This window comes from Stegodyphus dumicola, chromosome X2 (genome assembly GCF_044657685.1).
Source record: "Stegodyphus dumicola isolate Sdum_Otavi_A_Nest chromosome X2, ASM4465768v1".
NCBI classification, from domain to species: domain Eukaryota; kingdom Metazoa; phylum Arthropoda; class Arachnida; order Araneae; family Eresidae; genus Stegodyphus; species Stegodyphus dumicola.
In genome coordinates, this window is record NC_140781.1 from 16,644,926 (window position 1) to 16,750,443 (window position 105,518).

A 105,518-nucleotide genomic window follows, 5' to 3' on the forward strand; every position below is an offset into this window, starting at 1 on the left:
AAGTATAATCTGAAGCAACAGATAAGAAAGACCCATAATTTTTAAAGTAAGAAGTAAAGAAATATGCAAGAAAGGTAAATTACACCCCTAAGCAACAGTTTCTTTACGAATGCTTTTGATGAAAATTACGTTTGCAAGTAAGACACTTTGTAAGGACCTTAAGTTTTACTAACGTTTATTTTATTTTAAAACTTTACTATCAGCTCTTATTTTCCACTTCCGGCCATAATAAACGCGTTAAATTGTTTATGCAAGTCGTACTTGCTAACGCTTAAGCTCGTATTTAAGTTGTGGCTTTTTGTCAAGAGCAGAGTTAGATGGGATGAGAGTGAGCCTTCTTGCCACTATATACTAAAAGACATCGAGAATTTTTTTAAATACTCAAATTCAAATAATGTTATTCGATTTATTATTAAACGACTAATTTTGTAACTAATGCTGAGAATGGAAATTTGAGTGTGTTTTAAATGTGTATTGCTTACTCGTGCAAGAGTTTTATATTTAAGAAATAATATATAGGGATTAGATATCAATTACACGTAGTATAATAAAATAAATCTTGGAACTTGGAAAATGTAACTTATATTTCATAGTTAATGAAAGAAAACAATGATAAATAAATAGCAAAATTAAACAGAATTCTCACAAAAATTTAGTACCTTTAGAGAGTAATAAAAACATTCCATATTTCATTCGACGGAGTTTCGCATTCCATATTTCATTCGACGTTTTCAAACGTAACATTAAAATGCAATTCCCTGAATTATAGATTAGTAGAAAGATTATAAATTAATATAACTCGTTAATTAGCTCTAAGTAACGGATTAAAATGCTTGCGAGTGATTCACCAGCTACTGAGTGCTAAATTTCCTGAATAGGAGTAGTTTTACTTGAGCTTAATTCCAAGTAAATGGACTGGCTGCATGGGCATTTTCATGGTTTTTCTCAATGCATAATGTGAATACGAGCCAATTTCCCTTATAAAGTCCTTCACGAAAATATCCCTTCCCGTAGGCAGATAGCCAGAATATAGCATGATTTGCTATAACCAAATAAATCAAATCAAACCAGCTAAATATTATTTCCCTTTAACTGGTGTCAGATAGAGGATAATAAAAAATTGTCATTCATAATGAAGATATAGACATGATTCTTGATAGAAGTATGATATATTCATGACTTATGACTTTTAATAGTAGACAGATGGACACTATGCTAATATTATCAATTAATTTTCCTCAACCGACGCTTAACAATAGCACTTTTTGTACAGGAAATTAAACAACACTATAACGCCAACAGTTTGTGATTTCCTGTAAGTTTCATAAATAAAGAAGCCTTTAATAATGTAAACCATTATTCAAAATTTCAATAAACTTTATCCAAGATTTGGTTGCTCCTTTCTTACATCATTATATATTTTAGGTCTCTCATTATATATTTTTAGTGTGAATATTATCGTATTTCCTCGCCTATTTCCTCCTCTTCTAGCTCTCTAGAAAACTGAATGGACTCATTGCTGTATACATAGGTAAGCAATGGCATGTAAATGTATTCCTGCAGAGTTATCTACTACTGTAAGTACTGTAGTAATGTGATGCCATACTAAACTTGAAATTTTATACAATCGCATGCTACAAATTCCCGGCTATTCCATGTTGCTTCATGTTTCTTTACTACTTCACAGAGGAATTAGATGGCTTTCCCTTAAGTTTTGACACGGTAGTTTTGATTGAAGTCTGAAATTCAAGCATTTTTTATTTATCATTTCTTCATTTGACCTCGTGTATATTCGATATTCTTTGGCTGTAAGAGCTTGCATACTTAGCTGATATCTTTTGTAAAAGTAATGAATTAAATCCGTCATCACAAGGCACAGGTGTCTCCGTTTTCAGTGTGCATGATGGAATTGAGGTTACGCTATAAAAGTTTATCTTTCGGATCCAATGTCTTCAAATGAATCATCATGAATGGTTTCTTCGCTCAGAAGCCTTTTATTAGAAAATTCGATTAAACTTGATTAAAACATTAAAATTAATATATTTGAACATATGAAACATCTTCAATTAATTTTCAGTGAATATTTTCATAAGAAGCACAATATATTCCTATCAAACAGCTCCCTTTTCAAGGAGATGTAAGTTTAGAGACCTTTCTAACTTGATTGGAAAAAGCAAAACCCATTGAGTTATCCTATGACATTTCTCTAAAAGCTACTTTTAAAGATAATTTTTAATTGACCTCTGTCTCAGTGCTACAACTTATTATGCTTTTTTTTTTCAAACAAAAATAAATAAATAAATAAATAAATTTTTATTACCCTTTAGAGCAACGTATCTATGTGAGAATGGATTTTCAAAATATACTTACCTGAAAGATGAATACAGAAACAGATTAAATGCAGAACCTCATCTAAGACAGAAATGAAAGACACTGAGCCAAACTTTGAATTTCTTTGTTCTATCAGACATTCACAAATTTCTCATTAAGAGTGTTTTTCATATTTAACGTATGCTTAATGAAGAACCAGTGGGTTTATAGAAGTAATTTTGCATTCATTTTCTTGTAGTTATAATTTTAGTTTTTATAAATATTCCTACTTAGCTGTTTTACGATTATGTTTCCGCTTCTTGTTATTAACTACTGTGCGACATGGTAAATGTTCTACCAAATTTTATTGTTGTATTGTAAATAACAGATAAAAATCTGTTATTTACTATACAAGCGGTCTGTTCTTTCGAATTTTAGAAGGAGATCGCAAGGAGAATAAGGTAGGGAGCCACTGCTTCACAAAATGTTTTTTGGTCCTGACGAAGAGGAACCTGTACCTGTGCGCCCACTAAATCCTTTAAGTTTCATTTAAATGGGAACATTATTTCATTCTTACATCGAGATCAGCTTTCGGATGCTGCAGAAAAGTATATCTCATATTACTGTATGGAAACAGCTTCAGTGCAGAAGGAAATTTTCAAACGAATTTCAAGCTAGTTAATGTTAATGTTTCGTAAAAGAGTGTATTTTAAGAAATTCTACAAGATATGTCTAACAGAATACATGAATTTTTCTAGAATAAACAAAAATTATTATTTTGTTAACTACTATTTTCAAAAAGCCATTTTCTTTCCTAACCTTATGCGGCCGAGCGGTAAAATCGCTGAACACTGGTAGTTCGGTCCGAGGTTCGAATCCCGCGAACGGGCTGGCTACATGGGCGTTTTCGTGGTTTTCCCCATGTGTAACGTGTATACGAGCCAGTTCCCCTTAGAAAGTCTTCCACGAAGGCATCCCTCAGGCAGATAGCCCTAGTGTGCTTTGCCGTATTCTCAATACACACACACACACTTTTCCTAATCTTACTCTAGATATACAAAACCAGCACGTAATGTGGAAACACTAGTGAAATACAATATTAAAACAAGTGTGAAAAATGCATATTTGCTTGCAGTAAAATACGAATACAGGATATATCGCAATTGCAATAAAAATCTTTAAAATTTGCCCCGATTTTTCAGAATCCCCAGATTGAAGCTCTAGGATTTAAAGAGAACTGATAGAAATAAATTCCATATATTATCATTATTAATGGCATCCTGTATCACATTAATTAAATAATCATTATGCAACTATACCAGTGTGCAACTTGCTATTCGCTGATCTTTATGTCAACCTATTAAGAGAACAGGCTTTCAAAACTATATGTCAATAGCTTTATTTATATACGGTGTACAATAATATTTACCAAATTGAGTACATAAAAGCCTTTACACATCTTGCTAATCAAGAGTTTAAAAGAAAATTAATGTTTTAACAGTGCTTTAAAATTCAATTATTAATTCTTGCCCACCGTTGGCAGAACTATTCTCGTCGCACTTAATAGTAAGACAGTCTTAAGAACAGCTGACATAAACTGCATGTAAACTGTATTTGTTATCAGTCTGAAACAATTGAACAATCAGTCTTAAAATTTACATATTACTTGTTCACGTTGAGCAATGCTGATAATACAAACGCATATTAGGTTCCTTCCCGATAATTGACAAACTTTCCTTTAGAAAGCCAGCCCAACAGCGGCCGACAGGTAAAGTTGATGAACACTGGTAGTTCGATCTGAGGTTCAGATTTCAGCGAATGGGCTGGTTGCATTGGGCGTTTTCGGGTTTCCTCCATGTGTAACGTGGATACAAGCCAGTTTCCCTTAGAAAGTCTTCCACGAACGCATCCTTACCCTTAGGCAGTTAGGCTCGAGTGCTTTGCCATAAATAAAATAAACAAAACCAAATTAAAATATTCAGAGAGAAAAAGAAGAAGACATTCTTTTCCATAGACACGTAACCCTTCGTGTTTTGCATTAATTAATTAATCCAATCCAGACTTTCGTTAATATGAATTTTTCATTTGGAAAGGAACATCGCCATTTCTGAGACAGGATTACATTGGTTAAGGGTTAAATTTATTTCAAGAAATATATCATAATATTAAAAATGCTTTGTTAAAAATAACAAAATAATAATTTTAAACAGTTATTAGTCTCATAAACATTGATCTTAAACAATTTATTTAAAGAGAATGCTCTTATGTAGCTCCCAGCTTTGAGTTTTTGGAATAAAATGCTATAAACTAAATGTTTCATGGAGGCAACTAGCTTAAAAAAATTTCACTTTTAGATAGCGAGTGAAAGATATTGATTAAAAAAGTATAAATTAAATAAAGCCAAGAATTTTTATTTAAACTTTAGGAATAATGGATATTAATTACACTGCCATATTTTGAATATACCTTTTAGCAGTCTCAGCAGCGGCTGAGGGGTTTAATCCTGAACACTGGTAATTCGATCCGGATTCCTTTCCCGCTGGGGCAGGCTGCATGGGCGTTTTCGTAGATTTCCCCACCTGTGTAGTGGATACGAGCCAGTTTCTGTGTAGTGGTGCTCCAAGAAAGCCATCCCTCCCCTTAAACAGATAGCCCTCGTGATCTCTTCCATAACCAAACAAACCAAACACCCAATTTTATGAAAGTCCATCAAAAGCTGAATGGTTGCAGCATTGGACTCGGAGTTTTCTTGGAGGTTCGGATTTTAGAGACAAAACTACCTGAATACATGTTTACTTACATAATTTTCTACGCATGTACTAAGCATACAAGCCAATTTCTTTTAGAAAGTCTTACATAAGGTCAACTATCCTTACCATTAAAAAGCTTCGATGTGGTTAACTAATTTAATTAAGCTGTAGGATTCCTCACAGTGTAATGCTGAGTTACTGTTGAACGTGAAGAATCTTAAGAACTGATAAGTGAATAATCGCTTGAGTTCGTGTGACAGGAAACAACAAGATGGAAGGGTAAAATAACCTTTTATTATTTAAAATAAAATTTAACAAAACTCCGTCTTGGAGTGTACAATAAAGCCGACACTTGGGCTTTGAACTTAGGAAACTAAGAATAATACTAAACTAATCTTAACTAAAGAGGTATAGCCGAAGCTATCAAGATTCTAACCGAGTTGGCCTCTTAACGTTAATAGACTGCAAAGCTATCAAGGGCCTAAAGTATGGCCAAGCGTGATAATAGCTTACGAGAGAGTAGCCTAAAAAAGGGCGGACGCGTGCGAACAGAATACCTAGTATCTCTCTCACTAAGACCAAAGAACTTCGCGGTTCAATACCGCCCTTCCTCATTATGTATTCAGACCTGATTCTAACACTACGTTCTGGCCGGAAGTAGTAAGTTGAAGTTAAGAATTGATAGGAAAGGAACTTTAACTCAAAACTTAACTGTTAATAAAATTAACATAATCCTTAGAAAGCTACTAAAAATCTGGAAGCTGTCCAGATACTGAAAGACCTATTTTGAAGCAGTAATTCGTTTAAATGAAAGAATTCTCTCTTTCTGTCATCAGTTTTAATAGATTTAGGCTACTTTTATCAAGGAAAGGACGTATTTTTAGAAAATAGCAAAATCTGAAGAAGGCGTGTACAGTTAGTTCACCGTAGCGAACGGAACGCGTGAAAAACCAGCCCTAGTGTGTGTAGTGCAAAAGATGTTCTGTTATTGACAGATGCGTAGCTTATTGCTGAACTGTTTATTGTATCAGTCCTTAATATATGGTCTTCAAAAAACATTTGCCCGTAAATGTAGTTCTATTACTAGCTCTGCAGTATTAACCAATACAAAATTATGAAGTAGTTGACAACTTCGGGAACATTCATGTTAACTACATGGCACAGAACTAGATGAGAATAACGTGACGAAAGTAAGTTATTGCATATATTTCACAGAATTCACTTTGGGTGGCCCTAACGGTTAAAGATTTTCCGTTCCGCCCTCCGCCCTTCTTCGCTACATCCATGTTCCAACTAAGTTGCATTCTTTTCACTGAAGTGCTTTCGGTGAACTGGATGAGTTCCTGCGCGCACATTCCTGCCTTCAGACATCGCAAATTAAGGAAACTCTCTCGGGAATGCCATTATGGCACGAAAAATGGTATTTAGGCGCGAGGCTTCACATTATCTGGGATTAAAACTGTTACCACTGTTGGAAGTATTCGCGTAACATTGAAGATTATATCTTAAGGGATATCCATGAATCTCTCAGATGGGATATTTAAATCTTTTTCTTCGCTAACTCTCCAAAATCTCGCTTGGACTTAACCCAACAGAGGTCGAGGAGTTTTATTAATAATATACCTAATTTAAAAGAATTTGGGTCAATAATACTTTGAAATGCATTATCTTGAAGTAGAGTTTTAAGGGAGAAAATGGCATGTATAAATTAATATCTTTTCACATCCTTTCAAACTCAGTCCAGTGCTGTCCAAAATTGTTTTAGACTAAAACAAATCCAGTACAATTCGAGAATTCACTGGATACTTGCAATGCTCCTGAAAATGAATTAGAAGGTTCTGTTAATATCTTGAACGGTTTGAAGCCAAATTAAATGTGCTATCACTGCAGCTTCAAACATTAGAGATTTGAAATTTTCTTTTAACTACCGTCTTTTTCTGAAAATAAGACATCCTCCGAAAATAAGCCCTATCGTGATTTTCGGAACCTTTTGTAAAATAAGACATCCTCCGAAAATAAGCCCTATCGTGATTTTCGGAACATTTTGTAAAATAAGACATCCCCCGAAAATAATCCCTAGTTAAAATAATGTAACAAAAAGAATTCGTTAAAAAATGCTGTTGATTTATTAAGTATAAGTAATAATATGTTTAGCTTTCCCAATACTCGTATTTCAGAGAAATGTTTGAAACAAAATATTCCGAGAAATTAATTGTTTACCTCTACAGTTCGTTTCAAATTAATTCTTGGAATTTATCTTAACCAGTTCACCGTTTGCCCCGAGAAAGGTACGTTCACAGGAAAGGCATCGTCATCCGTTAGCGTCGGCAGACTCTCATCGGGGTGAAATTTGGGCTGAACCGTAACCCCCGAGACACATACGACGCAGCGACGATAGCTATATCCCAAGACATGAGAGATTCGGACCAATGATTCAACAGGAAATGGATTTAGAAGAAAATCAGAATATAATTCAGAATTTTATTTATGACGATGTTCCAGAAGAAGATGACATGACTGTAATTGAATAAATTTAAATTTCTGTATTCTGTGTAAAATAAATATTAAATAAAAATATATAAATATGCTTTTATTTTTGCCCTCCCCCTAAAATAAGCCCTAGCGCGTATTTTGGACCAAAAAAAAAAGTAAGACAGTGTCTTATTTTCGGAAAAAGACGGTATGCTTACACAGTTGTATTTATAGTAGTTATTTTAGTCGTTCACTTAAACAGAATTTTTTTCTCTTTAGAATTTCATTTTTATTAGAAGTTTGTAAAACATCAGAGATACTAAAATCTAAAATAAGAGCGAATATCATAAACGTGCAAATATAAACTATTATACATTTATTTGTTTCTGGTTATCTGCAAAAACTATATGGTATTTCTCCCGCTTTCCTAGCGTGCCTTCGTGGTGTAGTGGTTCTGCACACTGGGCCGGTATTCCAGAGGTCCACGGTTCGATTCCCGGCGAAGGCGTTGCTAATTTTTCAATTCTCCTGTTTCCAAAAAAACTACCTAATGCCTCTACAACACATCGAAATTCTTTATCAAAATCTCCTGTCTGAAAAAGTATAAATGGAATTTACATCAATCTGAATGATTTTATGGATTTAGAAGTTAAAAAATGTTATACATTTTCTAAAGCAGCAGAAGGTCTTAACAGAATAGCTCTGAGTAGACAAGTATAGTAGACCTAATCCGAACCCTAATCGGATAACTGAAATTTTTCCGAAGAACTGGTCTACGTGCAGTTTAATTAATTAATGTACTGTATCTTGAAAGTGGGAGGGAAAACTACAATATTTTTAAAGAAAAATAAGTTTTAATTAATTAAAATGAAAAGGCAACACTATTACATACATGTTATATAGCGTACTGTACAGTACTTAGAAGTGCTAAAAGTCATTGCTTGCTGAACGTCTCGGTCAAAGTAAGCTGTTTGACTGTCTTATCCGTTTTCGGGCAGCCAAGTCGCGCATCCGCTTGACAATGAGAAGTTGTATGTGATCACATTCGGACTGGCGCTCCATCCCCTTCAACGCAGTTTCAAGGTCGGCAGATGCTTCACTAGCTGATGGTCCCGTGTCTGCTTCTACTTCGGCATCAAGGTTATCTTCTTCCTCCACACTTTCAATACGTTCATCGACATTTAGAATTTGAAACCCAAGGTTTGACGAATCACACACCATCTATTCTGCTGTATTCTCAGCACTAACATCCAGGAATTTTCAAAAGAATGTTTCTTCATTCCTCAGGTGACACGTCATCCTCATCTTCTGCTATCTCTTCCCTTTCCCTTTCTTGAGTTTCTTTTTCCTTTTCCTCCTCTTCCTTCTCTTCTTCAGTTGATTCTGAAAAATACTGAAATTCTGAAAGCTATTCGGATAATTAGCGATTCGAATAGTCGGAGTTCGAATAATTGGAGTTGTACTGTATATTGAGATTATAGAAACACTAACATTGAGATAAGATGCAAAAAAAGTTTTCTTTGCTCATTTCTTATTGTTAGCAAATCTAGCTAAAAATAATAAAAATTTATATTGGAGCTTGCTAAAAATTGTACACACTATATTAAACTTTTCTGATGTTTAATTTCTGATGTACAATGAGAGAGATGTACCACCAAGATCTTCTTATGTCTCCCATTATGAGAAGATCTTTGTGATATATCTATCTCATGGCACACAAGGACGTACTCGGTTAGTGGATAAGTTTCTTCGGCTTGGCGATGCCCGTAATGGGGATCGTTCTTTCAGGACAGGTCGGAGTGTGCCTTACAGACCAATGATAGGACGACTGCTGTCTTGAGACCAGATAATTTCCAGCAGAATATCTGTGGGGATTGATGCCTCTAGAAGACTTTCTAAGGAAACTGGCTGGTATCCACGTTACACGTGAGGAAAACCATGAAAACTTCCACTCAGCATTTTATTCTTGAATTTGAATTCGGTAACAATAACCTACAAACGCCGCTGGAGTCTGATCCTCCTCAACATGAAAAGGAGAAGAAAAAAATCCAGACTCGCAACATTCGACAGTTTCCTATCAATTTCAACTTCTTGAAAACCTCAAAAAGCTTGATAATCCAGACTTTGCTCCCAAGTTTGCATTTCTCTATTCTGGCAATCCCATTTCCGACTAGAATTATAGTAGCGTAAAATGTATTTATATTATAAACGTCGGCGATCTACTCAATGTCTAGAAACTGATTAAGCCTCAAACCAAAAACCGGAACTAAGCCTTCTTCAAAAGAAGAGAGTGACGAATGTGTGATTTTGAACAGATGATAGTTCTTAAAATGTGGTAAAGTCCTTAACGTTGAAACGTATTGCACTTAATGGATAATATGCAATCGAAATTAAGCATCCTAGATTAATAAACTCAGATAAATCTACCCTACCCAATGACAGCACACGACAACATTTATCAAAACAACATTTTAAAAAAGTATAAACTGACACTATAAGATTTTTCCTCTTCATTATACTCGCAAAACTCTTACCGATAACCGCTTTTTAAGTATTCGGTTCATGTAGCCTTAAAAAGTTCTTCTAAGTTCAGAATGCCAAATTTGTCAAAATCCTAGTATGAATGTACTTGTATCTCCCTAGTAGAAGAATATTCCGTTTGATGCTCCCTATTTCGATAAATGAAAGGGAGTTTTAACAAAGTTATTGTTCCTTGAAGATTTACTGCTAAATCCAACATTTAATTAGTAATAATTTAGCATTACATTCATACTGTCTAGAACTGCTTAGTTTAGGTTAGGTTAGGTTATTTAATTACGGCAAAGCCTCGAGGGCTATCTGCCTAAGGGGATGGATGCCTTCGTGGAGTACTTTCTAAGGGAAACTGGTTCGTATACACGTTACACATGGGGAAAATCACAAAAACACCCATGCAGCCAGCCCGTTCGCGGGATCCGAACCTCGGACCGAACTACCAGTGTTCAGCAGCGACTTTACCGCTCGGCCGCTGGTAGGCCCTGCTTAGGTTAGACACTTTGGTTATTTATAGCAAAGGATTCGATAGCTAACTTAGTAAACGAATGAATACTTTCGTTGAGGACCTTTCTAAGGAAAAAAAATCTCATGTTATATATAGGTAAACTTAGGAAACCTCATAAGGCCGAAACATTTCAGACGACAAGGAAAGAAATAAATAGAATTACCAGTGTTAAGCACCTTTAAGCACTCGGCCGCCAAGTCGGTTTTGTAGAAAACTTAAAGTTTGTTTTTCACATTATAGTTCTTATTTTCCCATATACAATCACTCTGAGAGATAACATTTAATTCACTGTTTGGCAAAACAACTTGAACATAAAGAGCTTTGAAGTTTTCCAGTAATAATAAAATTGATAATCCTTTTTTCCCCCTAAATACTACAGTTTTATAGCCTGGTGTCATGAAATATGTCTGAAATATGTCTTAAGTTCTAAATTCAATATTAATATTAACGGAAACCTGCTTGATTAGTTTAATTACAGATAATTATTGAAAAGCTTATTTGTCACTTTAAAGTTAACAAAGGATCTCATTTGAAGACTAATGGGTCAAAAGTAATTTAAAATAGTTAATAGCTTATTTTTAATTCACTTACCTTAAGGCATGATCCTTTTCACTGAGGACTTTGTAAAATAATCTTTAACAGAAATTTTGGGCAGAGGCATTTTTAATTTCATTAATTCAATTTTTATGAATCGAAATATTAAATCAGAGATAAAATTATCTTTTTGAAATGAACCTCAATTACAGAGCTGTTAAACACGTTTTTTAACGTTTGCAGAACTAACAATGCGTCCCAAGCAGGGGGCGTTATGCATTTTTTAACCGTTATTTTTCTGTGACTAATTTATATTATCATGTCAATAAAAATGCTCTTCAAACTTACAAGTTCAAAAGTTGCGTACATTAAAATTTTCAAAAATTGCGGAAGCTCCAAAATGAATAATAATGATATTTTGTTTCAATGGATGATACCCATATACTGTTATAAGTATAATGTATCCCTTGAAATCTGAATTACAGTTTATGAAGATAGTTTTAAAAACTGTTTCTTTGGTTGGAGATGAGACTTCTTCCCAGAAGAATGAATTTTTTATGATTGAACATTACTTCGTAATGCATTCTTATGAAAAAGTGGTTGAATGCGGTTGAGTGGCTTAAAGAAACTTTCCAAAATGTTCATAAGACTAACAAGACAATGATTTTCTGCTTGATAACATGATTTCAAAAAACACCAGTTCACTATTAGAAAGGAAATGGTCGCCTATTTCTTCTGAGTTCGGACAAAATAAAGGAATTCAGGAATAAAATGATACGATAATCAACAAAGAGGGCAGGAAATATGGCACCGCGATGAAATTTATAAGGTCTCGCGGAGTAATACTCAATCGTAATTTTTTTTTTTTCCCTGCTTGAGAAAGACTAATCTCCGCTTTGCGCCTATCAAACCGTTTATACAGCTAACATTGTAACCGAAATTTCAAGTGGCGTATTACTTACAACAGTATAGCTGTGTCATATATTGAAACAATTCCCCATTAATATCCATTTTGGAATTTTCACAAGTTTTAAAATTTTGGATCACCCCCCCCCCCGTATTTTTTAATCTCTCGCTACCGTAGAAGCGAGTGCCATAACGATGTCTTTATTTCGTCTGAAACATAAATAAGTTGCATAGTAAGTAAAATATATTAAAAACTGAAGAACTATAACTATTTAAATATCAAGTTGACATTTTCCAAATGGAGTTAAAAAAGAAAAACAGCGCATTGAACTATGTTATAACTAACAGCAAAGAACATAACTTAATTTTGTCAAAATGCAACACTTGCGGTCAGCCAGTATTCAAAGAAATTAACTGTCTCTACAAAGTTCCAGATGTGTTTGCGTGAGTCAACAAATACCTTATCTCGAAACAAATAATGAGTAAGAAATAGCACAATAAGGTATGATGTTTGCTTAAATTTCGTTTTGCTGAATCTGTTCCCAAGAAACCTTACGAAGTCGACTACATATTATTAAACGATTTAAAAAAATAGTTGTTTTATTTAATGCGTAAAAGCAGCATTGTTTTAATGTTTCCAAGATGTTTGTGAATAAAAATAAAGTGTTCGAGTTCATTCTAGTAAATGTCCTTTGTTCGCAATAAAAAATGGGTTGTTTATTTAAATCAGATAAATGCATATGTTACTGGCAAAGCATGAAATGCCGGCATTCTATAGAATAGCCAGACATTTTATAGAATGCCTGGTGTTTTTAGACAAAGTATAAAACATGAGGAATTCTTATATGCTTTACCTAGGTACCGTATATGATACTTAGGCATTTTTTAGAATGACAAATGCTCTTCAAGCAGAGCATGCAAAAAGGGTCATAATAAAGCTGTTATTTAAAAGACGTTCATTCCTTTAAAAAAATGTTATTTTGGAAAAAATAATGAAAGAATGGCATTGAAAAATATTATTAAAAATACACAAAGAAAAATGAAAGTTGTACGAAACAAAATTTATACCTTCCTTATTGTAAGAAAACAAAATTTTCATAAAACAGTAAAGAAATTAAAATTAACCTATTTGTTGCAACGGGATGGGCTTGAGTGACGTTTTGATTTCTCTTCGTTACGTTTTTCACACAAAGACATTTCATATTTCGGCACTTTGCTTTATGCATACAATCTTTGGACCCATTGGATTGAGCAACTGACCAGACAGGAATTTCGTGGTCAGGGAATATCTTCAATTCTACACAAGTTCTTAGAACATAAAATGAACCGTGATCTCGAATATAGTTGCTTTAAAATTCTTTCAGAAGTTCTAAGTTGGTAGAAACTATCCTTTGTCATACACATTACCAACTGCCAATATATTGCACAAATTTTTATATACTTTTCCTAGGCATTGTTTATTAATATAGATAGGTATTTCATATTTTGTCGGTTAGTAATCTTGCAGTTTATAGAATGCCTATGCAATGTGTGAAATGGTTAATCCTTTTATACACTGCCAGCCAGTGTGCGGCTATAAAATGCCTAAGTATTCTATAGAACGCCGGATTTCATGCACTGTCGGTAACATAAACACAAGGAAATATACGTTTAACAGAGTGAAAGGCAATATTAAACCATAAATGCACGAAAGAATGTTATTTTACGTTTTTATTTTGCGTGTATGTTTTTCACGAAAGGAAAAATACTGAAACATACGCGTAACAAAAAAGTACTGTGTCAGACTTCCTTACAGTCGAATCCAAATTTTAATAGATTTATGAGTCAATCAAATCTTGTCGATAGATATTTTATACATTACTTGTAAATTTTTATTTTGGTTAATCCAATTATCCTATTATTTTGACTTTTCCATCACTTTATTTTCGTCAACTTCCACCAGAAATGCAAATTAGCCTAATGTATTAATAAACTTACAATTTAAAAAAAAAAAGAGTATGAGAGCATAGATTGGCCTTAATCTGCTTTAGATTTTCTGCTACTGCATTTTACCCTGACTGTGCAAGTTTCTGCTAGCAGCGATTGCCTCGCGAGCACTTAGGGTTAAAACAAGACTTGCTAATTTTATTTCCTGAACTTGATTCAATCTGAACGCATGTTTTTTAACTCGCAAGAGAGCGGAAATTTTGTTTCTCTTAAATTTTCAGTTTATGCAACCGCCAGAATGACGTGTTAATAGAAGAATTTTATTTTAACTTCCTTGTAATATTTTTAGCAAGCGGTAAAACGGAAAGAAATGTCGTCCTGTAGTTTATCGCTGTTACTCAGAGATGAATCAGTACCCACAGTTAATAGCATAACCATACATATTACGCCTTTTCTTTTAATTCTAGATTTGAAAATTATATATAATATTAAATTTTAATTAGATTAACCTCATGTGTAAAAAATTAGCTGAGTGTCAATTGAAAAGAGGAATTCGATTTTAGGAATTCCAATGTTTACCGCACTAAAATGTTATCCATAACCAACATACAGAAATTTAACTCGTAATAAATATCATGTTCATTTTAATCTGTGATTAATTGCTGAACTTTTTTCATATGATTCATATGATAAAATATAAGGATAAAAAAAGGATATAAAAATACGGAAGCTGGATAAAGAAATATGGAAACTGTAATTAGATTTTCTTAATTACAGAGAAAGCAAATCATAATTATTGTTTTACAAACATTTTCTTGCTATATCCGTTCATTTACTTTGCATAGTTTTTTTAGGGGGGTACAATCTTATATTATATGTAACAGGTATATCGAAAGTACGAATGGCAACAATAATATGAATTTTCCATATGATAAAGTAAACTAGGTTAGGTTGATTGATTAAGGCAAAGAAATTCGAAGGTTATCTTCCATATGGGGAGGATGCCTTAGTGGAGGACCTTTTAAGGGTCATTGGCTGGTGTCCACGCAACACATGGGAAAAACCAACCAGCAGCCAGCCCGTTCGCCAGGATTCAATCCGAGTAGAAGAACTAGTGTTCAGCGATTTTACCGTTCGGTCGTTGGTGAGGCAAAAGTAAAATTACGAAACAATTTCAAGAATATTACCAAGCATTAATAACAGTGACACCTTTGGGATGTTATTTCTGTTAAGCACCTTTAATCGTCTTAGAAATTCATACAATCTTTACTCACTATTTCGAATCTGCTGTAATGCAAATTTAGACTGAATATTAAATTTTTCTAAAATATTTGCTACTTGCAATTATTTTCAGCTAACTAAGATGTTACTGAAAATGTGAACAGTATATGATCATTTCTTTCACACAAGTTCTGATGTTCCTTCACAGCAAAATTATTTATTAATTCTAATAAATGAGTTTTTTCAAATTTAGGTAGTTTAAGAAGTAGGAATGAGAGAAGCAAAATGGTTGCTTTGCCGTTTCAAAGAGGGAAATAAATGCATGCTGAGAATCGGAGCAAAAACAGTTCTATTTTTTCTCTAATCGGTAGTGTCCACCTCCGAAAAAAAAATATTGAAATATGTGCAGTCTTCAAAAGAACAATCTGAGCTTCGGTTAAGTCAATCTCAACTAGCTGCCGTTTTTGAACTGCGTAAAATCTCTGCATTCTAAAAATTAAGGCATTCTTCTGATGGTCTAGTTGCATTGAAAAAAAGTCAAAGTCCTCTACGGTAAATATAAATCTGAAAACGTGTCAGTAAACTGCTGAAAATTTTTACATAAATTCAAAATACAAAGTACCTTTCTAATGGAAATATTTCTTTCTATTAAGTAAAGACGTTTCTACCAAACTTTAAATTGCCCTTAATTTCCCTACCCCCAAAAAAAACATTCGTCAAATGCCAACTCAAATTTACCTTGAAAATACGTTAAGTGTAGCGCCGTAATATAATACAATTACCGTATTTAATCTGGTTATTAAAAAAAAAAAGAAAGAACTGTAACCTTGATTCATTATTTTTCTTTATTTTTCGTAAATATAAACGAAAAGAAAAACTTTAAGTATTCAGAGTTTTGTTAGTATCTAGAAATAGCAGTCGAAATTTATTGCTTAGATAAGAGAGAAAGAGCTACCCACAACTCTTTCTTTAACGCTAGTAAAGTTGTTACGAAAGCGGAAATCAATTCCTCGTGTAATATACTAGTATGTGCCTGCAAGCTCATCCTTACCAATTAAAGAATTCTTTAAGAAACTTGAAATATGCAGCAAATATTTAAGCAGCATATTTATTAAACTTCAACTTTCTACAGCGTACCAAATATATTCCTCTTGTGGCAGGAAAAAGACGGCAGCGGTTAGAAATAGTGGCAGTTCATAAGAAGGAAAATCGTTGCACAAAGATAGTTGTTGGAAGTTCTGGAATACTTGACGATGATGAATGACTGCTCTGAAGCGGACAATAACGAAAGTCAATATCCAGCCCTGGATGCGAGGAAAGAGCCTGATGCATGTTCTTCTTGCTTCTGCTTTCTGTGAACGTAATAGCAGAATAAAATCGTAACAACTAAAGCGGCAAAGATGGCCACAACCGCGAAGCTTACTCCAGCAATAGCGGCAGGAGAAAGTTCATCTGAAATGAAGATGTGAATTATATCAGTGATAACTAAATTACATTTTTAATAACAAATTCTTTTCACAAAATAAAAGAATATTAAAAAAGGCAGTGAAAAATGTTAAATAATACTGAACAATGAAAATTAAGAACTATATTATATTAAGACTTTTATAAATGTCAAAATGAAGATACTTTTTCTATAGTAGTAAAATACTGAACTTGTCAAAACAATATAATTTTAAAACGTTATGAATTGCATTTTAATGTATTCTGATCACACAGTTTAAGAGTTTATGTATGACAAATTTTTAATTTACTTTAGAAAAAAAAAGCAGAAATGTAGTAATGAAAGACACTGCTTTTTAAAAGTACTACGAAAGCAGATATTAATAAAATATTATGATTTTTTTATTCCTCGTCACTTTAGGACAATAGAACATTAAATCACGTTCAGAACGTTAAATCACTAAAATGTGGACAAAAATAAAAAAATGTCCAATATTACTTTACAAGGGGAAAAGAAGCGTAACAGATTTTTTATAAGTTTTCAGTTATATTGCTCTTGCTTGCGAGAAAAGTTCTGAATGTCAGTACTGTAGAGGTGATCGTAAACAATGTATGCCAGAATTACTCGCGAAAAGTATCTTAACGTTTAACATTTCATCCGTACTTTCTATGATTTCAGAATTAATCCCGCACCTTCGTTTAATTTCGTTTACCTAATAACCGATTATTTTGAACACCCATATCGCAGAAAATACTAAATAATCAATTCTCTCACTAATTCCTTTTAATGTCGAATACTTTTGTTTAAAGCTAACCATTTTATTTGAGAAAATATTTCTCCCATACCGGGGTTAATTTAGCCTAAGAGAATTCAGAATCAGAAGACAAGATAAATGGATTTAAATTGATAAAAATTTACTGAGTAAATGAACTGAATGTTAGATTTAATTACCAAACAGTGAATAAGGAAATTTAGAAAAAACTTTTTTTTTTCATTAAGAAACAGGCATATTATGAACATTTCAAATTTCGTAAGTTTCACCTTTAATTTAATTAGTAGCCTTTTATTATCATTTGTTTAAAACTGTATTTAATGTAACTGGCGTATTTCCTGAATGAAAATTTAATTCTATTTTTTAGATACGAAGTTCATTTTTGCTGTTACTCTAAGGTTTTAAATACGTATTTTAAATTATTTCAGTCTTTTCAAAATTGTTTAATCTCATTAAATGGCTTTGTAACATCTTGCGCGATATACATTTCGATCTGCTTTCTGTACTACAGATATATTTTTCGGGTCATTTTTATGCACATAATTACGATTTGAAAAACTAACTGTTGCGTATTTTATTATATTAATTAATTTCAGAAGATTCCTTTTATGAAATAAACGGTTATTTTGCTTTTTCTTTTACTTTGAAAAAAGATTCAAGTTCTTTTGTATTGAGCTAGCCCAACTAATAAATGTTACACATTGTAATAGCTTATTGGACTTTATAAGATTCGTTTTCTTCAATTGATTTTCAAGTGATTGAAGTCTTATAAAAGTAAAATTTAAAATCAATTCATTTAGAGAATTTTTAATTAACTGGAATTCTGTAATAGCTTCTTGTTCGTCTCTTAAAACATTACTGACAAAACAAACTCAAAAGACAAAATTCAAATACGCTAACGTTCAAGAAATGTTTTTTGCAAACAGAATAGTGGTTCGTATCCAGTGAATCATACACCACAAGTCATATAAGCAAAACATATACACGGAATACGGATTAATGTACTACAATAACCGCTTCATTTTAGCATGTGTACAGAATGATGGAATATTCATGCTTAATCGCACCTAGTGAACTTCAGGGGGATGCGACACGTGATGGTTTACATAAATGTATCATTAATTGTGGAAAATTTTGCAGTACGATCATTTGCGCTGTATATTTACATTTGTTAATCATCCTTTAAGTCCTTTAAGTCCCTTATTAAGGTACTGTAACGCAATACTGAGAACGTGATTTATAAAGCTTTGTTAAGCGACGTAACCTTGAATAAATATTAGACTATTATGTAATGCTTGTAAAATGTATATTGTACAACACTAAAATTGCATCTTTAAGAAGAATTATAGAAATTCCAAATTCACAAGACGAATAGATATGATAAATGCATGCATATAATAAAGAATTGGAAACAAAGTATTCAAACACCTCAACTATTTAGTACGTACACTTACAGGTCTGGTTTGCTTCAGTATTGGTATAAATCATATAAGGATTTAGGCAGTGAAGTCACTAACTACGAATATTTTGTCACGCTTGAAACTCTGCTTCATAAAGCATTAAGAACGGCAGCTGTTGTTCCTTTCGTACTAAGTGACCTGTATTGACCGATGATGTGCTCGACAGCAGACAAACTTGGAGATATAGCAGGCCACAATAGTGTTCAGGCAAGCTATTCACAGTAGCACAAGTATATGCGATCTAAAATTGTCGTTTTTAGAAACAGCTCCTGGTCACCTAATACGAATGCACCATTAGATCCGCAATTAAATCAGAAAAGCGCTGAGCTGCCACCATATCTGGAAGGAAGACTAGGGATATCCGCCTACTTTACACTATACTAAGTAAGGAAAATAGGACGTTCTCCTCGTGGAAGCTTGTTGATGGCATTGGCTGAGTGATCTCCAGATCAATCTTTGGGCAACACTGCTCCCAAGATAAGCGCGATCCTCATCTCTAAAGTATATTTTCCTTCCCTCTGTTTCCACCTGGATATACAATATGATGACCTTGAGTAGCAATGGCTTCGATAAATGGCACAGCTGTTATTGATCTTCTGGTTCTTAGCACAATATCGTGCAAGCAAGCGTCTTTTGATGGTTTGTGTAAACACTACTGGATCTCTTGAGCTTAATATAGGAAAGCCAAGTTTAAGCAAGTCAGAAAGCATCACTGCGAGCTATTCTTGTAATTCATTCAAGTAGGAGTTCTTCTCTGGCTATCGCTTTCTGTCATTTGAGTTCATCGTTATTCTCAGAATGCTATCACTGGGATGCACAAAGTGGAACAGCGCTGATACGTTCGATTTAAACGCATAGCGGACTGTGAAATGATAAGTCAATTTCTGTGGGTTCAAAAATTTTTCAGTTGGATTAACAAATAAGACAGGTGGCACACGGACGAACTTTAGGCGTCTCGCTATCAAACCACAAAATTTAATTGGCCTTTCTTTGTTATAAGGGGCTCCAACCATATTTGGAGATTTTAAACTTGCACCAAAATCTCAGCTATAATTTCGACAAATTCGTCAAAAGCGAATGTAAAAATAAATAACGCAATGTATAATAATAACTATAATACTCACATGTCAATTCTTAAGAATGTTTTTAAGAATCCTTAGTATTATTTTATCGTATACAATTGTTCCAGTCAACTGCAGCACTTTCACACATATTAAACTATTTATTACACTATTTCAAAGACGTCAACCCCTCTCCCCCAAAATCCAAAAATAGATAAATCTGATAGCTGTGACGAACAATATTCTGGAGCCTCTGAACCAGTTTCTAACACGGAGGCCTTTCTCCTTTTTGCAATGTTTAACGTTGCACCTCCAAATGGTTTCGTCGTTGATGTGAAATTTCATGTTGTGGCGAATTTCACATACCCATTTGTCAGGTAAAAGACCTCTTTTTTGAAAACATTATATGGCATCCACCTCATTACTTGGTAAATTAAAGATTGTTCATGTCATAGTTACGAAAAAGCAACGAATATATTTTTAAATAAACAAATGCGAATCTGAAAACCTCATAAAAAATTAACGGTATAAGAACATGCGGCGAAAGCCAAAACGGCACACGGTGCTAATATACGATTACGTGGCGAGATATAAGAACACACAGGCGGAGCTAATATACGATCAGTGGCGAAGTATAAGAATATGCAGTCAGACCTCCCTCGGTTGGTTGGCTATTAAATCTCGGGACCGCAATAACAAAGAAGTACCATTTAATCTAATCCCTAAACTTTAGATATTAGGTTATTCTTTTTCTTCTTCTAAAGTCTCCTGCGGCCATAAAAATGCATTAATATCAAACAATTATATCATTTATGCACCTCGCATTGTCTCTGGTGGAACTAGGTGCTAAAAAATGAAATTATTTTCATCTCTCAGCCACATCTACAATTCCTTAATTTTCATAATTTTTATGGTTTTCCTTTCTGGTGCTGTAATGGTGGTGGTTCCTCTTCAGCAGTATTTAGGATATGAGCAGTATGTATAACATTATAATATTCTTACTTTTTTTATCTGCGCTTTTTCTGTGTACGTATCTAACCTATATTTAAAGTTAGAAATAACGTAATAAATATTCACTCATAATTTAACTCAAAAAAGAAAGAAACGATTGAAGTTCTAACAGTTCTTTGAACGAACTTCCTTTCGTTTCATTAATTTTCCAGCAAGCTAGCACTGGCTAGAAATATAGTATTAATCGGAAGAATGTACTGCCATTTCTCCAGCATCGTTTACTGAGGAGGTACTTTCCAAAACGACTTGTTTAACAGCTCTACTTCTAACTTTATATTTGATGAGAATGCATGATTCTTCCGAATACATTCAAAAAAATATTCTCGAAGTCTATGTGAGATTTTTACAAACTAAAAATTTAAAAGCATTCGCCAGCAAAAATTCCAGAACTAAATTCTATCAAAAAATAGTACGGTGTACCTGGGAAAAGTAATATACATAAGAAGTAGCAATTTCGTGACATATATAATGATAATATATAATATATTATTATATAAGAAGTAGCAATTTCGTGACATATATAATGACATGTACGTATAATATACATAAGAACTGGCTACTCTGCTGTGGGAGCAGAATGGAATTCTTTATCACAGAGCTATTATTTCTTAGTTGAATTTCGCTGCTATTACATTCTTAATCCATTAGAAGTTATATTCTATGCTCATATGACACACGTAACAATGTGAATTTTGTGTGTGTGTGTGTCGCTATGCAAAATAAGAAAGCCCTTAAATTGCTCATTATACTTAGTTTTCATAGCTCTTTATCTGACAAATTACTGAAGCTCTAATTTTATGCATTAAGCCTATTGATTCTAAAATCGCAGGAATACCTTTATTTCAGATTTTTACTCAGTATCTTTTTAGTATTCTGAGTCAGTTTTCTCTTGCTGCGAATAAAACACATACTTTAAAGATTTAATTGATTACAACACAGTGAAAATTTCAAGATATAAAAACCGATATCAGGAAGAAAATCACATAATCACTTTAATCATTATAAATGTATCTAAAATACATTCTTCAATTTTTAATAAAAGGTTAATGAAGCAATGACAACTTATATCAATTCATTAATTATATATAATAAAAACAGGAGAAAGCTCAACATTTGATTACTCCAATTAAAATAGAATTTGCACTAGGAATATTTTATTCCGTTTTTATTCATTACATTAAAACGTGTAATGAATAAATGTTCTAAATTATTTTCTAATTCAGTTATCATTTGATGAATTATTCTAATAATATTAATGACAAAACTAATTTCTGGCATAATAAGTCTTGTTCTGATACTAAGTTTCTTCTAGTGCAAAGAAGCTAACAGGTTACGTTAGTATATAACCTACAGGGAAATTCATCCCCTACATAGGAACACCTGATACTGGTGGCGTAATCATTAGCAGTTATCACGAAAGAAGCAGAAAATTAACTTAGAGTACTGCTCTTCTAGTAGCATAAATGGTTCAAAGGAAACTTACAACGGTTATGAATCCATCAGTGTAGTAATATATATATGCAATGAAATTGTTTTGTTGAAATTTTACAAGAACGACATAGTTATTCTACTAGCTTAAATGTATATGCACGGTCATCATGTTTATTTCTCCTTGATTACGTCCACGTAATTATTATTGCTATTTTGGTTTAATTCATCTAGGTAGTGTGAGAAGGAATCACTTCCTTTCTTATTTTAATAAACAATCTTTAAAATAAATTGTTATACAAATCAAGCTAATAAATGCTATTTAAATGCTGAAGTTCTCGATCGGGTCTATCTCTCCAAAAGCTCTATCACTTAGAAAGTTGAATCTAATACGTAAATATTTTTACAATGCACCCATTCATTAACATATAACTCAAATAAACAAAATCAATTTATTATACGACCGAGTACACTTTCCTAGAAAATGTACCTTAATTATGCTTACTCATAGTTTTTAATTACTTGTTTGTGAAAGCATATAAGAAAATATAATTTATTTATTACGTTATATTAATTGTTGTCAAATTAATAACACATATACTTATCATATTTCTAAACTGTTTTTCAAATTATACTCCAAAGAAAGACGGAAAATATATTGTTATGTGTTTTGATAACATACCTGATCTCTCTCCTTGTGTTTTTGATGCAAAATCATACGGAGCATTAAACTGGCCCAAGACATAGACTATATCTGAAATAAAAAGACGCATTTTTTTTCAGAATATTGAAATGTTCCACTTCTCTTATAAAATACCTTTCATATTCAAAATAGTATTTAAAAACACTCTTTTACTTAATAAAGAGAGAGAATTAGCAGCTTTCTAGAAAAATAATAAGTTGACAGTGCAGCTTACTATACAGTTTAATTTATGATTAGTGTACGTTTAAATTCAATAACTTAACTTGAAAGGTCTTAAAATTTCAATATGTCAAACATACAATTATTTAGTGCAGAGACCAAACCTAAACCGTAAAAAATAGTGGACGTGATTCAAGATGATATCTTTGAATGCAAAGTTTGCCCAAAAAAATGCTCAATATGCGGAGATTATGCAAAATTATGAAAGTGTGTGCCATTTAGAAACGGAAAATGTTCTAATTTTAGAGATCAGTGATGTTGTTTACCATCGATCCCTGAATTTAGCTGTTTTCTTACGGTTGCACTGACTTTTCGTTGACTGCTAGGTTTTCAGCGAGTTTGTGTATAAATGTGATAAAAAAAAAGGAGTTCTAATTCTAAATCAAAAGTCTAAATAACTTACTTATTTTAAGTACTGCTCCAGCAGTAGCTTAAATGAGAAGTTTTCAAAGAAGTCGATATAAATCGGGATGTTTGCTGAATTTGAGTATTTTTCGAAGTGCTATAGCATCATTGTATTCGAATCCAATACGTTAACTTTTTTCAGAACTTCATTAAATTATCATCTTATCATCTTCCTCGGCAAAAGTTATGAAGAAACCTAAAGGACTAAGCTTAAGTAGTTAAAATTAAAGCTAAAGACCCAATTCAGCGGATTTTAGAGCATGCTCGAAACTTTGCGTGTACTTGTTTTTCATATGCTCTCCCGCATATCGTTGAATGTGCATGCATGTTCAGTGCCACATACGGACATCCGCAACTGGATAATCCACACTCGGATAATCGAGAGTACATTGAATATGAAGCAAGTAAAAGGTATAAATTTGGTTGGGAGTCGATAAATAACCTTCATTTGATATTAGAACCCAAATTTTAAATTTTTGAGGGTTTCTAAAGCTATTTTATGTCTTAAAAGCCAGTTGTTAAATCGTAAATGTAAAAATTCATACATGCTTAACTATTTTGTTCACAAATTATCATGTTAAAATATCTTTCTGGCTGTAGTTTCTTGACCCTAATTCATATTATATGCATATACATGTTGTGATAACATATGTTATGTCTCAAAGTAGGATAATAAACATATGTTATGTCTCAAGGTCTCTCAAGAAAAGGTACATTAGCTGTATATGATCAGTTTCTAACTACTATTATTGAAACGTTCAGTACATCTACTGACATTTGTGCTCAAAAATAGAACACGTGTTATTCTTGTGAAGCAAAAGTGCGTAGTTGGTAACTAATTTTAGAGAGTGATTTAGAATTGTTTTTACTTCAATAAGAACTCCCCGTTAATTTATTTAAAAGAAGTACACTTCATGTAAATACTTTTTATCACAGATTTATTTTTAAATTTAATCCTCGTATCTATTTCAGAATATTTCACCAAGCAACTTTTTTTTCATTATTAGGCAGCGGTAAAGATATAACGAACCTCGAAAGTCCATTCAATCAAGTTTTCTCTCTCGCTTGCTTTCTGATGGTAGAAAACAATGAGACAACATTACTGCTAGCAGTAACGGGAGCGTAATGGGAAGTAGTCATTATTGATAGCAACTTCGTCCACTAGAGTGAAACTCATTGGGTCCATTATATGCGGTTCAACAAAACAGTAACAATTTAAACAGGTAACAAGTTTTATGAAATAAAACTTCAATGACATAAAATTACCTCATGCTTTTTGATTGCTGCATAATAAGCCTTTATTATGTTGTGTATGTTTGGATAATTGTAAGAGTATATATTGTTATTTTAATGATAATATTATGTTTACTCATGCTTATTGTGTATATATATATAAATTTCTACAGTACACTAAACTAAGCCATGCTGATTATAAAATTCTTTGTGTTTGACACAATTTGTGGAACAATTTAAGTGATCCAAATTAGTACTGTGCATATAAGCGGTTTGGAGCACTCTACGATTTCAAGTTCGATTTCTGGAGGGGATCGTGTGATTGTAGTGTATTTTGCAAAATGATTGACCCTCAACATGTTGATGCGGAAGTTTGCTTGAGGTACTAGTGGCAGTATAGGTGGGGTTTAAAGAAGATCCAGTTCCGTCCTACAATGTACTTTTGATTAAAATTAATTAGGGAAACAGCCCTCGTGTGCTTTTGCTTAATTAAATAAAATCGTGTGAAGTGATCTAAAAGTTTCTTTCACACTAGTGATTGTCTCTCGGCTTTATCTCACACACTGTGCCTTCATTCATTTATGATATACCATGTTCTTTTTTCCTTTTGTTATTTGATTTATTTGAATTTCACGATGTTTTGTTTATTTTATTACTCTTTTAATTAACTCTTTAACAATTAGTACATGCCTGCATTAATAAAGAATTTTTATGCTGGGTTTCAAAAAATGAGCAGCAGATTTAATTCACTTGCAAAGTTGTTATTTCTTGATATACTCAAATGCATCGTACATCATCTGATATAGAAGAAAGAAAGCTTATGTTCTTCCTTTCATTTATGAGTATGTTATTTGAAATATACCTTAACGCAGGATCGGTTGAAATCCGATTGCATTTTGCGCTCTTTATCTAGACCTTGCTTTCTGCAGGTTTCTCAAAGATGCAGTACATGAAATGGAAGACAAACATGCCAATGTAAAATTTAAAATTAGGCAAAGAAAGCACACTTAGTTTGACGAAGATTTTAAATAAGAATTGTCAGCTTTGGAAGCGACTTATTACAGCTATGTATTCCGTATACGTTATGAAGCTAAAAATGTACGTTGCATAAATATGTCTATCATTTTGACACATATCGATGTACGCGAAATGCACAAATAATGGCATACAAAACTTTCCTTTTTTTATTATGAGATGTATAAAATACATGTTCTTATTGTAAGGAAAAGAAACTGTTTTGCAAACAAGCAAAGTATGTTCTTTCTTTTCTGAAATAAATAAACTATGTAATCATATGGACACCGCCTGAGTACCAATAGCGTTACTTTGCAAAAATTTCTTTTTTCCATAAATAATACCACAATTAAGAAGAGCCATATGTAAATTGATTTAGCGGCAAAATACATTCTTTCGGATTGTAACAATCTTAAAAATTTATGCATGAACATTCTGACCCTTCATTTTCATCCCTAGCTCTCTCTCTCTCTCTGGCTTACTGAGATAGAATTCTGCCCCTCCCCATTGCTTTCCTATTTAAAGTTTGCTGGCTTTTATTTATTAATATGATTTGTATCAAACTGGAAGAGAAACACGCCGACGTAAGAATTTAAATAAGGCAACAAAGCAGCATTACTGTGGCATACATTTTGAATAAAATTCTATCGATTTCGATGGCGATCAGATACGAGCCTCTCTTCATGAGCAAAGCAAAGCAATTTCTGCCAAAAGGACAGAAATTTTTTGTGGACAGGAAATTATGCATCAAAATAGGATTTCATACAGGGTGACTCAAAAAACCTGGCAAAAGCATAAATCAGTCAGAAATAAGCAGCTTTTGTAATTGAATGCGTGCGCGGAAATAGCGCATCGCACATTAGGTAAAAGCTGTCTTCTGGCGTAAATCTTCATTCCCCGCGTGGTTTTTCGAGCGATATGCATAGATACATGAATGCAAAATCCCCACGAGGATGTAGAACAGAGTCCTAAGTACACTTTTGAGCAAATGCTTTGTTTCTATCCACGCTCTATCTTTGAAATCATTATCGGTGAGCTTCGCATTCGTCTACCTATACATTCACTCAAAGTCCGCATGAGGAATGACGATTTATGCCAGGAGACTACATTTACCTGTAGTATCTATCAGTAGCATTCTGTACCATCTTAATGTGCCCTTTCCGTAAATGCATTATATTACATTATTTCGGTCCTGTCTTTACGTTTTTGAGAGAGATATATTTAATCCTCCTGTTTGCAAACCCGCCAGTGACCGAGTGGTGCTGAAGTCTCCAAACACTGGTTGTTCGATATGAGTTCAATTACAGGTGACAAGTGACGGAGGACGGGGACGCCTGGTGCTTAACATAGGTAAACAGGCGTGTGTCCCACACCCAACGGGCTGCTGCATGCGCGTTTTCGTGGTTTTCCCATGTGTAATGTGTATACGAGACAGTTTCTCTTAAAAAATCCTAAAAGGCATCTCTTTCTTTAGACAGACAGCCCTAACGTGCTTTCCTTAATCAAATAAACTAAACTAAATCTATGTTTGTAGTTTTACATTTAAGCTGCGTATTAGTGTGATATTTAAGAAAATTTAAAACCTCATAAAACGCTACACTGATTAATTAGTTAATATAACAGTCAAGCGCGCAGCTAGAGCTTTCCGAACTTATAAAACTGTATAAACATGTACACTCAATGCTCAGAAAATAAGCGACAAACGCTAAAAGAAAAGGTGCGAAGGTAAAAAGGAGAATCAAAACATACAATTCACTTATAGAGGTTGTATCGAATAATGCAAATAGGTAACCAAAATTAGCATAAAACACAATCCTGCAGTCACACCACAACGCCTAAAAAAGGAGCATGCCGGACCTATTCGTCATTCGCAAGCAGCGTTAGTTCCGTATGATCCGAGATAGCCAAAGCGGAAAGTATGAGCTGAAGACACTTTGCCGAATGAAATGCGTTGGAGGGCTCTAAGGATGTTGCAAGCTGGTGCAAGACAATCCGCTGTTGGGAGAGAGCTGAATAAGTATCGTAGTGTGGCTGTGGAATCGTTACCAAAAACACCAAAAGCCCCTGTAGAAGACGTGAGTCTGTACGCCGGAGGATTACCACAGCAGCTGGCGATCGCTTCCTATGCAAGACGCTGTATATCACTAACACCAGGACAGTTGGTATCGCATGTCTCTGCTGCTGCAGGAGGACCATATCCAGCCGAACTACGTCCTGTCGACTGCATGAAATTGAACTGTACGCCCGACAACCTGTGGCTTGTATTCTTTGTTCCCATCGCATGTCACAACGAGGTTGAATTGGACCGTGAGCATCGCAGCTAGACACCAGAGCAGTGAGACCATGTACTCTTTACTGAAAAGTATCCGTTTAACAACCAGAACAATTCCCGAAGGTCAATGATACGGCGAGGGCCAGAGACACGTTATCGGGCGCCAAGCATCGTCGAGAGAGACCATTACACAGGAGGAGCTTACTTGTATGAGCTGAGATTGCAATAAACGGCCGCAGAGACCACTATACGTGATGCTGGTGGTTCCATCACAGCCGTCCGATATCGTAGCAAAATTCTATACCTTCTTGTGCATTCTTTTATCGCTGCAATGGGTACCCTCGCAATATCTATGAACAGTAAGGTCCGCCCACATACAGCTCGAGTGGTGCGGAGTTATCTGGAGAGTGAAACCATTCCACATTTTCCTCGGCCTGCTAGATCACCGGGCCTGAATCCTATAGAGCATATGTCCGACATGGTGGGACGAAGGACAGCAGGTCGCAGTGTACCGCCAGGCTCCCTCCACGAGCTCCGACATGCTTTACTACAAGAATAGACGCTATTGCTACAAGCGATCAATGACGCTATTGCCAGCTTGCCTCACCGTTATCAAGCATGCATTTCAGCTAGAGGGTATCATACTCGTTGTTAGCCTGATGCTTCCATTTCATATTCTTCCGACCCATTTGGTCTTTCGCGATGTAATGGTCGTAATATATGTGTTTTTGCAGATCTTTGCCTTATTGTTTGCTGTGTGTCCTAGTAATACCACATCAACCTCTTATATCAATTTCCCGCATATCCATTAAATAGTTTTTGTTGCATTCCGTGTTTTGCCTTTGTTGCTTATTTATTGAGAAGAAGTGTATATATGACTTTAAACCCATTAAACGATATAACTTTTTAAAATAAATGTTATCTTCTAAAACATTCCTTAAAAATCACTTATGGAGGAGATTTCTGGATGTTCTCTGTCTATCGGCAAACAAATCTTGAAATTTTCGTTCACGTTATTTATGACCTCGTAAATATTACCTAGAGTTAAACATCTTAGTGCAATTAAACCAGAGCCTGTGTGAGTTTTTAACTCATTTATTTCCGCCGCAAAAAAGAATCATTCTGAAATATAATAATGAAAAGAAGAGCAACACATAATACTTTTATAATCAAAATTCTTTAATAACGTTGTAAAGACATTAGGCATTTTTGGAAGCAGGTAAGATAAAAAATTAGCAACGCTTTAGCCGGCAATCGAACCGCAGACCTCTGGAATACGCACCCAGCGTACAGACCACCACACCACGAAGGCACGCCAAGAAGTTGGGAAAAATACCTTATATACTCCCCCTTTTAAAGGGCGATTGGGGTTTTAGAGGACCCAATCGCCAAATCCCGAGTGAGGAGAATCATCATCCACCACTCTTTTAGTTAGAGCGACACTGTAGAGACATTAGGTATTTTTTGGAAGCAAGCGAGATGAAAAATGAGCAACACCTTCGTCGGGAATCGTATCGCGGACCTCTGGAATACGCGCTCAGCGTGCAGATCACCACACCACGAAGGCATGCCAAGAAAGCGGGTGAAATACCTTATATACTCCCCCTTTTAAAGGAAGACTGGGGATTTTAGGGGACTCAATCGCCAAATCCTGGCTGAGGAGAATCATCATCCAACAGCATTTCAGTTCGGGAGCCACTGTAGAGACATTAGGTATTTTTGGAAGCAGGCAAGATGAAAAATTAGCAACGCCTTCGCCGGGAACCAAACCGTGGAATATGCACCCTGCGTGCGGGCCACCACACCACGAAGGCACGCCAAGAAGGTGGGAGAAATACCTTATAACGTAATTAACAGTATACAATGAAATTACACCAAACACTTACAATATTAACCTGTGAATAGTAACACATGCAATTACTTTTTATACTGTATCTTTACGGACTACTGTCGCAAGTTTACATTCTATACAAAGTTAAAATTATTTTTGACGCAGGTACATTTATGGTTCAAGTTACGGAAAAACGAAATTCGGAATGATATCTAAAGAAGCTGAATTTTTGTAAGTTTCAAGGATAACAGTACTTTAAAAAATAGGAAAATTTTGAATAAAATATCATAAGACCTTGACCACTCGATTGCTTCCAGTAATCAATCATTTGATGCAGTATTAGTGTCATGCATGACTGATTGCTTGGCATTCAAGACCTTCATATTTCAAACATCCGTTCCGGAGCAATTGTTTCGCCTTAAACAAATTTATTTTATTTTACTTTATTTTTTACATTTACGAGAAACTTGAAATTTTATTCAGTTGATACCATGAAGTGCTTACGAAGTGATGGATGCTTTTTAAATTTAATGGTGTCATACATGCATATTGAGCGATTTTCTAGCGTTATAAATGCTCCAGATTTGTTCTAAGTATATATACATTATAGCGACAGTTAATTGCTTATTAATCCTAAACGAGATGAGAGGTCCTATTTTGTGCATGAAATTGTATGCATACAGATCATGTTACGCTGCTGAGAAAAGTTTTAGAAAAGCTGCTTGAGAAGGTTTCAAATGATAATATGTTACAAGAGTTCCTCTCATTTAATTACACTGAAACATCTCAACTTCAGAGTATCCTATATGCTAAGGATCACATTACCTTCATTAATTAGTAAAATCTTTGAAGTTTCATGTTTCCGACTTTATTGAACCTCAACTTCACAAGTTCATAAATTCGGCACACAGCATAATTTTACTTAACCCCACTTCAGTTACCCACATCGACCAGTGGCCGAGTGGCTATAGCCGAGAGGTACTGGCAGTTTGGCTTGGTTTCCGTTCACCGTGGTTGGAAGATGTATGCTATATAAACCGCTAAAAGTATTTCATGTGTTTTTTGTTGTGCCTTATCTCACTTGTCTGAGAGTACGACTAGAATAAGCCTAAGAAATTCATCGTGGAAAGGAGTGCATGATCGCGCCCGATTTTTTTTTTTTTTTTTTTTGGGGGGGGGGGGGGTGAGTTTTTTTTTTTTTTTTTTTTTTTTTTACTTTAACTGTAAAAAAAAAATTAGCGAGCAATCATTATTGAATTAAAACAGAACACTGAAAAAAACGCAATCCCCTCACCTGCACCATAATCCGAAATTGACGGAGGGGTAGAAAAAATAAAAGACAACACATTTACAAGGATTTTCGGATATGTCAAACATTATATAACCTCAATAAATAATAAAAATAATCTTAAAATTTTTTTCATAATCAAACGGTCTACCTCCAGGTATCTTTCTTCTTCAGGAGATTTCATATTACAACTTCCAGTTACGAAATTATTCATGCCTGGGAATTATTTAGACTCTCATTGTGAAAAATGTTTTAGCACAATTTCCTTTCATAATGCAAAAATTTGTATATTGCTTTAGGCATTACTGCGTAACTGATACACCAGCATTTTTAACAATTCTGGTCTTTCAGAAAATACTTTTTCGTATTTTAAATAGTTATAAGGCTTTATAACTTTATATAGTTATAAGGCGAAATATAGTTTTAAATGGTTTAAATATTTTATAAGAAGTCTTAAATAGTTGTTAGTAGTTAGAAATTCCTATGTACAGCTCACTGACTTAAGCTAAACAAGTAACTCCCCCCCACCTCATCGTTTTGTAACACTAGGTGTCTGTTAAATTTCTCACATCTTCATGACACATAGATGTTTATTTTAAATATATACACACATTTATTCTCCGCTAAGAAAACTCAATTCAAACCTTTTTCTTAATTATGATACATTCAAAACATTCATTTCCATTTACAAACAAGTTAACGGAGATGCGTTTATTAGAGTTCGAGATTTAATGAAAATTTACAAAGAAAAACTACTTTTCCTACAATAATCTATGGCAACATTAGTATGAGATAAAAGAATAAAGAAGCAAAGAAGCAGATATTGTAGTTAAGAATAAAGAGCTAAAAAAATGGGAAATGCCCAAGCAAGCTTACCATAAATCAAGAACGTAAGCACAAAGAAAATAAATGCAACCATCTTGAATGCGACGTTTCCCTTGACACTTTTTTTGAGCATGACATGAAACCTTTTGCAGGCAATGAATTCACTGCAGATACGTCATCTAGAAAACACTTTTATTACCCTCTAAAAGATTGTTGCTAAGACACAGTAGTAGTTCGGACTGTTATTGCATACCCACCGGATATCAATTCAGAAAATTTTATAGAGATTTTAACTTTGCAAAGCACAATCTTAAAAAAATAATTTTATTTCAATGCTTTTTTTTGCATTTAATAGTTCTATTCTGTTTCAAGCAGTATTATGAATAACTTTAAACCTCTTTTGTACGTAAATGTAGTAATATTTATTTTGTTTTACTTCATCAGGTATTTCTCCCACCTTCTTGGCGTGCCTTTGTGGTGTGGTGGTCTGCACACTGGGCCGATATTCCCGAGATCTACGGTTTGATTCCCGGCGAAGGCTTTGTTAATTTTTCACCTTTCCTGCCTCCAAAATACCTAATGTCTCTACAGGGGCGCCCGAACTAAAAGGGTTGTAGATGATGACTCTCCACACCCAGGATTTGGCGATTGGGTCCCCTAAAAACCCCAGTCGCCCTTTAAAAGGGGGAGTATATAAGGTATTTCTCCCACCTTCTTGGCGTGCCTTCGTGGTGTGGTGGTCTGCACACTGGGCCGGTATTCCAGAGATCCGCGGTTCGATTCCCGGCGAAGGTTTGTTAATTTTTCATCTTTCCTGCTTCCAAAATACCCAATGTCTCTACAACTTAAAGAAATTCATTCAAAACATAGCATGAAATATGGTAAACGAAGCATGTAAATTTTAGCATATAAGGACATAGCGTATATGAAAACATCGCATATACGTTTTCCTTTATCTTTCTTCCACATTCGTAGATTCCATTTCATTATTGGTGACAGCAGAATTCATCAAATTCTGTCAGTTTCATGCTCCAGCGCCTAATTTTACAGTTTAAAGTATTCTCATTTTCAGTACTCAAGTATAAAATCCTATGGAGTTCTTGAAATAGCATCAACCTTGTACAGTCCTCTTGCTTATTTCGGAGCAGGGAATAAGAAAAATGAAAAACGCCTTCGCCGTAACTGAGACTGGGAAAGACGGGACACGGTCGCCAAATCCAGTTGGTGATAAATTATCGTCCACCGCATTTTAGTTCGGGCGCCACGTGTAGAGGGATTCAAAAATCTTTTGAAGCCAGGAAACATGAAGAATCAGCAATGTCTTCGCCAAAATTTCGAACTTCAGTCTTTCCGACTGCTAGCCGGACGTGCTTCGGATGTGTACACAATCAGTTAACATGGTGAGGAATGAAAAAATTCTTTATAAGCTATGAAAAATATGTTTTCAGTTTAGAACATATTATAAATCAAAGAGGGCAAAGCTACTTTATCATGTGCTTTTTTATGCATGCATATCATTCTTTGTTGTTACGGAAAAAGAAACGATTGATATTATTTAGAACAGAAAAGAGATTAGGCTGTTGCTCCATCCTAAGGTCTGTAAATGAACGTTAACTGTATACATACCGTACAGAGCAATATAAGTAAGAGCAGGTTTTGTCCTCAGCAATCGCGAATAACGCAGCCGAAGGAAAAGAAAGAAAATCATGTTCACTGGCCCGAATAACAGAATAAGATTTGTGAAAATTGTTAGTCAACCAAAAAAAAAAAAAAGCGTTTGCTTCCAAACACCAGGCTGCAGTAGACTCATGACTGGAGAATTACTAATAGAAATATTTTGTACCCTAAATTAATCATTTCAAACTGAGCTGTGACAAAATTAAATAATGGCATACGAACAATATTGCGTGGTGGTCCATTTTAAATAGATTTAATAATCAGTTTAGGCTTTCAGGGCCATATTAAAAAACTCAGAACCTTCATCCTTAAGTAGATTTGTAATATTGCGTGTTTGTTCTATAGCGCGATGAGCAGTTTCGCCAGCTTCGATGAAAAGTGAGTTCATCGGCACTTGCTGTGGGATGTTCAACAAGTAAATCCGTAGGAACGGGAGCTAGAGTGGGTATCGAGAAAAATGTCGAATATTTTTTGTGTATACTAGTTTAAACGAACTAAGAATAGTTTCTATTACTAGCACCTTAAAGATATCCCGATTAGGGGAGACCTCATATTAAGACTCACATATTAAACTTCATGGGTGGGATCGTAACGGTGGATTTCAGGTAGATAAAAATATACGCCTTGGTCTATGCTAGTTTTCGTGTGCTGTGTGATAAGACACTTAAAAATGTTTAGATAAAATTAGAGTGACGAAAAACGAGGGCAAATTAATGTCTATGTGTTGTTCTGAAACAATTTAGGTTCTTAAATTCACATCATTATCTATTAATTCGTATATGAAATCGTCAGCATAGTTTACTATATCATTGGTAATTTTTTTCGTGAAAAAACTGGAACAAAATTCGTTGATAAAAGTTTTTAAGTCATCAGTTTTGAGGTCTTTGTTTAGTTGTTTGTTGCAAATAAATACAAATCAGAATGGTCGGGTGTTTTTACCGACAAACTTGTTCTGAAAGGTTTGCACAGCTATATTAATTTTTGAAGCACCGCACCAGGCGGGTGAAGCATACGCTGTTCAAAAAGTATCGAGCCTTTGGTTGACAAAAATACATCTGTTTATTTGGAAATCCGAAACACTAATTCCCTTCAGTCTCCTTCGTAATGAATACTTTTCTCCCAGGGCTCCCACCATTGTTGGAAACACCTCTGGAACGCAATTCGTGGAATGGTGAGCAATCGTTCCGTCACATTCTGCACGATGTTTTCTATTGACTCAAATCGGATCTCTCTTAGCAGCATTTTCTGTTTGGGAAACAGCCAAAAATGACACGGAGCCATGTCGAGTGCGTAGGGAGCCTGATGAATGCCACATGAATGTTATGTTCGGTAAGTAAGGCCTGAATCAAAAGCGCAGAACGGAGTTGCAATGCCATGATGGAGCTGTCAAGTTTTCGCTGCCCACAAATCCCGTCGTTTGCGCTCTACAGCATCACGAAGGCTACGAAGGACCCCCTGGTAGTACTCCTTTGTAATCGTTTAGCCTTGCGGGCGTACTCGTGACATACCACACCACGGGAGTCAAAGAAGAAGGCCAGCAGAACTTTAATTGTGCACCTACCTTTTTTCTTTTTATCTCGGGAATGACGGATCTTGCCACTGTGATGACTGCATTTTGGTTTCTGGAAGGTACCCGTACACTCGTGTTTCATCACCGGTAATCACTGTGTTCAGAAAGCTGGGGTCACTATTGGCATTGTCCAGTATGTCCCGTGGGATGTCCATACGCCATTGCTTCTGCTCCATTTTTAGCAGCTTCCGTGCAAATTTTTCGAACACTCTCCTTATGCCCAGTCTCGTGCAAAATTGAATGCACCGTTATGATGCTTACCTTTGTCTTGTTCGTAATTTCTCGGACTGAGATACGACGATCCTGCAAGACCAGAGTCCACACTTGCTCAACTACATTGTCATCCCGGCTTGTTGAGGTCTTACTTGAAGTCCATTGATGTGCGAAGCGGTTGTACCACTCCTTGATACGAGAGGTCCTCATAGCGTCGTCTCTGAAAGCCTGTTGAATCTTGCGAATGGTTTCTGCTTGGATATCTCTAAGCTTTTGGCAAAATTTGATGCAATAGCGCTGTTCAAGTTTTTCAGTCATTTTCTAACTATTCCATAAACACTGAAATCCGCGAACGCTCAATACACGTATTCACTCGTTGGTCGACTGCCAGCAACTGACGATTTCCACGGGCAGGAAAAAATTGCAGAATACACATGCCTATCCCCTCTACATCTTACACTGAAGAAATTCTCCTGAGCTTCATTGATTTACGCATGAAAAATTAAGTTTGATGCTTTTTGAACAGCGTCAAAATGGGTCGAATGACTGCGGTATAAACCCGCTTTTTCCGCACGAGTTCAAGCGGAGAGGAAGTGTCAAGGAGACAAATTATTTTCTTGGCAATTCCAGTGGCTTTGCCAGAAACAAACGAGACGTATGATTTCGACGGGAGTGTGGTATTAAATCTCATTCCTAGATAAGAAACCCTGGTAACTTGGGGTACAGTTTCTTTGAAAAGCGTGATCTCTTCATCATAGTTCCTCTTCCTGTGACGGCCAATGATCAACAATTTAGATTTTTAAGCATTTACTCATTTTTATATACCAGTCCTCTGTCTCGTGCATTCTACCTTGTATACGAGCTATAGCAATGTCAGGATTCATCGAACACGAAAGTATCGCAGTATTATCGGCGGAGCACGCTGTTATACAATTGATGTTATCATTAAACATGGGGAAATCCATGACCTAAATTAGACAGAGAATTGGGCCAAAAATTTACCCTTGCGGGACCCCAACTAGGATATTGGCAGTTACAGAGTGGCGCTTGCCGAGCTTGACGCTGGTGGTTCTGTTAGTAAGAAGTGAGGGAATGGTAAGAATCTCTAAGATCGAACTTGGTGAGTTTGCAAATGCGTTTTGATGCTTGTGAATAGCGGCGCTCAGAAATTCTACAATCCATACCATACGCATGATGGTGGATAAACCTTTATGGAATCCAAACTATTGATAAGGAAGTTTGCACACAGCACGTTCTAACCTCTTATAGATGATGCACCAAGCGACGGAACCAGTCTAAAGAGTCTGAATTTTTTAGATTTTAAGTTATTTTCCCCTAATTTGTGAATCAGGATAATTGTTGCTTCTTTCAGTCATTCAGAAAGTAACTAAGGTATAAACTAGCGTTGTAAATTCCACAGATTTTCGAAATAAAGTTGATTGGTAGTTGCGAGATTCTCTTTTCCTGAAGTGTTCCTAGCAGTGGGTTGCTGTAACCAATTTTCGGCCTCGTTATTAATCAGTTGAGTGAAATAAATGTGACGGACGCACGTTGGGAGTGAATTTCACTGCAAAATGCTCTGCGAATGCTTTGTCCTCGGCTGTGTGTAAAATGTTTGAGTTTTTTGGAGTGGCGTTTTCAGGCGTATTATTTTTTAAATTCCTTAATGTATTCCAGGAAGCTCCGTCCTCGGTGTCCAAATCAATGATTTTCTTATTCCACAATGCATTACGATGTCCTGATATTATACTTTTGTTTTTTTTATTAATCCTGTTATTTGACATCTGGGCACCAGCAGATCTACTATAAACTAAAAGTTGAAGTTAAGTTTGAGCCATATCAATTTTTGGAAAATGAATTCCTCTTTTTAAAGAATTACACTAGGAATTGCATCAGGATGATTTTTCAGTGCAGTAATCAAAGCAATTTCTTCGTTTATGTATTTTATATTTGTTGTGGTAGTAATGCGCGAAACCAAACGTTCATTTCAGAATTATCACGTTAAATATGTTACGTAGGTAACGTCATTTATTTAATTAAGGAGAGTGGAGAGAGGAAGAAGGAAGCAGGGAAAACTAAAACATCTGTTATGTAAACAACACTCTTTAAGTCACTACATTAAACGAACTCCACCCATTGGTTTATTTAGTGGAACAATTGATGTTGACCAAGCAAGGTTTGTAATGGGTTCAATAATATCTGCAAGGATAAAATATATAATATAAAGCTGGATAATTTTTTATATAAATATATATAAAGGTGGATTAATTTTTGAACACATGGTAATAGGAACATTTCTTGCTTTACAATGAACTGGATTAACAGCAGGAGCGACTGGAAGTGATATTAAAGGTGATTTATAACAGTCTAATGCGTTACTAAAAACATCACCAAATTCTTAAATTATACTCTCAATCATATTAATAAAAGCTATATTCTCTAGACGAATTCTTAAGGATTGGTATTAATCATAACGCAGTACATTTGTACCAGCAATCAATAGCTTAAGCACAACCTTATAGTTTTTGTGAGTTACGTTAACTATATAGAACACTTTTAGCGGAATTAAATTTATTTGGAAATCTGATAATTCCACAGAACAAGCATGACGTGGTTTCTTTCTTAGAGAACAATTTGTTAGAAGCAACATAAGAAATGATACAGTAAACAAATCTTGAATAAAACTATTTCTTTTCTTCATTTTGTTTATCAACAGAATTTGTAAAATATTCTGTATTATCACTATAACATGTGTGACAATGCAGACATGCACATCTCTGACACACATTTGCTTAATGAGAAGAACTTCCTGTTTTGTCCAGAGACTAATTGTCAGTTAGAACTTTGAGGAAAGGTGTTGCAGAAATTCCCTGGTGCGGTTTCCGGACACACGGGACGTAATAAATTCGCCTATACTAAGGCATTTCCGAAAAAGACGCTAAAAAAAAGGAAAGCGAGAGGATTTTGTGTGAGTTTTTTTATGCAGTGAGAGATTGAAAGAAGACGCAACCCGCGTCGTTGCCGCATCCAGCGGCCATTGTTTTATATTATGGCTGTAATGCTTTGATTATTTTACTTAGTAGTATTCAAGAAATTCTTATTACGTTTTAAAATAAATATTTAAAAGACAAGCTCTTTTCCTTTCATCCAATGCGGGTGTTCAGACAATACATCTGCAATTATTCATGGGTGGATTCCTGTTTTGAATTAAGAGGAATAAATTTTTTATCAACATTTACCCTAGAACAACAAACTTTATATGACCCTTCTGTTTACTTTTATGACAAACAGCATTATGAAATTTACACACTGTATGACATGCTGACCCATGCAACTATGGCAGTTTTAAAGTTTGCTGTTCAACTGCAGTAGAATTTTTACTTGACTATGTTTATTTTTATTATTTATATAATCAGTCGAATCTGAGTTATTTTTCGTAAAAGGGCACAAATTACCCTGTAAAAAAATATTTTTGCTTGCTTTGCAGCCATTTCTGTAGCTAAGTCTTTGATACTGCATCTTTCAAAGCCAGTTTCAGTTCTGAAAGAAGTCTTTGAATTAACTCATTTAATATTCCACAAATCAACTGATCTTGTAGCTCATTTAATGAATTTCTTAAATTACACTCTTCTACTAAATGGTGTAATTCAGTTATATACTCATTTAAACTTTCATTATTATGTTGCATTCTTTTACGAAAATGAAATCTGTGATAAATTTCTGATGGTTTTGGAGAAAAATGTTGGCTTAACATTCTGAGAGGTGTGGGTTTTGGGATTTGTTAATGAAAACCTGCATTTAAACAGCATTTATTAGTTAAATTTGTATAGTTATTTACTTTAGTCTCTATTTTCATAAATTTACATTCTTTAAAAGGACATTTACATTATTTGAGAAAGCAAAATATCTTAATAAATTATAAGCTAATATATATTGAAAGACAAAAAGAATCTCATGTCTGGATAAAGCCCATCATGCTGCTCAGAGAGTTAATATAGTTACTATTTCTTCAAAAAATTTCTCAGAAAGCTTCTGTGGCAAAACAAGCACTCTGATAATACTTAATGTTTTAATTCCAAAAGTGGCTAGCAGCATAGCACACTATTTTGTCTTCATCAAAAATTCCATTTGCTTCCAAGAAAAGCTTGTCTTTGTTCAATGTACAAGTCACGTGAATTTTTAATATTATATTTTTAATATTTATTTTTAATATTATATTTATATTAACTGAAATGAAAACTTACCTTGAGGTGACTACAGTTTTATTTGTTGTTCTTTTATTCTTCATTTGGATAAAGATAAACTGAAATAAAGTTCCATATAACAGAAAGAATTCTAAATTTAGTAGTTACATAAAAGCCAATAATTTGTAAATGCTTTCTAGTATACTGTGTAGACAGATTTTGTAATTTTTCCAAATTCATCATAATTTATATGGCAAGTAACTACCAAATAATAATAGGTTTCATCTTAAAATTTTCATAATGATGTATATAAGTTTGGTATGATGTATTTAAGATAATTAATTATATTTGATAATCAGTGTTTGTTATAACCAATTAACTCAATTAAATAAATTTCTTTAAATGCAAATAAAGCTGCAATTATCATGATGAGCATTCTAGACATAACAAATTACCTAAGAAATTATACATGTAATTGAAATTATATTAGTGGCTTTTTAATTGGTATTTAGTTACCAAAGTACTCATTTTAATCATAGAGCTCATCGACTTCTGTTACTAAATATTAACATACTGTTATAACTGTTGTAAGCTAATCAAAGCTCCAATTTCTGGCCCTGTTTGAAAAAGAATGCATACCTAATTTCCTGGTGGCCTATCCTATATGTCATCAAATTCTGTATTGAGAATGTCACCAGAAAAGAAAGAAGCTCATTTAGAAGAGAAATACATGGAGATAGAAACAAAAGAAAGTTTGAAAACAAACGAAAGGTATGATAATGAGTGATCATTTGACAGTTTAAATGAATTCAATAATTGCCTAAAACATCAAATTTTAGAAACATTTTGGACGACTGTACATACCGTAAATTCAAAACTGATATTTTAAGTGACCCAGCTCCAGAAATTCAGGAATCCGTAGTAATAAATGAGGATTTATTTATATCTATTATTATTGAAAATATTGTTATAGTCTATTGGTAAATTTGTTTTCCTCTAAAAATTAGGAATTTAAATAGCAGGGTTGCCACTCAAACAAGAGATTGAAATTCCCTGACTTTTCCATGTTTTCCAGGTGTGTTTTAAGAAAATTCCAGTCTATCTGCATAATGCACGTTGGCTAAATTAATTACAGCATTACTTGAAAACACAAAAATTTGCCCAATATATATATATAATTCACAAAGCATTACTAATATAACTATAATATGAGTTGTTTTCTCCACTAATGATTGAGATTAGAATCTGCCCAATCTGGATTAAATTCCCCCCCCCCAGATAATTTGCAGCTAAACTAAAGAAAGAAATCTATTTAATGATATTTATAAATAAATTCAGGTACTTTATATTTATTTAGCAGCATACATAAGCAAAAAATATGTGCATTAAATTTAGTGATGGTATGTCATTCTACTGCTAGAATTAATTTCAGGATTATGCCAAAGAAAATTTCCTGAAATTTGAAAGTATTATTTACTAATAATAAATAAATTTAGAGGGAGAAGCAACATTAAATGATACGAATAACATAAAAACAATTACTTAAAAATTGAATTAGAATAATCAATGATATTTTAGCAAATATAGTTATATTACATGGTTAGCCTAGGTGACTGATTACTATTTTTTTTTATTATACAATGGCAAATAAGGCTTTTATTAAAAAGAAAAAAAATGTTTAAAAGATTTTGCGGTAAAATCCTAGTATACGGCAAAGCCTTGGCACGGTTTTGAAAATTGTCGGCAAAACCAAAATGACCTGTTTACTGCTCATCATAATGTCGCCAAATCTCGTGTATGCCGTACATGGAGGTTATTCTAACCAAAGAACGTCTATATAAAGAAGAAAAGCTTCCATAAATGTAATGCTATTACGCCGATAGAAAGCGGAGGGAAAATTTGCCAAGGCACTTGGCGATGGAACCTGGCGCCCAGAACTTCCCTCTCCGTGATGTATACGGGAAATTGAGGAACACGTGTTAAAAAGAAACATTCTTTGACAAAACGTTTATACTTTGATTTTTCAGAATAATTTAAAAACGGATTTTCGTAGTTCTTTTTTTTGCTCAAAATAACTAATCCATTAATTAATTTACCTGCGCCAAAAAATATTTTCTTTCCCTTTAAAGAGATTTTAAACGACATTCATTTTATGAACTCCTGATAACGTGACCTTCGAACTTCGACACCGGCGACAGATATTTCGCGCATGCGCAGCTGTTTCCCTCTACGTTTGAATGGAGCCACTCCGGCTGTGGAGTTTTGCATCTTAACAATATATATTCTTTGATTCTAACCTCCATATATTAGGATTAAACCGATTTCGTTTTATACGAGAATAAGTATTTTGTTTAGTTCAACATGCACTGCACATGCGCATGCGATTCTCAAGCTACTGGAAACTTGCTTTCTAAAAGATAATCTAATTGGAGCTGCGAAAATTAGCTCTCTGACAGCTGCCTGAATGATGCTCACGCGATACACAATTCGCCAAGAACGTGATCGCTTCCAACGTCTGCACAAAACTCGGGATCGCTGTATGAAATTCCCTGACTTTTCCTGATTTTGACTAAAATATTTTAATTCCTTGAATTTTTTGGTCAATTTTCAAATTCCCTGACCTTTTCCGGTTTTCCAGATAGCGTGGCAACCCTGAAATAGGTTTTAGAAGTACTAAAGTACATTGAAAGACTCTTTCATATCTTTCAAAATGAAGAATATGTTCAGAATTGTATACAAATTGTGGATGATAGGCTTTCAGAATTGAAAAGAGTTATTACCTTAAAAAGAATCTGAACTAAACTTCTTTTAAGAGCAGGTAAATAAACTAAATGTAAACAAAGAGAAATATTAATATACTCCAGATTTACTTATTTTTTATAGTTTGTTAAATTCAATCTCACAACATACATACAAGTTTTTACAACATTCAGGTTGTATTGCTGTTCCCAACCTCGTACTATTTGTAGAATTTATTCAGATTTTGTTGTTAATTCTATTATTTATTAATAGGATTTAGGATAGGTATAATTATTTATTCCATTTAGTAATAGGATAGGAACAATTTAACGATGACTTTTTAGGATATGATAAACAAAAATGCGAGGATTTAGAAGGAAATGATAAAACTGTAATTATTATAATGGATGAAGTGAATTTAAATTAGTTTCGATTTTAAAGGAGGAAATGTGTGTTGGCATGGCCTATAACTGCGAAAAAGGCTGCTACGTGTGCTTATGTTTTTATGATATGCAGCTTATTATCACCTTTCAAAGATGTAGCACATATATTACCAGTTAAATAATTAAATGCTGGGGATCTGAACCACTATCTTCAAAAAATAGTAATTGGTTTAGAAAGTATAGGTTATAGAATTGTGGCAGTTGTCTCTGATAATTATTCAATAGATAAAAAAAAGCCATATTATTATTTTGCATGCCTCCAAAAATTAGCATTGTGTACAAAAACCCTGTAGACTTATCTTGGGCGCTAATTTTTGTTATTGACTCAGTGCATATCTTGAAGTGTGTCGAGAACAACTGGATAAATCAACAAAATTCTGGGAAATATTTATTTTATCCAAAGGTTGAAACAATGGCATTTGCATGCATTAAAAAATATCCTTTCTTTAAAGGTGGGCAGAATTATAATACATAGTTATGATCTGACTCTAAAAGCACTATATCCAACCAGTTTGGAAAGATAAAATGTCAAGCTTGCATTACAAATATTTGACAGTCATCTTGCAGAGGCAATAATGGTTATTGATGAAGAAAATAATATTTTAAATTATGAAACAACTGCTGAGTTTATTAAAATTATCTCTACATGATGGTCAAAAGTATCTTTAAAGGACACCATAAAATGAATAACTAAAGCCAATAACTGTGTAAAATGATGTTAGATATATTTAGTTAAATAAATTATTTGAGTGGTTAGATCAGTGGAAACTTTCAGGCTGTAGTAGTGGTGGACTAATTAAAGAAACGCATTTTGCATTAACACATACTAGCTATTTGTTGCTTGAAATGGCAAAGTATTATATTGGAGAGTTAACATTTGCTTACTTTTTACCAGTTAAAGTTCAGACAGATCTCTTGGAGAACACATTTGGAAAATACAGACAGCTGGCTGGTTCACAACATAATATTTCTATAAGGCAAGTATATGAAACTGAACAGAAACTAAGATTACAAAGTTTTCTGCCAACCATTATTAGATCATCAAAATATGGAGGAATTCCTATTTATCTAAATTGTAAAAACTCATGTATTGAATCTCAGAAGCAAGAAAATATTGGATGCACTTTCTCAGGAAGAATAACAATTACAAATGAAGATATACACAGTATTCAAAATTACATACCAATCTTAATGCATATAGCAGGTTACTGTATTAAAAAAGTTGTAAAAATGTTACACTGTGATATTTGTAAAGGAAATCTAACTATTGATAAAGAACTAATTGTAGAAAATGAAGGACAGTCGTGGATAAAAAGATTTGATAGAGGATTTTAATATCCTCATCCTGATGTACTAAATTCAGTAATATATAATTATTTTGTTATTGAAAAACTTGTATCTGAAGAATTAAGAGAATAAATTTCTGTTTTCTGCAAATCAAAGGGATATAGCATGCAACTTAACTCTAGACATTGTGATAGATAATAAATTTTTTTTAAAATCAAGATGCTTGCCCTAAAGCTCATGGAGCCACAGAAAGTGTTAAAGCAGATCCTTTGGTCATCAACAAACAAAATTTTAAATAATTTAAAGAATGATACACTGAACCAGAAAAACATTACAAAGGAGCCCAAACTGAAAGTATTAAAGCATAAATAAAAATATAATGGGCGTTCAGATTAAGTGTTTAAAAAATACAGGTTTTAATTTAAATTATGCTGTATTTCGTACACTAGTAAGTTTATTTAATATATGGATTATATTATGAATTATCTATTTTGTTCTTGGGCATATGTCACTTTAATGCATGTAACAAGACTAAAAAAATTCATAGCAAAGCTTAGTGATGCTCAGATCTATTTCTGCTGGAAAAATATGTTGGTGTGTATTGTACAGTTATACATTATTGTGGATTGCTTATTATTTTGTTGTATTCATAAGTACTGTCTGTTTAACCTTGAGATCACTTGAAAAGTAATAGGAACGAAAAATTCATTTCTATGCTTCTATGTAAACAAGAGTCTGTGTTGTGTTCTAAGTGGCCACTATTAATAAGTGGATATCATTTTAGCATTAACATATGGTCTTTATCATGATAACAGTTATGTGTTTCAGGATGCAGACAACATGACAAATTACTATTGTTATACTGGAAATTGGTCATTATAATTTTGTTGATATGGACTGGTACTGACTTTTATATTCTGATCGCTTGAAAAGTCATAATATTGAAAAATTCACTTCTTTGCGCTTAATTTCTTGTGGTGTAAAAAAGTGACTGGGTTATAGTTTAAGGGGCCACTTTTTTTATTATTTGGATATAATTTTGGTGTTAACCTGTGATAAAATACTTATCAATTAACAGTTATGTGTTTCAGCATGCCAACAAAATGACAAGTTTGTAATAATTACTACTGTTATACTTGAAATTGGTCATTATAATTTTGTTGATATGAACATGTACTGACTGTCTTATATTCAGATCACTTAAAAAGTCATAATATTGAAAAATTCATTTATTTGCCCTTAATTTCTTGTGATGTAAAAAAGTGTCTGGGTTGTGCTTTAAGTGACCACTGCTTTTATCATTTGGATGTAATTTTGGTGTTAACATATGGTAAAATGATTTCTCATAATAAAAGTTATGTGTTTCAGCATATATCTGCATCACTTGAAAAGTGATAATATTGAAAAATTAATTTCTGTGCTGTTTAACTGCTGTTGCATAAAACAAGTATCTAGGTTGTGTTTAAAAGGCAACTAATTTTATTACATGCATAGCATTTGGTGTTAACATTTGGTAAATTATTTTATCATGGTAATAGCTATGTGTTTCACCCTGCTGACAAAATGAAATGCTTATAGTTGATGCTGTTGTACTGAGAATTGGTCATTATAATTTTGTTGATATGGACATGTAGTGACTGTTACATTCAGATCACTTGAAAAGTGAAAATCTTGAAGAAATAATTTCTTTGCCCTTAATTTGTTGTCAAGTGTTTTAAGTGGCCACTATATATAGGAATATAACTTTGGTGTTAACATATAGTAAAATGCTTTATCATGGTAACAGTTATGCATTTCAACATGCTTACAAAATGACATGTTTGTAATAGCTGCTGCTGTTGCACTGAGAATGAGTCACTATAATTTTGTTGATATGGTCTGTTTTATATTCAGATCACTTGAAAAGTCATAATATTGAAAAATTAATTTCTGTGCTGGTTAACTGATGCTGAATAAAAAGGTATACGAGTTGTGTTTTAATTGGCAACTAATTTTATTACATGGATATCATTTGATGTTAACATATGGTAAAATGCTTTATCATGGTTACAGTTATTTGTTTCAGCATGGTGACAAAATGGGGTGTCTCATGTTACGAACACTTCACAAACATGTGATTTTCAACTCTTTTGAGATTACCTGTGTCACATAATGAACACTAAAGGTTTTCTGGAAAAATTATTTTGATATTTTCTTTGCTTAACTTAAACATGCCTTATAGCAAGATCATGATTTCAGTTAGGAAAATTTACAGCAAAACTGTGTTTTAGGCAGTGCTCGGATACTTTCAAATTAGATACTGGTTCATAAGTAAATGGTTTTATTTTTTTCTACATTTAAAACATTAACTGATAATCCCTTACTTTACATAATATCAATAAATGTTTTTATGTATACTGGTGATGCTGATTTCCACCCATAAGATAGCTATTATTATTATGATAATTATTATGATGTCCACCCCATCAGATAGCTATTATTATTTATAAAGCATATCTTCATATGCTTCATAAATAATAATCTATTAATTCTATCTTATAAAATTCATTATCATTTGTGCACTTGAAGTCTTTCAAATGGCAAAGGACAGTCTTTTCAAGAATTTGCCCAATATTTATGTGTACTATGGCAATATACATACATTGTGAAACTCTTGATGGTTGTTGTAAAAAGTTAATAATGGTGTTTTGTTGCCAGATAAAATGGGTTGGAATTCAACAAATAAAAACTTCAAGTTGCAGTACCAAAATTTAAATATTTAAGTCACATAGTCTCATTTGAGACCCAAGTAACATACAAGCAATTTCGAAATTTTCACATCTGATAATAAATAAGAATTGATGAGATTTATGTGTATGGCAATATATGATGATTAATGAGATTTCTGTTTAAATTTTCACAAGAAACTTTAAATAATTTATTGAAGAAAAGAAATCAGCTGGTCATCTTATTTGTATGTTATAACTTATGTGTTACCTTGCTATTCTGACTCTTTGCATAAAACTGTACATAACAATTTATTATTTTTCACTTGTGAAGCTTTATTTTCCAAGTTCATATATATAACTAACATAATACAATTGAGTACATATACAGTAGAAGTCCAGAAATCCGTAAAACTTGGGACCACAGGTTGTGCGGATTTTAGGACAGAAAAGATAAATCATAATATACAGACTAACATTGCAAAATAAAGAAGACATATCAGATACATTTAATTAAATTATTATATACATATTACAATAATTTATTATAAGCATTAAATTATTATATGTATTATATTATTCATTTACATTAGTGATTACAGGGATATTCAAAGGCATTAGGGATGTATTTAATAGACATATAAAAATAAGAGATATTATTAAGTATTTCTTTTTTTTTTTTAACATTTTTCTGATGGAGATTTGTTTTAAAACTTTAGGGTGCTCCAGAGTGAGGGTTTTTTTTTTTTTTTTTTTTTTTTTTTTTTTTGTAAATTATATAAAATTTTAGGTATTATCACCATTTTCCAAACCCTCATAAAAAGATATTTTCTCACTTCTACCAAATGTACTATCTCTGTCATTGTCGGAATTATATTCTTGCTGTGGCAAGTTCAAGAGCCTTTGATTTCATCATCAGTCATCTGATATTCCAGTGTTGGCTTAGCTGCACACATCATCCATTCAACAATATCTTCTTGCAAGGCCTCCTCATTTATTCTTTCTGTTGAATATAAAAGCAATTCTCTTTCTTTAACCCTTGCTGCACTGACCCTAAAACCAGAAAATTCAATGTCATCACTCTCAGTTTCAATAAACAGAGAAGATGGCCATACATCACGCCAGGCATTTACTAATGTTGTTTGAGAAACAGAATTCCATGATTCAGCTAACAAATAAATACAGTCTTTGATGGTGAATTTTTTTTATAATCACAAAGTGAAATACAAGGTGTGTTCGAAAAGTTCGGTGATTGGTCTCATGATTAAAAAACTGCGCCAGTTAGGATCTTGCCCTCACGCAGACACAGTGAGAGAAATGTCATCTAGAGCTATCTAATGGCCATTTTACGACAGATAAGAGGAAGCACACGCTATGAGCAGTTTAACACAGTCAGTGTGAGAAAGATTGTCAGTGTGACATGGAGCAACGCATAAACCTAAAGATTTGCTTCAAGTTAGGCAAAATCTGCGACGAAGACAAATGACATGTTAGTGAAAGTTTAGGGTCAGGGAAGTGAGTAAAAAGTGTGTTTATGAGTGGTTTAAACGCTTTACAGACGGAAAGGAGGATATCAAAGATGAGCTATGGTCGGGGAGCCCTACAACAAGCACAACTCCAGACAATGTGGAACGAGTTCGACGGATGCTTGCGGCAGATCGACGACTATCTTTAAGAATGATGGACAGTGGAATCTGCTCCATGACAATGCTCGGCCGCACACTGCGATCTGTCTAACCCAATTCCTCAACAGGCACCAGGTTCCAGTTTTGGATCCCCTCCATATTCTCCAGATCTGGCTCCCGCAGACTTCTTCCTGTTTCTCCGCCTCAAAGGAGTTCTGAACGGCCAACACTTTTCCAACATTACTGAGATCCAACAACATGTGACAACAGTGCTTCGAGCCATACTGAAAGAAGCGTTAACAGACAGTTTCCAACAATTGCACACTCGATGTCAAAAGTGTATTGTTGCTAATGGCGAATACTTTGAAGGCCAGTAAAACTTGTTCCTCTTGTTTCCTTTTTTTATGATAAAATTCACCGAACTTTCCGAACACACCTTGTAGAATGGTCACTTGAAAGAATTTTTTTTTTTTTCAGAAACTCTCATTTATAGTGGCATTTAATACTGTGAATTATGCTCTGGTCCATTGGTTGGATCAATGATGTAGTACTTGGGGGCAACAAAAGGGCCATGATATCACCACATGTTAAAATGGTTGCATCTGGATGTGCAGAGCAGTTGTCTAAACAATAGTAAAATCTTGCTATTTTTTGGTAACCTCACACTGTTACAATGCCTTGTAGCCTCTTTAAGGAAATGTTTCATGAACCATTCAGTCATACGTTGTTTTGTGAACCAGGAATTTTTATTATTCCTGTAAATCACACGTAAGGATTTTAATCCTTTCATGGCTCTGGGATTGGTGCTCTTACCCACTACCGCTGATTTACATTTGTAAGTTCCAGCTGCATTGCTGCATACTAAAATGGTAACTCTTTCTTTAGCTTCTTTCACTCCTGATAGTGCACTTTTGTCGCTTGTCACAAATGTCTTTCTTGGTAGACATCGCCAAAATTCCAGTCTCGTCCATATTAAAAACCAGTTCTGGGCTAAGATTTTCTTCTGCCACTAACACAGAAAATTCATCAATAAACTCCTCTGCTGCATCTTTATCTGCTGAAAGTTTTCCCCCACATGCTTTCAGATAATATATACAGTGTCGCTGCTTAAATATATTCAGCCAACCACTCTGAAATCATGTGGCTCCTCTATTTTTAAATCAACATGAATCTGCTTCCCCTTTTCTCTCAGAAGTGGTCCTGAAATTGGTACCCCATCACTCCGCCGCTCCTGAAACCACTCGTACAAGATAGCATCGAGGTTTGCCAATTTCGCCTCATGCAAAGATTTCCGGTTTCGGATTCCAGTCTGGAATCACTGTTGCTGTAAAATTTCAACAGCATTTCTTTATTTTTCCATATATCATACACGGTCCAGATCATAATTATATGATTCTGCTACAAACTGAGGAGTAGTACCTGCCTCCATCTTGTGCAGAATTTCCACTTTCTGCATTACTGTCAATGCAATGTGTTTATGTTTTTCAATGTTGCAAGCAGTAAAATCATGAGTGTGTTTCTTATCTGTTATTGTATTTAAAAGTGCTGGAATTTAAAACATTCTTAATTTATCCACAAAATATCCAGATAAAAACAAAATGGTAGCACTAAACAATCTCGTGAAATAACAAAGCTCAGAAAATACAACTACGTGAATCATGAACTTGAAAGAAGAGTTGAGTGATTCGTCTGCTTTTTTACCTCGATGCCATTTGGAGGGGGAAAAAACTTTTACCATGATGTCAATAATTTGGCATTTTCATTATGACTCATTATTATTCAATAATTATGATGTCATTATCCGGTAAATATTTTTCCTTTGGTATTTAGTTCTCCATGCTGCGATTTCTGGAACCTATAACTTGAAAGTTTATATTTTGAGAGGCAACATGGATTTCAGGAGTTAGCAGATTTCAGGTCGGCGAATTTTCGGCATTTGACTGTTCAACTAATATTACTGGTTCTATGGTTTTAAGTAATAATTTTAAACTGCACATTGAATTATTTCCTAAACAAACCTCTAATACACTAATTTATTTGAAACTTGCAAGATACATAGAATATTATATATAAAATTTAGTACATTTTTTTTAAAGCATTTTCTTTTAAAGACAAATTACTGATGTGAAGAAAAATGAAATGATAAGTAGTAGTTTGTATGCAGATAATTTGGAAAATCTTTATTTGCATAAATATTAGAAAAATATACGGCAACACTTAGAACAGTAATTTTAAATATTAAATTATGAGGAAAAGTCGGAAATTCTTTATCAATTTAGTATGGCTGATTTTAACTTATTAAATGCTGCTGTTAAACCTCCCAGGATGTGTAATTCATTAGTTAAAGTCTAGGAATTAGAAACAGAACATTCTTAAATTTACATAAAATTTTATTCTGTTAAATTTTGAAGTAATTAAATTATTCATTATATATAATACTAAGACATTCCTTCTGCCTAATTAAAAACAACCATATATTTCAGAATGTTACGGCATTTATAATGATATAGTCAGACAAACAAAAGAGAATATCATTACATTTTTACTGCACATAATTAAAGAATTAAATCGCATATTTGTAGCACTGTACACTGTTACATCATTTGTAGAAGTTTTATTTTTCATTTTAGTTTTGAAGTTTATTATTCGTTTATGAACTAGATTGTTTAATGGCAAGCACACTAGGATTATGAGATTATGGAATGTAATTATAGAGGACTTCACACGTGAAATTACAGCTTATTTGCAATGCACACGAGGAAAGTACTAAAAAAACATATAACCAACCATTTCAACTGTTGATAACAGAAATTCCTGTAAACAATTGGCTTTTGTGACTTTAATCTCTGCACTATATGTGTATTAGTATAGACGAAATTTCTCCCTGGTCTTTGATATCTTGTAATTTTTTTTTAATTAATGGAAATGTTTACTATTTGGGCATGCTCAAACATTCATTTCCTTTCTGAAATGATATGCTGCAAAAGAAAAATTAGATAAAATCTTGAGAAAACAGCTATGTTCTTTTTGAAATCATTTACAGCAGCAGCATAATGAAATACTCCAGCTGGTGTATGTAACAGTAATTACTAAAATGTTAAAAATTATTTTAATGTTTCTCTTTTCATTCTTTTTGTTTCTTAGGACATTTGGATCATATTCAGATTACATATGGAGGAAATTATGAAAACCAACCACATAGCCAGCCCATTCTCCAGGGAGATAACCTCGGACTGATGGTATATTTTCTCAAGAATAATTGACAATGTTTTAAAAATTATACAGGAAATAAAAACAGTCACCTATTACACAAGAATTTTACATTGTAATATTTGTAAAAACTTAAATGCGAATTAACTGCATTTTCAATTGCTTTAATTTCTGCTGATGCAGAAATACAGCAAAAGTATACTATGAAATAAATATTTAAAATCTCTGACAGTGAGCTAAATATATGAAATTAGAGAGAATTCTACAAAAAAGCAAATCTCAAACTTGAAACTTTAAAACCCTGACATACAATAAGTAAGATAAGCATACTCTCGGCTTTTTTACCTGACAGAATTTTTACATACCCCCTAATTTCATTACTGGTCTTCACTTTATTGTTTACAATCACTGCAAATTTTTTTATTCACTTCTAAATTCTCTAAACCAACATGTTTATTTACACAGAATGATACATTAATGGGGAATGAAGTAAAAGGTGAACTTTTAATATTTTTATAAACAGGAATTAAAAAATTACTTTAATGTACATCACAAAATACTAATACAAATAAATACCTTAAATGCAAAATGCTAAACTTTCACATTATAGTACAATTTTTTTTCAATAAATGAGCAAAAATTATACGTCAAATAGTAAAAATACAGTTGGTACCTGCATGTACACCAAAATGATGGTCTTAAATCTCAATGATCCTGCAGAATTCAGTACCATCAATTTCTAAAAATAAGAGTTTTCAAATAAATTCATATAGTAAATTAACACTTCATCAAACATTTTATGAATTATATAAATTACAGGATTTAAGATTACAAATAATGAAAATACTGTTCAAAGAATCATTTTCTGGAATCATATTTGTAAGCAATTAACCTATAAGTTAACTTAATTTGCAAGTCAGGAGGAAGTTTTTAAAAATTAAGATACAAAATGGAAATTAAAAAAATATTACATTAGTCAATCTCTGTTAAAAAGGAAACAAACAAAAAATGCAAACGTCTTTCCATTCCAGAACTGAAAGAATGAAAGAAAAAAAATCAAATTGTGAATTTTAACAGCTCTTTTATTTATAGCAACTACACATTTTATACAAGCAATTAGAAAGAACCTTGAATGTTTTCACCAAAACAGAAGTTGCAAATTTAGTGATTGTAGTGTGATTTTTTATACTGTATTATATATATATGCAAGTCAGTATGCTTGCAATGAACTTTTTAGACCAGGTTTTAAATTTACTTCTTACATAATAATATCATTCTTCATTTAAAAGATAAACCATATATTTTATGATAAAGAATGAAGTAATTTTATGACATTGTGAGTTTTTTCTGTTATAACATGTAATGGGCTGTAATTTGATTTACCCCTGTTTTCAAAACAGCTCTAAAGATCTATTCCTAATCATTTCATACAATTAAACTTCATTATATTTATTCATTTTCACCTGAATGCAAATTTTTCTCAGGCAGGCAATGCTCTGGTTTAATAATCCAGTCTCAATGTAATTTTTATAGTTTTTCAATAAAAAATTGCGTTTTTACTCAAAGCTGATACATATTTTTACTAGTACATGATTTTTCAAAAAGAAGTATGTTCATATTTCTGATTACCTATATTACATTCAATAATATTGTTGTAAATATTTAAATCCTTTTTAATTATATTTTATTTTCCTACATTTTTGCAGTGTTGTACATTGTTTTACTTAGCTATTTAATTATTTGTTGTTTTTAGGATGACAATTTGGGGATTTATTTTGCGTTTAACTGAAATTGTGGCAACATTTTGCATTTAAGAATTTAGAGAATTGTAGATATTTAACCGTTTCAATAAAAACATTTATTTGAAAAAAATTTTTCACTTAGAGCATATTTAATTTTGTAGGCAAGTAAGAACAGTAGACTTTACATATTCTTCATCATTTTCATTTTGAAATTCTCCTTTATCGCTTAAAGGATCATTACAAAATTCTTCATCAGATTCAAGATCACTACTTTCATTAAAACTGCCATTATCACTTTGATAAAATATATTCTCTATTTCTGTTATTACGGGGTTGAGTATCCCAAACTAGGTTCACCAAACTACTCAAATTATTTGTTCTGTTGCAACAGATACACATTACTTTGAAATAAACGAGAATGAATTAGCTAAATCTCGTCTCAGTTTCAATGATGTATCGGAACTTCATGTGCATCTTTGCCCAAACAAATGAATGGCATATTGATACATCAAATGCAGCCAAAGTGTTAACTCTTGAGTAATAATGTTTGAAGCAATAATGTTTGAAGTAGAGAAGAAGTAGCTCAAGAAAATGAGATAAGGGCAAATTCATTCATCATGGGCCTTGGCAACAATTTTTGTTTCCTATAACTTTCCGGAAGATTTGGGAAAACACATTTTGTAAGCTTTACGACTGATTCTTCCAGAAGAACCCATAAGCTCATATAAATATGGATCCAACAGCTAATGAGTCAACTGTGAATCAGCTGCAATATTTAGTAGATAGCTAAACAGCAATTTAGAATTTACTATGTGAGTGATTTTGAGAATTGAGACTTCTCATCACTAATGAGGAATTGCATAATATCCACATTCTCCTTTAACAATTTCTGGTTATTTATTATAATCCAAATTGTAAATTTTCATAATTATCTATTTTTCCTTGCTTATCTGGAGTGCAACAAATTTATAGCTCAAAACATTATAAAATGTTTCTTTTCAATTTCGTTTCAAATGGCAGCACACATGTAATTCTATAAAATGCTTGTTCTCACGTTTCTTATATTAACAATCATATGGTAATGTACATGCAATACGATAAAATGCTTGTTCTCATGTTTCTTATATTAACCCTCTCACTGCATACGTTTTTTTTATCAAAATAGATTCAAAAATTGCATTTTTTATTACATATTTCAAATCTACATATATTTTAGAGTTAAAATATACAACAATTTTTTGTAAAAGAGTTTTTTTTTTTTCAATATAGTATTAAATCATAGAAAAAGGTTGTCAGAATACTGAAATTGAAGAATAATGATATAAAAGGAAAATTATGAAAATTAATATTGGTTAAATTATGATTTATTTTATAAAATACAAAGGTAAAACATATATACTAATGAAAATATTTGCATAATGTAATATTTTGCATATAAATTTTCCCCACTGTCCAACATTTTCAATAGAAACTGAATTTTCAGATTCATCATTATCTGCAGAGGAATCTGAGAACCTAATAAAAAAATCACTATAATTATCTTCAATATACTTGAAATCAGAGTCAAAACTACTATCAGTGTCTTAAATATCGTCAGGAATATAGGTTATATCACTCGCGAAACGCTTTCTGCCGGACATCTTTGAATTCTGAAAAGCGCGAGCAAAATGCTACATTAAGTATTCTTGTATATTTGGCAGAAATGTGGACAACTAACACCATCTGTTAGTCCCCATCTAAATAAACAATTAAACATCACAGAAAAGCTGAAATTAAACCTTGAACTAGGAAAGAGTGGATTGCACAGTTAAATAGACGGCAAAAATTCCTCCCCGTGAAAACCGTGGATTGTGTAAATTTTGCTACTTCTACGTTGCCCGTGGAAATCGTGGGATGCGCAGCGAGAGGGTTAACCCCTTAAAGCACGAGTTTTTTTTTTTTTTTTTTTTTTTTCTTTTTCAGAAAAACTGATAAAGAATGATCAAGTTTTTTTTTGACAGGAAATGAATATATAGGTATACTATAAGTTATTTTTTGCAATTTCAGTGGTGGGAGTTGACTGGGGAGCAAGGGGTGGGATAAAAGATATTACAAAAAATATATATTATACAAAGTGTAAACAATTTGATTACATGTTTATTTTGAATTTCAAATTATTAAAATCAAATTTTCATACTTGCAAGCATAAGTATTACTAAAAATTCAGTTTGGTATGATATACCATGAGGTATGATACTGTGCAAAGTCCAACATTACATCATCAGAGTTGCTTATTATCAGATAACTTTTCTAAGCAATTAGAAAAACACTTAATAAAAAGTTAATTTGTGGTTAACTGCTTACTTTTTATTATATTTACATAATAAAAATGGATATATTACCTTTTCCACACCAAACAACTGCTTTATAATAAAGAATTTCTAACAAATTAATCATCAAAATGCACCACCTGGTTTACACAAGGAAAATGATGCATAGTGGTGCCATCTATGTTAAATAAGTTTAATTATAATCCAGCCTATCTATTTTTACTGCAACTGATCTCAGATGGGCATTAGATAAATAGCGCAAGATACAAGAGAGCCCATGTGAGACACGGCCATGTGCAAATTTGCCGGTAACTTTCACCCGTGTCAGATACGGGCAAATGCATTCAGGGGTTAACAATCTCATATGGGAATGTACATGCAATATGATAAAATGATTGTTTTATCTTACCATATTAACAATTAAATAGTAGTGCATTTTGAATGTGAATTTCAAAATAAAATAATATACTAAATTACTGATTCTTAGCTGTGCTACAGTGAAGAATAGGAGAATCATTTCAATGTACTCCAACAAAATCTCTACACAATGTTTCACAGAAAACAGGTGTTTCAAAAGCCTTGGCTTACAGAGATATTAAATTATTACATTTGAAACATGAAAAGGTGCCTGCAAGCAAATGTGCTCCATTTTGAACAGACAGGTGTTACTCATTGCAGCCATAGAAATAAATAAAATGATTCATTAATTTATGATTTTTTAATCAAAGTTTATGAGAACTGAATACATGGGTTGATTACCTGCCTCTGCCTGGCACAAAGATGTTCAAAGTGCTGAAGTGATTCTCCAATTTCAATAATTTTGTATCATATTAAAAATATATTTGCATGTCATATGCAGAAATGTTGGTTCAAGTGTTAACATTTAACATTGCACTGCACACATAATAATAAACACACAAAATAATAAGCACCTTACAACCACGTCTGAACTCACCTCACCAAGTGAATGCTTTATTCTTATTTTGTTTTTTACAAATGTTGGCTGCAGGAAAATGAAAGATTGGGAAATTCAGTTCATTATTAAGTGCACAAGGATGGCAAACTGAAAAGCAATTCTTCAAGACACCTGCACGAAATATGGGTTAGGGCTCATTTTAGCAGCAACACGCAGCTTCAGATTGTCTGTCGAGAGCTGTTCCTGTGATAGACAGACAGTAGTTGTCCATTTGATGTGTGCAAACAATTAAGTTATATAGTACAAAGTCTTTAATCCGAACATCCATAATCCGGAATGATCTACAACCTGGACCTCAAAGCTACAAACTTTCTGCGCATGCGTAAATGCATTGCGCACAATACCTTTACGCATACGCATAATACCTTTACGCATGCACGTTTAATGTATAACGGACAGTATAAGCTAGGCGAAAATTATCTAATTATCAATTTCAGTTAATGTTGCAGATTGTGTTGTTCCTTAATCTTCTAATTGGATCCAGCTTATTATTTTTTGCAGACTGTTAGAACAATTTTATAAAAAGTAAGCTTGAACTTTCGATTATGTCAAAAAGAGTTTCCAATTCTGGAGCTGCCAAAGGATCCACAAAGTGAAAGCATGTTTCGATGTACCGCTTCCGATACTGAAGAAAGTGATAGAGAGGTTATTGAAAACGAAAAAATTTCGATTGACAAGTTAGTCGGTATTCTCGACACAGCAATTACAGGACATGAACAGTGGATCTGAACAAGAAATTATGTCTATTTATTGAATTAGAGAGAAAGTATTAGCACAAAAAAATAAAGCAACTTAAACAACTTACATTGAAAGAAATGTTTAATAAAGTAAACAAATAAATATTAAGCTTTTTTTTTGTAAATTTTGATACCCTTTAGATCATAATTGCTCTTTATTTCATAAATTATGGTTTCATATTTTTAATTGTATAATTTCTGCATCTTACCAGATTTAAATTGATGATCTATAATTCGGAAAAACCCTTAATACGGAATCACCAAAGTCCCGACGAGTCCGGATTAAAGAAATTGTACTGTAACTTATATATTCACTTTTGCATGTGCAATACAACAATACTGTGCTGTCAAACTTAATTAAAATGGATTCAAAGGTGATATATGATGTCATTTTCAATAATTTTTTAATGAAATGATTTAAATTTTAAAAGAACCTTCTAAACTGCACTAAAAAAGAAAGCTAAGCAATGATAATGATGATATTAGTGATTAGGCTTATGAGCCCAAGCCCAGTACATGTAAAGATGCTTCCTCCATCAAAAAATGTAATATTCATTGCAATTATAATGGCTACTTAAAATCTGGATTTACATCTACAAGAGAAAATAACCAAACTGCTCCTGAGTGTGTGGTTGTAAACTGTCAAACAGTGCTATGGTTCTGAGCAAGCTCCGAAGTCACTTGCTCACTAATCACCCTTTGTATCAAAAAAAAAAAAAGGTACTTTCAAAAATCATTATGTGCAAGATCCAAATAAGTAAAGGTTTTCCAAAAGCAATTAATTGCTCTTAAACCTCATAATTTGGCTGATCATAAGAAACTGATATTTATAAAATGCCACAGTTCACCGCAGAATTACAAACTTGTTCTAAAAATACTGCTGAAACTTTTGCAAATATGATACAATATGATTTTGCAAACTTTCAGAAAAATGATATTATTCATCAATTTTTGTTATGTCATGAATTATCCAATTTCACAAAAGAAAAACATATTTTCGTTTAAATTAATTTGTATTTAGAAGAAATTAAAATTATGTGGAATTTGTACACAGGGATTTGCCCAGATGACACTCCGGCTGTGACTGGATCCACAGGTGAATCTGAGAAAGTAGGCAGAAATTTACAGGGTGATAGAATGCAGCTATACAAGCAATATTTGTCATAGAAAGTTTGGGCAGAATGCAAAGGGCGAGTCACTAGGTAACACTGAAATTTGGTATAAAAAGGGTCGGTCCTAGCACCCAACGGCATTTTCTTCCATGGATTGCCGAGCGGATGGCTGTTATATGAACCACGAAATTTCCAGGGCAATTGATTGGTCGAGGTGGTCCTATAGATTGGCCACCAAGATCACCGGATCTCTCGTGTTTGGACTTTATCCTGTGGAGCCATATGAAAAGCTAGAGCAGAGTTTCTTAAACTGTGGGTCGCGACTCCCATGCAGCATGGGATCACCACAAATTTTAGCAGTTTTGATATTTCTTTAGCTTATAATAATTTTGCAATTACCAAATATTTTTACACAATGTATTTGAAAATAAAGATAAGACAATACAGACAAAGAAAAAACGAAAATGTTTTGATGCATTCTCTTTATAAATGTTTATTCTACTTGCTTTGCACGTGATGCTGTCATTTTGTCTATTACCTATTTAAAATTTTCACATTGTTCTATGTCTTAAAATTAGAAATTAAAGTTAATGACCTAAAACTGCAATAGTATATTACAGTACAAATGAAAAAAACACTGACAGTTTCACTCCCACATGTGTCGGATTTGCGCTATACTTATGGGGTCCCACAAAAGTTTCATAAATATTATGGGGTCCTGGGGTCACGAAAAAAATCTCGGTGATGAAAAGAGATCGCGACTGAAAAAAGTTTAAGAAGCCTTGGGCTAGAGTACACCCATATTACTTTACTGTTACTGTAACTGTCAAAATACCAGTTAATAAAAGCACTGTTCACTACTTAAATGACTTTCATATTTAAATCAATAATTGCAATTTGAATAAAAATTTAGCTCACAATTTAAAAATGTGACCATATATAAAAAAGTACATTTGAATGTAAAATGAAAGAAAGTTGCGTTTAGATATCTATATATACAGGTATTGTAGATTTTTACTTTTTTTAAATGTAGAAATTAGAGAAGAATTTTTTCATGAAACTTACTTTAGCTCTGGAAAATAGAATAAATCTTGATTCACATGCAAGTAAAATATTTGTTTTATGATACAAGCTTCTGTTGTCATGACTTCATTCTTGTTATGCATAAATGAGTTACCTAAATATAATCAAAATATTTTTTTTTTTTTTTTTTTTTTTTTAAATTTAACTGTCTCACTCACTTTACTACAACATTAATTACAACTTGTACACAGAAATTCCTTTCATCAAAAACAAGTAGAACATTTTCATTTTTTTTTTTTTTTTTTTTTTAGGGGAGGGAATGGCAATCCCTAACACAATATTCCTATTTCATTATTTTATTCAAAACTAATTTAATATAATCATCTATAAATGTATTTACTTTGATAAAGAAATACAGAACATATTCATGAACAAGTAAAGAGACTCATTTATTCTACAACTATATTATCTCAAAATTTTAGTTAATACAGTCAGTCCACTAGTAGCTCAGAAGTATAAATGCACATTTATCTTGAAATCTAATCTCAGGCAGGCAGCCTTGCTGCATAAACATGCTTTAAGTGCTTCTTCTAATGTAAACATGAATTAGTTTCCTTTGTAAAAAAATTCTTGACTGCACAGATGTGCTTTCTCATAAATAAAGAAGACTTTCTTAAATAAAAGTAATCCTTTTTCTATTAAGAATTTTGCATAAAAAATCATAAAATATACAGTTTGCAATAACAGGAGTAGAATTCCAGATTTCAGTTAAATAGTATGACATAAATGGAACTATAAGATAATTTAGTATAGCAAATGTATCCAGAAAACTTAAAGGTCTGAAGCATGAAGAATAAAATTAGAAAAACGATTCAACAAGAAAAAAAAGCAAATATCATGAAAAGCTAAAAACAAGCTCAATTTTCAACAAGTCAACATTAAAAACCAACAGAGATAATCCCAGCTTACAGCACTATACCAAACATCTTTCAAATGACGGACTCAGTTTCAAAATAATTATTCTAGAATTTATTTATTTTTTAATTTTCAGTTTGAAAACAACATATTAATATTCTTGTGAGAAGGAACTAAGCAAAGTTATTTATTAATTTATTTACAAATGTCCAGCTTTTGACACTTGAGCCATTAGCCATCTTGCTTTCCAGTACTTCTGAGTGATAGAATTAAAACTATCAAGTGCAGAACACATGTTTGAACACTTTTTGTCCATAGGTTGTCCAGTGTCACAAAGAGAAAATGCTGGAAAATTTTTAGTCTAATCTAAAAGATAAGCATTCAAGCAATCTTGTCCATTCAAAAGACAAAATAGCAACACTGCTGTAGCACAAGCAGAATCATTAAATATTATATCTCTTGACCAGGAGATATTGCCAAGCAATTCCCTTGTGCACAAATGTGAATCATGAATCTTCCAATATTCCATATTTATCAGTCTTTTGACAGAATGAAAGTTTATATAATTTCTGGGTTTTTGGAAGACAGTCATTTCTTTCTTTCCTTTCCTTGCCAAATCTGCACTTTCATTTCCAAGTACTACACAACATGCTGGTACCCACTGTATTGCTATTGAGTTAATAGGAATATTCAAAAGATGACATCACTCATAAATGCATTTTGTTCAGAAGCTAAAATGCTTAATTTTTAATACAAAATTTACTATTAAGAATTTAAGAAAAGCACACAAATCTGACAATGATTCATTTTTAGTTGAGATAGCATTTTTCTTTGTTTAATAAGTTATGACAAATTTCATGAGGTCTAACTGCCTTAGAGGACACATCACTTTGAGAAGACACATACACTGTGTTTTTGAATTAGTGCATATAATATTAATAATCATTTACAACAATTACTTGCCAATTTAATATTGACAAAAATTAAGTTAGTCAAATGTGAAAGTTCTGGCTGCCATATAAATGAAAATGGTCATTTTAAATAAACAGAAACTGGTGAAAATGAAAGTAAATTGTTAATGGTCCATAAAATTTTTTTGCATGACCAGAGTTTAATTTCAAAAGCTTAACACGGCTTAACCAAGCACAGAAGCTAAAATGACAGTTCTGACAAATGAGACAAAACATTCTAATTTTAACATATGATTTACGTTATGCCACTCATCTGCATATAACTATGAAATCTGAACATTTATTTACTACAGAAAATAACACAGAATACAGTACACAATTGTTTACTATTGCCTTTTAACCCCAGTGCTATGCTTAAAAGTTCCTGAATTATCAGATATCTAAATTCCATTTAATATACTAAATTACAATAAGAAAACTGCAGAATTAACATTGTATCATACATGAAATGATGCTAAACTAAAGCATGCAGATTATATAGAATGTATTTCTAAAAATGATAAATGTTTCTAACACTTGGTTTTTCTTTCTCCACCAGTGGGTGTCACATTTCACCCAGCAGGAACCAGTAATAGCTGTCCATCATGAAGAAATGTCAGCCTTTGAAACAGAAACAGAATATATGAAGTGTGTCATATGTATTAAAAATAAAATGCACAATTTACCATTCAGGAATAATAGAAGAAAAGCAAAAGATATTCTGGAGATTATACATACAGACGTAAATGGACCTCACAGAACAAGTTGATGTAATGGTGAGAGACACTTTGTGAGTTTTACTGATGATTATAGCAAGTTGCCAAAAATTTATTGTATCAAATCTAAGGATCAATTCTCCGATTGCTTAATTGAATATGTATATGAAGTTCAAAATTTAACAGGGAAGATAATCAAAGAACTAAAAAGTGATAGCGGTAGTGAATATATGAATAGCAAGATATACAAATTTGCAAGAGGAAAAGGTATCAAGATAAAGTCAACGCCCACCATATGTACACAAATTAAATGGTACTGCTGAGTGTTACAATAGAACTATAATGGATATGGCAAGATTTCTTTTAGCTGAAGCAAAAGTTGACAGACATTACTGGCCTGAAGTGATTAACGCTACTGTTTATTTGAAAAAGAGGACATTAACAAATACTGTTGTAAAGAAGACACCATATGAAATGTTTTTTAATAGGAAACCATCTGCAAATGAATTCAAATTATATGGAAGTAGAGTGTATGTAAGAATACCAGAAGAAAAGAGAAAATCAAAGTGGGATAAAAGGCTGAATTTGTAATTTTACTTGGATATACAGAAGTTGGATATAAAGTTTTGATGAATAGCAGAATAATAGTTGCCAGGCATGTTGACATCATTGAAGAAGAGATAATGTGTGTAGGTTGTGATGATGAAGATAAGAAAGATGATACAAATAAGAAGAATGAACCTCAAGAAATGTCATATGAAATGAGTAATGATAACTCCAAGGACAGTGTGATAAATGAAGATGAAACAAAAAGTGGAATGAGATCAAGAAGGCAAATCAAACCACCAGTTTGATTTGATGAAGAATTTGGGTACTACTGTGTTAGTGCACATTTTTGCGATGCTACAGTTCCAGGTAACTTTGAGGAGGCAACAACATGCAGTGAGGCTGGACACTGGAAAGAGGCACTGGACAGTGAAATGAACAGTCTTGTCAAAAACGACACTTTAACACTAGTGACTAATCCTGAAGATAAAGCAATTCTACATGTGAAATACGTATTCAAAAGAAAACCAGGTAATGTTTTTAAAGCTAGCTCAATACTGTCCTTTTCTACCAAATGAGGATACTTACTCCCCTGTCATTAACATGCAAACCTTAAAATTGTTACTTTCATATTCTTGTTTAATAATTTAAATATTCATCAAATGGATGTTGAGACTGCTTTTTTAAATGGTTATGTTGTATGAGGTTTATTTTAAACAGCCACAAGGCTATAATGATCATTCTAATAGAGTGTATAAATTAAAGGAAGCACTATATGGGTTGAAAGAAAGCTCTCATGCTTGGTATGAGTGTTTTAATGAGTATATTGAGAATCTAGGTTTTCGTAGAAGTAAATATGATTATTGTCTTTATATACAATCTGAAAATGATGTATTTGTATGTATTCTTTTATTTCTTGATGATTTGTTGATATGTTGCAAAGATACTCAGGTAATTAATGATATTAACCCGTAACAGGGAAGGTGAAAAAGTTGAACATAACAGGGGATGTGCGGTCTGAAAGACCGCGCATTCTAATAAATTTTTTTAAATCGCCTAATTAAAATATCATCATGATATTTCACTTAAATGTTCTTTGAACATTTTACTCTGAAAAGAAAATATGTTTTTACACTTTAAAGTGAAATTAAATTTTTCCCAGAAAATTTCCCCATAGCCTTAAATTTTTCGATGAAAATCATATGCTGCACTAAATTCTATAAAACTAAAAATAAGAATGCATCTATTTTGAATTAACTATTTTATCTATATTATTTAATAAAGCAAAATTTAACCGGAGAAAATTGCATGTAGCACAATACAGAAATATTTTGACAGTACCTGAAATATCAGTATCTCACTGATTTTCTGATAGTAAACAATTCAGTTTTCGTCTTCTTTAGCACATTCATTGCATAACTTTAGCTTGCATTCCAAACAAACAGGGTCTTGGCAAGATAAACATAAATATGCTGTCTTTCTTTTCTTGCTTGGGGGGCACAAACGACATGTTTTCCTTGATTTTAATTTTGCTTCTTTTGTGCACTACTCCACATCCTTAGACTCAGCTTCTTTTCCTAAAATCCGCTTTATCATCAGGCGCAATTCTCGATTTATTCTTGGATTTTTCACTCTCGTGTGTAGTAGTGGTTGGACTAATTCTCTCGCTAATTCTTTCAAAAACACCATTCTGGTCACAACAGGGTTTTGGTTATAACCTTGGTGCAAAATGTATGCGTTTACTATACTTATATCTACTAACCGGTAGAAAAGAGCCATAGGCCAACGTGTTGTTCTCCTACTACAGGAATGGACAGAACATTTTTCATCTAAAGCATCAACACCACCTTTGGTTCTGTTATAAAAAGAATTATTTCAGGTTTCTGTGTTTCCGAGTCTGTTTCTATCGAATGATGCAATGATGACATCAAAACCACTGCTCGTCTTTTCTTTGGAACAAATGAAATCAAGGATATGTCCTTAGTAAATCCATACAATGTTGAATTCTCTTTTCTTGACTTACGTGGAAGAAAATCTTTCGGAATTTCTTTTTTATTTTTTTTAACAGTTCCAACATATGTCAGTCCATTTTTCAACAATTCTGTGGTAAGTTCTATGGAAGAAAACCAATTGTCTGCTGTTACATTCCTGTTCGTATTAAAAATTGGTTTGCTCAAACGCAGAACAGCTTGACTTGGTTTGCTGAATTTTTTCCAACTCTCTTCTACGCTAATTCCATCAGAGTCTTTTCCACAATAAAGATATGCATTGTAAGCATAATTATTCTGGGCATCAGTCAAACACATAATTTTTAATCCATATTTCACAGGCTTTTGGGGCATATACATTTTCAAGCGACACTTTCCTCTGAATCCAACAAGCATTTCATCAATGCAGATGCAAGTGCCTAATGTGTACGCTTTCTGGGAGTTATAAATGAATAAATTCATCACTTCAGAAATAAGTGCTGCCGGATCAGATTTCTTTCGTTTTTTCCTATCATCTGGGTTATCAAATCGCAAATTTGAAAGTAAAAATTTAAAACGTTTCATTGACATAACTGCACGAAAAATATCGCCGCTAGTTCCATCCATGGCAAATAAACATTCAATATCTTCATGATTGGACTTGATTGGAAAAGAGATCTCAGTTCATCAACACAGGTGTAGTCAATTTCACCTTTAATTGGACCACATATATCTTATTTTTCTTTCAATTTTTAGATTTGTCCATTTCACAATTATGCTTAAAAGTTCGTCAGTAAAAAGTAGTTACTATACATTTTTGGGATCTGAATTATAAATTTTTCCGTAAGGTTTTGTCCAGGAAGTCTTACGATATTGTGAGCTGGGCTTCTAACTTTTTGATTTGGTTCAACGGATGACCATTTGAACCGATTTTTTCCATAGTAGTATTTTACGGAATTAGTTGTTTCTAGATCAGAGAAATCATTGCTGTCTGCAGAAAATTCAGAGTCTGTTGAGTGGGCACTTTTGCAGAAATTTTCTTCAAAGTCATCTTCACTAAAATCACTTCCATTTTCGTCTAGAATTTTTTTCAGTTCTTCTGCATAACGCGGATCAGAAGGATAAATGAATCTCCGCGGACCTAACTTCAGAGCCATGTGTTTACTACTGCCGAAAATTGTAACACTGAGAGGGAGGTGAGGTCTCACAGACCGCTCTAGAAGAATTTCAACAGATACACTTGCCAAAGCATTCCGATAAGAGGGGGTCAGAAAGAAGGTCACGAAACGTGAAGCTAGGGGAAGAATTCATTCAATTGGACAAAGTATGCAATAGGGGTGATGAGAGGAACATGTGGCGTGGTCCGTCAGACCGCACGTCCCCTGTTACGGGTTAAGGAACAACTATATAACAAATTTAAAATGAAATATTTAAATAAAGTAAAAAGCTACATTGGAATCAATATTGAATAAGATAATGAGAAAAGTAATATCTTAACATTGAGTCAGAAAAATTATATTTAATCTTTAGCTAAACTGTATGGTACTGAAAATTCAAAGCTTTATGGAGATAAATCTTACCACACCAATACACCAATGGAGATAAATCTTAAACTAAGCCAATCTAATTTAAATCAAAATGTTAAATATTGAAATCTAATAGCAGCACTCTTGTATATTAGTCATGTTACTACTAGACCAGACATATCTTTCAGTGTAAATTATTTAAGTAGATTTCAAAATTGTTATGATGAGAGACATTTCAAATATGCTTTAAGAGTTTTAAAGTATTTGTACTTAACAAAACACCTAAAATTAACTTATAGTAAAAATCTTAAAACTGATATTATGAATTGTTATGTTGATGCTAGTTAAGCAGGTTATACTGTTGGCAGAAAGTCAACTACTGGGTTTGTTACTGAATTATTTGGTAATCCAATTTATTGGAAATCCAAAAAGCAAAATTGCGTGACAAAATCTTCCACTTTTGCTGAATATATTGCTCTGTCTGAGGCTGTGACAGAAATCAATTTCTTAAAAAATGTTGTGAATGATGTTTTTGCTGCTATAACTCACCCCATTAAAATTTATGAAGATAATTCAGGAGCTTTGGACATTGCTAATTATGGGAACTTCACTAAAAATTCAAAACACATAGAAATCCAATATCATTATGTACACGAAAATGTTCAAAATGGAATAACTGAAATTGTAAAGATTGATTCAGAATCAAATATTGCAGATATCTGTACTAAGTCATTAGGAAAGATTAAATTTATGAAATTCAGATTTTCAAACAGAGATCAGACAAAGGTTTGAAATTGAAATAACTTTTGTATACTGTTTATTTAAATATTTTTGTTCATGTTGAAATGGATTTTGGTAATGTCCTTATGTAAACCAAATTGTATTTAATTTTGATTTTTAACATTTAAGTTAATGAAAGAATTTTTTTTTTTTTTTTTGAAATAATTTGTGTTAAGAGCTGAATGTTATTGTATATATCTATGATTAATTGTAATTGGTAAAGATGAAAAGGTTGCTTACATATATATATGTTTATTTGTAATTAGTAAATATAAATGTAAGGAGGTATGTTAATTTGGTACTTTATCTTTACCATGTTGGCAACACCACACTTCCTCACTGCGTACGAGCTTTGGATGTTGTTAGTATAATGTTGTGCACATGTTGTTAAGTTTCAATTTTAAAAAAATGTAAAAAGAAGATATGTTTCTTAATTTTTGACTTGCTTCTTAATATATCAGTTTATTTAACAACCTTATTTAGAAATTTCTGTGTCTTCGGTGTATTGCACACAAAATTCCTTAACAGCATCCAAAAACTATTTAAAATTATCTGAACTAGAATCTGTATACTGCCGTAGCCACATAAACTCACAAAAGTAAAAATTGAAAATATCCTCCATACTGCTGGACTATCGGTGGCATTTCTTTCGAAAATCCCTTTTATTGCACCCCACATACTTTCCATAGTGTTGATATGAGCTCCGGTTTCCAGATCCTTAAATTGTGCTGCTTAATTTACTGAGGTTAACGAAGCCATTTAAATTTTCATTTACAAACCAGTCGACGAATGTTTTCTTTCCCATTTGTTCCAAACTGTACAGAAATTTCATGTTAATCGTACCACCAGCAGGCATTTTACCAACGTAAAGCACAAAATAAGCAACATACTTCCTAACTAATGTCCAACACATGATTGAGACCTCCGAAGTATTTTCTCAACAATCAAAATCACTGCAATCACGCACTAGAAACAAACATGTCATAATAGGGTTTCCATAACACTCAACGTAAAATACTCAGGCTACCATAAATGAAACAAATTGGCGATAATCCAAGACACACCCTAAAATATAGACTACCCCATATTATTATATTGCAAAGTTTTAATACAACTTAAATACTGACTGCTATACACATATAATTGCTACCCTTTTAGGCTAATGTCCTACATGTAATACCTACAAAGATTTAGCCTATTATAATGACGTAGCTAGGGTGGGGCAAGGGGGGACATCTTTCCTCGGACGCAGCAACCAAGGGGCACCAAATTGATGCTACAAATTTTGGAATGAAATGTTTTCCATTCTTGGAACACAGAAAGGGGCGCAAAATCTTTAGTTGTCCCGGGGTGCTTAAAACCTTAGCTATGCCTCTGGCATATTGGATGATATTTTCTAGTCTCATTCTTTGATAACACTACTTAACTTCAGTGCATTTGTAAATGGACTAATGTTACAAATATATTATACTAAAATATTATTAATATGTAATGAAAAACTGATACAATTTAAATTACAATTTTTTAATATTTGCTACTTCAATGGAAATGACTGGAGCATATTATTTATGACATCTGAATCAATACAGTCAAAAGTCGTTAATCTGGACTCATTGGGACTTCGGCGATTCCGGATTATAGATCATCAGTTTAAATCTCGTAAGATGGCATGCAGAAATTCTAAAATTAAAAATATGAAACCGTAATTTATGAAATAAAGAACAATTATGATCTAAAGGGTATCAAAATTTACAAAAAAAAAGCTTAATATTTATTTGTTTACTTTATTAAACATTTCTTTCAATGTAAGTTGTTTAAGTTGCTTTATTTTTTTGTGCTAATACTTTCTCTCTAATTCAATAAATAGACATAATTTCTTGTTCAGTTACTGTTCAAGTCCCGTAATTGCTGTGCCGAGAATACCGACTAACTTGTCAATCGAAATTTTTTCGTTTTCACTAACCTCTCTGTCACCTTCTTCAAGTCTTTATCCATTTTTTGCAGCAATTCCACTTTTTGTTTGATGGACATCGAAACATACTTTCGTTTTGTAGATCCTTTGGGAGCTCCAGCATCGGAAATTCTATTTGACATAATCGAAAGTTCAAGTTTACTTTTATAAAATTGCTCTTACAGTCTGCAAAAAATAATGAGCCGGATCCAATTCGAAGATTAAGGAACAACGCAATTATCAACATTAACTGAAATAGATAATTAGATAATTTTAGCTTATACCCTCCGTTATACATAAAACACGCACACGAAAACGTATTCTGCACTTGCACACACGCATATACGCAGTCGTAAAGGTCTTACACGCACGCGTAAACGCCTATGCGCATGTGTCAATGCGCCGCAGGCACAGAAAGTTTTTAGTTTAGAGGTCCGGATTATGGGTGTCCGAATTAACGACTTTTGACTGTATTACATGGTGCAGAATTTTAGCTGCATATGTTATATATTAAGAAACATTAGATATTTTGGCAAAAATACATTTAAGGGTGCCCCTTAGTGAAAATTCACGATTGGCCAGCGAGGAACAATTTCCAGATGGCCGCTACACAAAACCAAAATAACAAGTCAAAGAATTGCACAAACTCAATCTCCATGTACACATCAATCTATTTTCACTTAAAAAAAAAAATCAGAGAATTGCACAAACTCGGCATTGTGCACTCCCACGTACACATCACTTAAAAAATTAATTATTTTCACTTTAAAAAAGTCAGGAGAATGATGACATCATACAATGTTACTCATCATCAAAACTGAACAAAGTTACTCATCACCCAAACTGAACAAAATTTGTAGCTAATCGAAGTTTAATAGACTGCATTTTAAATCACACAATGAAATAACATAAAAAAGGAAATACACATTATTACATATACACACTTCAAAAAGGAAATATCAACTTACCATATTTAGAAATTTCTGTGTCTTCAGTCTGTGGCACACAAAATTCCTTAACAGCATTCAAAAACTTTCTAAAATTATCTCAACTAGACTATGCATACTGCTGTCACCACATAAATTCAAAAAATAAGACTTAAAACAAAATCCTCTGTAGTGCATGATCCTTTCTTGCGACAAACCCATTCAAAGCCATCTGAACGATCTTTATGTTCGACCATACGCATTTCCTTCCTACAAACAGGACACTATAATGACTACTACATAAACCTTCATTTACACAGCAGGTCAATTAATGCTTTTTCTCCCTTTTGTTCCAAATTGTACAGAAACTTCACATTAATCTCATCATATACAGCCACTTTACAATGTAGAGCACAAAATAAGCAACGTACTTCCTAACTGACATCTAACACAGAAATAAGCCCTTACAAATATTTTCCCATCAGTCAAATTCATCACAATCATGCAACCAATCACATCATAACAGGGTTTCCAGAACATTCAGCTACTCAGGTTACCATAAGTAAAACAACAACTTGGCAATAATCCAAGAGGCACCCTAAAATACAGACTAACTGATATTTTTTTCTACGTTTACATATCTATTTAGATACGGCTGATGGCAGATGCAGTGCAATTGATGGGACCACAAAGAATTCTTAGAATTTAGAGAAGCATCGAACAGAAAAATTTAGGGATAAAAATGTTTTTAGAATTTCAAAAAGGCACTAGACATCAGAATTCAGGGACTGCAGAATTCTTAGACTTAAGGAAGGCACCAAGCAGTGGAATTTAGTACTTGTAGAGGTTGACTAGGCAGTAAAATGCTAAGTAACAGCCTTGATTTGAACCATGAATGACACCCTCACAATATAGTGGTTAGCAAACATAGACTGATTACTAAGCCATTAGTTTCAGATTTAAATCCGGACTTGGTACAGATGTTAGCGATTGTAGTACCTTTACTTAAAATTTGTTGTTCTGAAAAATATTTCTAAGAGGTCGGTAGTAGGGAGAAAAAGCATAGGAGACTCTCAGATAATCCAATCCAGCATATGAAATTTACAGCTGCAAATAAATTTTAATAATATATATTTAATAATAAAATTCCATAGTCAAGAATACACTTAAAATTCTAACTGTATGTTCTTTTCATTTTTAATGGCGACGTTCTCTTATTTGAAAGTACGTGGAATTAAATCCACAGCACCGTAGTCAAGTTGTTTTTCCCGCCTTTTCTACACGTACAGTTATAGAATGTTCTGGAAATATTTAAAACGAACTGGATTGGCTGACGAGGCTGACGTCATTTCTTGGAAGCTCCGCCTTTCCAGAGGCTATTTTATTTAAATATTTATATATTTTCCAGAGGCCAGGACTCACAATAGAATATCGGGGGCTTTTTCTTAAATGTCACGATGCAGTAAACTTAATACAAAAAGTTATTAGTAATTCTTTTTATTTACTCCGGATATCTGATTTTGTAACTGCTATTTCTCCTGAATAATAATAAATGGATCCTTTTTTTTTTTTTTTTTAAACTTATCGTCTGATAATTTAAGCTCCGACTAAAGCTGGTACATCACATATATATAGTGTAATGTCAATCTTCCATGCCAAGTTCACATATTGCTATAAAACTTTTAATGACTTGCTAAAACATCACTAAGTCAAAATGCAACAGTTCTAAAACACATAAAAAGTAACCACAAATCAGAAAAATAGAAAAAAACTATACATAGCTTTCTCAAAGAATAAATTAAAGATATTAATTCATATGTAAAGTTAGTTTTAGTTTAAGTGCCTTTTATATCATAGCACATTAATTTAATGATAAAAACCATGGTTACAAAATCAAAATATTATCATAGTTACAATTATATGAAAAAAAGAATTCTTAACCTCATGCTCCCATGTAATATGGAACTATACATAAAATTATAAAAGAACAATAAAAATTATGTAATGCATCTGAAGTTTCCTACTTAAAATTATATTTATCATTTTCATATCACTACTAACCTGAAACTTCCTCTTAATTCTGGAATACATGATTTATATACTGTTGACAGTTATGTACCATGCACATAATGGCCATGTTTACCAGAATGAAATATCTATAACAGATTATACTTGGCCCTTACAGTCTATCTTCATGAGAATGTACTTGTACTAAACTTAACCACATGAATGAAGTTTAAGTATACATGTGTGCCGTTTTAAGTTAAAAATAAAACTGTACATGCACAGGTAAAGGTATCATGTGCATGTATGAGTATAGGTAACGTGTACCATGTACAATTTCAAATATTCTATTGTGTTTGCAAGAACATAAATCAACAAACAAATTCAAAATGAATACGAATATCTCACTCTGTGCACTGTATTATAAATTTTCAACTGCATGTCACATAATAAACATATTCAATACCTAGGTTGTTAACAAGATGGCACCACTGTACATATATAGCTCCATAAACATTTTGATTACTAGAGTATGCTTATGAATGTTATTTCAATATTCCCGTAAAATACATGCATTCAGAAAAAACATCCTTGCATGTATCCATAATGAATAATTCCATGCACAAGATTATCTTTGAAAGACTAACACTGAACAGGAAAAGAAAATAAATAAAAAAAGGCTCCTTGCAACTGCTTAACAAAAAATGCTAGAGAATCTATTGAAAGAAAAATAAATAGTAAATCATGATTCTAGATGTAAAAACATAAATACAAAAATTAAACACAGGAAATCAGTAAGATGAAAGACAAGAGTACAAAGTAACACAGTTACATCAGAAAAATGACACACAGATTGACACAACCCAAGAAATTTACTAAACATAAGTTCAATGGCATGAAGGCGTTCATACTGTGGTGGTTACACACATAAGTTATCATGAATATGTCATCCTCTAGGATTCGATAATGTTACCAATGGAAAAGTGCACAGTTCTTATAATTAGATCTTTGTTTTATAGAATGATTTCAAATAGCCCTCACACACTCTGCCTTTCACTAAACTAAAGTAAAGTAAACCTTACCTGAATTTCTTGAAAAGTTAGTCATTCATTTAAAACTAATATTAAAAACTTTCCGAAATAATCGTAAGACTTACAGTTAAGTGAATAATCTTATTAAAAAGAAAGGCCTAGTCTTACACTATCAAACATCACAGCAAGATAACATCGACAAGACAAACCTCAGTATATAAATTTATGTAATATTTAGTAAGATATTTGATCAGAAAATGCATAACTCGAGCAAATTCCCTGTCTCTAAACTAAATGGTGGGGGAAGAGGAAAAAAAAAATACAACACATGCATATCAACAGCATGAATAAATGCTGCTAACCCTAAAAATGGTTACAAGCCTGAATACCTAGGTATTATTTTTATTCACACATTTGTCTGTATTTTAAGAGCTCCTCAGCAAGATAGAATTTGAAGGACAAGTAGTACACAGTTATCTTTCACGTTAAATTTATAAATATCATGAAATACATACCATTCTCTTATCACTTAGCGAAACACATGTAAATGCTGCCCTCTGGCGACAGGTACTGAAAATAAACCTGAAAAAAGTTTGGTGTTATACTCTACTGACGGCAGATGGCAGCAGTGTTCTTATGAATACAAGTACTTTTTGTCATAAATATGGTTTTAAGACAAATTGTTTTTATTACTGCATACTGCAGGAGAAAAGACCGAAATATAAAAACCTACATATACATAAATTTCTGGCCGCAAAAATTATATTTATGTTTACTAGCTGAATAAATCAACAAATTCAAGTACGTGCATGGCAAATTTTTTTGAATGGATTATCAATTAAAAATAAACATAAACCAGCAAATATCATTTTAAAGGGACAAAAATAAAAGATAAGAACTTTTAAAAGGGAAGAATAATGGGCGAAGAGGGGCAAAATTAAAAAAGTTAAAATGCAATCTGAACACATATTTAAAACTGTTTTACTTAGAAAGCTTAAAATAATGATTATAAATATTAATAGAAATAGTTTTTACGTTAAGAATGGCAGGCATAATAATGATACACACCCAACAAACGCGTATTTTTTTACTAATAATCCACTACACAATTATAGCGATTGTCATTTTCAGTTAGAACATGATCTTCAGTGATTATCTTCCATAGTTCTCCTTTCCATGCAATCTTTTTCAGAGTCTTCTAGTAGACAGCTAGTCTATGAGAAATTTGTTTTTATCACAACACATTTACTTAACATGGAAACATACTTAACATAACTCGTCACTTACGGCTGTTAATTCGGTAATAGTAAGTAAAGATGAAAATATAGAAAACATATTTAAAGCTAGTGTTTAAATTAACTCTCAATTTATTAATCTCTTCCAGACACAGCAATTATCAGTTTTTACGATAACTTAATATTCTAGCCAGAGCACAGCGGAGCTCTAAGATGAGCTCCGGAGATTCATTTTATGATACGGAACCACAATTTCAGTAGGAAATTCTTTTAATCTCGTAACATTTTATTTTAGTAATAAATAAGATCTGGAAATTGATACTAACTTCTTAATACATTCCTCTTTTCCTGGGGAAAGAAAAAACCCACTGATTGAAATTGAGGTGTTAACGAAGGAGAAATCTTCCCCAACATAACAAACCTTGAACTCCATGAAGCGAAATAAATTTACGAGAGCTTGTTTTGGGAACAGATGATTTCTTGTGGTTCATCATGGTCCTGTCACAGTATCCGTTTTGATTCGGTATGGGTAGCTTCAGTCATTGGCATGCACCGCACTGTTGATTAGGGCAATTGTCTTTTATGTTCCTAAATGCACACACTAGACAATTAGCTTAACATAGTGCAATGCTTACCATAGCGATAAACTACTCGGAATACTTCCAATATTATCGTTTTCTTACAGAGAATGGCATTTCAAACTGACGCGGACAAATAAAGGTGACAAAAATGGTCACTGATACAGAATCTTACATGTATTTTCAGTTTACAGATAGATTAAACCTTTGATTTTGGGAGGCTTTCCTCCCTGACACACATTCTTCTTTACAGCTAATAGTTATATGAGCAGAGGTTCTTCGTCAGAGAAAATATATTTGACCTTTCCCTCTTTGTAGTCTTACTCACGCTTCACCATTTAAATTGAAATGGTCACTGATACATAATCTTACATGTATTTTCAGTTTACAGATTAACCCTTTGATTTGGGGAGGCTTTCCTCCCCGACACACATTCTTCTTGACAGCTAATAGTTATATGAGCAGAGGTTCTTCGTCAGAGAAAATATATTTGACCTTTCCCTCTTTGTAGTCTTACTCACGCTTCACCATTTAAATTGAAATGGTCACTGATACAGAATCTTACATGTATTTTCAGTTTACAGATTAACCCTTTGATTTGGGGAGGCTTTCCTCCCCGACACACATTCTTCTTGACAGCTAATAGTTATATGAGCAGAGGTTCTTCGTCAGAGAAAATATATTTGACCTTTCCCTCTTTGTAGTCTTACTCACGCTTCACCATTTAAATTGAAATGGTCACTGATACAGAATCTTACATGTATTTTCAGTTTACAGATTAACCCTTTGATTTGGGGAGGCTTTCCTCCCTGACACACATTCTTCTTGACAGCTAATAGTTATATGAGCAGAGGTTCTTCGTCAGAGAAAATATATTTGACCTTTCTCTCTTTGTAGTCTTACTCACGCTTCACCATTTAAATTGAAATGGCCCCTGATACAGAATCTTACATGTATTTTCAGTTTACAGATTAACCCTTTGATTTGGGGAGGCTTTCCTCCCCGACACACATTCTTCGTGACAGCTAATAGTTATATGAGCAGAGGTTCTTCGTCAGAGAAAATATATTTGACCTTTCTCTCTTTGTAGTCTTACTCACGCTTCACCATTTAAATTGAAATGGCCCCTGATACAGAATATTACATGTATTTTCAGTTTACAGATTAACCCTTTGATTTGGGGAGGCTTTCCTCCCCGACACACATTCTTCTTGACAGCTAATAGTTATATGAGCAGAGGTTCTTCGTCAGAGAAAATTTATTTGACTTTTCTCTCTTTGTATTCTTGCTCACGCTTCACCGTTTAAATTTTGTTCCGCATTCTTATACTGTTTCAAGTTACTTTTTTACACGTTCTTAGTGGTGCTTTAACCTTTTATATATTTCATTGGTGAGCTAGAAGTTTATGTTGTATCATCTCTTGAAATAGTATATTAAGCTATGTAGTAGCGGGTTAAATTTAGCGGAAGAACTTCAGACGCTTGCTTTTCATAGCTCTCAAGAGAAATTGCAACTCCAGCTGAAGCCCTGAGTCAGGTGATATCGGGTATTTTAATTTTATTACTTAACTACTTGTCATTAATTTATTTATTTGCGATAATATTTTCCGACGGCTCTTCATAGGGCTCAAGAAATTAATCCCGGTTATAAGCAAATTGTTACAGCCTAAGATCTCTATAACATTTCTCAGATTTTCTGAAGCTTTGCAACTGTTTTTCTGTAATTACCTTCTTTTTTGCTTACTGTCGTCAAATTATTGTAAATTTTCCATGCATCGAATTCAATTTTATTTCAGCGCCTTTAAACGCAGAATCTCCCAATCATAGTCTAATTTAAGAATCAAGGAACGGAACCTTATTAATTTTGGTACCACTAATTATGTAGACCTTCGTTTCGGGGGAACGAAACTCTATCCGTTTTATCCACCGTCTTCACAAAGACATTTTTCAATGCCTGCATTTATATGAAGAATTAGCTAGTAACAGAGTCGTAGCTAGGGTTTTCAGCGCCGAGGGACAACTGAAGATTTCGCGCCCCCTACTGCTGGCCAAGGATGGAAAACATTTAATTCTAAAATGTCGTAACATCAGTTTGGCGCCCCTTGGATTCTGCGCCCCTTGCCCCCCTCTAGCTACGCCCCTGGCTAGTAATCTTTCTGGGTACTCGGAAAATACATTTTCAATTCCTGGAAATAATGTATACCTTTTAGGTTAAAACTTTTTTATATAAAATTTCTATTTTTGTTTCGATTTTCCCACTCGTACAAAAAGGCAATAGTAAAGATTATCCTTAAACTGCGCGTGTATTAGAGGTGGCAACATGCAGCGCAGATGCAAAATCAAGAACAAAATGATTCTTAAACTATGGTCAACGGATCACTGGAGGGTCCAAGAGGGAGTTTTAAAACTAAATTAACTCTCTCGTTATTAAATTTTATTATGAAAAATATAATTAAAATATTATACAAATTAATCGCTAATGATCCGGTAATATGAATATCATATGAAAAGGGTTCTTTAGCTCCTAAAGCTTAAAAATTACTGGCATATAACTTTTCCTCTCCTAAAACTTAACTATGCATAGACCGCAATTTACCATATAAAGTATTTTTTCCTTTCTTCAAGCCTTCGTGATGTAATTGTTAGCACACTAGGCGCGTATTCGAAAGGTAAAGGTTAGAGTCCCCGTGAGGGCACTGCACATTTTTCACTTCTCTTGCTTCAATAAATAAATAAATAACCTAATGTCTCCACAGTGGCGCCCGAACAAAAAAAAAAAAAAAAGTGACGGATGATGATTCTTCACCATCAGAGTTTGGCGATTGGATCTCCTAATCACCAGTCGCCTTTTTAAAGGGGCCCACCAGCGGCTGAGCGGTAAAGTGGCTGAACACTGGTAGTTCGGTCCGAGGTTCGAATCCCGCGAACGGGCTGGCTGCATGGACGTTTTCGTGGTTTTCCCCATGTGTAACGTGTATACGAGCCAGTTTCCCTTAGAAAGTCCTCCACGAAGGCATCCTTCCCTTTAGGCAGATAGCCCTCGTGTGCTTTGCCATAATTAAATAATCCAATCCAATCCTTTTAAAAGGGGAAGCATATATGGTAGTTTCTCTCTCCTTTCTGCATGCCTTCGTGGTGTAATGGTTAGCATATTCAGCGCGTATTCGAGAGGTCCAGGTTCGAGTCCCGGCAAGGGCATTGCTCATTTTTCCTGTTTCCTGCATCAAAATAACCTAATGTCTCTACAACGACAAAAGCCTTACTGCTATCAGAAATGTTAGTACATAAGATATACTTTACATTGTTCATTTCACTCGAATGTGAGCTAGAAGAAGACATATAAGACAGCCAAGGGAAAGAAACATTTAGGATATATTGTATAGCAGTCACTGATATCATAAATCTATATACAGACGAATCGCCTATTTGTCAGCAACCAGCACTGTCTTATAAGATAGCAATACAGTAGTTTCAATACGCATCACTAAAATTAGATATCAAAGATTGAAAAATAATGTGAAAAAGTAATATTTATTTGACGGGTTTAAGACTTTATTGCTGTGATAACGAGGTATACAATGTATGCATCACATTAGTAAGGTAAATGAAATCTGTAAAATTGTTTCGTGGTTTTCTAGATTCAATGAAGAATAACTGCTATGTAGAAAAAAAAAAAAAAAAAAAAAAAAAAAAAAAAAAAAAAAAAAAGCTTCTGGTGTTCCAAACCTTGGATATTACTGCAATGTGTCTGGAACGTTGAAAACTGCTAAGCGAATAATCGCTTTAGTTCAATAGACAGAGAAAAGAATTCAAGAAGGGTTAAATACCCTTTATTATTCCAAATAAAGTTTAACAGATGACTTCTTTCTTGGAGTTTACAATAAAGCCTCCACTCGGACTTGAACTCAGGAAACTAAGAAATCAATCTTAACTAAAAAGTAACTTAACCAATCTTAACTAAAACTTAACCAATCTTAACTAAAAAGATATAGCCGAAGCTATCAAAATTCTAACAAAGTTGGCCTCTTAACGCTAACTAACGGCGAAGTTATCAAGGGCCTAAAGAACGGCCGAGCGTAATATAGCTTGTGAGAGAGTATCGCCAAAAGGCTAACGCGCACTGATCAGAATCTCAGGCTCTTTAACGAAGTCAGTAAAACTTCACAGTTAAATACTTCTCCTCAATTTGCATTCAACCGCGATTCTGAAAATACGTTCTGGCAGGAAGTTATAAGCTGAAATTAAGGGAAGAGAGGAAAGTAACTTTTAACTAAAAATTAATTCTTAGAAAAATTCAAATAAACCTTATAAGTTATTTTAAGAAGTTTTGAATATGTTTAATTTGAACCTGCTTGTTGAATAACAGACAACTAGTGTCGGACAAATATTATTAAAATAAAACTCACATAACATCCGAAATCTAGAGACTGGTGATCGAAGTTAAGCTAAATTATATAAATTATCATCTCTGTGAATTATATTACTTCAAAACTTAACCCTTTAAGTCAAATTCCTCCGAGAGTGAAATGAGATTATATTCTCCCTGGTGTTTTGGCATAAAATCAAAAAATATAACTTTCAGTATGAAATGAAAATACAGTTCCTTTTCAAATTCGAAAAGTAAAATAATGGTATATCCTCTAACTTTCCCGAAAATATGTAAATCTGAATACAATAATCCCTAAACTCTAGAGATAACCACAAACTTCTTTCATTGAAATATAAATGCGTTACACCCCATAACACCAGCGAAGGTTAATCTAAAAAAGCAAGAACTCGATCACCAGTTAAAAAAAATAATAAATCCGATTGTGCAATTCAAATCCACATAAATAATTAATTCTACATATACACCGTAATAATTTACCCAGGGTTCGTTTTAGAAGCTCCGTATTTTCCTTAAGAATCACATGGAGGACATGAATAGACCACTAAAATAAATATAAACAAAAATTTACAATTAAAACACATTTATTAATCAGTGAATAACACATATTAAGATAGCTGGCTAGACTACCCCTACATCCATTGGTTAGTGACATTTCACATCATTTCTATTACAAAGCGAAATTCATCTGAAAAAAATGAATTACCAGATGAAACATAATATATAACTGTATAATATTTTACTTGATATGTAAAAGACATCTGCCTTTCTTAATTAAATTTCATTTGGATTTTAACAACCTTTATATATCACATATGCATATGTTTATACAGCATACTAATGCTTAGCCTACACGTTACAAATCAGTTTCAATTACTGTAAGAAGTGATAAGTAACCGAATTATCGTTTTCAGGCATAAAATTTAAAATCACGTAAGCACAATTCAGTTCTCTATAATTAAAAATTTTAAATACCATTTCTACTAATTAAAATATAATGACCGTAACTTCATAAAACAATGGCATTAGAAAACAGTGGAAAGAAAACTCACTTAAAGTCTTCGTTTCAGATATTCCACTTGATAAGAATCAATAGAGTCAGATGTTCATTTATCTACAGGGTGAGTCAAAAGTCCATTAACATTTCAAAATTCAATAATTCAAACAATGATATAGTTAGAGGGGTAAACATTGACACACATTCTTTGAAATTACAATGAGGTTTTATTGACAAAAAAAAAAAAAAAAAAAAAAGCCAACATATGGCCCTGGCCAGCAAAATGTCAGTGACATCGCATGAGAATCATGTAGGAAATGAGTTGTAGTGAGAGAGGGAATCAGTCCGTTCATAACTTTGTCAATTTTCTATCCTCGCTACGCTGATATGTTACAGAATCGCATCAGCCGTAATCTGGCTGATAAAAGTTGGAAGGTATGACTTTTATGCAAGGAATGGCGTTCCACCCCATATTGCTATATGTGTGAAAGATCTCTTGCACATATCGCTTGGTGAGGATCGCGTGCTGAGTCGCCACTTCCTTCACGCTTGGCCTCTCACGTCCCCAGATTGCAATCCGTGTGATTATTGGTTGTTGGGTTATCTGAAATCACAAGTCTACCGCGCCGCGATCGTCCGACCTCATTAGGGATGCTGAAAGACAACATTCGACGGCAATTTCTCACTATATTTACATATATGCCGTACAGTGCTGTACACAACATTGTCCCTCGAATATAGGTATTGTTGATGAATGGTAGCTGACGTGTTGAACACTTGTTTGTTTGTTAAAAATCTATTGTTATGCTAATAATTACATTTGTTATCACATGAAGCGCCATCTGTTGGCTCTTTAAAGCAATTTTTTGCTTTCAATTAAAACCCCATGACATTTCAAACATGTGTGTCAGTTTTTACCACTATACCTACATTATTCAATGAATTATTGAATTTTCAAATGTTCACGGACTTTTGGGTCACCCAGTACATCAGTCTCTGAAGGAAAGAATGCAGTTGCATGTTGCACTGTCCAAATCAAATATTCATCACCGTTTGTTCTCTTCTTATCGAAATTCCTTTTATGTTCATCAGTCTCTGAAGAAAGGAATACAGTTGCATGTTGCACTATCCAAATCGAATATTCTTCACACTTGTTCTCTTCTTACCGACACCCTGAATCTTGCTTCACAAGTTCAGTTGTCTTAGCAGCCGGGAAATGCCAACAAAAAAGCCGAAATTTCAAGCGAAAATTCTCCGGGGCTAGTATGATCTTTTCCTGGGAAACGAAATGAGCTGTTTTTTCCGGCTACGGGAACACTGTCATTCATTAGTTATTCTCATGCGACTTTTCATACGTGTTCGGGACGGCTGTGATAAAACGCGACGGTTAAATTCTTTTTCGACAGGAAAACTGGACGCGCAGACCGCGGCCGGCTCCTGAGCCAGCACTCTACAGTCGAAACCTTATTTCTCTATCTCTTCCCCGCCCCCCCCCTTTTTTTTTTTTTTTTTTTTTTTTTTTTTTTTTGTAATTTTCAGTGAGATGGGGAAAAAAAAACGCTTCTACCTCTCGTGCAATAACTTTTAAAACCTCATCTTCTATGAAATAAGAAATCCCCCAGATTCACTAGTGTCTCAAATTAGCTACAAATTAATATTTTCCCATTCAAATTCATTTCGTAAACTCTCTCCAACCAACGAGAAAAGGGCTAAAAAATTACAGCCAATTTTCCAAGAAAATTCTACTCCCCCCTTTTAAATGTGGCATACCCTGTACTCGCGCAAAACTTCAAAGAATGTTTTTAATCGCATTTCTGTCAGAACTGTGACAACGGCAGTGATAAACAAATCAAAGTTTTCCACATCAGATGAAGTCGAAATTTTCTTATCTTCCACGAGAGAAACACGTGTAGAGTATTGAAAGTTAAATGGAGGGGGCGATTAAAGGAATCGCAGTTGTTCGCCGGCATATGACATGAATAGGGTGGTAGCCTGGGAAAAAGAAAATCCCCCGCTCTTTGGCTGTACACTCCTTTTCACTAGCTTTTTAAGAAATGTAGTAGTACATTCAATAGAAAATTGTGTTTAAATAATAATATGGGGCTGAATACATTAAGAATTAATACATAAATATTAAAATCCATAAATTCTTTAAGCACTGTTAAATACTACACAACATAGTCACTTAAATACATTAAAAGAATTAGTATATAAATATTAAAAGTCATAAATTCATTAAGCACTGTGAAATACTACACAACATAGTCATAAACTTCATAACATTTTTATGGCTTTCATTATTACATCCGTATTCCTAATACAGCTCGCAAACTTTACAGTAAAAATTCTATAGTACATATCAAGCAAGTGAACTCCTTTTTCGAGACTTCTTTCCAGTTCAGGAGGGATGTAACTCCAACGTAACTAGAGGCAATTCGTATGGGAATTTTTATGTTACTGAGCTATTATATTAAACATATTGAAAAATAAGTCAACACTGCAAGAGACCACTTTTCACCACAAAGCTCACTAGATTGACGAATTAACTATCTATATAGATATGATCAGTATCATAAGGCATTTTAAAAAGATAGTCACAATACGCAAGTTTACCCCAATACCAGCAACAGCAGGTAAGTGGAAAAATTATTAGATTAGTAAAGAATGCACTACAGTCATTTTTAAGCAGGTATGTTTTATGTTTATTTAAGCATATTTCCATGACTGCCAATATCCCTATAGGAGGTCTGCAAGAGTTTGGGATGTTTATTTTTTCGAGCTTTATCATTTTATAAAAGATTTGTATTCATTTTACGGTAGTACACGATAAAATTAATTAGTAGCTATATACAACTTATGCGTATAAACTACATTCTTAACATCAGCGGCAAAGTGGTAATGTCGCTGACAGTGTTCAAAATTTGGCATATGGGCTCGTTTTGTATGTCGCCATTTTGATTGCTAAATAAAGTTTTTTTCTGTGTTCCATCATTGGAGTTGCTTCATATTGCCAAAGAAGTATCACAGTCATAATTCTGCATGTACATTTTTAGGGATTTTCCCATGAGTAACGCTGATACGAGGCAGTTTCGCATAGAAAATCCTCTATGAAGACATAACGTCTTTTAGGTTGATAGCCCTATCGTGCTTTTCAGTGATCAAACAAACTAGCTAACTATCTTTTAAGAAATTTTTATGGTTGTAGAGTATGTGATTTGCCTGCTAGTTTTTTTTTTTTTTTTCCAAAATTTCTGTAAATCGGTGGAAGGGAGAGAATCCAGTATACTTACTAAAAAAAATGGTCGAGCGTGTTTTCAAACGAGCAGTGCAAACGCATCTAAAATGTTAGATAATGAGGAATTTTTTAATTCACCCTAAATTGTTTCAAGTACTGATTACGCTATGCTTCGCACAATTATCTCGAAACTTTGCGGACGCGCTGCAAATTCAGCATTATAACTGTTTAAGTGATAAGAGTATAAAGAATAATAAGAGAGGTAAAGAAGATAGAATGTTATCTCACTTTTTTTCTTCGATTAAGTGTTAGAATCTGAATAACGATACGTCTTTATCATTCACTGACATTTTTAAACTTTTCAGTTATGAATGTCTGCTTAAAAATTACAACATGTTAATCTACCTACTTTTACGAAATCGGAAACGTTAAAAAGTGCAATTAAGAATTTTTTAAATTAACATTTAAAATCTAAAAATCTGACGTAAGACACGTGTAACCTGTCATCATAATAAAAGAACAGATGATGTAAGAACACCTTTTAGACTTTTACAAATCGCACATTTTACAGTGGGAAGTAAAAACGGTTCTTGACACATATCTTTATACTTTGCCATAACTGTGTCTTTTGAATATGAAAACATTTATTCAGCATGCTTTCCTACCCGTTTATGTACGAGTTGTACGTTCATTATTTCAGTAATTTTATATAATATTTACTTTCTAATATGAGTAATTAAAAAAAAGTTTAAAACATTTAAGAAAAAACGTTTTAATGAGTGTTAAAAATTTAATTTCATAACGAAATGAGAAAAAGAACTTTATTTTAGAAATAGGGAAAAAATTACGTGGAAAATAAAAAATAATTTTTCTAACATTTTAGCTGTCATTAAGAAATGACATGAAATATATTTTCTGTGAATAATTAAGATTTGAGGGGGGGGAGACCGGAAAATTTAAAGAAGAGTGGAATATTATTCGGCGTTACGAAAAATTGGTACTTTTCCATTTTGCCGGCACAAGCGATAAAGTCACCAAAAGTGGTACAAACGATGCCAAACGGAATATCCTCGCTGGTAACATTTTACGCCTCATTTTCAAAACAAGTCGCAGCCATTTCTTATCAGATTAATTGTTTCTTTCAATACTGGCATACTATTACATAGAATTTTTATCAGATAGTTCAGTTTTATGTCTAAAGCCATTTGCGGTAATTAAGTCAATTGAGATACAATTATGCCCCTCACCCGAAGGCGAATATATAGAAAAGGCGAAGTCAAGTGTTAAATTAATTAATCCTTATGAGAATGCACTAGCGAAGTAAAGCACTGTGGTTTTTTACATAATTTCTGAGTAAGCAATTCGTACGAATTGAAATAATTCTTGCATTTAAAACTTGTATTCCAAATTAAGATTTAACTTGAAATTAATGTAGATAATTACTTAGAAAATTAGATTTTTATAGCGTAGTTTACTTGAAATGAGATTACTTGCGGTAACGTGATATGAAACGGCGAATCAGGGTGTTGTACCATGAAAGCATAGTAAACTCTTAAATTAATGTCTTTTTACAAATTTATTCTCTTTATTTATTTTCATTTTACAAAATTTTAAAGGATGTTAAAATGTTTATGCCTTCAAAATAAAAATTTCTCAGAACTAACATTTGTTAACATTTTTTATGTGTATACTGTGTGTTGTCGCCAATAAAGTCTGCTTGGCAAGATTTGCGCCGGCGAAACGGAAAAGTACCGAAAAAATTAAAACTGATGCATGAAAACACTTAAGCAATTATATTCATGTGTTACCACGTTTGGCTTATAGTTGAGTGAAATCTTGATTTTCTAGATTGTAATAATTAGTTTTTGTAAAACTTCTACGTTTGCATTACATGTATTGGACTGAGAGAATAAAATTTAAGTCAAGGATCCGCAGTAACTTAAAAATATGGGCGATACCTATACCACGAAGGTACCGACCATTGAAATGGAAGTAGCGATCTCTGAAGACATATACACTGCGGCAAGCATTATTAATGGGAAATAACTAATCGAAGTATCTTGAGGTTCCACCCAAGCAGCGGTCTATCCGAAAAAGTTGCGAAATTCCACCCCCATATCCTCCAAGAAAAAGTATGAAATGGAATAAACTACTGTCAATCTTCGACGGAAGCAAAGCCAAAAAATTTTCCTGTAGTATCCCAAGTAGAACGGCAACATCGTAACGTTGCAAACTGGTCACGAGTCATGTTGCAAAAACGTTGCAATATGTCGTCTTTAAGACGCCCAGATGTCCGCGAAACTCCACTGTTTTGAAACAGTTACAACCGTCTTTATTACGTCTTTGCAGAAGAGGTTTTTTGTCGCATAGACGTCATTAATGCGTCTTTTGCAGGTTATATCTTGGTTATGAAAGCATCGTATCACGACGTCTTAACGACGCCTAAATGTTCACAAAATTCCACCTTTTTGCAACAGTTGTCAAAACGTCGTTATTATGTCCTTGTGTTACATATTTATTTATGCAGAAAAATAAGCTTAATAATTAATATATTTTTCTTCTTTCTTAAAATTTTATATTTCTTGTATTTTTATAAAGTTTAAATATTTATCATTTCCTGAAAACCAGAAGATAATACAATTTTTTCCCTTAGACTAAATATGCATAATTAATAATAATTATTTATTATTAATTAATTATTTTCAGAACTTTAAATTATGTTTTTTAAAATAACTTAAATTCTAAGTTACGATTAGTTAAGATTTCGTCATTTTTTTCCTTAATCCTTTAGTATGTAAGTGAGAGTAATTATGAAAGTGGTTATTATCCCACATAGCACAAAAACATCCTTGGGATATCCTAAGGATGTTGCTCGCGGGATATGCGCACATCCTCAGGACATCCCGAAATATCCCGCGAACCTCCTAAACACCTCCTCCCGAGTGCTTAATGTCACATCCCGGGATATCCTCAGGACATCCTAACCAAGTCCCATCGACAGCGTGCGGGATGTTATTAGGATATGAACTCCTACTTACTACATCCTCGGGACATCCCACAAACCTCCTAAGCACATCCCATTATATCCTAAAAACATCCTATCTATGTCCCATCGACAGCATATGGGATGTTATTAGGATTTAAAGTCCTACTTACTACATCCTCAGGACATCCCGTAATATCCCAATTTCCTCCTAAACTCATCCTCCTGAGCGCTTAATGTCACATCCCAGTACATCCTATCTACGTCCCACCGACAGCGTATGGGATGTTATCAGGATTTGAAACACTAGTTACAATATCCCTTTAACCTCTTAAATACACTCTCAACTGCTTAGTGTCACATCCCAGTATATATACAGAGGAAAATTCCAGTGAAAGTATGTGAAGGTGTGATGATCTAAAACCTACTTTTCTTTACACAGATAGTCTCAAATTGTTCTATGGTTACTATGGAAAAATCAGAAATGTTGAAAATATTTATACAACTTTATTTTGTTTTTAAATCTGAATTTGTGAATATATTGAAAATGAGCAAGGAAATTAAAATGAATTATTAATACAAAATATTAAAACTGAAAATTTTGCTTTTATTTTTAAGATATTAAAAATCTTTTGATCATTTTTAAACATCCAATAGCCCCCAAATTGAATTATTCATAATTAAATTATTTTACAAAATCAGTTTCTAATTTCAGTTAATTTGTATTAAAATTGAATAATAAAATTACCCATTTAATAATCTTTACATACATGAATCATCTTTCTTTAAAACATGTAAGGAATTTATAGTGTTTTGATGACACTGTTGGGAATTGTTAAAAGGAATAAATTGTATTTTTAAAACTAAATCAATTCCTAGCCTCAGAATAAATAAATATGTTTTCATAACATGAGAATGCTGCAGGCTTTTTTATATATTTAATATTTAGTTGTAAAAATTTGACATTATGTTAACAATTCTTTATATCATTCAAAAGGTAACTCAAGAAGCTCTTCTAAAATTCTATCTTTCTGCTCACACAATTAAAAAAAATCTGAAAGGCCTCAGATTTTAGCAGTCACTCAAAGAGGCTAAAAGTTTATGAATGCATAGATTATCAATACAGATGGGGCAGTGGAAATAGCAAAACATTTTATAAGATACAGACACCAGAAAGTTATATTTGAAAAATGAAGAAATATATCATGTAATTATGTAGAAATATTAAAATGTTTTCAATTAGATATATCATGAATTAAATGCATTTTAAATCAATCAGATTAAAAATTAAAAAAAAGCATTGTTAAGAACTGTGTGTAATGCTTTTAAATAGCTTGGCTTGTTAGTCAATAATATATTAGATTTTAAAGGTAAATATGTTAAATTCTGCCAAACGGCAAGACTTGAATGAAAAGCGAAACAAGTTTACGACTGACGATATGAAGTCACATTTCAAAACTAATAGCCTTTTTAGATTAAAAAAAAGTTCTGAAAATAATTTGCAATGGTTCACTGGTATTATTTTACGCAAAATTCAGTAAAATGAAATTTACCCGTTGAAATCAGCACCAAATTAAACTTTGTAAATTCTAGCGCATGTTAAAGGTTGTCTCATCCAGAATTTTATTACTAACCATTCATTTCAGAGCAAAATAAAACAGTAATTACCATTTATATGACAATCAATATCAAAAATTTAAATCTGCATTTTACGCAACATAGAAAAACTTCAAAAGATCTACTGTTTACCATGCAATTAAGACATTTTATTCTGCTATCAACTCTACCAATTATTAATTCCATTAAGTATATTCAGTTTACTCTTTCTGCTCAATATATGCAATGTAAAATTTTCCATAAACTTATTAATTCATTTTATTTTGAGGTGAGCTTTTATTCAACTCTCAATGTCAAGGAGAATGTTTAGTTCATTTTTTATTCGGTCTCAAAAGAGAAAACAAAATACGTGGATTTATGAATCAAAATACATGAGAAATCACAGTGAGAAAAGCACTGCTACCTTAAACTGTAATTATATATAACAAATGCAGTGAATTATAGTTAAAAAATAGTGAAAATATTTATATTTCTGAACTATTTCATATATAACATTTTCAGTTTTGCATATGTGGCAATTTAAGAACTTTTTTACGTATACCAATTTTTTGAAATATCTGCAAATTTTTGTATCTTCAAGGAAAGCTTATTCTTTCACCTTTAGTATATAAATAATGGTAATTTACCAGATAAAATTACTTAATGGGGAATACAGAAAAATATCTAACCACTTACCTTTGTGACTTCATCTGCAAAGATACTAAAAAAGTAGTTCAGCTAAATCTGCTATAATAAATATTTATAATAATGCTAAATTATGCAATATCTATTAATATGACAAATTTTTGTAAAGCTATTTATTTGGATGAAAAATAAACACATTCAGAAATTTATGGCACTATATTATGATTAACAGAGGAAAAACACTTTTCAAAATTCAAAATAGTTTTTATTAATCCAATTTATCACATTTTATTTGAATTCATGAAAAACAATCTTATATCCATGTATTCGTATGTATATAAGAACTCTTGATAAATTGGATCTCTGTCATTGCCTTTCACAGCACCTAAAATAAAAAAAACACTCACAATTACTATATGTGAATATAATTCATAATTAAATTTAAACATATGACTATTAGAATGCAAATTAAAGGAAGCATTTAAAATATTTTAACATTTAGTACCTATAAACAGAGTAGCAATTATTTGATTTTTCGATTATAGTAAAATAAACATGGGGGATGCCTTTTAAAATTTTTTATGTCAGAAAATAAACTCAAACCACCAGCTGAACATATGAGCAGTTTTATCAATCAGCCACTGGTAGGTAACTTGGATACTGAATCAACATATAAAGTTGCCAAGGTAAAGAGAGAAACAAAATTATGATAATCACATCTTACCTATTCATAAAACTATTTTAAATTTAATGTGTAGGCAAGTCCAAAAAGAGTGAGAATGAATTTATTTTGCAACACAAAGTAAAGTCTTGCAGGAGCAAAAAAAACTTGTCTCATGAGATTGGCAAGTAAAAATAATTAACTGCATCTGGTAACATTTATCTGACAACACATAAGTAATTGTTAGCTACGTGCAGAAAATAAAATCTGATCAGGGGCGTAGCTAGAGGGGGGCATCTGTCCCCGGGTGCAGAATCCAAGGGGCGCCAAACTGATGTTAGAACATTTTAGAATTAAATGTTTTCCATCCTTGGCAAGCAGTAGGAGGCACGAAATCTTCAGTTGTCCCTGAGTGCTGAAAACCGTAGCTATGACTCTGAATCTGATCATGTTAATGCAATTTTAAACTTTTGAATTTAACCGCAGAAATTTACCAAAGAAGTACTTGTAACAGTAGTAAATGAAGATGTGGCTAATCTTTACTGTATGGTACACCTTGGTTTCTGTCTGAAAAAAAAATCGCAAAGTGGTATTGGTTGTTTGTGAAATGTGGAAGCCCATTGCGTCAAATAAGTTTTTCGGTAACCCTAATGTTGATAATGTTGGCGAAAGTAGCCTTTGGGAAAAAAAAAAAAAAAACTTTTTTTTGTCAATAAAAAGGAGTTATTTTTGCAAATATTGCCAACGTGCTGTGATAAATTTAGTTTTGGGCTACTTTTTTTAATAGTAAACCTTTTGTACGGTCCCATTGTTTTTGGTTCTTACCATTCTTTTCAATTGCTGTGTTTGGTTGCACGGAAGTAGTATGGTCTTGTATTTTGAACATGCTATTTATTATTTTGGTGTGGGTACCATCGTTTGAGTATGTCTGAGGTGACTAAGAGACGAAAAATTTAATTGAATTGCTTACCTGGAGGATGGTGGTGGGAAGCCTAAACATATGCATGTGAAAAAAAAGGTATGTTAATAAAATGACGTTTCATTTATTTTTTTGTCTCTGTGTTAATTTTTGTTAGAAGATTTGTTGTTTAATGTTTTTATGTTAGGAAATATGTATTTCTGGTAACTTATTCCTCTCTGTTTGTGTATTTTTGGTTGTCTGTGTGTTAAGACAGTGGCGAATTTTTTCTGGTAACTATGATATTTTTAACTTTCTGATTTTCTTAAAGTGAAAATAGATCAACGTGTACATGGACAAAGTTAAGGCAGTGCACAATTCCCAGTTTGTGCAGTTCTCTGTTGTAATAGGTCAATGTGTACATGGACACAGAGTTTGTGTATGTCTTTGACTTCTTATTTTGGTTTTGTGTAGTGGCCACCTTGAAATTGGTGCCGATCATCTTAGGTGACGATCTTGATATAAAAAAAAGAAACGATTCACCAAGGGTTACAGTAGAGTAAATTTTTACCAAAGATGTTCTACCATAATCACCATTTCAGTGGTTTAAACACTAGTGGAGCAGTATGCAGAGATGAAGATTTGAGTACACAGCATGATGGTTTAGGCACTCCAGCCATTACAGTGAACAAAATTATAATAAACATAGCCACAATAATTGTCTATAAATATTGATGTATAACACTGCATTAACTAATATATTTCTTATGCTAGTATATACAGAATCCTTAATCGAAGGGAAAATCAGAAGACTGTGCATGCATTTTCCTTTAACTGAAACATGGATTTGACCATACAAATCTCAGTCTTACGGGACATGCCACACTATGCAGATAGACAGTAAAAAGAGCTTGTGTTGTTTTTATTTGTTAGAGGTATGAAATAAATATACTTCTAGATTTTATTTTTTTCTTTTCTTGTTTTACATTTGGATTACCTATCAAAAAGTAAGGAATTTTGATATTATTACAATATCGGAGTTAAAATAACAATTATTGGACATGTTAAAGTAATGAAAATTTTAAATTAGGTTAAAAAGTAACCCTTAATGTGGCATATTTTTGAATTAAACTCTATCGACATTAAAAACAACAAAACATCCCTCTTTATTAAGGACTTTAATTAACTAATTTTAAATACGGAGCTATGAATGAATTTTTTCCCTTGCATGTTATAATAACTGAAACAAAATTACTCTGATACAGTCAAAATTCCTAAATGCAAGTACATAAAATTTACTTTAGCAATTTACAAGAGATGAGACACACTGAACACATGAATAAATTTCTATCAAAGAATAATTTATTAAATTTGGCCCGTTCCATAGTAAACTTTAACCATTAGATTACATTATTACACCATGTTATCAGTTTGAAAAGCAAGTCATATGCCAGATCTTGGATGTAAAAGAAATGCACAAAATAATATACAGATTATTGAAAAATGATGTATACCAATGTTTATAGATATGATTAAATGTAACAGAAAATTTACTGTCACAACCACATTTTTAAGTGAAATGTATTATTTTAACATTTTACAATATTTAAGGTATGGCATTAAATGCAACATTATGTGCCTGGATATAAGTTAGTAAATTAAAAAAAAAAAAATAAATAAATCAAAGAATGAATGTCATGAAAAATTTCAGAAACAAGCAGAATTTAATTTAGAAGACCTTTAGACACTTATGATAAATAAATTTGAGAATTCTTCACCCAAAATTAAATTATAATTAACTAAAACCAGTTTGACTGACCTTCTACAAAATCCTTCAGCTGCAATTTTTTCTAGCTTGAAAACCAAATTCTTCTCCACATGGTAATAACATCTTAACCAGTTGAAATTCCTGCAGAAAGTTTGATAACACAGTAATAGAATTAACAGAATAGAAAAATCAACACAAAAGTATAGAACATCATTTAAACTTAACATTATTACAAATTTTGGTGCTTTCTGACTATCTGCAAAGCTGCGAAAATTGGCAAAATGGTTAGTTTATGGTTCATATCTACTGCTCTGTTCACAAGTAGTAATTCAAATAAGCACTTTATAAGAAACAAGAAATTTTAGGATGCACACACACAAAAATATATACATTGGGTCAATATTCACATATTTTTCATCCAATGGAATATTATTCAGAAATAAAGATTAAATATAAAGCATGTAAATACATGTGTGTGGTATGCATATTCATAGTTTGCTATTATCGTGTGCATACTCTTGCTGTTTTAGCATAAGTTGAAGCTGTGAGGGCAGATGAAAATATAAAGTATCAGAATTTTTCATGTATAAGAAAAGATTGCCCTGACAATAGTATCTCAATTGTTTAGCACTGACATTTACATAGTGCATTAGAAATATATAGTAATATATGTATAATAAAAAGATAATTGCATATTATTAATTCATTTTTTAAATGCCAAACTTTAACAATTCTTTCACATATAATTAAACATAATTCTTTCACATGAACATCTAAAATCCATTCTTAACTAAAGATAATAAAACCATGTAAATTTTATCAAGCCTATCATTTCCGAAATGTCTACTTCTGAAAGTTCCCAGCATTTCTCAATATATTATTAAATTACTAAACTAAGCATCAATGATCGTCATGTTCGCTAATGTGGCAATATCTTTCACACTTCTCTGTTACCACAAGTAACAAGTAGGCTTCAATAAATCTTTAACTGTTACATGCTACTTTTGAATCTAAAATTTGTACAAATAATAAAATTAAATGAGCTCTTTATAATATGCTCAAAGAAATAATTTTGTATGAAAATTTGTATGTTATATATTGGCCTGATTAACGATTCAGGAAGTAATTCGGGTTTTCAAAGTGCTTCCAATAATTCAAATTTCAGCTTGTGTCAAAATAAAATCTATAACACAAAGATAAGCAAATTTCCTTATGAACAATGCATTTTAACATTATTCAATCACTGGCAATCACACAGTACTGATTGCTTCAATAAACATTACTGCAACTGTGTTATTTAAAAGACTGTAATGTTGTAATTATTTCCTTAATTAAAACATTACAGTCTTTTCCTCCTTCTAACACCAAAAGAAAACCCAGATAAGAAATATAAAAATATCAGTAAAAATAAATTATATTATTGAATGACACTTTACATTAATTACACTGATGCATATATTATTTTATTATAAATTATTTCAAAATCAAAGAAGAGAAGGGGAGGGAGAAACTTTAATATTGACATTTCTAAAATGATATAAACATTAATCATTTAGTACAGTTTGTTATTTCAGGCAAAAAGAATTCACTTTTCTGGATAGCATTTATATTTCCATCTCACTTTCAATGAAACATTAAGAGAAATGCATATAATTTAAACAGCAGTTTATTTTATTTATCAGACAGATTATGTCAACTTGAAAAAACCTATCAGTAAAATTCGGTAGTAATAATTCTGAATGTTAGGCAACTTGCAAGATTCAACAAAAATTATCAATACTTTTATTATAATGACAATACTACAGTAACATGAACATAAAATTAAACTGCATATAACTATAAAATAAGCCAGCATATAATAATGGTGCATTGGTTTCTAAAACAATGGGCTCGATGAAAAAATACATGTATTATGGTAGCTATTCATATTCTTCAGCTTTCCTAATATTCTCATGTTCACTTTACATAACTAAAATACAATAAAAATGCAAACAATATTTATGAGAAAATGTTAAAAGCAATCATACTTTTTCGTTTAATCATACTTTTTCGCGATCATGTAATTTCATATATGTTCTTTTTACCGGGTTTAAAGATTGAGAAAATTGTCGTGTATTTTCGTGAAATTTTTTTAATTTATGAGATAAAAGCAGTGTACATGGATATAGTGAAGAGTGTGCGGAATGCCATTTTTGTGCAATTCTGGGATGTTTTTTTAAGTAAAAATAAGTCGACGTGTACATGGTTCAGTGATATTTTAATGAAATGATAGTTATTTTGTGAATTTTATGCTTGTAGGAATTTGGTTTACGTTTAAGTTGAAATAAACGTGCATGGAAATAATTTAAATATTTGATACTAAATATTTGTAATGCTTCATGTATGAATTCGTTGGTGACGTGTATAATGTAGTAGATGATTTAGAGGTAAAAGTTTTTGGATATTTTATTTATTTTATATGTGGAAATGTTCATATTTGTAAAGGGTAAATACTTTTTCGCGATCAGGTAATTTCATATATGTTCTTTTTACCGGGTTTAAAGATTGAGAAAATTGTCATGTATTTTCGTGAAATTTTTCGAATTTATGAGAAAAAAGCAGTGTACATGGATATAGTGAAGAGTGTGCGCAATGCCATTTTTGTGCAATTCTGGGATGTTTTTTTAAGTAAAAATAAGTCGGCGTGTACATGGTTTATGTGTATGTGTTATTTTGAAAAACGCGTAAGGTGTATGGTATTGTGCACTTTTTCCGAATTTTGCAGTGAATATTTGTCATGATTAAGCAGTGTTGTTTGATAAAATTTCTAGCATAAGTGTAATTCGGCTAGTAGATTGTTGGAAGAAGTGTTCAGTAGATAAGAAGAAAAGAAACATGTCTTTACTTCGTGAAGACAAAATGGCGATGGGAAAAAAAAATAGAGGGTTGCTGTAGGGGAGTTGGTCGCCAAATTTTCGCCAAAAAATCGCCAAGTTACCGTAATGTAAAGATCAACCAAAAAAGGTACTGTTCTGTTATCAGGACCCGGTTCAGAATTGTATTTATGTATGCTTGTATATTTGTGTGTCTACATATACACATCTATGCACATACTTACGAACACAGGTTCATACATTTCGATTCTAGTCCCAATAACAGAACAGTACCCCCAAAAAAACTTGAATTACAAACTAGATTAAGATAATGTTTCAACCATACATATTTTGGTCAAAACAATGCAAACTCTTATTTTTATACAATTGTTCAAACTATTTAACATAATTTTATTGCTGCAATAAAATAATAAGCAATCTGATCACACATATTATTTTGAAATTGAATGCATAAACTAGACTAAAAAAAAATTCAGTCATAAGCATTTGGATAGCAGGGCAAATTAGATATTTGAAAAGACAGCCAGCCATTGAGATACACGTAATTCACGACAGAATGGTAACAATTCATAAAGCTGTGAAACATTTAACTGTCAAAATGACATAAATTCGAAAAGCAAAAAAAGTAAACATACAAGTATTGCAAGTGAACTTACCTTTCATGCAACAAAAAATATCCATACAAGTTAACCTCATGGCGCAGCCATTTTGAATTTCGTTTCAAATCAGACAGATGTTTAGGATTTGCGGAAGAATACGAGGAACTAGTAGTTTGCCGGATACAATGTGCAATGACGCGAAAGAATATAGTTCTGTAGAACTTCCTACATTATTCCGTAGTAAACAGTACTATTTCCTAATTTTCTCTTTATCTAATTAATTAATTAATAGGGAAATAGTTAAATAGTGCCGAATTCATTTTTAATGAAATGTAAAATTTTGCATGTATGGGACGACCACCTTCCATCCAATATTTCTGAGAATATAAACAAATTTTGGAATCTGAGAGTATCAGTAAATAAATATATAGAATATCGCCTCTCAAACGACAACTTCTGAAAGTGACCAATAGTTCTGAGATTATAAATAAATATTGATATTAAGCATTATTTCTATAAGACGACCATCTCTATATAAGGCCAAAGTTTCTAGAATCTTGGATAGTCATCAGAGATGTATCTTTACTGCGAAATTATCGCACGACTGTAATTCAATATCAATAACAGATCGCGCGATTGAAAAACATTTTCTGTCCTGTAATTAGAGGAAAAAAATTTTCCTTATGAGGTATTTCTCCCGCTTTCCTAGCGTGCCTTCGTGGTGTAATAGTTCTGCACGCTGGGCCGGTATTTCAGAGGTCGTGGTTCGATTCACGGCGAAGGCGGTTGCTAATTTTTCATCTCTACGGCTTCCCAAAAAAATCCCAATGTCTCTACAGTGGCGCCCGAACTAAAAAGATGTTGGATGAGGTATATCCACACCCAGGATTTAGTGATTGGATCCCCTTAAAAAAGTCTGCCTTTAAAAAGAGAAGTAATATAAGGTATTTCTCCCGCTTTCCTAGCGTGTCTTCGGCCCACCAGCGGCCGAGCGGTAAAGTCGCTGAACCCTGGTAGTGCGATCCGAGGTTCGAATCCCGCGAACAGGCTGGCTGCATAGGTGTTTTCGCGGCTTTCCCCACGTGTAACGTGTATACGAACCAGTTTCCTTTACAAAGTCCTCCACGAAGACATCCCTCCCCTTAGGCAGATAGCCCTAGTGTGCTTTGCCATAATTAAATACACCACCACCACACCTAGCGTGTCTTCGTGGTGTAGTGGTTCTGCACACTGGGCCGGTATTCCAGAGGTCCGTCCTTCGATTCCCGGCGAAGGTAGTTGCTAATTTTTCATGTTTCCTGCTTCCAAAAAAATACCTAATGTCTCTATACCCAAATTTAAAAAAAAAAATTTGTTTCCGTAATTAAATATATATATATATCTAATTTTACCTATATTTGTACTAGGGTTTGTAATATGTAAGTAATTATACATGTAATTTATACATTTTTTATAAAAAAATATGTTATTTAGAATTTTGCAAATATTCTAGAAAATGCTAATCCATTGAAAAAAATCTTTTCCATGACTAAATAAATTTTTAAAAACGTCAGAAAAAATAGCAGTTAAAATTAATAACAAAATAACAAGAATAAATCATCAATCATATCAATATTTTTAATGTACAGCATTTAGAAACAACTTAGTAAAATACATATGAAAAATAAAATAATGTGCAAGTTTCAGATGTGCAATGTCAAAAAATTAAAACTGGTAAATTTGAGAACAAATATCCTCAAAATGTTGACAACGAAAGTCCTCCGGACAATGCAGAATGAATGTCCTCAGGATGTGAAATTGGTGAACTCCTCAGGACATCTGAGAATCAACATCTTCAGGACATCCTGTCATATCCCGGGACATAGCGACTTAAATAAGACATCCTCAGGATGTTAAATTACGATCTCCTCAGGACATCTGAGAATCAACATCCTTAGGACATCCTAAGTATGTCCCGGGATATTGCGACTTAAATAGGACATCCTGAGGATGTTTTGTGCTATGGGGGATATAAATATATAAAATTAACAGTAGGTTTTAAGTAAATAAAACTCAATCAGACATAAATAAAAGTAAAGATATATATGTGGGTTAAAAAAGAGAGGTTTCTGATTGTAACAGCATTATCACATTTATTTCTGTTAAATCTAGAAGATATTGAAAATTACCCCTGTTATCATAAATTAGGAAGCGGTTCTTAAGGTAACATAATCAGTATTTTACCTGAACTCAAGTATAAATTTATTCGCGTTTCATAGTAAAAAATATAAACAATAACTTCTATATCTCCAAGATATGGAAATGAAAGACTGCATAAAGTAGTTAATAAATTTGATCAAAAATATTTCATACAAAAATATACCTAAATCTAATCACCAAAAAAATCTTCCCATATTTATATCTAAAATAAAATAATAACCTAACAAACAACATACATGACAGCACCATTTAGGAAAAAACATGAACTAGCAGTGTTTGAAAGTATAAATAGTAGAAGGAAGGTAACAGAACTAAAATTTCCAATTAATAAAAAATAACTATAGATTGCAGTATTTCCTAGTAATGCTGATGTTTCTTAACACCATTTCTTTCGATCATATGTTAATGCATTTACTAATTTTTAGTTTCTACATTTTAGAATAGTGGTAGATTACAATGATTATTTCATGCACTTTTTATAATCAATAACTTTCCTTTTGTTACTGTACAGAAATAATTTAAATAATATAGTATACAATAGTAAGCTAAGTATGTTAAAGTAAGCTTCTCGTCAAATAGCCCACGATGAAACTTTTTGTTTCTATTTATTATGAATTTCTTTGTTATCACAAGCACATAAAAAGTAAGTGAAGAAAATAGAATATACTTAAATTTAATTAAAAATAAAACCTAATTTGCAACAACATTCATTTAATGAGATAATCTAATAAACATACATAACGGCAATAAAAATTACTTAAATTTAATAAAAAATAAAACTTAATTTCCAAGATTCATTTATTGAGATAATCTAATAAACATACATAACGGCAATATTTAAAAAAACGCAAATTACACAGTGTCTGGAAGATATCAGACGAAAAGTAATAAAACTGCAATTTGCAATGAATAAAAAATATTTAGTGTTTTTTAATATTACACAATTAACCATCACATAATTATAGATTACAATATTTCATAGAAATGCTAAAGTTTCCTTAACACTATTTTTTCGATCATACATTTCATACACTGTTTAAAATCATTAACCTTTTCTACATACTATACAAAAGACAACATACTATAGAATGCGCATTATTATTAATTTTAATGTATTGCTTCTTGCTATTACATATATCTAATTCATCTTCAGCAGTCATATTAAGTACTGGCACCAGTCCAATAGTTTCTCTGTATTTTGAAAATAATGAACATACCATAACAACTTGAATTGTTGTTGCTTCTGCATTGATTTTCATTTTTAATTGAAAATTTTAAATCCTTGTGCACCACATAGTATTTATTACACAAGGCTTACAGAGGTAAGTAAAAAAACAAACAAATACAACAACACAAAATAAAATAAACAAATAAACTTACAAATTCACAGATGACACGTAAGAGATAAATTTACAGAAGAAAGAGAAAGCCATTTTATGTTGGACAAATACGTGAAGAGGGGGAGGAAATGTAAAATTCAGAATAGAGTTTAACCTAGAAATGAGTTCCTTTCGTCCTTCCTTGAGCTTTGAACAATAGAACAACAAATGTTCGACATTTTGCACTCCCCCGAAACTGCATGAACACAAGTCTGTATTAGACAAGGAGGTTAGAATAGAAGGAGGGAAGGTTCAACTCAAAAGGTGAAGCTTGGCGGCCATGTTACTGTTATCGCTGTGACTTGTGCAAGGAAGTCCGTAATTACAATATTTTTTCTTCTTTTCTTTTTGAAGCATGTCAGCTTGTGTTGTATATGAATGCACAAACAGATTTTCGAAAAAGATTCCTGAGATTACTTTTCCCGCGTAAGTATTGATTTTCTTTTTTTTTATGTAATAAGTTAGGTAAAAAATATTACAATGTCATGTTGTTTTCTTTCCAGATGTGAAAAAAAGGACTTAATAATAATCAAAATATGTTAAATACATTTTAATGTTTCTGTTTATAGCTGGCATCTTTGTTCCTTAACATACAATGATGTATGCTAGAATTTAAACTGTATAATTTGAACGTTTTAGGTAATTCGTTTGATAATTTTCATGAAAAGTAAGACACCAATTGTTACTATTTTATGAATTGTAAAGGTGTTAAACAAAGTAATGCTTTTCTTTATGTATTAATTATTATTAATTTTTAAGTTTTGTGAACTGTTAGGAATATAATTTGTGCATTTGATTAAGATAAACTAACTTTTCTGTTGTTAAAAAAATTTTTTTTTGCATAAATTTACAAATTTGTGGGAAGTATAGCGATAAAAGTAAGTAAAATATTTACACAACTGAACATGTGGGAAAGATGTATCCAAAAATATAGGTATAGGTATATTTCTGTAATTCAGCTTAATTTAAGGCAATTTCTTTGAGATTCATAAATATGAAACGCGCATAAACTGAAATCACTGAATTCACATAAATCTGTTTTATTTTATTAATATTTATTTTCTTGTTGTTATAAGGTTGTTGGTTGTGAAAAGAATCTATTTAAACTTTCATTTAAAAAAAAAATGCAACTTGTGACTATTTTTTTAGAAAATTATCTGCTATTAATTTCAGGTTAAAATTATTTTAAATGATTCTTTAATAAATTACAATATTGTGAATAAATCAGAAATATCACTTCTTAAAGGAAAAATTGGAAAGTACACCCAACAGGTTGCTAATAAAACCTAAACAAATTCTTGAAATATGCAGAAACATTATTTTTAAAGGCTTTAATGTTATGCACATGCATTTAGATTTCGAAGTATTTCTTAATGATGTTCTGTACGTAGTAAATTACGGATATCATCTTTATAACTTTAAAACAAAAAACTAACAATAGCGAAGCATTTCATTATAAATTTTACATATTTTTAGTGGAAAATACATGCACGGAACAGCTTAAAAACACGTACGTTTCACTGCCGTAATGCAATATTTTGAAGTTACAAATATGGACGCCGCTTGTTCGGTGAAGTTTCATTCCCTGATAGTGGAGGAAACTGCGAACCCTCCCTCCTTCTATTCTAACCTCCTTGGTATTAGATAATCTAAATCTCTTCAGATATGAATTGAATTTACCATGTCCAGTTAGAAATTGACTAACTTCAAAATTGCAGAAAAAGTGTTTATTATTCAGTCTATGAGGAATGGAAGGAAAATATAGTTTAGTCAAAGAGGCAGTAGTAGAATTCCCGTATAGTTCATTCCACTCGAGTATTGTATTATCCCTACTTTTGTTCTTGTAAAATGATTTTTGAAAGTATCATTGGAGTAATTACTTGAAGATGTGTAGCTTGTTTTGCCAACCAATCAGCCCTTTCATTTTCTAGATTGCCAGTGTGGCCACGTACATGAGAAAAGATAACATCAACACCTTTAATTATTAAGGTCTTTAAGAAGAGCATGGGAAGTGACAATTAATTTATTATATGAGAAGATATTCCTAAGAGAATATAAGGATGAAAGAGAATCAGTGCGAATAAGAAATTTAGCACTTGGCGAACAGTTGTTAGATATCCACATAATTGACTCACTAATTCACAGTTTCACTAATTCACATAACACTGCATTCATTGGGAATTCTAAAGAGTTTGTATTCCAGTTCAGAACCATGATGGAAAACGACATAAGCTAATCCAACTCGATTAATTTTACTGCCATCTGTATAACACACAACAGGAAAACTATTATCAACAGAATTGTCATAAATGATAGTTTGAATTGGCAAACGATTGGCAGGATGAGGAAGATCTTCAAACAACACCTTGGTATCGAACATAAATTTGCTGATGGTATCTTTAAACTTTTTGTCATTTAAAACATGAAGGTCAATCGGAGGAAATCCTGAAATTGCGGAACAGGCTTCACAGCTAATTGTTCTGTAGCCACGCACAACTCTTAAGTAAAATTCTTCTTTGAATTCTTCGAAGCATACGGGAATTAATCTTCTTTTCTAAATCTGTTCCCCACACTCTAGAAGCATAGCAAATTAAGGGGACAATACCCTGCTTATAAATCATATCAATAACATTAGATTTTAAACCGAAAGTATTGCAAGAGACACAATTAAGTCCTCTAAGTATATTTTCACACTTATTGGATAAATACATAATATGATTTTTCCAACAAAACTTATGATCAAGAATAACGCCTAAATATTTAATTTCATTCACCGTTTGGAGTAAGGTATTATCCAAGTACAGTTGTTGGTTTGTATAGCTGACATGCTTTCTTTTAATTATCATAATTTTAGATTTATTAGGATTGAATTCCAATTTCTGTTCTCTGGACCAATTGGAAATAATATTAAGGGTGTTCTGAGCCGTATTAAAGAGAGTAATGGGACACTTCTCTTGAAAGCAAATTAGTAGATCATCAGCAAAAGCAATTATTGTTTTACAACTCGGACAATTTGAGAGTCTATTGAGTAGATCATTCATAATTAAATTCCACAATAAAGGTCCAGAAACCGAGCCTTGAGGGCAACCTCTTTCCAAAATGCGGGAGAAAGAAACGTAGCCAAGGGAGAGCAATGCAGATCTGTCATGCAGAAAATCTTTAATAAGGCGGAAAATATTACACGGAATACCAGCTTTCCTTAAAAAAACAAGTATCCCAGGCCACCAGGCGTGGTCGAAAGCGCCTTTGATATCAAGAAACACTAAAACTGTGTGTAAATTTCTCTTCTTACCTTCGTTCACCATGTCTTTTAAGTACAAAAGAGCATATTCACAACACTTATGAGGGGTAAAATCCAACTGTGCTTTATTTAGCAGTTTTTTATTATGCATGAACCAGGTAATTCTATTAACAAACAGCTTTCCTAGGCATTTACCTAAACTGAGAAGAAGACTAATGCATCTCAAGTTATCTAAATGCGGGATACGAGGACTATTCTTAGGGATTAAAACGACATTCGTTGTTTTCCAGCAACGAGGAAATGAACCAAGCCTCAGACAAGTATTGAAGATTTTGGAGAATAAATTTGGAAACATTCTATGAACTTGATTCGAAATTTCGTTTGAAATAGAATCAAGACCAGGAGCTTTATTGCATTTAAGGTTTTCTATAACACTATTAATTTCTGACACAGTAAATGGAGGATCTGGATTAGCAACATAATTTAACGATGCTTCAGCCCTAATCATTCTATGAAACGAAGTATCCGTGCTAAAATGGTCCGTGTGAAAGCTTCTGTTAAGAACCTCATTAGCAGTTTTTTCAAGCGACTTTTGCATTTTCAGCAAAACCAGAAAGTGCCTTACCGTTGTATGTTATTTTTGGTTTTATATGAATTAATTCTGAGTACCAACCTTTCACGATAAACACAATAATCGATTAATATTAATGATATACGATACAACACTTAGGGCGTTATAACCGAAGCGTAACACTAATCAGGGTATCCAAATATTGCACCACTGGAACCACGGAAGATTGGAGAACACCATATAAATTTTTAATCACTGGAAACACATAAAACACCAAAACAGAACACCATTTCACGACCACTATAGTCACGATTAGCATTGTAGCATCCGATATTTTTAATAATTTTGCCTTTAGCACTCTTAGCTGCGAAGTTTTGTTTTTCAAACTTTTGTTTTGGAGTGACTGACTTAAGATTTACCTTTATTCCTAACACTAAATTCCTTAATTTCCACTGGTTTCCCAATTATTTCGTTTGCACCTTTTAACTCTTTTTCCATTGCCAAAGCTATTTTTAAAGTCTCATCTAAACTGATATTATCCTGCTCAAAATTTCGATCCAGAATAGCTCTATCTCTAAGCCCACTAAAAAATAAATCCCGCACTACTGTATTTAACATATTCTAATCGTAAGAGACTATATACACTTTTTACGGACAAACTAGAAATCAGTACTTTCCCACACTTGTCCTGTGAAACATTTTGTATATCTAAATAACTTAAGAATCTCTTTAGAAACCAATCAAACTGTTCTTCGTTCTCATTATATTTTTCAAATTGAACCGAAAGTTTCGAATTGTTCATTTGTGGAGTAATAACAGAAGTAAGTCTTTCTATTAGAGCTCTATTCTGCGCTATTAACTCAGTTACAAGCTGCTCTATGATCTTCCGAAGGAAAAGTGATTATAAAAGCTTTATCTTGAGCAGTCTTCGGGAAATCCCCTAATCCTTATTTCAATTGCATTACGCACTTTTTTTATTACCAAAAAATCCGACATCTATCGTCGCCAGCTACCGTGTATCCTTTAGTGGGTAATTATTTCACAATACACACTCATTTACTGTACATGCTACTTTATTATATATACAAAATCTATCATCACTCGCATATGCACTTATATGTACAGCTACTCGCATTCGAGTGCGTGCGCTTCAATTCCTGGCAGAGTGCCAGCTTTAAGTCCGATTATGATATATCACATCGACAGTTCTCGAATCATCCTCCATCACCTGTTTTATTTCGGGTGCCCCTGTAGAATCATTAGGTTATTTTTAAGCAGGAGACGTGAAAAATGAGCAATGCTCTCGCTAAGACTTAAACCTCTTACCTCTCGATACGCCGAGTGTGCTGACCATTACACCACGAAGGCATGCTAAGAAGGCAGAAGAAATACATTAATAGTAGATACACAAAAAAGACGTTGCTTTACGATTTCGCTCTTGTTTAGAATATCATTATCGTATTGTATTGTATCAAATGGCTTTTGCTGCTTATTTGAACAATGAATATGCGAAAAGAGGGGAAATGCGTCTTCTTTAGGAAATATGCATTCGTGGAGAACTTTAAAAAGAAACTGTTTTATATTCACGTTATACATTGAGGAATACTATGGAGTCAATCCGTTCGCTGGGATTAACTATCAGCATTCTGAGAACTTATCCGTTATACTACTGACGGAATATGTAACGAAGAGAAGGAGATAAAGTATTTTGTATAGAACACTATTTTGGAAGAAAATGTGCTGTAATATATAATGATTTAAAAATAATAAAAGCATAATTTGCAGTTAAAAATTGTGCTCAATAAATATTGTTGCATTTACTATGGACACTTTCTAAATCGCCATCGAAAATGCACAGACTTTTTTTAAAATTTTTAATGAAATTATAATTTATTTGCAATAAACACTTTAATTAAAAAGGAAAGTACTATTTTTAACGTACTGTAATTATTGTAAATCATCGAAATATCAAAGTTTCGCCTATGCAATTAAAATAAAAACATCCAATGAAGTGTAAAAATGATATTAGAAATTAATGAAATAAAATTTTAATTCTATTACCATGTGAGTTTCTAACAATGCTGATATATAAGCTTAAAAACAATACATTTTTCTTCACATACATCACTTCATAACTACTTTTAAATCTTTCTCATCTCTCCTTTAGAAACACGTTAACGCCCCTTTTGAGTTAGAAAAGATATGTCAATATCATGCTGTAATTTAATTAAGAAGAATTCTCTTCCATTTCAAAATTGTTATCTTCATCTGATAGCCAGACGGAAAAAAGCAAAGCCTAAATGGTAACGGATTCCTGGAATGCTTTTATCGTCCTTATCTCCTCTATTTGTTGGATTGTTTGCAAAATATTTTCCGCGATGACGTTTAAGAACTTTGTATTAAGTCATCTGGTTGGTCACGTAGCCATTTTATGATTTTTTTTTTCTTTCTTTGGCAAGTGTATGTTAGTGGGTGCGTAATGCTGGCGTTGTTTATGTCTCTTCCAGAACACGAGATGGTATAGTCTAATCTAAAACATGCTTATGTTTAATTTAATATTTCTACTAAATTAGCTTATTCAGTCAAAAAGCACAGGAGTTGCCTGATTAAGCTTTATCCCAATTTTAATGGAGCGCATTGCTTAGTATTACGAATAAAGCAATAAAAGGAAGCTTATCTTACAAA

At 32.7% G+C, this 105,518-nt stretch overlaps 1 protein-coding gene and 2 long non-coding RNA genes across 13 annotated transcripts; all 3 read right to left on the reverse strand.

The window, feature by feature from the left end:
- Positions 1-16,251: 16,251 nt before the first annotated feature.
- On the reverse strand, positions 16,252-32,300 carry LOC118184936 (uncharacterized). Its single transcript, XM_035354685.2, has 3 exons — positions 32,177-32,300; positions 23,018-23,089; positions 16,252-16,611 (listed from the first exon to the last, which is right to left on the reverse strand). The coding sequence occupies exons 1-3, from the start codon at positions 32,256-32,258 to the stop codon at positions 16,451-16,453; spliced, it is 315 nt and encodes a 104-aa protein (XP_035210576.1). The 5' UTR covers positions 32,259-32,300; the 3' UTR covers positions 16,252-16,450.
- A 14,954-nt stretch (positions 32,301-47,254) lies between these two features.
- LOC118184937 (uncharacterized) lies at positions 47,255-104,909 on the reverse strand. 11 transcript variants are annotated; one of them, XR_015039162.1, is made up of 6 exons: positions 104,895-104,909; positions 79,669-79,732; positions 74,058-74,203; positions 73,505-73,571; positions 52,452-52,517; positions 47,255-47,996 (listed from the first exon to the last, which is right to left on the reverse strand). It is a non-coding gene; the product is annotated as an uncharacterized LOC118184937 (long non-coding RNA). The 11 variants fall into 11 exon arrangements; XR_015039163.1 differs by lacking the exon at positions 104,895-104,909 and adding an exon at positions 83,476-83,490; XR_015039164.1 differs by lacking the exons at positions 79,669-79,732; positions 104,895-104,909 and adding exons at positions 80,241-80,302; positions 83,476-83,490.
- Positions 88,888-95,593, reverse strand: LOC146992689 (uncharacterized). Its single transcript, XR_015039165.1, has 3 exons — positions 95,501-95,593; positions 92,023-92,112; positions 88,888-89,029 (listed from the first exon to the last, which is right to left on the reverse strand). It is a non-coding gene; the product is annotated as an uncharacterized LOC146992689 (long non-coding RNA).
- Positions 104,910-105,518: the final 609 nt, after the last annotated feature.

Coding starts and splice junctions, on each gene's coding strand:
- LOC118184936 (XM_035354685.2), bottom strand. CDS start 32,258: ATGCTCAAAAAAAGTGTCAAGGGAAACGTCGCATTCAAGATGGTTGCA. Junction 23,090..32,176: donor GCTTACGTTCTTGATTTATG/GTAAGCTTGCTT, acceptor TTTTTATTTCAG/ATATAGTCTATGTCTTGGGC. Junction 16,612..23,017: donor AACACAAGGAGAGAGATCAG/GTATGTTATCAA, acceptor TCTTCATTTCAG/ATGAACTTTCTCCTGCCGCT.